The sequence below is a fragment of the Syngnathoides biaculeatus genome, chromosome 2 (assembly GCF_019802595.1).
Source record: "Syngnathoides biaculeatus isolate LvHL_M chromosome 2, ASM1980259v1, whole genome shotgun sequence".
NCBI classification, from domain to species: Eukaryota; Metazoa; Chordata; class Actinopteri; order Syngnathiformes; family Syngnathidae; genus Syngnathoides; species Syngnathoides biaculeatus.
The window spans coordinates 9,288,340-9,404,957 of record NC_084641.1 but is presented as its reverse complement, the minus strand read 5'-3'; the positions used below and the strand labels follow the sequence as shown (position 1 = coordinate 9,404,957).

General features: G+C 42.3%; 3 protein-coding genes across 14 annotated transcripts; 1 reads left to right on the top strand and 2 right to left on the bottom strand.

Moving 5' to 3' along the window:
* The first annotated feature begins 13,536 nt into the window (after window positions 1-13,536).
* On the top strand, window positions 13,537-14,601 carry LOC133507030 (rhodopsin). The gene has a single exon (XM_061831574.1). It carries the CDS (start codon window positions 13,537-13,539, stop codon window positions 14,599-14,601), a length of 1,065 nt encoding a protein of 354 aa, XP_061687558.1.
* A 1,408-nt stretch (window positions 14,602-16,009) lies between these two features.
* On the bottom strand, window positions 16,010-115,505 carry LOC133506988 (membrane-associated guanylate kinase, WW and PDZ domain-containing protein 1-like). 12 transcript variants are annotated; one of them, XM_061831543.1, is made up of 25 exons: window positions 114,738-115,505; window positions 90,784-90,900; window positions 61,825-61,944; window positions 58,727-58,915; window positions 57,061-57,328; window positions 56,569-56,657; window positions 56,164-56,202; window positions 54,546-54,603; window positions 54,307-54,422; window positions 53,287-53,409; window positions 52,924-53,109; window positions 51,237-51,848; window positions 41,483-41,517; window positions 37,615-37,867; window positions 29,841-29,932; window positions 28,906-29,101; window positions 27,780-28,082; window positions 25,676-25,879; window positions 23,768-23,855; window positions 23,623-23,677; window positions 22,577-22,720; window positions 22,354-22,492; window positions 21,569-21,660; window positions 19,530-19,545; window positions 19,188-19,447 (listed from the first exon to the last, which is right to left on the bottom strand). In XM_061831543.1, the coding sequence occupies exons 1-25, from the start codon at window positions 115,033-115,035 to the stop codon at window positions 19,329-19,331; spliced, it is 3,951 nt and encodes a 1,316-aa protein (XP_061687527.1). In that variant the 5' UTR covers window positions 115,036-115,505; the 3' UTR covers window positions 19,188-19,328. The 12 variants fall into 12 exon arrangements, with proteins under 12 accessions (XP_061687456.1, XP_061687473.1, XP_061687463.1 ...); XM_061831553.1 differs by having other exon boundaries at window positions 56,164-56,199; window positions 57,061-57,283; XM_061831533.1 differs by lacking the exon at window positions 21,569-21,660 and having other exon boundaries at window positions 19,042-19,447.
* LOC133494067 (connector enhancer of kinase suppressor of ras 3-like) lies at window positions 91,964-97,323 on the bottom strand. Its single transcript, XM_061808032.1, has 2 exons — window positions 96,209-97,323; window positions 91,964-92,034 (listed from the first exon to the last, which is right to left on the bottom strand). The coding sequence occupies exons 1-2, from the start codon at window positions 97,206-97,208 to the stop codon at window positions 91,964-91,966; spliced, it is 1,071 nt and encodes a 356-aa protein (XP_061664016.1). The 5' UTR covers window positions 97,209-97,323.
* Window positions 115,506-116,618: the final 1,113 nt, after the last annotated feature.

Here is a 116,618-nt window from a genome sequence, read left to right as displayed (position 1 = left end):
TGCAGTCCTCCGCTGGTCGGCCTAAACGCACTCCAAAATCGATTGGATGGATAAATGGTGTGTCCCGCGCGTCGGCCTCCGGTTCAAATCTGTGTGGACGTATTCCTCCGTCTTCCCAATCAACCGATACTGCTATTTCTTTATCAGATGAGGATAAATCCGAGAAATCAGCGCTTACTATAATTGTGTCACAACGTAACTGATTTTTTGTTTGCCCACATGACACGTCACATCAGCGCATGTAGGTCATGTGACTTACCAAAATGGTGGCGACCGGGAGCGTTCAAAATTGCCAATAAAAATATTCTCAAAACAACCTTAAATGATATCGGAATAAGCTCTAATTTTCTAGGTACAGTACATATGAAATGACCTATTGGATACATTGTTAATTCAATCCCCAGACTTCCCCTTTAATGAGTTTTAAATTTGCAACTTTTAATATTTCTTTTGTTTGCCCTTCGATTGAATTTTGTATTGTTTGTTAGCATTAGGCTAAGAAGAATTACCTCAGACAAAACTACGAGCTTGTTTTAAATACACATTATGTGATTGTCTTTATTTTACTATTTGATTACTCTAAGAGTAAACTGGAAGTGACATTAAACAGCTTCAATCATCTTTGTTTAAGGATGGCTCGTATGTCGAACTACTCAAATGCCAGTTCAATGGTCTCAAAGCACAATTGTCGTCTATCGATCTACATGTCGTCTCGTTTAGGGACACAAATTACAGCAAAAACTCTCTGATATTCACAATATATTTATTTTGCACAATGAGTGGTCATTATGTCAATCAATCAGGTAAATACAAAAACATTTTGGACCAAATAAATACAGCTTCTGTTTGACAAAATACAGTATTTTTGGGTCTGATACTTGTAGGATGCTTTTAAGACACATCTATTAGTGCATACCAGCAGGATGAATTAATAATTCAAAAACTCTTTCAGTCAAAGGACAGATGACTATTTCCAGGCACAAATAGCTCCACATGTTTGTGTTTGGGGTAAAACAAAGATTCTGCCATCTGTATTCATGCAATAGGATGTGGACACAACAGGGCTCAGCAGGAACTGCGAGATTGCGGAGCCATAATACACAAGGAATGAAATCCCTGTGAATGTGCAATTATCCACGTTAAAAAAATAAATAAAATAGAGCAGAATAGGTTGTGACCTCTTTAATTTACTAGTCTCCACCTGTGTACCTTTTGGAGGCAAATACAGTGAAGAAAATAAGTATTTGAACTCCCTGCTATATTGCAAATTCTTCCACTTAAAAATCCTGGAGGGGTCTAAAATTTTGTCCACAGTGAGAGAAATAATCTAAAAAGAAAAATCCAGAAATCACAACGTATGATAATTTTTAATGATTTATTTGTGTGATACAGCTGCAAAAAAAGTATTGGAACACCTGTCTATCAGCTAGAATTCAGACCCTCAAAGACCTGTTAGTCCGCCTGTAAAAGTCCACCTCCACTCCATGTATTATCCTGAACCAGATGCACCTGTGTGAGATCGGTAGGTGCATAAAGACACATGTGCACCTCATACAATCAGTAAGACTCAAACTTGTAACATGGCCAAGACCAAAGAGCTGTCCAAAGACACCAGAGACAAAATTGTACAACTCCACACGGCTGGAAAGGGCTACGGAGAAATTGCCAAACAGTTTGGTGATAAAAGGTCCACTGTTGGAGCAATCATTAGAAAATGGAAGATGCTAAACATGACGGTCAATCTCAATCGGAGTGGAGCCCAATGCAAGATATCACCTCGTGGGGTCTCAATGATGAATGGAAGGAATCAGCCCAGGACTACACGATAGGACTTGGTCAATGACCTGGAAAGAGCTGGGACCATCGTTTCCAAGGTGACTGTTGGTAATACACTAAGACGTCATGGTTTGAATTCATGCATGGCACGGAAGGTTCCCCTGCTTCAACCAGCACATGTCAAGGCCCGTCTTAAGTTTGCCAATGACAATTTGGATGATACAGAGGACTCATGGGAGAACGTTTTGTGGTCAGATGAGACCAAAATGGAACTTGTTGGTCATAATTCCACGAACTGTGTTTGGAGGAAGACAAATGATGAGTTCCATCCCAAGAACACCATCCCTACTGTGAAGCATGGGGGTTTTAGCATCATGCTTTGGGGTGTTTTTCGACAAATGCGACAGGACAACTGCACTCTATTAAGGAGAGTATGACCGCAGCCATGTATTGTGAGATTTTGGGGAACAACCTCTTTTCCTCAGTCACAGTCTTGAAGATGGGTCGTGGCTGGGTCTTTCAACATGACAATGACCCGAAGCACACAGCCAGGAAAACCAAGGATTGGCTCCGTAAGAAGCATATCAAGGTTCTGGCGTGGCCTAGCCAGTCTCCAGACCTAAACCCAAGAGAAAATCTTTGGAGGGAGCTGAAACTCTGTGTTTCTCAGCGGCAGCCCAGAAACATGTCTGATCTTGAGAAGATCTGTGCGGAGGAGTGGGCCAAAATCCCTCCTGCAGTGTGTGCAAACCTGGTGAACAACTACAGGAAACATTTGACCTCTGTAATTGCAAACAAAGGCTACTGTACCAAATATTAACATTGGTTTTCTCAGGTGTTCAAATACATATTTGCAGCTGTATCACACAAAAAAAAATCATTAAAAAAATCATACATTGTGATTTCTGGATTTGTGTTTTTAGATTATCTCTCTCACAGTGGACATGCACCTACGATGAAAATTTCAGACCCCTCCATGGTTTCTAAATGGAAGAACTTGCACTATAGCAGGCTGTTCAAATACCCATTTTCTTCACTGTAAAAGCAATGCAATTGAAAACTCTGTCACCTGGTATCAACCTGTTTCTGTTACTGAGGAGAAAATGGAAAGCCTGGCAAAGCGTCTCCAGAAAGGCAAGTTAGAACTTGAACTCCACACTTTGAACAGTTATTGACTTCAGAAGTTTTTTTTTTGCTAGTATTTCAAATTATGGTTATATTCACAGATTTGCCACTTGTTCAAATACAGTCAAGCCTTTGATAATGGATGTCACGAGGTATGCGTCCAATGACTGTAATTCATGTCCTTGAGTGGGGAAAAAAACCCCACACTGCCTGCGTACCGAACACATGTACATCAGTGAGGGCCTGTAATTCATGTATGGTAAATGACATATTTTTTGTCAGAACTGAAAGTATGTTGTATTTGCAAGTGTGGTGGTATGTACATTATTAACAAATACAGCACTTAAAAACGACTGGCATTGCTATCCGGTAATTCATAGTTGAGAACTGTAGTTCCCACTAGTTGACCTCTTTGTAAGTTCGCAAGGTGCCTAGAGCTGAGTAAGTTGATTATGAAATCAGGACAAGAAAAATAAAGGCCTGTCCAGAGTACAAGGAGTGGAATCAGGTTGCTGAACAGATGGAACATTGAGCCATCCTATCTTGTTCTAACCCCTCAGGAGCCTAATCCATCATCTGATATCTCGCTCTCATAAAGGAAATGAAAGCCTTAATTGAAAATTGTGATAATTGTGTGTCATGTTAGAAATTCGATCACCCCTTCGTGTCCACTGAATTGCAAAAATGCTTGACAAATTAGGGGCGGCACCTTCCCGGAACCACATCCTGGTCTTCATCTTCGCCCATTTCCCAACACTGATGCAACATCTCAAAACCACAAAACCCGTGATTGACTTCATCCATACCCACTCCTCCAAATCAAAGCAAATGTGCAACAAATCAACTGGAATGTTGAGATTATCTGCATCCATCACTACGTCAATAAATAGTGTTGTGCATTGTAGATTGCAGTTGTGATGCTGGACTCACACAATGAATGCATTCATCTGTGTCACGGGGTGCTGGAGCCCATCCCAACTGACTGCGGGTGAGAAGCACACTACACCCTGATCTGGTCGCCAATCACTCGTAAGGCACATGTACAGTAAACACGGACAACCATTTGTGTGCATATTCACACAGTGACTGAGTGGGAATGTAGTATGGAAAAGAGCATGAGAGCACTGAAATAAAGTGCTGCAGCCAGACGTCTGTGGCGAAGTAGTTCTTCTCAGGACCTGGCCCGTTCTATCATTGCCAAATTATCATGGAAACGAGTTAAACTCGTATCTCAAGGCACCACTCTAAATATAGAGACAGACGGCAGTTGCATTCACAATCACACGGAGGGGAAATTTAGAATCTCCAATGAATGCATGTTTTTGGGATGTGGGAGGAAACTGGAGTACCCGGAGAAAACCCACACAGGCACGGGGAGAACATGCCAACTCCACACATGTGGTGCCGAATTATGTACATGCAGAACCACAGTTCCTCTCTTGGTACTCATAGGCTTTCTCTAGATCCACAAAGTACTTCTCTGTACTTTTCCACCAGCATCCTCGATGTAAATAATGCACCTGTGGTACTCTTTCCAGCCATGAAACCATACCGTTGCTCACAATACTTACTCTCGTACTGAGCCTTGCCTCCACATCTCTTTCTCATAGCTACATTTATTCCTGTATAGTTCCAACAGCTCTGCACATAGCCTTTGTTCTTAAAAGTGGGAACTCACACCCTTTTCCTCCATTCCTCAGGCATCTTTTCACCTTCTAGAATTCTGCTGAACAAGCTGGTGAAAAACTCCACAACCACCTTCCCTAGCTGCTTCCATACCTCCACAGGTATGTCATCAGGACCAACTGTATTGCCTTATTTGACTCTCTTTAGCGCATTTCTAACTTCAGCCTTGCTAATCCTTGCCACTTCCTGATCCGTCACACTTGCCTCTTCTACTCTTCCATCGCTCTCATTTTCTTCATTCATCAACTTCTCAAAGTATTCTTTCCATCTATTTAGCACACTACTGGCACCAGTCAACCATTTTCATCTCTATCCTTAATCACTCTTACCTGCTGCACATCCTTCCCATCTCTATCCCTCTGTCTGGCCAACCTGTAGAGATCCTTTTCTCCTTCTTTCGTGTCCAACCTGGCGTACTTGTCACTACATGCCTCTTGTTTGGCTTTTGCTACCTCTACCTTTACCCTAGGTTGCTTCTCAGTATATTTCTTTGGCCTCTTCTCGGACCTTTCCGTGTCCCACTTCTCCTTAGCTAACCTCTTTCTTTGCATGATTTTCTGTGCTTTGAGGTTCCATCACCCAGTCTCCTCTCCTTTCCTACCAAGAGATAGACCAATTACTCTCCTGCCTGTTTCTGTAATCACCTTGGCTCTTGTGGTCTTTCTTGTGTTTCGTGTCTCTGCTTGTTCTCAGCGTTCCCTCCGTGTTCCTCGCCAAGTGAATTCCTGCACCCACACCACCAAGCCAGCTGCTTGTCTTCATCACTGCCTGCCACGCTTTCTCTACAACAACACCCTGCCAGCCCACCTCGAGGACCATCTACATCTCCCTTTGTTTCACTAAACTGTTAATCATAACCTCTCAGCCTCCACCTGCTTTTGGGTCAAGTCTTCATCTATTCTGGACCGTGCTGCTTGTATTGAGGGTGTTCATGGTTGAGATTTGCTTTGCTACTGTCCCATCTTTGGGTGGGTGGGGTGGGGTGATATTCGTTTTAACTTGGGGTGGATGTAATATAATGTGACAAATATAGGTAGTTTCATTTAGAAACATATAAACTCAATTACAGTTGCATTTACATAATCAAATTCTTTTTTGCACTCGTATTTCAACAGAACAGGGACAATGTCACTGTTACGGTTAACACAGCAGTCATTCCAAATAATGACACTAATCACACTCGAGTAATCACATTTGGTGGCGTGTCGTTTGTTCAGAATAAGAAGCCTTTTGAACCTGACCTTCACAGGAGTTGGCCTGCTACTTTTTTGGAAAGCGCATCTTGAAAAGCATAGATGGCTCACTCAACACTTAAAAAAAAATCTCAAATAAATGATTTTTTAAAATGTTTTTACCAAGAAAGAAAAGTGAAATCTAAGAAAATCTCAACATAGTAAACAGAAAAATATATATCCCAGACAATCAATAACTATACTATGGTTTGTAATAATTGTAAATATTTAATCATATCACATGCGTTTCTTAATTTCATATATTTAAATGGCTACAGAAGAAAATGACACTGCAAAAATTGGAAGAAAATTGCCATGAATGTTAGATACTGTAGACTACTACAAAAAATATTTGCTCACATGCCTTGACTTCGATAAGAATTTAAATGACATCTTATATATAATAGGTTATATAAGTTTATAATGAATGACATTGGTGGCGAAACGATGGCACAGCTATAAAGCGTTCGCCTCACACTTCTGAGGACTGAGGTTCAAATCCTAGCCCCGCCTGTGTGGAGTTTGCATGTTCTCCCCGTACCTGTGTGGGTTTTCTCTGGAAACTTCGGTTTCCTCTCACATCCCAAAAAACATGCATTCATTGGGGACTCTAAATTGCCCTGAGGTGTGATTGATTGAGTGTGGCTGTTGTCTGTCTCCATGTGTCCTGTGATTGGCTGGCAACCAGTTCAGGGTGTACCCTGCTTCCTGCGCGTTGACAGCCGGGGTTGGCTCCAGATCTGGATGGATGGACGACATTGGTCTATCCTCTTCAGTAATAATAACTTAACATCTTCTGGAAAGGTTTCCGGCAAGGTTTGGGAGGGTGTTTATGTGAATTAGTGGTAAGTACACTCACGAAGGATGAGAAAGCATGGCTCTCAGTCTTTGCTCTATTTCTTCCAAAAATGTTCTATAGGGTTGAGGTCAGGTTTATCTACACCAAACTCTCTAATCTATGTCTTTATGAACCTTGATTTCTGGAATGATGCACATTCATGTTGGAAAAGGAAGGGGCCATCTTCAAACTGTTCCCACACAGTTGAAAATGACTAAAATATTTGCCTCTGAGCTGAAGTGAAAGGAACGCCATATACATACATACATTTTTTTGATTGTCAAACATGGGCTGAAATATGTGCCATGAGGAATTGAATTTGAAAAACATCATTTGAATTTGGATTAACTGAAGTTTAATAAACTTGAAAGTGAGAGTAAGAATTTTTTTTTTTTACTTGCAATGGAAATTCTAATTATATATGGGTGCTTTATTGTACAATGGAATATCACTTTAAAATCCTTTGTGAGTCACAGCAGGTGAGCAAATACTTTTGGCAATATAGTATACGTTTGTTAGCCTTGGTTGTTGTGTACACATATTTTGGAGATCATTACGGATCAGAATCAGCGCCAGTTGGAGACATTGGACCAGTTTCAGACCCACCCAGCTGATTCTGGCTCATCCTTCAAGGTCAGTCTGCTGACAGCTCTGCAAACAGACACTGAATTCTACCTGCTTACATGTGCAAAGCGTCTAATTCTATAAGGCATCCTTTAAAAAAAAAAAAAACAAACAAAAACAAACAAAAAAAAAAAAAAAACGCTGCTCTGAAGGGGAAAAGCATGCTCAGGAAATAAGAAATCACAATAAGGTCAGATTTCTCATCTCTCCTCTCGCTGCCATGAGTTTGTTTAAACCCTCACGAGTTGTGTGGCTGCTTAACATATGAATGATCAGATTTAATAAAAGCAGCTCTGAAAAGTGGCTGGTGAATATGTGTGAATCTTAAGCGGTTGTTGTGTGATCATGTGCAGATGAGCGCGTGGGAGGAGTGTATGTGTGTGTGCGTGTGTGTGAGAGTGTGTTTGTTGATGCGGCTCACAATTGTAGGTCTGTTTCTTCTGTCCCTTGAAACTGAAAGAAGCCACAGAGTTTGAATTAAAAACAAGCCCAACCCTGGATTTTATTTTATTTATTACATGTGTCACACTGAGGACAAGGCTCTCCAAACATTTGACAGGAGCACAGCCATCTACAAATGCACAGTGGATTTTTATCACCGTAGCAACCAGTCGACTGAATGATGTTGAATCATGTTAAAGACTGCCGATTTGTTTGCAGTTGCCGTGAACAATGATCTTGAGAAGTCAGGAAACTAAGCGAAGTGTACGTGTGTGCAGCGGTGGGAGTCTGAACTTGAAAGACAACAATGGCGTAGAAGAAGAAAAGATTAAAGACTAATCAGTGGATTGAATGAAGAAGAAGGACGAAAGCAATGAGTGCACAACAAACAAACAAACAAAAAAACAAGACGGGAGAAACTGCAATTGAGGATTTCTTGTGAGCCATTATTAAAATGTATTTCAAGGTCCTTATGTAGCATTAAGGATTTAAAAAAAATGTGTTTCAGTTGATAAACATTATTCATCCATCCATTCATTCATTCATCTTCAGTACCGTTTATCCTCACTAGGGTCACGGACATGCTGGGGCATATACCAGCTGACGGAGGTGGGGTACACCCTGGATTGGTCGCCATCCATTGAAAGGGCTCATATAAACAAGCAAGCTTTCCCACTCACATTCACACCTAAGGGCAATTTAGAGTCTTCAATGAATGCGTGTTTTAGGATGTGGGGAGAAACAGGAACACCCAGAGAAAACCCACGCAGCACGAGGCACGAGGAGAACATGCAAACTCCACACAGACGAGGTCAGATTTGAAAGTACAGCATAGTGCTGTATAGCTAAAATTAAATCATTTATCGCTTAAATGAGATGAATGAATGGGATGAGCACTGACCTTCCCATTTTGTGCACGGTGGCCTGAAGCAGGGTTAGTGTGGCTGCCAGGAGGGAGTAGAACAATAATAACATAAATAAATTAGATTTAAAATAAAAAAAAAAACACACACCCACAATCACGTTGTTCATCTGATTATGACAGAATGGGTTTAATTTTGGGAAAAAAAACCCCACAGATTATTAAAGCAATTGTGGGCTTGCTTATTAGTTCTAAGTTTTAATTCAGATGCATCGCATTAAGTCCATGTATACAGCGACGCAAAATTCCCTTATGACCTCGTCTACTCCGCACTCAGGTGAGAGTATAAAGCGTGATTTGCTTGTTCCGTGGGAAATTATGGCCTAAAAATAATTCCAGACACACATTACTAGGTGGAGAATACAGACGTAAACACAATGGTGCTATTTGAAAAATAAAAATAAAAAGACGCCACGACCATGCAAACCACATGACTCAACAGGAAGTGACACTGAACGACAAAGTGTTAGTTTTCCTGCAACATACAATCATAGCTGCTGCCTGGGAGGAAAAAGACGCTTCTGTTTAATCAACAGATGAACAGTGGAATTGATAGAAATGCAGCGTGTGCACGGTTTAATGTCAGTAAACAGCTCCCACTGCTGGCACAGTTGCCGCAGGCGCGTGATTCAGCAACGACATCCACAATCTATCGTTTTATATTAAACTATGCGTCTTTTCATTGGATTTAGATTGCTTTCATTCACTGGAACGCCGATGCAGAGTGAGGAACGGAAGCTCAATAATGCCTATCCAAATGAAATACATTCACAAGCTCGACACCAGATGCTGTTATTTTTGTGCTGATGATGAGTGTATGTGGGTGCTGGTGGTGTGGAATGTGCCATGTCCTGGTCGCAGTGTTCCCTCCTCTCTACCTCACTGAGTGAGTGAGCGAGCATCACACTCTTCCCACTCATTTGTCCTCTACAAACTTCACTCAGCTTCACAGTATAAAAAAAAAAAAAAAAAAAAAAAGACTCTTGAAGGTCATGTAGTTTTGTTGCATGATGTACCCAAAATAATAGGGTTAGTTAAAAACTCTCCTGTAAAACACACTGATCAGCCATGGTGGTATGAGCTGTATAAAAATGAGTGTAAAACACAATACAACCAGTTTTATCGGTTAGAAATGACACAATGTTTATTATTGTACTTGAATATAGTGGTATTGAGCTGGTGGCATTTTCTGGAACCAGAATTTATTTCAGGTGGGAGTAAAGATCACTTTTAGGGGGGCTAAGCCAATAAAACTTTGGGATTCAACTATAACGCAATTCATTCATTCATCAATCCCTTTTCCGAGCCACTTATCCTCACAAGGCTCACGTGTCTGGAGTCTATCCCAGCTATCAACGGGCATTAGGTGGGCTACACCATGATCAGGTTTCCAGCCAATTGCAGGGACCATGGAGACAGACAACAGCCGCACTCTGAATCACACCTAAGGGCTATTTAGAGTTTACGATGAATGCATGTTTTTGGGATGTGGGAGGAAACCGGAGTGTCCGGAGAAAACCCACGCAGACAGGGGGAGAACATTCAAACTCCACACAGGCGGGGCCAGGATTGAACCCGGATCCTCAGAAGTGTGAGGCCAATGCTCAAACCAGTTTCATCACCGTGGCGCCCAATAATACCAAATACTGTGTGTATATGTGTGTGTGTATATGTATATATATATATTTTTTTTGGGGGGGGGAGCAGTAATAAGTTATTCTCAAATATAATTTTAAATCCTAATTATTTTCTCCCCACTCTCCAATTTTTTTTTCACTTGCTCTTCTCTCTTCATGACTGACTGACAATAACGGATAAAATTAGCTTTAATTTGTCTTTTGTGGTATGACTGTTTTCTTTCTTGAACTTAGTTTGTCACAGACGTATTTCAAATAGAAGTAGTTGGTTGTCTCTTACCATACATGCAACCCTTTTACCGGACCCTTTTTAGCTATCTAGAAAGAAAATTAGCTAGCTACATGACTTTATAGACAAACTAATTGCTCTGGACTGACCTAAGGTAAGTCCTCTTCTATTTTTTTTAACATCCTTAGCCGTAATGGAGTGTCACTCAAAGTAAAGCAACCTTGTAACTCATACATCAGAAAGATATAGAATATTAAAGTTTCTGTCTTTTTCATTTTACAGTCAAGTGTGTCGTTTTCAGTTAGCATTGCAGCTAAAAAAACTTGGATGTATTCTTGAGCAAAAAGTAACATTAGCATTGATTTGAAACTCTGTTACTGTAATTATGGTAGCACTAAAATTGACTTAGCTACAAAAAGAAAAAGCCATATACACACACACAAATAAAATGGTCTGTTATTACAAAAAGCCTAAATTGTCTTCCATTTTTTGAGTGACCCATGTACTGCATCAGGATTGGGGGAAGTACCACTAGAGGTCAGCACAGGCAGGATTTTAATGGCGGTGCAATAAAAGCCAACCATCTGTGTCAGCCTCTAACTGGACAGCATCCTGATGCTTTTCATTAAAAATGAACACAGTCGACCAGTATGCATGGGCTTAAATGGTTTCTTTGAATGGACCCCGGTTTCCTCTCACAAATTATGTGTGAAATTTGCTCAAGACTAAATTGTCAAGAAGAGCAGCACGGTGGAGCAACTGGTTTGAGCATCGGTCTCACAGTTATGACGACTGGGTTACAAATTTTGCCCCCGCCTGTGTGGCGTTTTCACGTTCTCCCCGTGCCTGCGTGGGTTTTCTCTGGGCACTCCGGTTTCCTCCCACATCCCCAAAACATGCATTAATCGGAGACTCTAAATTGCCCCTAGGCGTGATTGTGAGTGCGTCTGGTTGTTTGCCTCTTTGTGCCCCGCGATTGGCTGGCAACCAGTTCAGGGTGTACCCTGCCTCCTGCCCATTGACAGGTGGGATATGCTCCAGCACTCCCACGACCCTTGTGAGGATAAGCGGCTCAGAAAATGGATGGATGGACTTTCTGATAGGTTATGGTAGCACCATCACAGGCCCCCTACTCTTTGATGCGGGCCCTAACCCTGACAGAAATCATCACGCAAGTCATACAGGTAGAAAAAAAAAAAGTGGGAGAAAGAAAGAAAACCGTAACGAGGCTCAATAGAGCAACATGCTACTAAGCGACAATGACCCCGTCCAACATGAAATCCTTGACAGGCCTGTGAGAGTAACACATCCATAAGCCCCAAATCTCTTTAATACAACACCCATTAGGAAAGTGCTGAGCTCTTCAACTGCTAAGACGCTTCAGCACTCAGCATTCACAGTCTGTGCTCTACATACCAACGACACTTGAGCCTGTATGAACATCAAATGATATATTTACGGACTCATTTGAATTGCTGCAACATCCTACGCAAAACAATTGCTATATAATCAGAAGCACACATAATACATGTACGAGAAGTTATTAGTCACACTGGGGCCCGGATTGCGAACACAATACAGATGTTCAACTTTGCAAATACGTGTTTGTTTGTTTGTTTTTTTTTTACTACACGTGCTATTCAATTTTTTTTTTTTTAAGGTATTGGGGTTATACAGTAAGCAGCAGCCCTGTGGACTTGAGGTTCGCAGTAGTTAACTTAACAACGCTGCGGTTCCAGGCGGCGCTGTGATGGCACACGAGCCGAAGAACATGTTCATTCGGCATTGTGTGCTATTGTTATCTGCTGTTCTTCCCGTACATGTATATTTATCGTATGATGATTTCACGATTATTTATTGTGGCATTTGGTTGTACAAATGGTTCAGGCAGTGGCAAGATTTTCTTTGGCTTTCCAAGTGAGAAAGAAATACGTGCCCAGTGGATAAGGAAAGTATTTTGACGGGAAAAAAAAAATGTGCTTAGCTATGGGCGCCTGGCAAGCCTTCCAAAGTCTGTGGGGATCATTTCGATGCGGCGTGTTTTGAGAAAGACTTAGCAGAATTATTGGTTACACAGGTGTTGGTAGGCAGAGGCTGAAACCAGCCGCGGGGCCAACTGTTGTTCCTACGGCCATCGGGATCGCAACCGCCTGCAAGAGAACTAAATCTCACAGCCGCCGTGGTGGTGCAGCGGCAACACGGTGAGGTTTTCCTTGTCCAGTACAGTATATACTTCCCGCTCACATTCACACCTATGCGCAATTTAGGCTCTAAAATTAACCTACCATGCACGTTTTTGGGATGTGACGTACTCGGGGGAAACCCAGGGCGAGAACTTGGAAACTCCCATCGAGTGAGCAGGTATTTGAACCCGGGTTCTCAGAAATGTGAGACAGATGTGCAAACCAGTTTCCTACCATGCCGCCATCAAGAAAGGGAAAAAACATTTGTTCAATATTTTATTTGAACTTCATTCATTTATATTTATTACAAAATGTTCTCTCTATGTAAAACTATTTATTATCTGTAAAATGTTTTGTGTGACTATTTTTTGAGTGTTTCTTTTCCAGACTGGAACAAATTAATTGCATTTGCACTATTTCCAGAGGAAATACTGCGTTGAGTTGGTTCAGTTTTACTCAAACCTTCCGGAAAAGATGAATCATGAAATCCAAGGTTTCACTGTATTTCTATCCTCACGATTCAGTGGGTTGAAGTTAATCAATACATTTCGGTGTAAAATGTCCGTTACGTTTGTTTGAAACAATTGTTAAACAGCTCTATGTAATACTTTAATCGACTGATGAGTGGTCAGTTCTGTTTGCAGTGACGGCTGGATTAGATATTAAACATGGCCTAAATCACTTTCTGCTGACGGATTTGGAAAGTGATAATCCAAGTGGTGTCTTTTAAAAGGCTGCGCATCGCCACCGGGGTCCAATTGTAGCCAGGTCCGTCTCCGTCACTTTCCTTAACAGCCAGAAGAAACACCACAGAAGGGCTGATCGCAACTGCCAACTGCAAGCATGAACGGCACAGAGGGACCTTATTTTTATATTCCTATGGTTAACACCACCGGTGTTGTCCGGAGTCCTTATGAATACCCTCAGTACTACCTTGTCAACCCAGCAGCCTACGCCGCTCTGGGGGCCTACATGTTCTTCCTCATCCTGCTTGGCTTCCCCATCAACTTCCTCACTCTCTACGTCACCATCGAACACAAGAAGCTGCGGACCCCTCTAAACTACATCCTGCTGAACCTGGCGGTGGCTAACCTCTTCATGGTGTTCGGAGGATTCACCACAACCATGTACACCTCCATGCACGGCTACTTTGTGCTCGGGCGTCTGGGCTGCAATCTGGAAGGATTCTTTGCTACCCTCGGTGGTGAAATCGCGCTCTGGTCCCTGGTGGTCCTGGCGATAGAGAGGTGGGTGGTGGTCTGCAAGCCCATCAGCAACTTCCGTTTCGGAGAGAACCACGCAATCATGGGTTTGGCCTTCACCTGGATAATGGCCGCTGCTTGCGCTGTGCCTCCCCTTGTCGGCTGGTCCCGTTACATCCCCGAGGGCATGCAGTGCTCGTGCGGAGTCGACTACTACACTCGAGCTGAGGGTTTCAACAACGAGTCCTTTGTGGTCTACATGTTCGTCTGCCACTTTCTCGCTCCGCTGACCATCGTGTTCTTCTGCTACGGCCGTCTGCTTTGCGCTGTCAAGGAGGCCGCCGCCGCTCAGCAGGAGTCCGAGACCACCCAGAGGGCTGAGAGGGAAGTCACCCGCATGGTTGTGCTCATGGTCATCGCTTTCCTGGTGTGTTGGTTGCCCTATGCCGGCGTAGCCTGGTGGATCTTCACTCACCAGGGTGCCGAGTTTGGACCAGTCTTCATGACCATCCCGGCTTTCTTCGCCAAGAGCTCCTCCATCTACAACCCGATGATCTACATCTGCATGAACAAGCAGTTTCGCCACTGCATGATCACCACCCTGTGCTGCGGGAAGAATCCCTTCGAAGAAGAGGAGGGCGCTTCCACCACGGCCTCCAAAACCGAGGCCTCCTCAGTTTCCTCCAGCTCCGTCTCCCCTGCGTAAAGGGCCGTCAAACCCGTGCAACACCATCTCCTATCCACGAAGACGACACGACTGAAGGCAACTTCCTTTTTGTATTTGTACAAACAAGTTGGCTCAACCTAAAGACAGTTGCAGGAAAGATCAGCCCATTGCAGAGTTGTTCCTGTATGTACAGAATATCCAACACAACTATCTATGATATCGTTTCCCTTAGAGTGAGGGAAAAGTGTAATTCTTTATCAGTTGGATCCTATATGGTACTGGCTTATCTTTGAATGTAGACGCATGTAATCAAGGCAACGTAAAATAAAACGCACTTTGCAAATGACACACCATGTTTATGGTTTACTTATGATTGGAATTGATGAACACAAATGATGGTGTAGCAAATTGTTCAAATAAATAAATAAAGGTGAGTGCTATATTCCGAATCCATTTGTCTTGAGTCAATTTTGAGGGCGCTCACTGCTTATGAATTCAAGACCTGTAATTTTCCTTTGGAGTTGCATCTCAACACGCTCGTAGGTCACCCTGGATTTAGAACTTGTTCTGGGTGGAGGATTATGGTATTATTAATTGTTACTCAAAATACAGTACATGACTCAACACTGCTTATCACATGACAAGTATGAATGTCATACACTGAAGTTACACAAGGACTTTCATCATACAATTACACAAGGGCCTATCAATAATAGAAAGTCATCCTTGGACAAAATATAAACAATACACAAATATAACCAACAACATTCACAATGATAATGCTTATTAGTATTATTTAATACGTACTAGGAGGTAGCGATACGATTCAAATTCAAGTTCTAGGTAGCGCTTTATGCGATGCTGGAGCATTATGACCTTCTGGTGTTGCCATAGCAACCATCGATGAAACGAATCTGTCATGGAATACAGATGTGCTCCTTGAGCTTTTTTTCCCCCCACCTGTTTTCTTTAATTGGACATACAGAACATACAGTACCTACCGGCCTGGAAAGACAGTAGAAATATATTATTGTGGACAGCATAAGTGCTCCTGAAAATTTTGCGTAAAATATGTGCTCAACAACAAACGAAACCGAAGCAAGAGCCAAGCCATCTTGGTGGCGTACCAATAATTATTTCACAAATGGGTGAACTGTGCGGCACGAATTACAAATGTTTGGCACTGTCTGAAGCAAATGTGGCGGCTGACAGCCCGCGTCTCAAATTTCCAGTGCTTTGAAGGAAAGATTTTATTTGCTGGAAACTGTGAGCCGCTTTCACCAAGTGTCAATCATCTGGGAAAAAGTAGGACCGTGCGTATTCGAACATACTGCCGTGTGACCACCGCGACTCAACTGACAAAACGAACATCTGCATGGAGACATTAGGGAAACTGGCAAAAGTAATGAAAAGATGTCGCTTTGAATTTTTATGGAAAACTTTATTTTGATAATAAAAATAGCATTCACAGACTTCTTTTAATAGCTACATATACAGTGTAATCCATCTCAAGGAAAGAAGCTGGATAAGTCCACATGTACTTGTACTTAGACTAATGTTATATATAGCTTTATGGATCAAATAAAGCTATGAACAATGTAATATTTATATATGCATAGTTTTATAAAAGAAAAAAAAATGGCCCATATACATGTACTGCTCTTCTCAACAAATACACAGTCTGGAGCACATTGCAAGAAATAATGCTTGAAGAACACAGACTGCATACAAGTGCTTTATAATACAAAGGCAGGCTAACCATCGAGAGATTCAAACGAACAAACATCTTCTGATCAAACGACGTCTTTCATTCCAAAAGGTCTTTACATACTGTACCTGATCCAGAGTAAATCAACATAGTTCCCATAAATCACCAGGTCCATTCAGAGATAAAAACACAACACCACATTCCTCACTGCTGAGGTTGATGATAAATTTCTCTTTTGTACATGAAAAAGGCAACATTTTCATTCATCCACAGGTTCCTAATAATCATATAGGAAAAATCTTTACAGGAGACGGCCAAGAGGTGAACATCAAAAACGTATTTGTTTTTTTCCATTTCCATTTTAGCTGAAAAATATAATCGCGTATAATCGAGCTTTGCTAACATGTAACCAAGGTCAACTCAAGATGACAACATGGGAGGCTGCCTTGTCTTGTCCAGAGTTCGGAATCAACCGCCCACGCTGCATTCTAATCTTCCGCAAGGTTGCTGTTGGAACGCATTGTGAGATCGGCAGAAATGACAGCAGCTGACAACGAGCCCCCCCCCCTCCCCCACCCCAGAAGGTCACACATGGCCAAGAGTCGATATGTCTAAATGGTGGCCACGCGTTTTCAGTCTTCTTGGGGTTTTTCTCCAAGTTGCCTCGCTAGAGGGTTGGACAAACCAAAATCTCTCCATTCTCCAGATTCAATTTGGATTCAGTTTTTGCCGACTTGCCTTTTGAGACAGCGAGTTTGAACTCAATCTCATCCTCGTCTCAGATAAACCCACACGAGACACAAACACGCCGATTAGTAGCCTTCGTATTTGTTGTGAAACAAACAATCACATACAAAACATGTTAAAAGTCAGCAGTTAGATTCCAGTGGCGCGACAAACGTGGCTCAGCGGGGCAGATTTGTGGTCTCCTGTACTAGAAGTCGTATCACAAGAAATGTGTAGACTCCCACACACAGAGTGTAAATGCACTGGAATTAGTAGAAAGCAACTTATGTATTCTCATTTAAAAGGGGGTTGTGATTATAGTCAGGATTTTTATTTAATTAAGACGCTGCGGTCACTTTGAAGTATTGGCAAATTATATGGAGTATTTGTGGGTGTTTCGCAACTACCGACTCATGTTGCCAGAACACTTGAGTCTGGAATTATAAACAGGTTGTGTTTACTTTACAAAAGAATACGTTGTAGACTTGCTGAACGTCACTAATGAAGGACGTCAACTTGTTTGAGGAGCGAGGTCGGAGGTGGTGGTGGCTAAGGGCAGCACTAACATGTACTGTGCAGTCACAGGGCCTAATTTGTATTGGTTAATACGAACAATACGATCTTATTAGAAAAACTGGCAAAGTTCAACTTTAATTCTTGCATGCATCTTGCACATGGATAATACACTTTGTTCCTCTTTCATTCATTTTTGCTCGTGAATGAGACAATCTGTGGAAGCTTCAAACTTTAGCGTTCATCATTTCTGCTATATGGGCATCACGCCCCCACCTCCCCCATATCACTAGTTTGATTACTTCAAATGGGAACTAAGGTTTTTTTTTAGAAGGGCACGTGTTTTTTTTTTTTTTAATTTTTAAGTAACAATTCAATAAGCATGCTTCTCCAACATACACTACAGTACTTCTTTAGGAATGAACCAAACTCACTCAATATATGTGCCAAATTAAATGAAAAAAAAAAACGTCCATCAGACACATGAAAGAAATAAATGATCTATAAAATCAGCATTCTACTTTACCTCCAGTTGTACGATTTTGAACGTTGCCCACTTTGATTTTCACAGTTCTTGTAAGCCATTGGTGAATTGTGCTATCATTTGTTCAATAAATCAAGAGGTTGGGAAAAATGCACAACTTGGATGCATGTCTCGTACTGTGTGTGGAAAGAAACAAAACATTTAGATTGCGCAATGCAGATAAAAAGCAAAATCATCGATTTCATACGCAGGCTCAAAATACTTCTACTACAGTACAACAATCGGTTATGAGCAACGTGACAATGACAAAACAACCAGTGTGAGCTGCTGGGATTGTACTCCTGCTGTTTTAGGAATCTCTGGATGGGACAGCAAGAAGTTAAGTCAATCAAAAAAAACCCCAAAACATTCAGATCTTCATGAGTCCAATTCCAGTGCACAGTAACCATACCGATTAGGGGAGCGTCTACTCCGCTCTAGATGCTGAGGTCTTTGGGGCTTTCTTTATACACCTTTCTCTTGGGCTCAGGGAGCTGGTTTGGGCTTTGGCAAACGGTGTTATTGTGGTGGCCCGTGTTCTTGTATGCATCACTGTTCTTCATCATGCTATAGTATTCTTTTAGTTTGGGTGCTGCTGCATAGTTCTGCTCGTCCCGGCTGTAGTTGCTCTCAGGGGAAGAGTCCCGCTTCGCTCGGTACCGTCTCTCTGGTGTTCCGTTCATCCGGTATTGCTCTGAGGAAGAGGCTCGTAACAAGTTGCCATTCTTGCTGGCTCCATCGTATGTGCCGCTCCTGGAAAGAGACGAGGACTCTCCGCTGTTGTTGCTGGAGTGCTCAGGGGCGGTGGCCTCCCTGACTCGCCCGCTCATCTGAGAGTGTTTGAGGATCCTTCGTTCATGGAACTTGCGCTCAGGGGCGATGGTAACGAATCCTCCGTCGTCATACTCCTTCTCGGGCGTACGATCCCTTTGCATTCGCTCCACCCTGCGATCCATCGACTTGGCCCTTCTACGGTCGGGGGAGGAGGCGCGCTTTCGTGTTGGCGAGCGATCGAGGGAGCCGCGGCGCTGGATGTGAAACCTCCCGTCCAGAGTCGAGCTGCTGTTTGAGAGTCCTTGGCCCCTGAGTTTCTGGGCTGCTGCTGCAGCCTTCTTCCCCGAGTTGTCCTTCCTCAGAGTCTTTAGGAGCTTGGCGATGCCACTTTCAGACTCAGACTTTTTGACTTTTCGCCCTCGGATTTTCTTGTTGCCACTGCTACCGTTGCTGTTGTTTGGAGACGGTTGTCTGGGGTTACTATGACTGTGATTTTTATTCCAGGTGTGGTGAAGGTGAGGGTTAAAATTTCGGTCTTGGTAGTCCATCTGATCTGACCCAATCCGGTCCCTGTTCCTGTCTCGGCCGCGCCCAGCTTCCTCCTGGCGTGATGGTGTGTGAAGGTCTGGTGGATATCTGGACTGCAACAAGGTGTGATATCGGCTGTTGGGTGGCAGCGTTCTCACTTCCGAAGTGTTTTGTGCCCCGAGTGTGGGAGTGTACCTGTCATTGCTGCCGTCTGAAGGAGAGGACAAACAAAGATGGTTAAAAAAAGCGACAGACATCCGATGTGAATGTTACTGTAAATTTTGGTGACGTGAGTTTGGTGACAAAGCCACTGGGCGGGGATTTAAAGCAACTCATGCACACGTGCTCCATTGTATGCAGCATTCATTTGCAGCTTTGGTTCTCACTGAAGCACAAACATATTTTTCACATATATACTGTACATGGAGGGTCAACTGAAGTGACTCATCGCTTCAATAGATTTTGCATCCGGGACTGCAGGTGAGAAACAAGGTGATTTCAGCAACAAAAGCGAGTGAACATAGGCAAGTGTGGGGCAAGGGGGGGTTATCAATGAAACCGCAGCCACCTGAGGGAGCATTCAAAACAATAGGGTGATGCATCATTGGGACCAACAAACAGGAAAAAAAAAATAATTAATGCGGTTCAGAAAGATGAGTCAAGTTTCTATGCGAGCAGAATGTGATGAGTGCTGGCATTAAGTTAGTCCTGGTCCTTTTCACAGCTGCATTGATATGGTACAGTGAAAAAGCATCCCCCCCCTCCCCCCTATTTCTGTTTTGTTTTCTATCACACAGAACGGTTTCCAATCATCAAACCATTTTTAATATCACTCAGAGACGACCCAAGGAAACACAATGCAGTTTTTTAATAACAAAAAAAAAAAAAAAAAACCTTTGTGACCCTCAGTGAAAAAGTAATTGCCCCTTGAACCTAATAATGGGTTGTGCCACCCTTGGCATCAATAACTGAAATCAAGCATTTGTGATAGTTGATGATGAGTCGTTCAGATTGCTCTAGAGGAATTTTGTCCCACTGTTCTTTGCAGAATTGTTTCAACTTTGCCATATTGGAGGGTTTTCTAGCACAAATGGCCCATTTAAGGTCACACCACAGCATCTCAAATGGATTTAAATCTGGACTCTGACTTGAGGGCACAAACTGATGGCTGGACGTTCTTTAGGATTTCCCCGTACAAAGCAGAATTCATTGTTCCATCAATCACAGCAAGTTGTGCTGGTCCTGAGGCAGCAAAGCAGCCCTAGACATCACACCGCCAACATCATGCTTCACTGTTGGCTAAATGTTCTTTTTATCAAATGCTGTGCCATTTTTACACCAGATGTAAAGGGCTACAGAACTTCAAAAAAGTTTATTTTATCGACTTGTCAGTCCACAAAATGTTTTTGCAAAAATCTTGAAGATCATGAAATTGTTTGGCAAATGTGGGATGAGTCTTTGTATTCTTTGCTGACAGATGCAATTTTCACCTGGGAACAATGGATGACATTTTTGGCCAGTGTCTTTCTTGTGTTAGCCTTAACTGAGGTGCAGGTCTTTCGATGTTGTTTGAGGTTCTATTGTGACCTCCTGGTCGAGTCATTGTCGCACTCTTGGAGTAGTTTTAGTTAGTCGTCCACTCCTGGTAAGGTTTGCTACTGTTCCTAGTTTCCTCTGTTTGCGGATAAATGGTCTGACAGTGGTTCGCTGGAGCCCCAAAGCCATGGAAATGACTTTGTAACATTTTCCAGACTCACATTTCCCAAATGTGTGGTTAGTCACAGTGAATTTGTAATTTAATTCAACGATTACTTTTTCACAGTGGTTCAGAACGGTTTGGATTTTTTTAGGGCCTTAATACATTTGTCAATTGTAATCTGCATATTCTAACTCTTTGGGTTGTCTCTGAGTGATATTAAAATTCGTTTGATGATGTGAAACCTTTTTGTGTGCCGGTTATGCAAAAAAAAAAAAGAAAGAAAGAAATTAGGAGGCGGGCAAATACTATTTCACGCACGGCATGTATGTTTGTGTGTGTATATATATATATATATATAATATATATATATATATATATATATAGACACTTCACTTTGTCAACACTTCACTGCACATACACACAAGGAAGGATGCAGGTTGGGATGAGATGAAGGAGGGGTGGGAAGAAGCAAAAAAAGAAAGATGACAGGGTAGGGTTAAGTACAGCATATCATGACAGACTGCTGGCTACAAACCGTGGTCTGATTTTGGCCCATTAGGTAGAAACAGGGCTCTCCCATCTTGTCATTCCTCATTGTACCAACAGCGAGATGAGGAGCCATCATCGCTGGAGAAGGGAGGAAGAGCCCAGGAACAAGCAATAGGGCAGAGACCAAGAGAGAGAAAGCAAGAGGAGAGGAGAAAACAAATAAACGACGGGACAGTTTATCCGAAGAAGCAGTATTCCGCAAAAGACAATATTGTTATAAATTTATACTGTTATACTATCACCGCAGATGATAAATACATTCTAAAAATAAATCAGAGAAATACAACAGAAACCATGACAGGAACAATCCATCAGATTAAGCTTTTGAACAGATACCCGATAGTTGTAAAACAATGATGGGACAGACAGTAAAGGCTATAAATTATTCATAACATTTGTGTCCAATGTTTCTTCATTTAGGCAAATTTCTCAACAGACCCTTCTTCTGGTTAAACGATCATTGGATCAAAATGTGTTTCCTCTAACCGTTTACAGCCATACAAAAATAATTAGAAACCAGACAAGAAACACGTGGCCACAACTTCCAATTTTGGACGGTTCATTCCAGAAGTTTTATGTTGTGCACATGATACACAGAATCGAGAGATCAGGTGAAAATTGAGACCTGGGACTCAAGTTCTCTCTCTGCCATTTCATTTCAGGTATTATTCACAGTCAATAGCTAACATTTTAAGGTGGCAAAAATGAGCTTGATATTGGAGCCCCAAAAAATTGAGAAAGGATTCAGAGTTGAGAAAAATGGAAACCTACCATACTCGGGTACAGATCCATCCCCACGTTTCAAGACAAGCCGTGCCCACCGCCCTCCGTTTTTGATCAGTTCAATGGCACGTGAATGCTTCATGTTCTTTGTGCTCTCGCCATTAATCTCCAAGATCTCGTCTCCCACCTAGACCACAGGAATATTCTCACTGTGAGCAATTACACGTGAATAGAAAAGTAATGATAAGATTACTTTTAGGATGTTTCATACCCTCATCTTGCCATTCCTGACTGCAGCTCCGTCTTCTGCCAGTCTCAACACGTAAAGGTCCATGTTGTACTCCCGCCCTCCCCTCAGGCTAAAACCAAAACCTTTGCTGTCACGTTCAAGGTCCACTGAGTAGAACTCATTGTCCTGCAAGCAACAAAGTAAGGAAAAAAAAAAGAGTGGAGTGTAAAAGCCACAGCACACTGCAATATCCAGGAATAATAGACCCGACTGAACGTGCCAAATGTGAGTGGCAGTGCCAATCGCATATGAATGTTATGTAATCAAAATAATCATATGAGCAGTGTGAAGCTCAATCAGCTACGTTTTCAAGATGCCCCCAGCAGTCAAGGCATGCTCGCTTCAGGGCATTGTGGATGAAACGGGACTGATGTGAGATGGGATGGGACAAACATGGCAGGCTGTGATTGGGGAGATTTTTTTAAACTGTCCAAAAAAATTGCCCTGGCAGTTTCAGTGCAGATAAGAAACCTAGTCGGCCATTAAAAAAAAAAAAAAAAAACATCAGAAAATCTGACAGTATGTAGTAGGGCGTACAAAAACTTGCAGGCGAGTGTGAAGCATATTTTTCCACGACTCTCACACTTACTGCCTACAACTCTTCTAAAGCTTAAACATGTCTTTTTTTTTTTTTTTTTTTAAATCTATGTGCCTGCCATCCCATACCAGTTCAGACTTAATGTTGAATGTGTTACAGAGCAAGACAGTGACAGAAAGAAAGCGAGGGCAAGAGGGGGAGGGACAAAGAGACTCAGCTGAACGGACCCCTCCCTTATTGACCAGCTGCCACTGACTAAAACCACGAGTTGCTTCTCTGAATAATCAAATATTTATGTATTGGTTAGCATTAATTCCTACTGTTAACTACTTTCCCTTGTGCATTATCATTTCTATCACAATTACTTGAACGTTATATAGGATTTTGGTGACATGCAGAGAATATGCAATAGCCTTCCTTTAATTGTTTTTTTTTTTTTTTTAGTGCGATAAACTCATATTTAAAATGAAATTTAAATATGTATTCTCACCTGTGATGTTTGTGATGGTGGAGGAGGAGGAACGCCTTTCGACTTGGAATTATTCCTTCAAATACATATCAGAACAGTATATAGATGAAAAAAAAAAATCTAGAAATAAAATAGTTTTTGGGATAAATATTACATGTGCACCTACCGAGACTCTTTGGACTGTTGAGGAGTGTGCGTGGTGGTGATAGTTGCGATCTTCTCAGCATTGGTCAACAGAGAAGCATTGGAAGACTCTAGGGAGGAAAACAAATTCAACACAATGAATAAATATCTAAAATTTCCATTATCCAAGCCGCTCATACTCACAAGGGTCACAGGAAAGCTAAAGCCTATCCCAGCTAGCGTCGGGCGAAAGGTGGACTACACCCTGAACTGGTCGCCCGTCAGCCGCAGGGCAAATATCGACACTATCATTGAGTGAGAATCGATCCCACGCTGCCCACACCAAAGTCAGGCATGTGTAACACTACACCATCAGTGACTTCACATCCAGAATGTACTGTGTATGACTATATCGGTAGATGGATTTAGAGAAGTGCCCCGCTAAATGTGACCCTAAATGTACCTTTCGTAAAATTGCTGATATTCTTTCCTCGTTTAAGATACAAAGAAGAGATCAACAATTTGTCTTTGAAATCCTTGCAAATTGGCATAAAAATACCAAAATATACTGCAAGCACTCATCTGAGGTACAAGAAAAGGAATAACATAGATACAGCTGGGGGAACTTGACCTTATTCACAGTCAAAGATTCATAAGGCCGGATTTACTGAGAACCCAAAAAGTGGGTCCTAAATTGTGTGTCTGCGATTGTGACCAGTTCAGGCTGCAGCCCACCTCCAGAATCAGATGGGATACGCTCCGGCATGCCCGGGACCGCAGTGAGGACAACCAGTACTGAAAATGATTGAATGAATGAATTGCGTGTTCCTTCAACAGACTTAAACCACTGTTGGTAGGCAATACTTACTAAGATTAATATCTTTTACTAAGATCCCAAATAGCGGGCGCTAAATTGTGTGCTCATTTACTCTAACAGATTGCGTGCGCTTTAGGCAATAGATGCAAAAGTGCCCTAGACAGGCGGATTTAAGAGAGGATTTTGCACTTAGATTGTGCTGATGGTTTCCACCGTGGAAAATCTGGGAGAACACTGCCAGCGCAAAATGAAGAAGTGATAGCAAATGGGAATGTTAGTGGAAGAGGCAAACAAATATTACATAGTTACAGAAAGTAAATCGTTTGCTCCAATAATCTTGGTGAAGCCAGTAAGCACATAAAAGCCAAGAAGAGTTAAGAAGAGCAAGAAAAAAAAAAAGAGCATTTTTTTTACTTCTATTGCTTTAGTCTATTTGTGCCACCTCTCCCATACTGTGCACTTTCCTGCAATACTGTGAGTCTTCTTACACTACCATGACCTTTCCTACGGTATCGCAATAATTATTGTGCATTAAGATTAATACCGTGATAAAACCGAACCGTGAGGTAGCGATATCGTCACATCCCTGGGATGACTCCTCTTTGTGGCTGGCTCCCAAGTCAGCCCTCGGATCTTTCAGAAGCTCCAAAATTACATTGCTTATAAATATTTCGAGCTACCTTTCATTTTACCCGCACTACGGTTGCACCACTTTGCAGGCTTGTTTGCAGATGCTTTACAGATGGGCTATTTAAGGGCGCAAAATTACCCGACACAATTTGTCTCCCGTCTAAAAAATCTAACCGCATCCACTGAATTAATCAATTTGCTAATATAGAACTCCGGCCTCACTAGGCAGAATGAATAGCATGGCAATCTAGTAGATTTGGCGGACGCAATCATGATTCCACCTGATTAGTAGATCAACTGCAACATCTGTCTGCGCTAATTTTTACATGTGAAAACCTTTAGTATTCCAGGCCCACAGCAAGATATCAAAGTTCACACCAAGGTGAAAAGTGCTCATGCCAGTTTAGAGGAGCAGGAGTGCCCTTTCCAACCCGCGATCCATGAATAAGTGATGTGCTGCTGGATTAGGACACATCTACGTAAGGCTCCAAGCCAAAGTCTTACCATCACCGGGGATGATCCTGAGCGAGACCGTGTTTCCAGCTTCCTTGATCAGGTTGACGATGTCCGAGTGTGATTTGTTGGTGATGGAGCAGCTGTTGACTGCCAATATTCGATCGCCGACTTTCAGCTTGCTGCAGCGATCTGCCGGGCTGCCCTCGATGATGCGCCCTATTTTGTGGGGCATGGCCACACAGGCATTTCCAGCTTTTGTGTCGACAACATGTTCGTTTGTGTGTAAATTGGTTGATTGGTTGTATGGATTGAGGGAAAAGGAAGGAAAAAGCAGATGGGGGGGGGGAAAATGTATTAATCATCCCCAATCATCTGACCCCAATTTAGCCACAGAAAGAAATCAGATCAACATATTGAAATGATTTTACATGCGAATGAATACAAAAGCAACATTTGTGAGTGATGGGGAAGCCTTTCGTCCGATGCACAAATCAATGCACTGTTAAGCGAACAACCCATTAGAGCCTTTACATTGACAATCTCGTCAAAGCAACATGAAGCCCACAGAGCCTCCCTCTCCATCCAGAGATCAATGAGGACACTAGCTTTATTGCAGTGCACCCCGCCTTAAATACTTTGGGTCTTTGGGCTAATGAGTGGCTCTGGAAAATGTTAGCATTCCCTAGCAGGTCTAGCAGGCGACATATGGAGCCAAATCTTAGAAATGACATTTTAAGGGCAGAGGTAGCAGAAGAAAAATTCTCTTGACCGGAGTGCAACGATCAATATGGTAAACAAACTGTAAACGGACCCTGGGGATATTCGGTCACCACGACTCTCTTACTTGACTCTCCCTCCTCCATTCCTTCCCCTCTTCTCACAATCCTCCATTCTCGCATTCTTTTTGATAACATCTACTGTATATTAAGTCCCTCGACTTAAACTCCCCTTCTGTCTTGTTTGAAAAATAGACTTGTATCCTGTCACACTTTCTAGATAAGATAGGAGCCCTTATGGGAGGTGACATGTATGTATGGATTTAAGACCCTTTTCGCTAAGCACAACACTGAACCCAGGTCACAAGGTGTGTGGGGGGAAAAGATGTCCAAGTGAAGGATGAGCCCTGGTGGGCCTGAAAAGGTTGCATGATATATGGGTGATAGAATCACCTAAAACTTCACTGTTACTCCCAGATCTGAAGAACTCGTCATAAAATCTGTATTTTCTTATTCCTCAGCTTGGGTCACACATGGTTACAATCTATTGGGAATGTGTAAAGCAGGACCCAAAGCAGGTGAAAGTCCATTCATCTTGTGCTCCCGACAGGAGTCAAGGGAAGAGAGAAAAGGGGAAAACCAGAGGGCTCAAAGGCTTTGGTGGTATTTAAACTTGCTTGTTGACGAGCATACACACCGCTGTTATCATAAGTAATGCGTGTATTATCTTTTGCTAAGTAACATGATCATCTCCTGGGATCAGTCAATGCGGCTAACACTCATTGAAGTGTTTTGCAGATGACATATCACACTACATCATCTTAATGGCTAACTATACTAGAGACCTTGGCATGACATTGGGGACAGAGATCCATTATTCACAGATTAAATCAAATCAAATTGGTTCGAGGGCAGATCTACACCAGTTCATCACTGGGTGAGCAACTTTGCGAGTTGCATATTGTTGTTTACTGCCTTGAGTGAACGCAGCTGTGAAGTCAGAATCAGTGATGACGATGTTTGCTGTAAAGCCGCAGCTGGCCTGACCCTGTTGGAATGAGCGCTTCTCATGAAGTGATTTCTAAATCCTTAAGCTCATGATGGAAGGTTTGTGACCTTGGTATTAAGCGCACCCCAGTGAAAAGCCACCTCGTGTTATTCACAAGGGAACGCAACCTGGTAGAGATTGCTGGTGCAAACGTGCTCAGTGCCTCTTTGCTGATTCAAGCAGGGAAGCCTCTGGGGGTGGGTGCAAAAAAAGGATTTTGAAACCCAAATGTTGCAGTAAGCGTATAATAATGCATAATGACGATGAATCACAGAGAAAAGTAATGATTTTCAGAAAGATGACCAAATCGTTAAGGCTGATTAAATTCAAATTAAATCAGGACACCTTTTTGATGTTATATGCATGATAACGAGCTACAAAAACTCACCAAAGGTGGTGCCGGCATCAGGCCTAGAGACGGAGGACACAATGACAAAACCAAAGCCCTCATTTTCTCCACGTTGGATCTCTACGTCATACGGCTGCAGAGAGGCGGGAACCACGGCACTCCCGCTGCCGCCTCCGCCCCCACTGCCGATGCCGCTGGTAGACCCGCTTCCCGAGCTGACTGTGTTGAGAGAGTTCTGGCTCCCTTGTGGGGTCCGCTTGCCTTCCGTCAGGCTGGGTGCCTGAGTGCTGCTGTGGTGGGATGAGGCTGGCGACGGCGGAACGTCCCCGTCCCCTTTCGACACTGGTGATGAGGACAAGAGTACGCATGTTTAGAAAGTCAGAAAAATTACATTGCAAAACATACGTGTCACCAGTTACATCTCTAAAAGTTATTATTGTGCGGACAGAGATTCAAATTCCCTCCTCTCCTGTGTAGAGTGTGGATATTCTTCAAGTACCTACGTAGGTTTTCTTTGGGTACTCCGGTTTTCCTCTCACATCCCAAATTCATGCATTAATTGAAGACTCTAAATTGCCTATAGGTTTCAATGTGAGTGCAAGTGATTGTTTTTATGTGCCCTGCAATTGGTTGGCGACCAGTTCAGGGTGTACCCCGCCTCTCATTCCGAGTTAGCTCGAATAGGCTCCAGCGCTCCCGCAATGCTTGCGTAGCGGAAGATGATTGAATATATGAATGATATAAAATGGGTTCATGTGTGTGTGTGTGTGTGTGTACATGCTTGATGATGCATGTTGTTAATGCTCTGGTGATTAGTCTCTGTGTTGTTCCAGACTACAGTAAATATAGTGCTGTCTCAACTTTAAATGAACTGGTTTATGAAGGATAAGTTCACACCCAAACATTTTTGTAGTACATTAATGTGCTGTGCCTTTAAATGGGGTGGGCTGAAGCTCACCCAGTAAACTCAAGTCGTTGCTTGTAAAACAAGTTAAAACAATTGGCCAAGTGATGGCTCATGCAGTATCTTGTGAAACATGCAGTTTGGGGTACTTGCAAGTCTTGTAAGGAAAGGTTGGGGTTCATTCCTTGCAGGCTTTAAAATATGAGGCAGGCCTCAGTCTCAATCCCCGGGAAATGGCAGGGGCTCACAATGAATGCCCACCTGGGTATCCAGGCATCTTGCGTCTGACCGTGAGGTTAACATGGCCCTGCTTGGCGGCCTGTTGCATCAGCTGCACCACTAACTGGTGTGACTTGCCCACTACCGCTGTGCCGTCCACACAGATTAGCTCGTCACCCGACCGCAGACGTCCGTCCTCGTCTGCTGCGCCATACTTCACTATGTGACCTATGTAGATCTGCAACAATCGAGAAATCAATTGATGAATTGGACTGTTTAGTATTCAATACTTCAAATACACCGTGGAGCCCTTAGTTAATTCCACCAACATTCATAATAGACTGCTTCCTTTTTGTGTGACTTATATTGAAGTCACACTGCAATTAGATAGCTCTCTGTTTTGGAAAGGCATCTCTACAAGAAGTTGGTGTATATCGAATTTTTGTCTGTCAAATATTTTGTCCAGTATAGGACTTGCACTGTGCACATGGGCAAAGTAACGCCAGAATTGAAAACGGCCTTCTCTAAAACATTTCTGGGCTGTCTTAAAGTGAAGAACTTCAGAGAATTAAAAATGAAAATCCGATAAGGAGAAATGGAATTAAAAAAGTGTGGCATAATACTTGAGTTCATATAATGTATCTTGTCACTGATTTTAAATTAGGTTAAATTATTACATTTTCAATGGAATGTACCTCGTATCTTCTCGTAGCATTTTTCCACCTGAGGCACTCTGATGGAAACAAGTCACAAGCTAACACGCACCATTTTTAACAACCCAAAAACTGTACTGTGAGCTACCCTGGCTAAAAAGTGGTCTGAACATAAATCGTTTAAAAAAAAAAAAAAAAAAAAGTGTGAAAAGTGATAAGGGGAAGGAAGTGACTTGAATTTTGTGGAAGAGTGGGAACGACTCGAGTAAATAGAGGGAATGTACTGTATTATTTTAACCAGACTCAAAGTAGATGGATACTTACGGGCTCCCCGGGCTCATTTCCCCCAAGGATACGGAAACCAAAGCCTGTATCCTTCCGCCAAAGGAAAATGTCCTGCTCCTGGCAATCTGGCACTGAAACACAAAGTAAGAGCTATTGTGAAAATTTGCCCAAAAGTTTCAACTGAGTAGTAGATTGGCCATTACAGTAATTATTGAATGCATTTAGCTGCAATTGATAGCGTCTGACTCCTATTTTGTGTAATTAACACATATTCACAGCCCTCTGTGCAATTATTCATCAACATAGTGTGTCTGCTTTGGATTGAAGGCGGGCAGGATCAACAGCTGCTCCTCGCCTAGTTGAGCAAGAGTGGCTCCTTGCATGAAAGCCACAAATGAGGCTACAATCTCACTGTCTGGGACCTCGTCGCATTCACAGATGTGTGCTCGTTACAGATCTCGAATAATTTGCTTACAACGTGTTTCAAGCCTCCACGAATTGCAATGACATGTCACCACAAAACACAGGGAGACAATGTGGAGGTTGGGATTTGTTGTCTGTTCAGTCTGTAAGTGACAGTTGGATGGGAGCTGGTTGGTGGGTGGTGGTGGAGGGAATCAGGCATGGTGGGATATTGGTCCGGTGCCAGTGTCCCTCCCCCTGGGATTGGTTGGGGAGCTTCGGTTAGGCTGGGGACCTCCCTGGGTACTGGCGATTGGGTGGTGTCCCCCTGGCTAGGTCTGCTGCTGAACAGGGTTTCTGGCTTGCCCCCGTTTGCTGGTGGACCACCCTTCCTCGATATGCCGGCTCCCCATCTCTGTACACATGGTGACTCTTGCATGTTATATAGTGTTCATTCACTAATACTAAGTTGGAGCTACATGCTATGGAATTGAATTGATTGTTCTGGGTCGCTAGTAAACAACACAGGTTATACTAACATATTAACTTTTTTTTTGTTTTTTTGTTTTTTACAGGAGTTTAGTTTAGACACTAAAAACAATCCCACGGCAACACTTGTCAGTAGCACTGCCTTGCTTATTTCCCACATGCTACTGAACAATGCAAACTAAAACTAGCAGACAATCCAACAGCTTCTGCCCTCTTGCCATGAACTTATTGACTTGTTCATTTACAATTCTATTGCAACATGCTGCCATTTTTTTGTCTTGAATTTGTTGTCACATTTTTGTCAGGGCAATTATACATGACTCTTGCCCTCGCTATTGTATTCTCACCATGCTGCGCTCTGTTGTTGATCAGTACTGGCCACTCATGTACCTGAATAGCATCTGCAACATTTACACAATCAAGATTGTCCCAGATAATCGCACTACTTACCAGTCACTTTAAACTGAATACATTTCTTGAAGTCTATGAGTCTTTTGCACATTGGTGATTCCACCAGACTATTATTCTAATAGTCATTTTAAACGGGTTGAATTGCTAAAGGACTCTGCATCTTTCTGCACGATCGTCAAAAAAAAAAGATATACTAGCATTATCAGATTCTGAGAAACCTATTATTGCTCAGTGACTGTTTTTTTTTTTCTCTAAATGTCTTCATGTCTGAGAAGTGTTCTCTGTCAATTTAATGAATGTCTGTTGTCATAGGAGAGCGGCTCCAACTACCGGAGACAAATTCCTTTTATTTTTGACATACTCGGGGAACAAAGATGATTCTGATATCTGGCATGTGTGAAGGCATGCCTTTGTATATTTCTTTTACCTTTAAATACAGTTATCCCCATCTTATTCAGTCAGAACACAGTAACCAACTTTTTTTTTCTTATACCATCTACACAATTTTTTTTTTATACTTCAGAACCTATAGAATTGTGTCTCTTTGACAATCTTAGTTGTTCCATTGTGTTCCTCATCCTTCACATTTGACTGTAGATCTCCTCCAGAGGTTACCAAACACATATACCAATCAGACGCATCTTAAAGCAGGTCTTTCTGTGCCCAGTTAATATTTAATCAGCAGCAGTCCTAGATTCCACAGGCAGTGATGATTATTAACCACTCTTGCACTATATACAAAAGTGAGCTTGCATCTATTGGTAACAATCACAAGGAACGAGATAACCCAGCAGACCTTTTGATGGATTAGCTGCAGATTGAATAATGCAATCACATCGAATGGATGTTCTGTTTTAATAATCACACATCGAAAAAAGGCTAAAAAAAAAACAGTAAAGGCTACGACCTATGTCTGCGGCTGTGCACTGCCAAGATCAACTTCAATCTCTTATCTACGCCATGCACAAAATCAGTTGGATCAGTCATTTTTCTGACATTTTCACACAAATACATTTTCTACGGAATTTGCCACATACATACTTTTTTAATGCAGACTTCTCAGCGTATTGACTGAAGTATTTGTTTTCATGGCAAGAACATAAGTACAGTCGTGCCTACAGGTGCAAGTCAAATTTGCGACGCAACCACACTCCTTTGGCTCAAAATCCTTTTTACTTATCGTAATGAATAGAAATCCCAATAATCTTTTCCAGACTTCCCCAAAACCCAACAAGTAAAATCACAATCACAGTTTGTACATCATGATTAATTTAATTGCAGCTCCCTGTGGTGTGCATAACTTGTTAGGGTATGCAAAGGCAAGAAGAGTTTCCCAATTATACTAAGCGACTCAGTGATTACAGTCAAATTAGTCATTTTTCACAGAGGATAAAGAATGCATGCCTGTGAGTATTATCTGTCTACATGTGTTGCCCCATCTTTTGTGTTCAAATGTCAATTGCTTAAAGTGTTATAACATGTTCATGTACGTGTTATTTTTAGTCCCCTTATGAAACCAAAGTTGTAGTTGTTTTAAGTACTGTACATGTATAATTAAAGGTAAAACAAATTTGCCACATGAAGGCTTGTCTCTTGAAAACCTCAGAAAATAGTTTGCTTCTACCTCAAGTCACCAATGTACTGTGCATTCTGCAATCAATCAATCTTTTTCTTTCTTTTCTTTTTTTACAATATCAGTTGGAATTAAAGCTTTCAAGAGGCTTAATTTTCATGATCTGGCTGGTCTTAGTGTTGAAAGAAATAGTGCATGATTATTATGAGCTACCCATATTATATTTATTATACCCATGTTATATTTCAATTTCAAGCGTTGTGTTTTCCATATGTCTTCTATTCTAATAAGATGATCTTCCTGATTTCGAACGCTGCTTCAGTCGTTTCACTTTCCAAAACTACGCTCGCTACCAAACAAAAAGGACCTGCTTCACCGCCTCACAAAGACCAGTAAAGACTGCACGTTCTGGCGCCCTCTACTTCACAGAAACTTGGCTTTGTAAACTCTGACGGAGCTATACTGCTGCACAGCGTCCAACTACACCCAAGTGGAGCGTGAGATGGAGCTATTGGGGAAAACAAAACATAGCGGGATATGCTTTTACGTCATTGAAAAAGGGTGTACTCATGTCACTGAGCTCAACACACACTTAAGCAGCCTGGATTTGGAGTCACAGTTTTTGAACTATGAAACATTGTACTCGCCGTACGGGTTTGCTTCATTCATATTCGCCAGTGGCTACATCCCCTCCAGGCTAATGCAAACACTGCACTGAAAATACAAACCTGAAACCTGAAAATAAATAAATAAACACACACACACACCACACACACACACACACACATTCACCCCTTATTATTGTTGGAGGAGTTTGACAAAGTCAAACTCAACCATAAACTCCCAAAATACAAGCAGGACAATGACTAGTGGACCAATGAAACTAAGAGTTACTCCAGATTGTTCAGACTGCACAGATAGGAGCCTCTTTGAAACTTTAATTGGCAGCCTGTGGATGAATATACAGACACTTTTACAGCCTACATCTACTTCTGTCAAGACGTGTGCACCAACAAGGACATTTCGCCCATTCCATAACAACTAGCTGCGGTTCACTAGCAAACTTCGCCAGGCTAAAGAGGAGGCCCATCAGGGTGGAGACAGATGGAGAAAGAGGCTGATAAAAGAAATTAACATTGCTGAGAGAAATTATGCAGAAAAGCCTGAAAACCAGTTTGCTGCTAATGTCTCTCCATCAGATTGACAAGGAATACAATCACTAAGCAACTACATGCAATCATCTTCCCAATTGACCCCTCCGTAGAAATTGGGTCATCCGCGTCGCTGACCAATCAGAGGCCAGAGATCTGCATAAACCACGCCCCTTGTTGGCGTCCGCTATTACCTCAGACAACATTGCATGGTCCAGTATAGCTTTTGTTAGCGTTTTATCACGTATTTGGGTTCTTTAACAATAGATATGGTTAAGAGGTGTAGTCACGGACTTTGTAATCGTGATGACAGGTATCCTGAAAGGCTAGTTGGTGGAGTTCGATTCGTACCCTTTCCAAAACCGAAGACCCAGTACGAAAAATGTCTTTGATGGATCAAACTTTGTGGAAGACCGCATCATCAACTGAATCCATCTAAAATCAACCGGAACAGAAGACTGAGTACGAAAAATGTCTTTGATGGATCAATCTTTTTGGAAGACCGCATGATCAAGTGAATCCATCAACCGGAACAGATATGTTTGCACGAAGGTAAGCCCCATATTTGATTTTCAATACATGTCTCATATAAATGAATTAGCAGTTCTTCGCTTGCATAACATAGCTACGTGGGAATGATTGACACACTTGATCTGTGTTGAACGATATTTTGCGATGATCTGACTGCACAAACATGTCCCTTTGTTCGCGGCTAATGAGCTAAGCTAAACCGGACTAGCAGTCCTAAAAGCCTTCGACGTGCACCGAGACACCAAGACTGAAGGAAGGATGTTTGAGGACACCAAAGTAGTGATTGTCGTACTCGGTCGGGACTTACGTAGGTTCGGCACTAATTCAAGAATAATTATTGAGGGGAGCGTGTGACGTTAGACAAAGAAAACGAAACAACTCGTAAATCAAGCCTCGCCTTCTTTTCCTTCATACGGCGGTTCACAAACGGCTATACAGATACAAGTACAGATTCTGCACACAAGTGTGATATGTAACACGAAAATAGGGAACTGTCAATGGCTAATTCGTCTTTGGGTTATAATATATTATATTATGTGGCTTCTCGGTCTTCCTCTGACTCTGGAAAGATCTCGCGCTAATATCAATGGTTTCTCCGTCGATATGCATGTAAATACCATTGAAATACCCCTCGCTGAAATACTTGAAGCCCTGCTGTCTGCTTTTCAACGATATTTCACTGTTAGCTAAGAATGCGAGTGAGAAATCAGGTGGTAAATCGGACAGTTTCGCTCTATTCTTTTCTTGCTGCTCCGCCCTTTTTGCTAATTGTTTGTCTGACGTAGGCGCACGTGGTGTGACGTCACTTCAGGAGGCGTGGTTAAGTGCCCTGTACGGTGGGGTCAATTGGGGAACAATAAAGGATTGGCTAATGACTTGAATACGTTCTACTACACATTTGTAAAGGACACAGTCCACACCCAACCAGCCGCACACCTGGCGAATGCCATCACAGCTCTGATCCCCCTTTCTGAACTGACTGTCTTTGAAAAACAAAATATTAACAAAGCCGCAGGGCCAGACAGTGTGTCCCCCTTCTGCTTGAAAGTCTGCGGGGAACAGTTCGCTCAAATTTTCCCACAGATTTTCTATAGCTCCTTGGAACACTGTTAAGTCCAATCCTGCCTCAAATGGTCCACCATCATCCCAGTCCCCAAGAAACTTGCAACTTCAGGACTGAATGACTACAGACCTGTTGTCTTGATATCTGTGGTCATGATGTCTTTTGAAGGACCCCTGCTGGACCACCTGCAGTTTGCCTATTGAGCCAACAGGTCGGTAGATGATGCAGTCAACATGGGACTCCACTTCATCCTGCAACACCTCAACGGTGCAGCGACCTACGCGAGGATCCTATTTGTGGACTTCAGCTATGCTTTCAGCATAATCATCCCTGAACTCACCTCCTCTAAGATTCTCTAGCTCACCATGTCGCCTGCCATCTGGCAGTGGATTTACAGCTTCCTGATGGGCAGGAGACAGCAGGTGAGGCTGAGGGACACCACCTCATCTACATGCACCCCAAGGATGTGTCTACTTTCCGCTACTCTTTTCTCTACACTAACGACCATTTCAATGGACTCGATTCCCAAACTCATGATGTTTGCAGATGACACCACAGTCATCGGTCTCATCAAAGAATGTGAGTCTTCGTGTGGACAGGAAGTGGAGCGGCTTCATCTTTTGTGCAGCCAACACAACCTAGAGGTGAAGACGCAGAAGACAGTAGAGATTATGGACTTTAGTCAACATCCTTTGCGACAACTGCCACTCACGCTGTCCACCTGCCCAGTGTCAACTGTTGAGGCCTTCAAGTTCCTAGGAATTACAGTCTATCAAGACCTGAAGTAGAAGACCAACATCAACTCCATCTTAAAACAGACCCAGCAGAGGTCTTTGAGGCATGCGGCTTCTGATGAACCACAACCTGCCACAAGAGCTGTTGAGACAGTTCTACAGGACAAAATATACTATGGAAAGTCAACGTTGCCGAAAATAATTATCAGTACCCACCCAACCGACTCTGCACGCTGTCAGAACGAAGACTAAATCCTCTCAGACCCTTCACATGGTGATCACCGCCTATTCTAGTTTCTTCCCTCATGTAGGTGCTTTCAACCAATGTAGACTAAAACCAGCAGGCAGTCGACAAACTTCTTACCTCTTGCCATTAAGGTCTTAAACAGTTGACTTACATTGTCATTGCAACAAGCTGCCGATTTTAGATATCTCTGTCAGGAGGATTCTAAATTATTCGTACACTCACTGTGTGATCATGCGGCACTGTTTGCATCATGCGGTTGATAACTACTGAAAGTGTTATGAAACTGCACCATTTGCACAATCATCACTGTACAATATCAGTACACTTTTAGTCACTTTAAACGGCTCTAAATGGTTTGAGGACCGCACCATTTGCACAGTTGCCATTATATCAACATCACCACACTGGTGATACACTTTGATTGCTCAATGACTCTCTATAGTCGTGTTTTTTATGTTTTTTTTTTTTTTTTTTCAAGGATCCTAAATGTATATTTCATTGGGCGGCATGGTGGATCAGCTGGTAAAGCATTGGCTTCACAGTTCTGAGGACCCAGGTTCAATCCCGGCCTCGCCTGTGTGGAGTTTGCATGTTCTTCCCGTCCCTGCGTGGGTTTTCTCCGGGCACTCCGGTTTCCTCCCGCATCCCAAAAACATGCAACATTAATTGGACACTCTAAATTGCCCCTAGGTGTGATTGCAGCTGTTTGTCTGTATGTGCCCTACGATTGGTTGGCAACCAGTTCAGGGTGTACCCAGCCCGTTGACAACTGGAATAAGCTCCAGCACTCCCGCGACCCCCGTGAGGATAAGCGGCTAAGAAAATGGATGGATGGCTATTTCATTGTAGTGGTCATTTGTTGTCATATCAGAGTCGCTCCAACCACAGGAGACAAATTCCTTGTGACTTGTAGCATACTTGGCCAATAAAGCTGATTGTGATTTTGAAATATTTGTTGAAATCACGGATTGCATGCTGCTGATGGAGCCATCAGTTGAAGTCAATTGTGTATCGAACACAAAAGCACACAAATCCCACGACTATGTTCACACAAGTGCGTGCGTGTTTTAAGAGCTCTCTATTCCACACAGATGAGACTACGTTGTGAATCATCCTGCAATAATTTATCAAGCCCACTTGAAACACAAAAGTCACATAGGTCTTTAATATGGCACATTAGTAGCATAAATATTTACACTCAGGGCTACTCACGTCTGCTCTCGTACATACTCCTTGACTGCGCCCAGATTTTAAAAGGATCTGGCTTCTTTTGGAGGGTTAGGGTGCCATCTCCAGTGTCTTGAGGGGGCAAGCCTGGCAGCGGCTGGGTGGGAGCAGGGGTGGGCACCACAGCCTCACTGGGCATAGCAGAGGACGGGTGGCTAGGAGAGTCTGTGTGGGCACTGCGATGGCTGCACACGCTGTGCTGGGAGCTGCTCTGGCTGTCCTTCCTCTCTAACTGGTGCTAAATGCATGAGAAAGAGAGAGAGAGAGAGGGCTAGTAAAAGAGAGGTGAGTGGAGCAAAAAAAAAAAAAAAAAAAAAAAAAACAACACAGAAGATAGGGGCAGAGAGCAAAGTGATAAATGTGCCAGTTCCAGAGTGGACATACAGAAGTGGGAAATGTGGAAAAATCCAAGGTCGTCTCTTTTGTGCAAGAAGCAAGCTCTCACTCAGAATGTTTGCAGTAAATTATTAAAAAAAAATAAAAAAAAAAAACTCGGTCACCATGGTTGCAAGACGAAAACTTGAAAATGTGTGGGGGAAGAGCTATTTTATATGAACCCTAACAATTCTCTTTTTATTGCATAATCAAGATTAGTATCAATGTAAACCTTCATTGTAAGAAATGAAAGAAAAAATACATCTCAGTAGCATGGTGACTGCAATCATGAAAAAGATACTTTACTGTAAAGGGTTTTCATATCAATAAATAAGCTTTTCCACAGAAAATAATTCAAGCATATCATGACTTTCTTATTTGGGCAGCTTTTTCACAAAGTAAGAAAAATATTAAGTATAACATTATTATTCTCATCACCTTCTGTTTGGCTGAAAATTCACGTTCTGAGAAAGTGTGAGATGCGGCAACCATTTTGATATGTCTAATAGGTCAAAATAGTAATAATGAATTCTTTTAACTTAACCTCTGACTGTGCACCTCCTGCATCACAAATCGTTGAAAGCTTTATTAGAATGAACTGAGTAATTTATTGAATATTGATTGCAAAAACCATCGTATGAAATGGATAAAAGATATGAGTCAAAGGCTCAACTGTGTTGCTTGTTGGTGAAGTCAAGAAACTGAACAGTTTTTTTTGCATGAGGCCTGACTACATCCTTGATGGGTTGAGACAGCACAGCTGCTCTTGCATATGGGAGTTTACTTGGAGCTTTTATTTAGATTCCGTCCGTAATGGTGGGTGTGTGGCGACCCCGTGGCGCACACATTGTGAGAGTTCCATGGCATAACACGGGGGCGAGAAATGGGTTTATAGCGTTTCCTCTATGGAAAAAAATACAAAGTGGGAAGGCGACTGATGCGCTTTCTTTCATCCAGCCACAGTGCCATGTGACCACAGTAGGTAACACCAATTGAAAAATAATCCTGAATGGTCCAAAAGTCTGAGAGGGAGCACTTCTAATTCCAATCTTTTCCTTCCACTAAACTGAGAACTGAACCCACCGCCGACCGTACACATCCAGAGGAAAACACCATTGTAGTTGTGTTACCAGGGTGTATTTTATGGTGACAGTTATTTAAAGCAGCAATTACGTCCTTTTGGCTGTCGAGAAATTGTTTTTATTAGATTGAGGTGAGTTGTGAAAATGGGGCATTGTTAGTTCCTCTAAAGCAGTGATTCCCAAACAGTGTGCCGAGGTACATTAGTGTGCCGTGAGCGCTCTTCAGGTGTGCCGTGGGAAGTTATCCAATTTTATGTAATTGCTAAAAAAAATATATATATATATTTATTCAAAGAAATAATGGATCTTTATTCATCTATTTATGTCAGTGAGGCACAATGACAGACAAAAAAAATCCTCACCTATTAGATGGCAGGAAGTACATACAGTAATTAATGGATCCATTTTTGGTGATATTTACTTTTGTTGGTGTGCCGTGGGATTTTTCATTTGTAAAATATGTGCTTTGGCTCTATAAAGGTTGGACATACCTGCTATAAAGGTTCTCTTTCTCTTTATTCTTCACTTTATCTGTCAATACGCTTCTTCTTTGTTCTCTCATTCCATTGTTTTTACCACTCTCTCCATGTGTGCTTTTTAGGGACAGAATATTTGGGAAGTGTCAGTGTGTGTGCTATGTGTAAAACTACTTAAATACAAAAAAATATATATATTAAAAAAAACTGTGTTGATCATTTGCATGTCGTCGCTGTTGGGTAATCCGAGTGTTTCCTATTTTTGTCACAAATCAATACTGATAGGCAGTCACAAGTGTTGAAAACAGCTTGAGATCAACTCTGTTAACTCTCTTCGACACTAACTTTCTGGGAAGTGTCATAATGCCACCTCTTCTTGACTGTGTGGGAGCCGCATGGCATCATATGGTTTTATGATAAACGTCTACATGTTTTAAAAACAAAACAAAAAAAAAACACAATAATTTGGCTACAAACACTTGAGCTGGCCTGTTTTGTTGAAAAGTTGAAATATTTTGTTGCTGAAAGAAACCAGTCAAGCATGATGGTAAGTTAGCATGCAGTTTAATAACTCATTTACTGCCACTGAGCTTTTGGGAGGGCTGAGAGTGAATTAATTTTCACCTATCACACGGTCTAGTCAGCCCGTCGTTTTATTTTTATGGCACCTTATACATTGGAAATACTTTGGAAAGATGACGAAACCACAGCTGTTAGCTTGGAATTTGTCAGGGGCTGGCATTGATTGACATGGCTGGTGGTTTCGCATTATTTCTTAGCTAATTAAATTAGTGGTGACAGGTGATTGTAGGGATTTGCGACGATGTGTGACAGGATATGACAGCAATAAAAGTCATGTGTAATACTAACTTTACTGATTCAAGTGCCTTTTTATCTATTTCTTGAAAAATTGTGGTTTTGGAGATGCGAGGATTGCCCCTGACAGCAATGATATTGTCACGTCACATCTTGTCGAAATAGCACAGACACTCCCATCTGATGGCGATGCCATACTCTCAAATTTGACCCAACAATTGGCGCATCTAAAGCGACATGCGAGAATTTGTTCTCCACTCTGAGGAACGTGTTTCCATAACAAGGGCGCACAATCCTGCATTGGATAAAAGGCTCAGTCAGTTCAGCTGACATTTGAGAGAGACTGAACGTGGACCCTTTGCTTATAGAAAAGTGCCCGCACTCGCCGCCTACAACACTTCTAGAGCTAAGCCACATGTTTAAGTCGCATTACAGTGGCGGCCATGGCATACATGTTTGTAACACTTAATGTTGAAAGCCGGTGTATATTTTTGTGCAATGGGAGTCCATATTTTGGGATGGTTAAGCTGTTGAAAGAAAACTACTAACATGAAACATTTTTTTGAGTGGCAGATTGTGCTCCCCGCACTGACCTAATGTTTGTGGGTTAGATGTGCTCTAACCCCGACACTGACTTTGCGTTTACAGCAAGCCTTTCTCTTTGCATCACGCCTCTCTCAAATCCTCCCTGAGTGGGGGCTGACAGCTGGCTACTGTTGAACTATTCCTACAAGGCTTCGCTTATGTAGTCACTGGACAGCAGCATGGCCCCAGTGGAGGGTTAGCGATAGAAAAGGCACGCAATACAGCAGAAGATAAATAAAAAAGAAGCACAATGGCTGACTTGGAAAGAACAAGTAAAGATGAGCGGTGGTCACAGGACAAAGAAAAATGGTAAGCTGTTGATGCAGAACAGGCGGGAAATAGTTTGATGTCATATCACATCTTTCTGTCTTCTGTTCTTTAAATAGAACACCTCATTCAGGCATGTGTACACACACACACACACACACACACCACACACACACACACACACACACACAACACACACACACACACACACACACACACACACACACACAGGATGGAAATTGTCATACTCACCACCAGCTTTGGGCTCCTCTTGGCTGGCACCACTCCTGCAAAGCAGCGGCATAGAGATAGAGAAATCATTAATGAGCTCTCAACCTGCCACTCTTGATGAGAAACTCCGAGGGCCAAACAGACGGACCCCACTTCCTAAGCTCGACAAAAGGCAAGCCCTTCTCTCACTCCTCTCTGGACGACTCTGCCTGAGCAACAGCGAGCTCCTCGCTGATCTAAGTGATCTCCTCCCCCTGTGCTGATTCCCGCTCCGCTCAGCGCTCTCAGGCACACTACTCGCAAAAGGGCTTCCTGCATTTAACGGGCTGACTGACGGAGAAGCAGCAGCTCAGGATGGCCATGCTCAACCACAGGTCTCCACGTGAACTCAGTAGACCACCCGCCCACCCAGACACCCCAAACACCACAGACTGCTTGTTCACTGACACTGTGAGCTCTCTGAAATGCCTGAGCTTCATATCAAAAGCAAGGCTGAGCCGCAGCCTCACTGTATACTCAACCACATTGCTGATTCCTCTTCATGCCTCAGTTTTGCTCGGCTCCTTTCATTTTATCCCCCTCCTCATCTGCTGTCCCAGTGCTCCCCCTCTCTCATGAAGCAGTTAACATAGAAGATCAATCTCATTTGCGCTGATGAAATATTAATACTATAGGCAGTTGTCAAGGAAGAACATTCGCGTTAGTGTTGAGAACAAGCCACGTTCCCACTTCAATGCATTCAATTTGCACCTAACCCATCTCAGCGAATCACACCTTTTGATTCATATATGCCCTATGAACTGATTGTTTATCCTCCCCATACTAAGAATATTTGTCATTTTTTTTAAAGAACAGTTCACCCTGCTTGTGCTGCTACCGTACTACAATGGACATACGTGTGTGTGTGTGCGACAAAAATAGAAAAATGAATGCATGAATGATATCAAGCAGAATCGAGACAAAGAGTAGCAGTTGTCAAGGGAACAAAACACTTTTTTTCCCCCACTCTCAACACATGATTCCGAGATACTACACCATTGCAGCACTAGTTTAAGTTCTGTGATTTATATGAGCAATTTATACAAATTACCTACGTGTACAAACATCTACCAGATCGTCACAGCAACAACATGCAATCTATTTTAAAGCACTTTCCACTGCACTAGTAAAAAAAAAAAAAAAAAATCATTAAATGTTAAAACTCTCTGTTGCTGCAAAGCCCATCTCTCTACATGATTCATAATTCATCCTTGCTATTTTGCCTCTCTGACTCTCACTACCTCTCTTTCTCCCTCTCCCTCTCTCATCGGATTATGGGATGTTAGCGACTGGAGCAGCTGGAAGCACATAGCTGCTGACAAGCGTACATGCTTGCACATGCGCAAGTGTGTCATTTCCCTCACTGGTTACATATTACAATGTTAGATTTCAATAATAATTAAGCGTTTCCTTATTGTAGGGCAGAAGGGGACCAAGGGGCACGGAATTATATCAGGGAAGGGCGACAGAAACATTCACTTTGAAGCAAGCTCTGGATATGTTCACAGTAATGACAAGATTAAGCAAGACAAAATTAGCAACAGGAACTGGATAGAACTAGCTTACTTAAACAGAACAATGACCATAACATGAATAAAGACTTCTAATGGCTTCACATTACCCTTTGCCACCACGCAGCAACAACAGAATCTCAATGTGATGCAAATCTTTGAATCTGCTTAACGTAAAAGTGTAATTCAGAGTCAATAAAACATTTTTGAGACTAGCTTGCTCGAGCACACAGGCAGATCTGAGGAAGCATTCATAAATACATGCGTGCAACACGCAGTGTGTAACGTCAGCATGGAGGTTGAGAAGTTGCACGGGGCTAAGGGTGATACGCGGCTCCAGTTAGCTCTGGCTCTGGTCCCTTATTCCGATTTAAAACGATTCTCAATTTTCATTCTTTTAAGAGGACTGGGTCAAAAAAGTTGACATGGTTTAAATAGAAGGTGTCTAATTATGAACATCCTTTTTCTTAGCAGCACTCAGCACAGACTAAAACAAGTATCACGATCAGACCTGTGAAGTCAAAGGCATTGTGTGAAGTTTTCGCTGAACATTAAGCTATTTTTTCTGTCATCGGTTCTTACATTGGAGTAAAATTAATGCTTAAAGTGTCATGATTCACCTGCAGTACCATATTTGGAGCCTGGGTGGCGTCTTGCACCAGCTTGCTCTATATCTATGTCTTCTCCTTCTCTCGCTCTCTTTCTAGCACCTTCCTAGACTGTGCACCTGTCACCACGTGCATAAACGCCTGCTAGATCCCAGAAACTCTTGCCATAGTACCACTTCTTCTCCATCTGTACAACGGCACCCCAGTCTTCACGTAAATTTACTCTTTTGCTCGTCTCCTGTCTGCCCTCTGTGTCTCTCCTTGTCCTCAGTATTTCCTCCGAATTCCTCGCCATGTGAATTCTTACCACCCACCGTCAAGCCACGGATTCCATGCCTCCACTACCTGACAGCACACCTCAAGGACCATCTATGTTTCCCCTTTTCCCCCTTGTATATATTTTAGGGCTGCAGTCATTCATAGAATAAATCTAATAATTCAACTACTAAAAAAAGGTCAAAGCAAGGGATCATTTTTATACACACAAATAGAACAAGGTTACTGGAGTTATGGGTTAGCTAGTTAACAGCCAGCTAACACTACACTCTCATTTCCTGACGCCCACATCAGTCACTAGGCCAGGCCAATCCTTTTAGAGCCATACACACAAAAACCGATACAATGGAACATGGGGATGTCAACCCCAAGAGAAAAATAGTAATAATGCAAAATACATTTTCATCCAATTACTTGCTTGATGGATGGGATAATTGGTAGAATACTCAATCCCAAAAATATTTGATAGCTACTTTATTTAATAATTTTATGAGTTTGTATGTGTGTAGCCACTGTGTAGCAAGAGTGGTGTGCACATTCCGACCGGCTACCACACATCCGCTGCTGAAGCGTACTTCCAACAAATTGACACTTTAAATGTATCTTTTTCAAGGATTTAAATGGAATTCACAAGTCTGGGGAAAAGTAAAATTTCTATCATATCAGCGCAGCCCTGCAAGGCCAGGCACAAAGACAATATAAACATCGAGAATTCCATCACTTTCTTCATGCTTGGCAATAGTCACAGCCCTGATGGCTTTCAACAGAGGTTGCAAGTGTGCTCACTGCTATTTAAATGAGAGGGGGGATGCAGTGAATAAACTGAAGGTCAGAGTGAGCAGCGTTAGCGGCTGGGAAGGACTCTTACACACTTCAGGAGTAAATAGCAAAGAAGCTATTTTACAAATTAATTTGACTCCATCTGCATTTTTGCAGCTGTAACCGCACATATATTCCTCGTAGAGATAGTGTTTCATCTCAATGCACAGATATATAGATCAAGCTAAAGAAAAATGCATGTTAAATAAAATATACAATGTGCTATTTGTGTTTGGGTTGGGTGGAGGCGACAAACGCTGGAGTAGTTCAGTTCTTTCAAGCTGAAACGAGGAAGAGGCTTATAGGAGTTGGCCTTGGTACGTTATGTACAGCCTCCATTGGTTGTGCTTCTGGGTTGAGAACAACCTGCTTGCAGTATTAAAGTTGCCCAAAAATCCCATTGCACTCTCACTTCTTTTTTTACATTTTATCAACGAGTCCATCTTTGCTGGCCACAGTCAGATCTCATTCCTTCCCCCATCGTTTCTCTGCTTTGCAGTGTCTTCTAATTTTCGCTTGTCTTTTTCTGTGGGTCTCTCAGGGGACAGGTGCGCTGTGCACCATTGTCATGGCAACTGCAGTAGAAAGACAAGATGGAGAACACATTGCTTGGCCTGGCCTCCTTTTTAAAAGGCAGAACTGGCGTGTGTAAACACCAGATGTTGTTGTTTACAATAGTCAATTAAATGAGTTGAACATTAAAGCAAAGTTTGGGAGTTTATTATTGTAGAGTATTATTGCAATGTTATTACCTATGTTATTAAAAATGAATGCAGTCGAGGTTGAGTTCATGTGTGGGGGGTTCATTTTCGTGACAGGTGGTATAAACCAGTGGAGAGTCACGCTAAACTGAGTGTGGAAATTTGGTAGACAGGCGCAAACCGGCTTTGTTAAAAGAGGGAGGTTTGTGCCCCTGTGGATAAAAACACAGCTGACTTCAGTCATGTCCAATCAAAGCGACTCCTGTAATTCCCTTTAAATGTACTGAACTCACAGTCTGACATGGAGAGGTTTCTGTATGCAATAAGACAATGTATAATTGCGGCCATCTGTGCATTGTCACTGTTCTTGCCTGACAATGTAAGCCGGTACCCTTATTAAGACAGATGGTGAGAACTGCCGCCATCTTAAATATGTCCATTGACATCATAAATCTTTCCATGATCGAATTTGTGGACACCCTTCATAGCTATGCCAGCCTTGTGGGATTTGATTAAGAAGATCTAATAAATATAAAATAAAAAATAAAAGCAATAATAATAACGGCTTCAATGAATTGATTTTTTATGATGAGTGTTTGATGCCAGCTATTCACATATTTATGTATGGAATACGAGTCAGTGGCTCTCGTTACCAAAGTCTGTCTGCAGCTGCAATCAAGTGCACCAAAATCGCATTACACCAGCAGTCCACCTTGCAGCAAAAGTTAGACTGCAGCACGTTTAGGCATGTTTTTGTGCTTCCCCACAGATGTGCCATCTACTAGAATAGAGTCCACAGTCTTGATGACATCAGTAAGTAATGCATTTCAATCTCCAAACATGCCTTGTTTTATATCTACAACCTTTCATCACGTAAAAGAATATGGACCAGAAAATCACTTCTAGAACCCATGTTTGTGCCTCATTTACAAACCTTTATTTTGATATAGGCTTCCCAGCTCTGACTTTTGATTCGTGCACCGTTTTCATTCTAATTTGACATTTTAGAATGTATTGGTGAGTACTTTGGAACATTATTTCGTAGAAGCTCTTATAACAAGTTGCAAAATAGTCATACAGTGTAACTGTGACACATACTGTTACCCATTATTGGAACACATTACTGTCACACATTATGCAACCGTTTGCCACATGTTAACCAGTTATTTTTGCTCACTTCCACTGTCAAGGTTTCTGGGTGTTTCAAAGCCACAATTTGGAAGAAAAAAAATATTGCACTCCCTCATTACTGGGAATCTCGATACAGTGGCCATTTATGCAATAATATCACTATTAGATGAGCTACCGTGACATGGTGAGAGTCACTGATCCACTGATCTGGGACACTTAAATACCCAACAGGTTCGAGCACATTGATAAAAATATGATAACCTCTTTAGCTGAAATCTACTTTGTTCCTCCTCCTTTTGTTCCTCAACAAAGCATCTTGAGCTCATCCCAAGCCCCCTTGCAGTGTTTTCAGATCTGTTCAAGCCTGTTCCACTCGCTTCTCACTGCCGTTATCCTATAGTTGTTCCACTTCCACAGTGGAAACATGATCCCCAGCCTTTTATCCAAGACTCTTGGGTCCTCAGATAATTGCTCAGGAATGATCATTCGTTACCTAATCATGACATTTCTCTCAACTGGAATCAAGAACAGCTGCAATGTTTTGTGTTTGTTTGGTTAAACGTCAGGACAAAAACATCCATCACAATTCAATTAAAAAAAACAAATGAAAAAAAAAAACATATTTAGTCTGCACTGCTTTTTCTTTTATCCGAAATTGAAATGTTGCAGATTGGCAAGGTCCATGCAGGTGTGCTTGTTGTCAGAAAATAAACACATACACACACAAAATCTGTTTATGTTTCATGATTAATAATTGAAGGTCCTCATGGTGGGATTGGTGGTATCATCTAGTCATGCTGACACAAAGAATTGTTTGATCACTGTAAACTCACTCAGTATGATGCAGTAAAAAAAAATTCCTGCTGATATCTGTTGCAGTCACTCACATATGACGGGCACGATCACGCCCGCGAGCCATCCACCTCGCAAATCTGCACAGTCGAGCACGAAAAAACACGCGTAAAATTTGTTACGAGTAGAAAAAAATAGATATTCAAAGACGTCCCTTATTTTGTGTAGTCTTGACATTAATTTACGAGTTTATTTCATAAACATTGTTAACTAAACAAGCCTGCTCCTAAACAATCAGTCTTCACCCGGAAAGAGGAAATGCAAGTTAACCGTAGTGAGCATGTCCGGAAGTGATGGCAAAAGCGCATGTTCCGAGCTGCTTTACGTACTGCAAGCGCATTTACGTCAAAAGTCATCAATATAATGATCCATGTCAAAAAAATTCAGTTACACCATGGGTGCTCAATGCGTCGATCGCGAAGCAGTTTTGGTTGATCGTGTGCACCAAAAAAAAAAAAAAAAAACGTTATACTACCATCCACCTCATCGCTTGATTGAGGCGTGGCCAATACGTCAAGCGCACACACATAAAGGCGGGTTCTAGCAAGCCGGTCTCCAATTTAAGGCAGTCGCGGCAATGGGCGCGTCCAAACATCCCCCCAACCCGCCCTGCCGGTCGATTAAGAGAGGCTGGCTGCTTGAAAAGTAGATCGTGGGGGGAAAAAAATTCTAGGATATAACACAGGTAATGTTTCAGTATCTAAATATAATAAATATGAGATTGTGATTTACTTTGACTTGATCTAAGTTCTAACACGGAGACTTGTCTGTCCATTATATCTAAATGTGAACGATCCCCCCCGTACCGCGTTATCTTGAAGTTGAAAAAATTTACCCTCTACATGATTTAGGAAGATAAAATCTACTGCTATCTTTCATCAATGGCTTGACAATAGACGCCGGAAATTACGCAAGATTATAACAATACATCATGATCAAATAAAATGATTTGATTCTATGAATATTTAGTTTTGAAATTGAATGTCTGTTGACCTCTTCAACAATGTCTGTTTCAGTCTGTGCAGTGTCAATAAATTAGGATTATGGTATTAGGTAACAACGACATAATCGGGTATAACAACTCAGTAAGTTATTTTAAGGTCTTGAGATTCCATCCCTAATCACACCCACAACTTTATATCTGCAGGCATAACTGGTGGACCACACCCGTAACTTTAAATCTGCGGTCATAACTGAGCACACCCATACATTTTTCAAATGTCAGTGTCTGCTGTTGGTCAAAGTGTTTTAAAACCAAAACCAATGCTATTCATTAACATGTCTGTAGTGTTTATCACTGTGTTAGCATTAAGATAGTGGACATGTGTGTTTTAAATACACGATGTGAGATTTTCTTTGCTTTATATAGTTATACAGTAAACCTCAACTTGTAGGGAATTTAACAGGTTGCAACCTCTTTTCTAAAGAGTCTTCCTTAGGTTGCTCTAGGTCGGGTGTCGTACGTCAAGGCACCACTGTACACGGTGTCCCAAAAAATGTCTACACAGTTTAAATAATGGTGTTCTTTTTCACGTTAAAAATTATTCAAATTATAATAAACATCATGTTTACAGTTATTTAAAGTGTGTACATTTTTTGGGGGGACACCCTGTATACAAATCTGAGCTCAGGTTTCCATTTCACTGGCATGGTGCAGCCCATTATAGAACAATTAAAGACATTGCAATGTCAAACTGAAGAAAGATGATATGCAGCCTGGACCAGTGACAGCTTAAGATTCAGCTCACTTGTGCAGTAATTTCTTTGCTTTCTATGCACATCCATTGTTGTTTTGGTCAGATCTCTCTCTCTCCTCTCTCTCTCTCTCTCTCTCTCTCTCTCTCTCTCTCTCTCTCTCTCTCTCTCTCTCTCTCTCTCTCTCTCTCTCTCTCTCTCTCTCTCTCTCTCTCTCTCTCTCTCATCAAATGAGGCTGACATTTAATACAGTATAGCTTTGTTACTTGAGCAGATGAGCACAAGGATAACTCAAAACGTGTGGTGCTTACACCAAACCTGCTAGAAATTGGGATGATTGATGACAAATGATGGATTGTGTGTGTCCAGTAGGTTACATTACCACTAGGAAAACTATTCTGGATGTTACATTTAATTGAAAAAAACTTTTTTTATGGACATGGAAAATTGACATTATCTGAATTTCCACCAGCACCCTGCACCTGGTTAATTTAGGGCATGACTGTTCTGTTATGAAATTATTTGGATTAATGTTTTTCATATTCATATTTGCAAATTTTAAACAGGATGCCCCTCCTGACACAAACCTCTGCATTTATTTGGGCTCGAAATTTACATGAACGTTGGCTCACAATATTGCAAACACTAACCTTGTGCCCCATCGGTCGGTATGTTAAGGAACCGTTTTAGCACAGTAAGGTTCCATTCATTACTCCTTTTTTTTTTTTTTTTTTTACACATTCTAATTTTTCTTTCATTTTCAAGATTCACCAGGTGACGTTTTCCTTTCGTGGCAAATTGTTGAATTCCGTGTAGCCTTTAGAATAAAATGCTACAAGTTCAAAACAGGAAGTCAAGTTAAAACTTGCACATTTAAACCATGAAATGTGATAAAAGAGTTTAAATTAATTAATTTAACAATGCTGTATTAGGCTTTTTAGTGAAACAATGAATTTTAAGTCAACTAGGTTAGTTCCACATACATTGCCTTTTAGTTCATTGGTTTGATATTCGTACTAAAAAATAAAAGTAATTAAAAAAAAAGTCAAATGTTCATTTTAGTCTTTGCTGTGGGCTGCTAACAAGATCGATGCTCAGAATTTGGACAGGCTATATAAACCAAATTTTTTTAGACCCACCCCCTGAAAATAACTTGAATTGATAATCACTTGGAATCGGAATTGAAATAATTGCTCAAAAGATGTCCTACCCTCACCTTCCTCATGCCCTAAGTCATCCAAGGAAGGCTCCAGCTCACTCGGAAACAAACATTTCTGTGCAATGCTCACTATGTGTGGGGTGTGTGCTGTGATAGGCCCTCTCATTTGTTTCACGCTCACTAGATGGTTAATGTGCACGAACCTCACGCAAGCTGTGTGTTTTTTTTTTTTTTAACCAAACTACACAGTAAAATGCTGATATTTTTTTTCCAGTGATAATCACATTCCATATCTGAGCAGGCATAGTTCCATTAAAAAATAAAACTAAAAATGTCCTGAATTAAAGCTGATTAGTGCATCACCGTGTGAACAAACAACAAGCATTCTTGATTCAGGCTTCAGCAGTGTATAATGGCGCTGACAAAGTCTCTGAACTGAAGTTCAAAAGCATCTGCGTCCATAATGCAAAAAGCCCCGCCCTAATATGCTACCCCCATTCATTTATTCTGTCTTGATATCCCACTTCTTCCCAGTTTCATCTGTTCATTCCAGCCCATCACCTCTTTAAGGCCTCTTTACACACATGCGTAGCCAAGACTAGCCGTAGCAACACTGCTGACTTGGAGCAGAACTATGGTACATTTTTGGCTGTGGTGTCCTTCAGCAAGACAATGATACCCCCCAAACACCCCAGGCGCTTCAGCTGTCCCCTGCTGCAGTCTCTTCTACTAAAAAGTATGTGTGTTAAATGTGATGGGTAAAATGCAGAGAACAAATTTTGTGTGCATGCATGCATGTTCATGTTCAGACGTGCTAACCAGTCGCCCACCATGCCGCCAGGGATAAACCTATTCTTGCAAATGTTTTTTTTTTTTTTTTAAATATGATTTCTCCACATCATGTGTAGGTCCAGACCATATCCCGCAAAATAAAAAGGGCATTCACTGTATAGCAAAAATGCAGTGTCAGGAAGCCACGCGTACCTCTTTGCACCAGCATTGTGACTTCACTTCCTCGGGGGCATTTGCTCAGCAGGTCCACTACCTGGTTGTGGCTCATGTTCTGGACATTTCTTTTGTTCACCTCCATCAGAATGTCCCCCTCCTTGAGGCCACGACAGCGTGGGTAGTCCACGATCTGCTTGACCCGTTGCCCGCCTCCTGTTAGGCTGTCTGCGATTGTGAACCCAAACCCTTTGTCTCCCTTCTCCATATGGATAGTGATGAGCTCGGGCTGGGTGGCTATAGACGAGGCCAGGGTGACCACGTCGCTGGTGTAGCCGTGCAGGCTGTTGGACAAAGCTTCAGTGGACGGGCTCTGCGCCCGCGGCTCTCTCTGGCCGTTGAGCGGTCCGCTTGGGTTGGAAGGTGAGTCAAAGGTTTCCTGTCCATTGACAATAATAGGCTCCTTGTCCAAGATGGCCACCGAGGTGACCAGACTGGTGTTGGGGTCATCGGGGTCAAAGGGCAGTGGGTAGCCACGGCATAACGCTAAGTCCACCATTGAGCCAATGGGGATGGATTGGAAGATCTTCACCACCTGAGCGTGGGTGTAACCCAGCACGATGGTGTCATTCACACTGACGATGACATCACCTGCATCACAAAAAAATAAATGTTAAAAGGATCACATTATGTACCATTTTCCACAATTTAAAATACAGTGTACCCCTCAATTTGTAGGAGAGAGGAGCTAAGCTGCAAATAGTGAATAAGTATTTTGTAAAGTGGTTTGTAATTTCTTATGGATGCCACAAGATGTCGGCAAAGCATTTCACCAGAGAAGGGTTGTATGATGTTGATAGGAATTGAAATAATCAGTGATAAGCTACAATGGGGTGTAGAAAGCACAACCATGATGCCAAATTACATAAAAGACTATTCAGTACTTAAATTACAAGGGTCATTAAAAGCATTAGCTACCTTACTAGCCTAAATTGCAGAAAATGACCTGACCACACACGGGCAACAAAAAACATGCTCACTATTACTTTATACAATTCGTATGCTGGTAAGTCATTAAATTTGCCTTTGATCATGAAACAAAATTTGAGAATGCAGGCAAATTGTAACAACCAGGGAGACTACATAGTTGCATCAGAAGAGAAGCAAAAGCAAACGTTCAATTTGACTGTTCCATATGAGGTGCATTCAGGGACAAAACAGGACATCTCAAACGCAGATAAAAATACCAACAAATTAAAATTAACAACCACCACAACGCTAAGATGCCTGTAATTTGCAAAAGCAGAACCACTAATATGTGGGGAACTAATCATAATAGATGTTACTTCCTTTGTCAAAATACCATAAATACCCCAAGAATTCCCACAGACACTCTAAACAGCAGTGTTAGTAGAAATTGCTTTTATATCCTTTTGAGTCCAACCCACACATCAAAACATCACTGTTTTTTTCCATAAACTAATCAAATTAATGAATATATCTATTCAGGAATTGGCAAGCTACAAGTTCTTCTATCAAGCAAAAAGGTGTGTGATATTTAATAGCTCATGAGACAGCGACATTTTTCCAGCAAAAAACGCATCACGCTCAACATTCCCTCGTTGCTTGTTTGCTGAATGAGAGGCATTAAGTACCGGACACCAGAAAGCAACAGCACCTGGGAAAGAAAACAGTACCTCCTACTGATAGTGAACATGTATTGCACCTGTCTCCATCTTGCCATCCACAGCCGCGGGTCCGTCTAACACCAGACTCTTGATCTGGAGAAACTCATCTGGCTCATCTCCTCCGACCACAGTGAAGCCAAAGCCACGACGGCTCTTCTTCAACTTGGTGTTGATGAATGTTCCTTTCAGCTCAGCAGGATTTCTAGTGAAGAACGGCTTCCCTCCTGCAAAGTGTTACAAAAACATCACATTCAAGTCTGCATTTCACATTTTTTGCGAGAGTGGTACTAATAATCAATCGAAGACTGATATTACTGTACAGCAAAGAGCAGGTCAAAAATTTCAATTCAGATGTAGTTACCATGACGAACAAACACCATGACCCGTGAGAGGACACTTACGTTTTGCTCCTGTTGGGACCGCAGGTAGAGTGGGTGGGACTTGAGGGTCCCTGTAGGTCTCAAGGTGGTTTGGAACATAATTTACCAGTGGCGCTGCAGCTGAGGAGTGCTCCTCTATCCACTCTGTCGAAATAAGCCCTTCAGGTCAGTCCCCACTTATGCGGCACATGGTTGTATTTCCATGGCATTTACGTATGTATACGCATGACAAAGACACACAAAAAGGTTAGTCCACGCACACTCATGGGACCATTCATTTGATAAACAATTTACCATCTATTGAAATTCCACACAAATGAGCTGAACTATCACTTTTGATTGACATTTCCAAAACGGTGAACGAAATGCAAACATTGTGTTTATCATACTTTGATTACATACAATTTCCAGCCTGCGGCCCAACATGTGGCTCAAAAATATCTTATGATGCAGCGCAGCTCTACACTGCAAACTCCAATGACAAAACATCTTGTTAAATTAATATAGTGCACATCTTTCATAGTGGTAATATATAGTGAGCATTATTTTCTTTAAAAAAAAAAAAAAGAATAGCAGTAGTTTTTTGTACAGCCTGTGGGATCTCATCAGATTTACAGGTATAGCCAGGGTCAGCGTTGATGAGAGTACATAATGAACATTTACCCTATCTGTGCGTTTGCTTTATACATGATCCAGCACAAAACAAAGCGCAGGCAAAAAAAAAAAGTTACATTTATGTATGTATGGTGGCAAAAGTCTAGAATAATTGTAAAACTGTCAATACTGAGAATCAGCATGTGGTACAACAAATGCATTTTAGCAACTAAAATTAAAACCTCAAAAGGCAAAACCTGGGCTTGGGCTGGGTCCATTTTGTTAAATATCTTCAATAAATGTGATTCATCTGGCACGTGAATGCCTTTTTCCTTTAAGAAACAGCAAAGTGAGATTCTAGCACCCAAACCCTGGTGAGCGGTGGAAAATCAGAAGGACGAGACAGTCACAGACACAAAGAAAGAAAGAACTTGGCAGGAAACCAACCTTGAATGTACCGCTCACCTTCTGGAGGTTGCGGCTGCTGCTGCTGCTCCTGCAGGATTTTTCGTCGTCGCCCCTCAACCACTGGATTCTCGTACTGGGTCTTTCTGTTGATATGACTGATACAGAGGAGAAGAAAGGTTCGTTAGTGTTGACAGCTATGTAGTTTAAAATGTATAGAAAAAACGTATTTTTGTGGATGGGCAGCTTGAGGGGATATGCCAACAAGGTGATTCACTTACTCGACATAATAAATTCCGTACACTGGGTCATCAATCCTCTCCCATCCTGGCGGCAGCTCTAAAATTAGATACAGAGCATAAAACATTGAACAACAATCAGCCATCACTGAACTACTGTCACAACAAACCAGCATTGACTGCCACCGGACAAACTGATTATTTGCATAAAGAAGAATATCGTGTGAGTGATGAGATGATACTTAGACACAACCATTGTCCATAGCTGTCAGAAAGCATACTAATTGAAATCATGACCGACTACTGGTCATCGTCATAAAAAACAAAGGATTACGCTGTAGCATTTGTGCCAGGATCTGCGTGATAGGTGAGGATGTTTTAGAAGAGGTGAAACACTTAACGGAAGTGATTGATATCCATTGTGAGCCGACAAAGCCATTCCAAATGTCACATCTGTGACAGTATGCTGGCATCTCACTTTTTCTTCTCACTGAATTTGATTTCATACAGTGAATTTCAGAGCGCTCCAGTAAATAGTTTTTTGTAGGGCTGAAGTTCATAATCGAGAGCGCTCCGCTTCTCAGTTGCCAGCAACAGTAAAGACTTTTAGGACAAGCATGAACATCTAATTTAAAGACCTAGATCTGCTTCAATTACCTACATCCATTCATCTATTTTCTGAGCTGCTTATCCTCACAAGGTTTATAGCAGTGCTGGAGTGCTTTTTAACCACCTTGCTAACCTGAACCACATAGATAGGAGGGTCCGCCTCCAAGATCTCGCTCTGCTTTCTCATAGGAAGGACGATGGGTGGAATCGAGGTCTTCGACGGATTCTCCACACAGTCTCAAAAGGTCCTGAGTTGAGGTCAGCAGCTCCCCATCCTCACTACACACAGTATTGATGGTACACTGCTACATTTTTCAATGTACTTTATACTGGATATTTTGGAATGCTTTTCATATGAATGATGAATGAATCCGAGCATTGGGGGGTGCTTGGTGTGTATTTTACACCCCTAAACCACGAAATAGAAGCAGAGACCATACCATTGTTTTTTTGGGACATCTAAGATGCTTATTTCTTATAAATTGTAAATGATGCCATTTTTAAGAGTAACGTACTGCTCTCCATCGCTTTGCTGGCTGCTGGGTCTTGCTGAGCATCGTGAGTGTTGTAGGTACCAACTGAGTCACTGGATGATCGCAATTCAGCTAGTGCTGGTGATCATATGCTAAATTACTTATGGTGCTGTAAGCAAAGAATTTTGGTCTGAATATTGATGACTACAACACCTTGTCCTGACCAGAGCGCCACTGAATTATGTTTCTTCTTATCGGTCCAGTTTTTTTTCTATATTGGACATATGAATGGTTTTCTCCATTATCGAGACAATAGTTATTAGTGTAATACTTATTGTGCATCCCTATAGTTAAGGAAACATCATTCCACTCAGCTGGGACCACACATTTCAGCTATAGAAAACCTAACCTAAGAAATGTGAGAGACCCCATCAGAACATCACATGCTGGAAGGGAACGTATTGCCATCCATGACGGAGTATGGGCCAATCCGTGCTTCTTTGAACCTCAATAGCATAAAATCTTGGCAATAAATCTGGTGGTGATGACCATAACGGTAAAAAACAGAGACATCCTACCTAGATCACCCTCCAGGTCCTCTGTATGTATCCCCTCTTCTCCAAGGTGAAAGCAAGAGGAAACGGGGGGGAAAAATGAAGAGCAGAAAAGAGATAGGGGGTAGAATCGAATCAGGTGGGGAATGAAGAATCCAGATAAAAAAATAAAATGACAGTGAAGACAGGAGAAAAATAGAGAACGAGAAACCCTTTAGAAAGTCACAGCAATGTATGGTGCGGCATAAAATTAGAGCGGTGGTTTGCTACTTTCTTGTTTGCCACATGACGGTGCAATTTCCCCACATCAGTTTCTTTAGAAACTTAATTCATCAACTGCCTAATAGGCAACTACTTATTTTTCTCAGCAAATAACCTTTCATGATTTCAAACTGCTAAAATAGTAAACTGAGCTCTCTGGAAGCTTACCATCATCATCATCGCCACACTCTTCCAGACTCCTGGAGGCTTTATCTCGACACCGGGGATCCAACCATGATGTGGTCTTTGTGTTATGGCTGAAAGAATACAACAAAAAAAAAAAAGAGTTGAAAACTGCTTTTTAGCTAAAACAAGTCACGTCAATAACAATTTGGATTTGAAGCATTTTTGCAAAAATATCAACGAATGGAACCCTCTGCTGCACAGACAAATAAGAATAACAGTAACACATCAAACAATAAACCTCAGATTTGACCTTCAATTGTAAGAAAAAAAAAACAGTTATTTGAAAAATGACCACACAAGCTATTTAAATGTAAAGCCATGTCCTGGTGATGTGCCTTCGTTGTGTTGCAAAAAGGACCAAGAGCTGGAGGTAGTCACCTACTTTAACCATTTCAGTTCGAGCAAAAATAAATAAATAAATTGATCAATCAACAAGTGAATTCAGACTGTTAAATTCTGAGCTGTAACACGTACTCTATGAAGTAAAGTTCTCCGCTCTCAGTGTATGCCATCTCCCAGTTGTCTGGGAGCGGCCCCAGTGCATCTTCCGGAGAGACCTGCGGCTCCGCCAGGGTCTGCTGCCCGCTGTCTGCTGTGGAGATGGCCGCATTGTTCAGACCGCAGGAAGGAGCGTTGTCACGTGCGGGGTAGGGCCGGAGGATGCCGCCGCGGCTCTCATCCTGGTCGCTAGAGTTACCTGTGCACAATAAAGGAGAGGGGAAGAGACTACGCACTAAGGATCCTGGGTCACAAAACAGGTACAACAAGGAAAAACAACAAAGAAGAACAAAAGACATTTTATGTTTTACATGAACCAGAAAAGAACAGATTACATTTCAAGCAGGCCATCCTAATCTAGCCCCTTTCTGCTTATAATGTAGTGAAAGGACTTCGGGAATATGCAAAGTTTTTCCACCAACAGTCTTTCCCAAACTATTTCTGACGCCCACCCTCTTATTTTTGCCACAATTCAACCTTAGTTTACAGAAACTAACTTTCCAGCACCTGCCTCGAGTTATTTCCCATCTTTGGCCCAGTAGTGTTGCATCTCTTCCAAGGTCCTTTCAGGCCTGATCAAATGCTAATTCAACATTATGGCAGCCTGGCAGGTGGACAAAAGGGGGGCGCACATCCACAGTACCAAGAGAGTTGGGAAAACCTCAAACTAACAAAACAGCAAAGAGGAAACTGGAATTGATGGAAACATCCATCCAATTTCCATAATCCTCACTAGGGTCACAGCTGTGGTGGAGCCTATCCCAGCTGGCACTGGGCGAGAGGAGGCCTACACCCTGAACCGGTCACCAGTCCATTCCAGGGCATATACACCATAAAACATTCACACTCACATTCACACCTTCAGGCAATTTAGAGTCCTCAACAAGCCTAGCATGCATGTTTTTGGGATGTGGGAGGAAACTGGAGTGTAAAGCGCTCTGTCCTCACTCTAATTGTACGGGTTTTCTAATTCTAATTTCCAAAACAGCCTCAAACATCTCCGAAGTATTTAGAAACTATTCTTAGACTATCCAAAATTATTAAATGGGAGGATGGATGAAATAAATCTACTCAAAATAACGGTAATTGCGGGTACATTTTTTCATTTAAAACTAGTGCCTTACTTCCATTTGCATGGCATGTTTAATTCTCATTTTTGCTACTTATCTTTTAGAACTTTTATTCTTGGTAACACAAACCTGGACCTACACCCCAATTTCTTTTTATCTGTACAAACACAATAACAATTCTGGCTTTATATTGTGTTTTATTCGATATGAATAGTGACATAAGTCACAACATTTAGGAACCCCAAAAGGAAAAGAAGAATACGATTTGGCTTTCAAAACATGCCTGAATAATCTCCCCACCTGTCCCCTCCTCGCAGGCAGATGGCAGTGTTTGGAGGGTTGTGCGCAAAGAAATCAGCCTGACAAAAGACATGATGTAACCAGCAGACATGGAAGATCACAAACGTACACATTCTCATCCTCCAACTGTGTTCCTGATCTCAGACATACGCAACTCATACACACATACGCACGAGCACATTGTGAGGACTAAAACAAAAGAAGATGACCCCACAGAGATAGTAAGAGAAAAGTGACAATGAGGCAGGAAATGCACTGTGACGCTTTCTGACCTGTGAAAGTGTTGTTCATTTCCAAGGCCCGGTCGTCATCGTCATCGTCAGCAGGCACTACTCGGACGCTTTGCATTTCATTGTAGGATTTAGTGCGCTTCGGGGTAGACTGCTGGGAGCCTGCATCTCCGACAATCACTGTCCCAATGACGGGCTGCTTAGGCGGCTTGGGGGTCCCATAATAGTTACCTAGGCAACGAGGAGGACATTAGCATGCTTGAGAGGGAGAAAGAGAAAGTGATAGAAAGCTGGGACTCAAGAATAGACGGTAAGTGCAGGGAAAAAAAAGCTTGCAGAACATTATGAATCTCTACCAGGGGAAACCGACAGTTAAGTGATTTATTGTGAAGACATTATTGATAATCATCTTATCAAGCATGAAACTTGAGTAATTGGAATTGGGTAAATGACAACATGGGGATAACACTGGATCAAACACGGCTCAACTGGCTCATCACACCGTACAAAGTGGGAACTTTTTTTTTTATCCTTCTGCTTTCTAAATGTATACAGACAGATTGAGAATATAACTAAAACATGAAGACAAAATAAATGTATTTGGTATGTCTATTAAGTATATACATACCCACAGTAAGTGCAAAATTGAAACTTGAATTAGCTGCTAATTTAATGGGCACCCGGTAGCTTTCCATAAAAAGATGAAAACACAATGAATCTATAGTGTAGGACGTTAGCATTAGTCTACACAAACAATTAAAGCCCTGAGCATGGCTCAAATTATGTTCCCACTTACCTGTGATACTCATTTTAGGACACACCTTAGTTTAATATGTCCAATTCTCCCCCCTGTTCTATTATTTATATTTCTCTCAAGGCACCAGCATTTTTGTCCAGCCCTGTTTCCCTAAACTGGTTAGTCAGTCGGGTACATAAAGACACGGACAACCATTCACACTCACATTCACGCCATTACTGAGTGGGGACTGAACACACGCTGCCAGCACCAAAATCATGCAAATGTACAACTATACCATCAGTAACTCACGGTCTAACGTTCATTGGTTCATTCTCAGTAGTTTAAAAACATTTATTCTCAGTTATATGTTATTTCAGTGCTCCATTGGGAGGTTTTTTTTTTTTTTTAATATATTTGAATACCAAATCTAAAAACAATATCATTTGCATGGAATCAGCAGAATCAACAGACCTGCTTTAAGAATGCATGCATTAGAGTGTGAATAGGAATAGTTAACAGAGTTAACATTATTAGTTGGATAAATTCATCCATCCATCTTCTCACTTATCCTCACAAGGTTCATGGGGAGTGCTGGAGCCTATCCAACCTGTCAACGGGCAGGAGGCGGTGTACACCCTGAACTGGTTGCCAGCCAATCACGGGGCACACTGAGACAAACAGCCGCACTCACAATCACATCTAGGGGCAATTTAGAGTGTCCAATTAATGTTGCATGTTTTTGGGATGTGGGAGGACACACGAGTGCCCGGAGAAAACCCCACGCAGGCACGGGGAGAACATGCAAACTCCACACAGGCGGGTCCACGATTGAACCCGGGACCTCACAACTGTGCCACCGCTTTACTAGCTGATCCACCGTGCCGCCTGGATAAATTCAGTCAGTGGAAAAAAAAAAGGTTTTTGGGCATATTGTATCACACACATTTCTACTGGATCTAGTGAAGTAAAACTGTTAATTTTATGCAAATTATAATATGTGAAAGGCAAAGGGATTCATTTCCCAATGATATTTGTCAGTAGCTACTTACTATTGCAAATACAATATATAAAAGACAAAACAATTCCCCATATACTATCATTTAAGAAGCCTTAACAAAGACAATATTATTCAGATTTGACTGACAATGTCAGACCAATTTATTTAACACTATTTATTATTGTTATTGTCTTTTGCAGTGGTGTACAATTACATTCTACTCAAAGATCTCAACTTTGCATTTCAACTAGGGAATCAAAATACTAGTATACACCATTGTGTATACATGATTTGGTGTAGGGGCGGCACAGTGGATGACTGGTTAGAACATCTGTTCAAATCCCAGCCCCGCCTATGTGGTTTTTGCCTGTTCTCCCCGTGCCTGTGTGGGTTTCCTCCGGGCAATGCGGGTTCCTCACAATCCCCAAAACATGCAAACTAGGTTAATCGAAGAATCAAAATCGGTCGCAGGTGTGAACGTGAGTGCAAGTGGTCGTTTTTTTGAACGTGCCCTGCGGTTGGCAGTTCAGGGTGTACTGCCCGAAGACAGGTGGCATGGGTTCCAGCACTCTTCCGACCCTGCTGAGGATAAGTGGCTGAGATAATGGATGAATGGAAATGGTCTAGGTCCTCTACAATGAAAAAAAAAATTCATCAAGTTTAGATAATGATATTGCTAATTTAGCTAGTTCTACAAAATTACAACATAAAATCACATTAATATTGTCATTGTAAAGTGTTTAAATTAATCAAAATTTAAATTAGTCTCAACAGTATTTCTTTTTTGAACATTAAAATCTTTAGTTTATGTACAAAATGGATGAAAAGGAGTTAAATGAAAATGTAAAATATTGATTTGGCTACTTGAAGTAAACATCACACACGACAGCAAACATGCATTTTCATATTAGCTAGTTCTGAATGAAGTTAGTCTTCCTCAGTTTTCTGGCCCAAGACTCCTGTGGACAGGTGTGTGACAGTGTGTGAAAGGCTGAAACGTGCCAACACAGAGTTGTGGAACGCTGCCAAGCAGATTAGTGTTGTAACATCCTCTCTCTGTCCTACGATAACAGAATCACAGGGCCTTCCACATAGACATACATACTCCATACACACATACACATTTCCTCACATGTGGTACGTTTATCCATGCACACAGGTTTGTGTTCAAGTATGAGATTTAGAGCATGGGAAAACACAGCCCTAATCAGATTGCGAGGGACAGATGTAGCGTGACGCCGGCACTTGCAATCAAGTCTAATCTGAAATGTCCGATTTTACAGTCCACCTGTATGGAGGGAACATTCATTTGGATTATTGCAATGCTTTTTCTCACTGGGATGAATCAGAACACCTGGCCGAGTCACAGAGAATGTCAGTCATCATTATTGTAGTCATCCTCACCCTCATACGTTCCAATTTCAAGCAGTGTGCCCCTCTCTTCAAGTTCTAGAAATTCTTCCACCGACAGAAAGTTGTAATCCACCCCTGGCACCTCTCCGTCTCGCGGGGTGCGTGTGGTACCTGTAGGTGAATAAAACAAAAGTTACGTTGCCAATAAATGACTGCAATTAAAGTCGAGTGAAAAGGGAACAAGGGTTGAAAAAAAGAAAAAGCTACTCAATCCATCTATACATCCTTTTTCTTCCGCTAATCTGAGGTTGGGTCGCGGGGGCAGTAGCTTTAGCAGTGAAGACCAGACTTCCCTTTCCCCAGCCACTTCATCCAACTCTTCTAGAGGGATCCAGAGGCATTCCCACTCCAACCAGGAGACACAATCTCTTCACCGTGCCCTAGATTGTCTCCAGGATCTCCTCCCGGTGGGACATAATTGAAAGACCTCACCAGGGTGGCATCCGGGAGGCATTAAGCTCAGATGCACAAGCTGGGGGAGCAGCGGCTTCACTCTGAGCCCTCATTTTAGCAGCTTGCATCCAGAATTTTTATTTTTTTTTGTCATGACTCAGAGCTCGTGACAATAGCTGAGGGTAGGAACGTAGATCAACCAATAAACTGAGATCTTACCATTTCATTTTACCTCATTTTTCACCACAACGGACCATTACAAAGTCTGTAGATACTGGACTGACCCCCCTGCCAATCTCCCTTTACATTCTTCCCTCAATCGTGCACAAGACCCCAAGGTACTTGAGCTCCTCTACTTGGGCCAGGATTTCAGCCCAGACCTAGAAAGGGCAGTCCACCTTTTTACAACTGAGTATCAGGGTCTCAGATTTGGAGGTGGTGATGTTCTTCTGGACTGTTTCTCACACTGCAAACCGCTCCAGTGAGAGTTGGAGATCACAACTTGATGCTGCTCACAGAATCACATTATCAGCAAAAAGCAGACATGCAATACTGAGGCCACCGACGCATTGGCTACTCGCCCTCCTCTCCAGCACCTCTGAATAGACCTCATCAGGGAGGCCGAGGAGTAGTTGGAAAACACCCACCGGCCCCCTTTTTTTAAATCGGGATTAACACCACCCCAGTTTTCCAATTCAGGGGCATTGTTCCCGATGTCCATGCGATGTTGCAGGTAGTGTCAACCAGGACAGCCCCACAAAATACAGAGCCTTTAGGAACTCCAACATAACATCGTCCACTTGGAATAAATGTCCCCGCCTCTCCCGGGATGTGGGTGAAGTTATGCTGCACGGATTCAACCAGACCCTCACAATATGTTAGGGCCTGCCAGGTCATATGGGCATCTTCCCCCACCATACTACCGGGTGGTGATCATTTGACAGCTCGCCCCTTTTCTTCACCAAGATGTGGCCCCAAGTGCAAAGGCACAACCACAAAGTCAATCATCGAACTGTGACTCTCTCTCTCTCTCTCTCTCTCTCTCTCTCTCTCTCTCTCTCTCTCTCATTAATCAGACTCATTACCGCCATTGTATATAAGCATATAAGCCTGTTTGTTCCCAGAGATCCTCGAAAAAGTATTGGAGCCTCTCCTAGCTTGCTCCAATGTTCCTAACCCACGTCATTCGTCCCACCAAGACAGCTGTCTGTTCTGTTCACTGCCTCACAGCTGTCCATCCAGGACCACCTCCATAACCTTTCATAAATAAACTGTTCATCATATTAAATCTGCCTCCGCCTGCTCTTGGGTCCACCTCCTCTCAATCCATGATGGGGGGAACGTTCCTCCCAATCACCCTCCTTCACTGCCCACGTGAGTAAGAAAGTCTCCCAGCAGAATTATGAAGCCCCCAGAGGGGCACTTTTTGCCAAGGGTACTACCCCTGCCAGGGGAATAAAGCCCTAGACAAATTAGTTCCTAGGATCATGGGACACACAAACTCCTCCACCACATTAAGGCGACGGCTCAAGGAGACATGTTCATTCAGCTACTATTACGAATAAATGATATCACATTAGAGGCACCATGGAGAAAATAAGTGTTTGGGGAGAAGCAACCGGGTCACACAATTGCACAATAAAATAAAGATCATTTCGAGCAATGAACATGTCCTAATCTTGTTTTACAGTCCAGTGGTACCGTGAGTTTTATTAATTCTGTGACCACGATCATAACTCAAAATGTGTTTCTCTATTAAAATAGAGTAAAATGCCATTAATCTGTCCCAACATTCTAAAAAAAAATCTAACAAAAATGTAATGTTTTTGAATCAGGAAAGCATTATTATGTAGCACTTTATATATATAAAAAAAACTTTAATTATATAATTAAATAGAATGAAAAGAATTGAACAGTTATGACTACATTCTTTTCTTCAATTTAATGGTCATCGTCTTGCTCAGTCTGGTGTGTGATCCTTGACCACTTTGGGGCAATAGTACACATACAAACACATACTGCTTCACTTGGGATGCTGTTCCATTGGGTCAATGAAACTAAATCGTTTTCACTTTGCTCAAAGAAACTGACACCATACGAAACAATGAAGACTAGCATGGACGATTGTGAGATAGGATGGCACATCAGGTGGCAGAATGAATTGATTGTTTAATTGTGTTTGTGTTGAACTGAGGCCATTTAGTAGACAAGACAGACACACAAAACAAATCCCTCACATCAAAAAAAAAAACATGAAGGATCATCTAACCGTTTTGTATTCACTTCAGCGGTAGGAGATGAAAGTGAAGTTTGGGAGCTTGACTGGTAGGACTGGGTGGTCCCATAGTGGGAGATGGTTCAGAGGCTTGGCAAGCTCTAATGAAGCTGTCTGCTGAGGCGAGAGTGAAGCTGTCATTTCAGGCTATTCCCCATAGTTGAGGGCTCAAAAGAGATGACTAATTCTAGTGTGCTTATGTTGTAGAATATTGACAACTACAAACTGCTAAGCTTCCTCACGGTGTTACATAAGCACATAACTAACAAACAACTATTGTCTGTCTTGTCAGTTTCCTGTTTAAATTGGCCATATGTACAGTGGATATCAAAAGGCTGTTAAATGCCAAGTGTAAAGGGTAAAATGATTTCCAAATATAGTCAGATGTTAGAATGCATTTCCTTATTTTTCCATTTCTTTCAAGCCGAAGGCTGACGGTTTTGTGGTCACACTGACTCACATTGTTCAGAATTCTCTTCACCTTGTCCAAGGCCCACATTCAAATTTGGAAAGATAGCAGTCCCAAAAGCTCTCAACTCAGCCCAAGCAACATTGGTCACCGAAATGTCCTCATTTAAAACACACTGGAGCAACTTGGCCACATAATTGTAGAAGAGAATTAAATTCAGATTTAAATTTAAACACGTTGGGCTGAAACGGAACTTCTAAAACATTTTATGCATTCATTATTAACAAATACAAGAAACTAATTTAGTAGCGAGTAGTGTTGTGTGATGTACCATAGTAGCAGCCATAGACGTGACACGTGTAAGATTTTATTCAGTTAGAAAACATGGTGCAAATGAATCACGGGTGATGACAGTCATGTTGATGCATTTGACTGATATAGTATTTCTGCCTTTGTTTTAAGTCAATTACTTTGCTTTCAATTGGCAGGTTTACATGGAGCCTTGTGTTCCAACTACGACGTAGAATCACGTTAGAAGCCCAAACCCAATGAAAATGCGCAATATAAACACCTCAGTTGGAAGAAACAGGCTGAAACCGAAGTAATTTTATTTGGTTTCATCTGGGGTAGATTATTCTTTGCCCAAAGCGGTCAAGATATGTAAACAGTTCAAATTGGAACAGTCAGTGTGTTTTCTGTCTATGTATGCTCTGTATTGACAGAAATGTGCAGTGTGTTTTACACACTTGAAAAAAATAAAAAGTGGCTTTCAGATACAGCTGGTCTCCGACAGAGTGTGAAGCTCTGTCTCAACGTTCGCAGGATCTTTTTCTTTCATTTCTGCTGTACAAACATCGACAACTAAAAGACGGTATTTTTTCAGTTCAGGATGTTTAATACCACAAGAGTTGATATCACAGCGCTGAAGTTTTTCTATAGCCGCTAGTTTATTCCCTCCTTTTATCCTGTCTTGGTCTACATCCTTATAGGGGTGTGACAGAGTCTAACAATGTCTTAGCACGTTTCGTATGTGTGACTCAATGCTTTTAACTCTTTTTTTCTTTTTTTGGGGGGAGTGGGGGTTCTAGTTCAGCAAGCTTAGGGTGCATGGAAAGAAATTCAAGGCCGTAGGACTGGAAAGTTCACAGTAGTAAACAAGACATAGACCTGAACCGATCTAAAATATGTGCTAGGAGGCCTATCTTCACAATATCTTTTTTAAGTCCTCGTAACTTGTTTTTCTTAAACTGTTGCTTTAATAAAAGTAGTCTCGCAGCATGTGATGTTTACATACACAAATCTGAGCATATGGCTTGGGAAACGGCTGTTCTGAATACATGGAGTGGCTCATCTAAACACCAGATCAGAATAGATGACGTCAAATATAAACAGCTGACCTCAGCTCTTCAATCAGAATGATTTCAATCAGAATTTTTTTTTTTTTTAAAAGTCCACGAAAACACGGATAATGTGCAACAAAACATTGCGGCTTGTTGTCCTTAAAACCCTTTTTGATCATCTTTCTCTTCTCTTTCCAGGGGAAACAATGACCGGGGCATACTCCTAACGCCAGTTCTGAACAACAAACAACAATCATCAGTGGGAACATGCCTTCATAAACCAGGCACTGTTGTTATGAAGGTAAGACTTTTGAAATTCTACCTAACCCAGCTGAGAGTAGATTTTTTTTTTCTTTTTAATGTTTAGCTCGTCACTGGTGGTGCAGCGGTACACTTGCCTGACTTTGGTGCAGGTAGCATAGGTTCAGACTTAATTTTGCACTTATACTTTCCCAAATGTTCTGTGGTGAAAACCATCGCTGCTACCTAGAGTGGCAAAACCTCTTCTAAATATGACATCACCACCACTTTTACAACTGTTCTCAAAAGCATTTTCAGTCTGTGAAAGCAAACGGGCAACTTAATCCACATTATTTTGAATCTCAATAAATCAAGAGCTAAGTGAGGATGCTTTACCAACTGTTGGTAAGTGTTCTGTTGTTGAACCAACAGACAACTATTCTAACAATTCTCAAATCGTAGATAATGATATAACAAATCTCAGGCCCAAGGAAATTTAGACAACGGTATCAGCTGATAGAATTATGTTAGGGAGCATATATATTAAAGCACATGAGAATAAACAATTACTATATTCGGTACACTGTTACCATATTACAACTGCAACCTAATTATTGTGGTACATTTACGCCACTACCCAATATTAAAATTTGACATTAATAATTAACACCTAAATTTTAAACTACTGACTGGCAAATTTTCATTCACACTCTTTCGTATGTTTCAAAATAGTGGTTTATGGACATTTTTTTGCTGAAGCTTATATTATTATAATATGTTATAAATGCCTAATTCAGTATCAATCAAGAACAATATCTCACACAGAAGCACTGCATAAATGTGCTTTCTAAAGAGACCCACAGCAAGTCCTTTAGTTTAATGTAGGACTGGTGTTTTGGCAAACCAGTGGTATTATTAGCTAACTAGCCAATCACCACTATTTTCTGTTTTTGAGGGGTGGAACCACCAAGACCAAGCCACCAGTTATTTGTCATCATTTTCTCCCTGAACCACAGCATCAATTAGCAGCTCCAGTCTGTTACCACAGGGACAGGAACTGCTGTGAAAAGAGGGTATCTGCCAATAGTTGGAACAACAGAGAGAGGAAAAAGATACTGTTGCCAATGGAGGAGACACGTGACACATGCAACAACAACAACAACAAAAAACAAGAATATAACCACCTAATGGATATGTAAAATCCCTAAACAAAGAAGCCTGCTCTTCCACTCTCTCACTTTCCAGCAAACACAAGATGTACCTCATGTATGCTGTGCGCCACATTGCCTCCTCTAAACATCTCCTCTTTTATCTCGTCTGCACACATTACTGAGCGAGTGCTGGACACAGGCACGCAGGTCTACATGTACGGAGAGGGAGATGGACATCGATCTGAAAGCTGCTAAAAGGGAGCCCAGGCAAGCCTGCCCTCCCTCCAGTCACGTCATCAACGTTGTCAATACACTACATGGCCTTCAGGTACTGTGAAAGCTACAGTTCGAAACACTTTGCTAATACATGATACAAGTGATGTTGTGAAATAAAAACTCAAAGAATATTGACTCATTTTACATAGTTACACTGAACCTATTAACCCCCTACTTATCTTATATTCATTTGGAAAATATACACACTTTAAATACATTTAAATAGATAATGTAGTATAATGCTAGTTCACATTGTTCGTTATAAAAATTTGGAAGGGAGGCTCAATCAGTTTGAGTGTACCAATGGGCTCCTGCATGGTCCATAAAACTTATTCAAATCATTTAAGTAAGCAAAGCAAATTTCTTCTTGACAAACAACTGCAGATTTGCTAAAATATAGTGAAGAAAAATGAGTATTTGAACACCCTGCTATACTGCAAGTTCTCCCACTAAGAAATCATGGAGGGGTCTGAAACTTTCATCGTATGTGCATGTCCACAGTAAGAGAGATAATTTAAAAAGAAAAATCCAGAAATCACAATGGATGATTTTTTAAGGATTTATTTGTGTGATACACCTGCAAAAAAGTATTTGAACACCTATCTATCAGCTAGAATTCTGACCCTCAAAGACTAGTTAGACTAGTCCGCCTTTAAAAGTCCACCTCCATTCCATGTATTATCCTGAATCAGATGCACCTGTGTGAGGTCGTTAGCTGCATCAAGACACCTGTCCATCCCATACAATCAGTAAGACTCAAACTTGTAACATGGCCAAGACCAAAGGGCTGTCCAAAGACACCAGAGACAAAAATTGTACAACTCCACACGGCTGGAAAGGGCTACGGAGAAATTGACATACAGCTTGGTGAAAAAAGGTCCACTGTTGGAGCAATCATTATCAAATGGAAGAAGCTAAACATGACGGTCAATCTCAATCGGAGTGGAGCCCCATGCAAGATATCACCTCGTGGGGTCTCAATGATTCTTAGAAAGGTGAGGTAAAAGCCCCGGACTACACGATGACCTGAAAAGAGCTGGAACCACTGTTTCCAAGGTGACTATTGGTAATACATAAAGAAGCCGTGGTTTGAAATCATGCATGGCACGGAAGGTTCCCCTGCTTAAACCAGCACATGTCAAGGGCCGTCTTAAGTTTGCCAATGACCAGTTGGATGATACAGAGGAGTCATGGGAGAAAGTTTTGTGGTCAGATGAGACCAAAATGGAACTTTTTGGTCATAATTCCACGAACTGTGTTTGGAGGAAGACAAATGATGAGTTCCATCCCAAGAACACCATCCCTACTGTGAAGCATGGGGGTTTTAGCATCATGCTTTGGGGTGTTTTTCGACAAATGCGACAGGACAACTGCACTCTATTAAGGAGAGGATGACCGCGGCCATGTATTGTGAGATTTTGGGGAACAACATCTTTCCCTCACTCAGAGCATTGAAGATGGGTCCTGGCTGGGTCTTTCAACATGACAATGACCCGAAGCACAGAGCCAGGAAAACCAAGGAGTGGCTCCATAAGAAGCATATCAAGGTTCTGGCGTGGCCTAGCCAGTCTCCAGACCTAAACCCAATAGAAAACTTTTTGGAGGAAGCTTAAACTCCATGTTTCTCAGCGACAGCCCAGAAACCTGTCTGATCCAGAGAAGATCTGTGTGGAGGAGTGGGCGAAAATCCCTCCTGCAGTTTGTGCAAACCTGCTGAACAACTACAGGAAATGTCTGCCCTTTGTAATTGTAAACAAAGGCTACTGTACCAAATATTAACATTGGTTTTCTCAGGTGTTCAAATACTTATTTGCAGCTGTATCACACAAATAAGTCATTAAAAAAAAAAAAAAAAAAATCATACATTGTGATTTCTGGATTTTTCTTTTTAGATTATCTCTCTCACAGTGGACATGCACCTACGATGAAAATTTCAGACCCCTCCATGATTTCTAAGTGGGAGAACTTGCAATATAGCAGGGTGTTCAAATACTTATTTTCTTCACTGTATATGTCACCCCTCCCAAAAGGATGTATCTTTAAAAAGCTGGTAGAACAATATCTAAAGCACTTGCATTGACAACTGTAGGAGGTCTACATAAAAGTGATGATGCTGTCTTATCAGTGGTCCACACAGCCCTCGCCTACCCATCTCCTTTGTCACCATCATCCCATAGACTCCAATGCAAAATCTGCACATTCCAGGGCTGGGTCCATAACTGGGGAACTGGGTCCTGGACTTCCTGATCATCAGACCACACACCGTCCAGCTCAAAAACACTGTCTCCTCCTGCTTGCATGTTTTTGGAATGTTGGAGAAAATCAGAGTACCCAGATAAAATCCACACTGGCACAAACTCTACACAGGAGATGCTGGATTTGAACCCGTGACCTCAGAACTATGTGGCAGATGTGCTAACAGCTGGCCACCATGGAATAAATCAGGAGCATCCAAAGTGACACATATAGTGGCTTCCAGGAATGGAGTGCACTAATGTATACTATAGTTTATTCAGTATGTAGACTATAAATACATGTCAGGCGCTATCTTAACTGGCAGTTCATAAAAAGTTGTGGCATCACTACACCATGCTATTTATTTTTTAGCCCATACATGGGGTTTTGCATTGTTTGCTAGAATTAAAATAAACTGGTTTGTTGGCAAAAGCTGAAGCTATGTGGTTGTTTATTTTTAGTTTGTTAACAATAGACTTCAACTGGGAGGGGAAAAGCGGAGAAAGAGTTTCAAAACTGTTTTGTCGAAGGACTGCTCATGATCTGGAAAACTGCCGCTTGTTTGGAAGAGAGTTCATTGAGTTTCACCGCCAATATGATTGTATCTAAAATTTGTGCACACACACCAAAACAAATTATCAGCCAAACAATGTTCGCATGTCGAAAAACTCATAAATATGTTCACAAAGACCTCAAAGCACCACTGTATGTTTTTTGCAGCACAATCAGGAAATGGGTGGGAAAAGTGGATGGCGGACCCATCCTGGATTAATCAGACAAAGTTGAGCTGTGCATTGTAAAATATTAAATAGCCAGATGGTCTTTATTCTCAATCCAAATACACTTGCCTCTACAATAAATGTGTCACTTGTTCTGTTAACAGGGGGAAAAAAATACTCCTTAGTCTCCATCAGACAACATCAACAACAAGTCCAAAACAACATTTTTAAAAATAATTTTTTGAAAGCCATGTTTTTATCGCTGTTCAGCGGAAAGATTGTGATGCATAAACATCTGATGTTTTAAAAATGCTTTTGTGCATTTATGATAAAAAGGGACTGGTACCCCAGTATAACACATGTAGTGAAATATGTGTTTATGCACACATTTTACAAGTATATTGTGGGTGTTCCTCGTAAATTCATCTTGTGTTTGTAAACACTTCAGTTATCTAATTTTATTGGTGTATTTTGTCTTTACATATATATTCAGTATATTACCATTCGCAAAATACGTTTCTAGCAATCGGTACACAATAGATTTAATAATATGCATCTACTGAGAATGATGTCATAATGCGATTTTTTTTCTCTCATATTTTAATCATTTTATTGGATAAATATTGATTCAGAACTGCTCCAGAGGATGTATGGACCACAGTTGTGTACCATTATGTTGCATCTTAGCAATACAGTATTCATGGTTTCGATAATTGTGATGCGATAATGGGGGGTGGGGGGTGAAAAAGTGAATTAATGATTGATAGATCCTCACTGAAGGCCCTGGAACCAAATCCACCACCCGCCACTGATTATATTGCACTTACCATCATCCTCTTTACACTAAAAAAAAGCTCGTCAATCTTTAAATTCTTCTCAATGCAATGTCATTTAGGCTGATGGGGACTAAGGATCATTTTTCCCCTGTACTTTTCCGCTGTTAACAGCACAAGTGACATTTATTGTAGAAGCAAATGTATTTGGCTTGAGAGTAAAGACCATCTGGCTATTTAATCGTTTACAATGCACAGATCAACTTTGAGTGGTATGAAAAGCCATGAACATTCTTCGTGAGGACTCTCCATATATTTATGAGATCAATAAAAAAAAAAATGCTCACACACAAGTCAAAATTTGTGTCAGAGGCAACAAGAGTAAAATTGGGAGTTTATGTTAAACTGTAGACATGATGCCTTTTGCATCTTTGAATTGACCTGGGGCTTAGTATGCTGTGTGGGTTTATAACATACTAGTTGCACCGAAATGAAAATTCTTGGATGAAACCAAAAACTGCAACATAAGGCTGAAAACCAAGACACCAAAAGGAATTGCTATACCTATTATTAGTGAAATTGCATTTATGGATGACGGCCACATTGCTAACTTATAGATATTTCTGAATATACATATTTTTAACCAAATTAAATGATCAGAATTAGTTTTATTGGCCAAGTATCTAAACAACACATAAGGAATTTGTTGACAGGAATCCTTTTTTATTTTTAACTCACAGTTGTGCAAAGGATGAAGTCTTCTAGCAGTTAGAGTGGCCAATAGAGTACAAGTCCAGTGGAAGGATCATTGTGCAAAGGGTGTCAAGACTTCAAGGAGTGTATGCAGTTTAAAGTGACTCATCATTCGATAGTCTACATTATAACAAATTGGAAGCATGTTGCAGTTGACTCGAACGTTAGTTGTTCAAGAATTTAATTGCAAAAGGGAAGAAGCTGTTGGAATGCCTGCCTCTGCTTTGCATTGTTCGATAGGGTCTACCCGAGGGAAGGAGCTGGAAGAGCTAGTTGGCGGGTCCAATGGGATCCCGGCTGCTCTTGTCCTATTTCAGGTGGCGTGCAAGATTGGGTTGGGTGTAAAAATCCAGCAGTTTTGATTGTCTGTTGCAGTCAGGGTTTGTACTTTTTCGTGGAAGGCCCAAACCAGACTGTGATGGAGGTAAGACAGTACTGATTCGATGACCACTGTGTTGAACTTTCTCAGCAGCTCTCGAGGAATGCCAGCTTCCTCAAAAGCTGCAGGAAGTACATCGTTTGCTCGGCTTTTTTGAAGATGGAGTTGATTTTTCTTCTCCCACTTCAGGTCCTATGAGAATGTAATTCCCAGAAACTTGAAGGTCTCAACGGTTGACACAAGACAGTTGGACAGCATGAGGGGCATCTGTGGTGAAGGATGCCACCCAAAGTCATTACGTAGAATTGCCACGCTACCCAGTGCCTGTGGTGTCATCTGTGAACTTCAAAAGTTTGACAGCCAGGTGCATTGAGGTGCAGTTGTTTGTGTAGAGAGAAAATAGCGGTGGGGAGAGAACACAACCTTGGGGTGCCTCGGTGCTGATGATGCGCGTGTGAGGTGGTGTCCCCCAGCCTCACCTGCTTTGTCCTGCCCGTCAGGAAGTTGTAAATCCACTGACAGCTAGCAGGCAAGACGCCTAGCTGGAGTAGCTTGGCGGAGAGGAGTTTGGGGAGGAGCGTGTTGAACACTGACCAATTAACAGGATCCTAACATAGTTTCCCATGTTGTTGAAGTGTTCAAGAATGACATGCAGACCCATGTTGACTTCGTCATCAGCAGACCTGCTTGCAAATTGCAGTGGGTCCAGCCGAGGACTTATCATGCTCTTGAGGCGGTCCAAGCACAAGGCATTCATAGGGCTTCATAACCACGGATGTCAAGGCGACAGGCCTGTAATCCTTCAGCCCCAAGATTGCAGGCTTCTTACTTACAGGAATTCTCAAGTAATGTAATTATTCATTCTCCGCTCTGGACTTTGAGGGGAGCACAAGTGCAGGAAACAAGCACTGAAGTGAGTGATAAGGCCACTCTTTCCCTAGTAAGCTATCGCTAGATGCTGACTCATTTGTACCTGCATCGTCACCACAGGACAAGGCTGACCGGCTGGTAAGACTATGCTATTTTCAATCGTACTATTATTAAATCATATGTTGTAGGCATAATTGAGGATTGATTTAAGTCAATTGCCATCTTTGCTAGTATCAGAACTCAAGTAGAAATGCATGGTGAGGTAACTACGTGAACATCTACACATGCACACAGAGCAGAACATTACTTTGAAAAACCTAATGAAATATGAATAATGCTTCATGTTTTGAGCATGGACGGAAACAAATCCATGGTGCATATTAGACATTGGTAAAGGGGAGTTCCTGATTTAGGATATTGATATGGTGTTTGTATAATACCCGAGTGTTCTGTACTAAGGAAATTACGTTAAATTGAAATCAATACCATGTCTGATAGCGTCTCATTCTAAATTGACCATTAAATTCTTTCTCAAGACATAGCTCTTGCATTGCATCTTCCAAGATTGGCAGGTTCTATACCTAAAATTGTAACCAGTGAGCATACTGTATATCCTTGTAACAGGGATACTTCAATATGTCGACACTCTTGTGACCTTCTGCGCATATTCTACACTCCTTGGATGAGTGTCAGACTATTTCTTCACAAAAAATGCAGTAAAAAGCACAGAGCCTCAAACCACACGCCCACGTGTACACAAATTGAGGTGGAAAATGACCTCCTGCGTAAGGACAATGGGTGGTGGTGCTAACAGCACTCTGCTGACATGTGATACCTTCAATCGTCTTCCCGCTGTTTATGGTGTGGGGAGCTTCCACTCATTGTCTAACAGGCATACACACATCCGTGCAGCCAAACATCTGCTGTCTTTAACCCCTGCTGTCTGCAATGTTGAGAGTGGCAGGAGGGACAACGCACAAGAACCGCCGAGCCGACCTGAGAGTGAGATAAGCCTTATGGAGGGAGTGTAAACTACCAGGACAGGGTTGGTTTGACAAATTAATATACAGAGAATGCATAATAAAGCAAAGCAAGGCAAACATATTTATATTGTGCATTTCATACAGAAGGTAACTACTGCAGTGTGCTTTACATGATTACAGGTATTAGAAAATAAAGGAAAAAAACAAAAGACCCCTTGAAAAATAAAAACGTACATTTCAGGAAAGATAATGTAATAGTGGCAATGTTCTAAAATGCTCAATCATAAGCAAGGGTGGGAAAAATAGTTTTTAACCTGGATTTAAAAACAGTGACACTTGGGGCTAACTTTACTTTTAGTGGCAACTTATTCCATTTGTTTGCACTATAGCAGCTAAAACAACACATGTAAGCATTATGAAGTAAAGTATCAAACAATGTGTTAACTGAACGAAGTCAACTGAAGAGTTCATTTTCAATTTAAACTGTTTGCATTCATCCCTTGTTTCCAGGATAAACACTTGGCGTCCTGGCAAAATGTTGTTTTGAAAACAGCAGCTCAGAGCTGACGTGAGGAGGAATATCTTCCACAGCTCAGAGGGGCCTCAGCTGAGGAGGAGCAGAATACGCAGTCACAAAGGGAGTTTGCAGGGAACTCTCATGGGCCTCTAACCCTATTACTGGAACAGTGTTGATTGAGGCAGCATTTGAAAGCCTCGTTTTCACATCCTCCCTACCCCGCCCCCAATACAGTGAAGAAAATAAGTATTTCAACACGCTGCTATACTGCAAGTTCTGCCACTTAGAAATCATTGAGGGGTCTGAAACTGAGAGACATAATCTAAAGAGAAAAATCCAGAAATCACAATGTATAACGATTTATTTGTGTGATACAGCTGCAAAAAGTATTTGTACAGCTGTCCATCAGCTACAATTCTGACCCTCAAAGGCCTTTAAAAGTCCACCTCCACTCCATGTCTTATCCAGAATCAGATGCACCTGTGTGAGGTTGTTAACTGCACAAAGACACCTGTCCACCCCATACAATTAGTAAGACTCAAACTTGTAACATGGCCAAGACAAAAGACACCAGAGACAAAATTGTACGACTCTACACGGCTAGAAAGGGCTACGGAGAAATTGCCAAGTAGCTTGGTGAAAAAAGGTCCACTGTTGGAGCAATCATTAGAAAATGGAAGAAGCTAAACATGACAGTCAATCTTAATTGGAGTGGCGGCCCATGCAAGATATCACCTCGTGGGGTCTCAATGATTTTTAGAAAGGTGAGGAAAAAAAGCCCAGGACGACACGACATGATTTGGTCAATGACCTGAAAAGAGCTGGGACCACTGTTTCCAAGGTGACTGTTTGTAATACACTAAGACGTCATGGTTTGAAATCATGCATGGCACGGAAGGTTCCCTTGTTCAAACCAGCACGTCAAGGCCCGTCTTAATTTTGCCAATGACCATTTGGATGATACAGAGGAGTCATGGGAGAAAGGCTTGTGGTCAGATGAGACCAAAATGGAAATTTTTGGTCATAATTCCATTAACCGTGTTTGGAGGAAGACGAATGATGAGTTCCATCCCAAGAACACCATCCCTATTGTGAAGCAATGGGGTGGTAGCATCATGCTTTGGGGGTGTTTTTCTGCACAATGGAGAGGACGACTGCACTGTATTAAGGAGAGGATGACCGCGGCCATGTATTGTGAAATTTTGGGGAACAACCTCTTTCCCTCAGTCAGAGTATTGAAGATGGGTCGTGGCTGAGTCTTTCAACATGACAATGACCTGAAGCACACAGCCAGGAAAACCAAGGATTGGCTCCGTAAGAAGCATACCAAGGTTCTGGCATCGCCTAGCCAGTCTCCAGACCTAAACCCAATAGAAAATCTTTGGAGGGAGCTGAAACTCTGTGTTTCTCAGCGACAGCCCAGAAACCTGTCTGCTCTAGAGAAGATCTGTGTGGAAGAGTGGGTCAAAATCCCTGCTGCAGTATGTGGAAACCTGGTGAACAACTACAGGAAATGTTTAACCTCTGTAATTACAAACAAAGGCTACTGTGCCAAATATCAACATTGGTTTTCTCATGTGTTCAAATACTTATTTGCAGCTGTATCGCACAAATAAATCGTTAAAAAAATAATACATTGTGATTTCTGGATTTTTCTTTTTAGATTATCTCTCTCACAGTGGACATGCACCAACGATGAAAATTTCCAAGTGGGATAACTTGCAATATAGCAGGGCATTCAAATACAAATTTTCTTCACTGTGCAAATTTCAGGCATTGGAAGGATGTCAACCACTAACCAGGGATTGTGCCAATTTACTGGTACATCCAGTAAACTGGAGCTCTGAAGGATACTTTTCAGATTACTATGTATATTTTGTGTATTTCATTCATTCATTCATCTACCGTACCACTTATCCTCGCTAGGTTTTGCGGACGTGCTGGAGCCTATCCCAGCTGACTCTCGGCGAGAGACAGGGTTTACCCTCAACTGCTGTGACATCTCTGCCAGCAAGAAAGTTACTCAATCACTGACAGGCGTTTTCAGAACAGCAAACCCCATATTGACAGACATTTCAGAGCATTTTGAGTCTCTCATGATTATATAGACACCACATCAAACAAATGCACAAAGGCTCTTCTTTCACCATGAAAAAACTTTTATTCTACCTTTTTTTGTTTTTTAGTAATCAACTGACATGTTTAACCAAAGGAAACTGTCAGAATTCAGTATTTTTGTGAAAATAAACAAAGCAGACGGAATGTGAATTTGATGCTCAATTTTTTTACCTTTTGTGACCTATAATATCAGAGCAGTGGTTTCATTCTACGATCTAGAAACCAGCTTAAACAACATTTAGAAATGTATTTACCCTAACAAATGTGCTGTGAGCGGCACTGACCCATTGGATGTCACAATAATGTCCTGGTATTATTCAGTAGCTCTATATATGGCGTCCATGATCCTTACCATACTTCAAAGACATCATTTTTACTTTGTCACATTTTGTGCCACACTTCTGCAGAGTACCACAACACATAACCTGCAAAATCTATACATGTAATTGATCTGGTGGCGTGTGAAATGTTTCAACTAGTCTGACCGTGACAGCAGCCATTTCCTCCTTCTCAGACATTGAAATGTGTAAGAGGGACTGAGCAAACTGGGAGTGATCTTAACTTGAAAATGGTGCATCGCTTCTATCTATTGGTGGTTGTGCCTCATTACCATTGTCTGCAACCTTGAAAATGACAGTTGAGCAGCGTCACTCTCACGCACCCCTCCCTGTCAAAAAAGAAAATGTCATTGACGAGTATAATCGTCCAAGTGGAGTGACCGAGTTAAGAGACATCCACAACACTAAATAAGTTCCATAAAGGTCCTGTCCTCTTCTATGTCCAACGAAATTCCCTTTGGGACTGTGTTGGATGTATGAATTGTGTCATAAAGGTTCCAAGACTGATGTGACAAAAGATTTATTTCATATCCAAAATCCAAACTACACATTTTCCCCTGCAAAGCAATCCCCCTGGAGCATAACATATTTTCACAGTCTTTTCTGACACATCTTCATGGACTCCAGGAAGGTGTGAGGACCCTCTTAAGCCTTTGTCAGCAAAGAAAGGCCAAAAATCACTTGTTTCTCGGTCGTGTAATTATGGAGGTCACCGAAGCAAGTGAATGTTCTTCTCAACCAGGAACTGTCAGATGCTCAGGGCACTGTGAGCAGGTGCATGGTGAAGAAGCCATGATTTGTCCTACCAGAACTCTCACCTTTTCTGGTGCACTGAATAAACCAAATGCAACAGGATCTCTTAGTATGTGTACTGGTTAATCGTTACATATTGAAGGGAAAAGTCATAGTTCTTTTGCGACACCAGTCCTAGAATCTGACGCACCTTGAACACCCAACTCACTCTCCACTTACGAACTTTGTATTTAGCTACAATAAAATCTGTCTAAAACGATGCTAACTAATTACTGGAGTGGCAGTCCTGCCATGGAGCACCAAATATTGAAATATTTAAGATATGTAAATTGTAATTACCCTAACACACATGCTGGTGAGTTCAACAGCAATGCAAATTCAACTAAAACTTCAGTGTGAAACGTCAATTAAAATACAGATGAATATAAATACATTTTATTTTCTGAAGGTGCTTGTGATGGATTGACAATGAACACTTGGTATTTATCAATTTAGGTACAGCATCACTGAGGTACAGCAAAGTAGTGCTTCATGGTTTGCGTTTCAATTTGGTTTTTGAATTATGCCCTTCTTCTAAATTCTCACTTTTGATATGGCAAAAATGAATGCAATCACTGAGAAAAAAAATGTTCAAATGGAACAGCTCCATTGCTTTTACAAGACCAAGGGATTATTTGAATAAAAGAATGATGGAGTCGCCCATTATAGATGAACAGGAGGATGAAGAGAGAGAGAAACGCCAGACACAATACTGCTGCTACCCAACACAACAGGCCATTCTTTCAGCTCACGCCACAACACTCCTTACAGCTGAGTCCTGGCTGCTATACTCCCGCTGTGTCCCCCAATCCCTCCCAGACTCACTCGCCTTTCAGTATCGTGGAGAGGAATGAGTGAGGGGGCCCGAAGTTGAATAGTGGGCAAGCACAAGTAGTCTGAAGCGTCATTAACTGGAAATCTCATGAAATTGTACAAAAGATCCTCAGTTTTTGTGTCCTTTCACTGAAATGAATGAAAAGTTCAATTTCATTGGTGGGGCAATAACAAAAAGAGAGTGATTTAAAAGGAGCATCCAGGGAGGAGTGATGAAAGGAGCAATAACGAAGAAGGGATGAAGCATAAGGCAGTGGTTAGTAAAGATTTTTCCAAGCAATAACTGAGTGAGTCAACAACATCAGTGTTTTAGTTTAAACATACAACAAAACATCATGTTAGTCATACAGATCCATCTCATTATATGTATATTATATATATATACACTGTATATCCATCCATCCATTTTATTTCCGCTTATCCTCACGAGGGTTGCGGGAATGTGCTGGAACCTATCCCAGCGGTCAACGGGCAGGAGGCGAGGTTATATATATATATATATATATATATATATATATATAATGAGCCGCTTTTCGTCACTAGGGTGACAGGTGTGCTTCTGTCCATATGCGCAGTATATATACACACATATATAGTGCATATACAGTACAGATTAGATAGATAGATAGATAGATAGATAGATAGATAGATAGATAGATAGATAGATAGATAGATAGATAGATAGATAGATAGATAGATAGATAGATAGATAGATAGATAGATCTCAATCATCTAGCACCTGCATGGAAACAGCTCTGTCAAAAAAATAAAAAATGCACCTGACTTACTTTCTGTGAGTCTATTGCACTAGTGCCCACCTCCAGCTTTTCCAAGCACCCTCCCTGAAGCCAGAAATCACCCACAAGCAAAGTAAATGTCACAGAATTACCTCAACACTGGCGCTTGTGCTGATTTTGCCTCTGCATGATATTCCACAGATATAATCAAGAGGATACATCCAAGCTGATTTGTGCTCTCCATGGACCATCCAAACCCTCCATCGGCCATGCGGTTGACTGGGAGCAAGTGCTACAGCTCCAAGCTCATTCAACCCGCCGCCTAGCAGGCAGCTGCCGTTTTTCTTCAAAGCTCCACAAGCAGAGCAAATTAAGAGGTCCCGTCCAGCTTAGAGGCTAAGCCAATGTGAGCCATTCACACTCCACTTCCTGTCTGTGACCAATGGCTGCAGCCTCATTCCCCCTCCCCTGCATGCTCCCGCCCACAGCCTCCCTCTTCCGTCCCTTGTTGCTCCTCTCCTCTGCCTCACTCGTCTTCCCTGCCCCTTCTCCTGGTTAGTCATAAATATAGACGCTTGACATTACCTAACACATGAGCTGTTCTGACAAACAGCCTGATTCGTGTGAGAAAACCTCTCCTGGGGTGAGAGGCGGGCTCAAGAAGAGTGTGGAGGGCAGCAGGACAAGGATTAGGTTGAGGATATTCTGTATGGGAGGTGAGGGTAGAGCGACATATTGCAGATTGAAATTGGCCATTTAGCAGAATGGTACCAAGAGAAATGACAAAGGTCTGAATCACCGTGACAGCCGGTCTTTTCCTGCTTGGAGTCACTTCTATGTGGGATTTGGGTATTGTGCTTCGACAAGCCTCGAACACAAGCTTGATGAGGATTGAGGCAGATTAAAAACTTTGTGGTAGACCAAAAGAAATCTAGTACCACTGCACTTGTCCAAATGCATGGAGGTGGGCTGATGCCCAGGCGACATGACCACATAACCCAAGTGTGGTCCTGAGGGAAGAGGATGGCAGATTTCTGATTTGCACGGTCCCACCTCAGACGATCTAATGCAAAGAAAACTCATTAAATATTAAAAGAAATGGATGCTGTTTTTTTGTAATGCCTTTCATAGGGAATTACAATATTGGAATTACCCACAGTCACAAGACTCAGACCTGGGTCTGACTTTGAGTCACTTGATTCTGAGTATCTGATGATAAAGAATCCCAGTCTGATGGCTGTGCAATCCATTAGGAAGTGGCTTGCTCAAAGGCAAATGAATAGTAATCTAAAAGCATACTACTATCTTAGACTAGCATCTCTCCTATAATTCGTAGCCATTTATATATTTTTGTGCACTGTGAGACAAGAAATATGACTGTCTGGTTTCAAAGGCCTAATACTTGTATTTAAGACACTCCGGCCCAAATATCCACTAAAATGGTGAAATGACGATCTTCTGAAAAACATTTTGTTATATCTTCACACTGTGCCTAACCCAAGCAACAGTTACTGCAGTTTCGAAGGCTGCTGACACTGCATGATTCAAAGGACACAAAACATTTTCCTTGTAAGTTACTCAATTTGTATAGACCTAAGAGCAGCATAAGGACAAAACAAAGGAAAACAAATTGAATATACTCAAATCGGAATCAATCAATACAAAAATCCGACGTGAACCAGACAGCATTGAAAAAGTTCATGTTCATATGACCTAGTTCAAAGTCCAGTTTGCTGTTCCAAAGAAGAACTAGTCCATAGTTATTTTTCTTTCAATAACTAATAAGTGCCGTACTTGAGCACAAAACCTGAACTAGTTCATGAACTTTTGTTCATTGAACTCATTTAAGTACAACACGGCTATCAGGCATGTTCCAATTGCACAGCATCATAAATGCACGGATTAAAAAAAAAATATGAACCTGAAATGAATGGGAAAGACAATTCAATATGATGTACTCAAAATTAGGAAATTACTTGCCTTTGGGGGCCACTGAAGTAATGCCAATGCAAAAATACCTTTAGATAAGGTTACCCTGATTTAAATCAGTGAAGGAAGAGTCGACCCAGGCAACCTCAATGATATGTTTATTTAAAGGCCTACTATCATGAAATGGATGATTTTTAGTATGTTATTAATGAAAAAACGTCAGCCAATATGGGCCCATGCGTTTTTTCACCACAAAACATGATTTTGACTTTTTGTTACTCCCGCCATGAAAATCCTCTCGAGGGATTTGTTTTCGAGAACAAGCAGGAAGTGATGTAAAGGACAACGGCGCCCCCAAGTGGAGTCGTTTGTTTCCATTAGTTTTACCTCCGGGAAGGTATCTCGTTGTTCCTTCGTGTTAGCCAAAATGCCGGCTCATTGCATTACTGGACATTGCTTGAACACTCGGGAGAATGGATTTAGCCTTCATAAGTTTGCAAGAGACCCGCTTCATTGTGAAAAATGGATTGCACGGGTGCAGAGGATGAGAGCTTTGTGGTTTCCAAATGACAGATAGGTGTGTATACAGCTACTAAAAAAAAATAGTTTGTGACGAACCACGTAATCGGTCTCTCATAACGTAACAAAAGATCCGCGTAGGAAAAATGTCGTTATGCGCGTCGGACGTCGTGGGGCTGTTCCGAGAGACGGCGGCGAATCTGAAAAACCCAGCTGAGAATGCCTCACTCAGCCGCGTGCACGCAGTAATCCGCCCTGGCTTGACAGTGTTCATCAACTACTGCGGCCGCTTTGAACATCCCCGTAAAAGCAGCACGGCTCGGCTCTATTATATGCCACCATGGCGCCGAAAATCAGCCACACCGGCTGAGGCACCGCGTTCGACGGTCACGGCTTCTGCGAAGGCTGCGCGTCGGGCTTTCCGGACGGGGACGGCTCTGAAGAACCCAGTCGAGAATGCTTCACTCAGCCGTGTGCGCACAGTAAAGCTCCCCGGCTCGACTGTGTTGTTCATCGCGTACTGCTGCGTCTCTGAAAACCCCCCTAAAGCAGGACGGCTCTGCTCTGTCATAAGCCTCACCGGCCGACTGCGATGAGCCGCGATGGCTCATCTCCGCCACGGAAGTGGATCGGACGGGGATGCGGTTTGGCCGTGATCGCATATCATCTGAATATGGCTCGAAACAATAGTGTAATATTGTAACTTCACTTAGTTGTGTGGTGTTCTCCTTTTCGAAAAGAGCTTCCGCGTCAGAAGGGGCGCGTTTGTCTCCCATAGTTAGGGTGCACTGCGTGTCTTCGTTGGGGAATGTCCGGGTGACGTCACGGACGGAGGACGCAGCCAATATGGCGACCACTTGGATATCGTAGAATGACACTTCTGCAACTTTGCGCATGGATGACGCGCTCTCCGCTCACATTTATTTTTTCGTGTAGACATTGAAGTGAAATTTGTTATATGTATTTTTCATTACAATATATATTTTAGAATGTTTATAGGGATGACACTTGGGCTTTAAGTATCATTTTCTGCTTCCATATTGATGCTCGTAAAGTTTGTTACATTTGGGAGTCTGTGCATGCGAGTTGTTTCACGTGTTCTGTGAATGCCATAACAGTCATATCATGCATGTATTGCTTGATCAGTACAAAAATCACTCATTTGGGGTTTGGGCTGATGTATGCTTGTGCAAAGATATTGGCTTATTCGGCTACATGTGATTTCGAAATAGCAACAGACAAGCTATCACAATACAGCCACAATCATCACAATATTAATCATTGTGCAAAATGCATACTCTGCTCAGTTATCTCTCTGAGGACAAATTTAGGATGCAGCACATGTAATGGATGACATTACAATGTGCAATTGGTCATAATGTTGTGGCCGGTTGTTATATTTTTGGGGGGGAAAGTCATACTTTCTGTTGTATTAATGTTTCCTGTCTCGGCTAAGTCAAGTGCTCTTCAAATGGAGACAAGAGGTACAGTGCCACTCTTTAGGACCTTCTGATTTAATTAGAGACCATTCATTAGGAACTGTTCCATTTCAGCCCATCATCTTGTTTGATGTCAATAAGTGTCGCTGGCAGCTTTGGGCATTATCAGTAGCTTGCCTCAAATGTTATGTTATACTTGCATATGCATTTATTTACAAGCCGAATAATTGTTGTTTTGCAAAGGCTGGTTGAAGATCAGTAAAAGTGCACATGAAGAAATTTGTTTTCTGCTTTCAGAAATGTGACAAGGCACTAGAACTAGAAGTTATAACGCCACACAACACAAAAAATAGGATCTCACTCTACACAGAAACTATGACAACAATAAACAAAGCTCCAAATCTTTTATCATTACTGTAATAACAACAACAACAACAAAATCGAGACATTTCATGAAAACAATAGGTTATTCATTCATAGTATATCACAAGATCATGAAAAGAAAGCCTCACAGTGTCAGGCCCAAATCCCCAAACTAGCACAAACATGAAGGCCAACTACCCTGTATAGTGAAGGGGAAAAACCACGAGACTCTTACACACAGATTCTTTTTACAAAGACAAAAAGGGCATTAAAAAAACACAATCTTTGTTCACTGTGTAATCCATTGACAGAAAAAAATAGCCAGCATCGTGACATCGTTCCAACACAAGTTAACAACAGGGCAGCTCACACTTTTTGTAAATACTAAGATAGTGTTGAGAAATACTCACAACAACAAATCCTTTTACAGCGTACATATAACTCTGTCAATCCATCAAAATGTTCAGTTTCCTTCCTTGCACAAGAAACCCTAACCCCTTTATCAATATGTATTAGCGAGCTCAATTTGAAGAAGAAGAATGATTACTTTGGTTTTCATTGTACATTCATTTAACATAGTGATTGTCCCATCATTACGCCTCCACAATCATGTGAAATTAAACACAATTACACTTTTACAAGAATAACAATGCTAACTATTGAATGCATATCAGATATTGTTTTAATTTATATTACTATGATTGGCAAATGCAGTACATCAGCAGAGACGCCTCTCAAATTATAGTTACATTTGAAATATAGCGGATTATATCTCTAGTCTTAGTGTTACATTTCTATGATCCTCTTGGCTTGATGAAGCCTGCTTGGATAAGAGGTGAAATGTCTTCTAAGACAGACAGAACAGTCCAGTTGCGATCGATTCAATGCCCTGAGAATAAATGATCTGGCTAAATATTCAAAGGGACTGTTTGATGATGTGGTGCAGTTCTACACTGCTGAGTACAAGCACAATAATAAACATCGTGCTAAAGGAATACGTCTCAAAGGAGTTTAGCTAGTCCTCTTGGATTAGCTCTCACTACATTTTAATGGTGCCAAATGAATGTATCAGTGAATGTAAAGAGCAGCTCAGAGAACACAGTGATCATTTTTCCATCCTTTTATTTTACGTGTCATGTGTACTTCTGGCACGGTGAGGAAAGCCTGAGTGTGTGAAAAGCAGAAGCTGGGGCCACTCATCCGTGGCAAGAATGAATGGCCATCATTAGCATGAGGCTCCCCAACAGCACCCTGCAATGCAGCGACACACACAAAGGCGAGTGCCATGCTTCCCCCTGCCGTTCCCTCAGAGAAGCCCTTTTGTTTGGGCAGCATCTGGACGTGACCTCCATGCATTTGAATCTGCTAACCCCCCTCCCCATCCACTCAATTCCCTCTCAGCTAGCTCCACTTCTCTTTCGTCTCGAATTCCTACCCCTCTCTCAAAAACTCGACAGCTTCCCCTGCCTCCGCTCTCTTACCCCACGGCCGTTCTTCACACATATATCCCCTGTTCTTTGAGTGGAGGAGCCATGTCTTGCTCCCTGAAAAGACATTCTGTGTAATTGTGGGTCTTGTACAAAGCCTGCAGGGTGAATTTGAAAACCAAGGAGGTAAATGCATCAGGGCTACTGGCCATCTGTTCCCCTGGGTTGGACCTGCCTGCCCCGAGTGTGCCTGCCCCCCTTTCTCCCTCATGTGAATCCCACCCCTGCCCCCACCTTCCCTAATTCTCTTAGCCTATATGCACAGCATCCACCACAAACACACACAGTCTCCGCCATGCATACATCTCAGACTTCGGCACACAGAAGGCAGATGGTGAGTGTAGGAAAGGCGAGAATGAGGTACTGCCACTTGCCTGCGTACAGACAGGATGGTAGTCAAGATGTAATCCGTTTCTTTGGAGGGATGGTAAACAGAAAAAAAAAAACAGACTCCGGCGTTCGTTTCCTTGATATCGGCAGTGGAGTGGAAAACGAGGAAGCGAGGGATTGAAGGACAGCGAGAAGGGGAGGGAGATACAGATGGAGCGAGAGGGAGAAAGAGATAGAGGATGGACAGAGACAGTGGTAACAGCTAGTGTGGAAGAAGAAGGCAGCAGCCACCACCAAGCCACAGGGACGCTGCCACTCAGCAGGGGGGCTTAAAAGTCGAAGAGAGGACTGATGAGAGAGAGAGAGCGAGAGAGCAACAGAAAGAAAGAGAGCAAGAGAGAGAGGGAGAGAGAGAGAGAGAGAGAGAGAGAGAGAGAGAGAGAGAGTGAGTGTGTGTGTGTCAAGCACTGGGAAGTAGAGAGAGATCAGATGGGGGAGGGCGGAGTATTGGCTGGCTCCGTAGAGACGCAAACGGTGGAATAACGTGGCGATAACCCTCATCCTCGAGCAGCAGCTGTAGATGTGAGCAAGAAATAAATCTCGCGAGACACTAACTTCTCTATCAATTGTGACATTTGCAGCACAAGACACGGCCATCAGCTGTAGTAGCAGGGATAGGAGGGAGGAGGGAGGTGTCTGTGTGAGGGGGGCACTCCGTGTGCCCTTGCATATGAATATGCATGCCACAAAATAAGGTAGAAAAAGAAAGGGAGGGAAAGGTACCTGTTCAAGTCAAACATGGGGGGGGGGCAGTCAGTCAGGGGAGGAGGGGCAGCACGTGTGCTCACGGGAGGGGGAACAGACAAGGGAGTGGAGATAAAGGAAGGCGAGGGCTTGAGAAGTGCGGCCTTTATTTGACTGAATATGTCATTCTACCTCATCGTGCCCTGGAAATATTTGCATGTGTGGGAGAGTCAGTCAGTCAGAGAGAAAACCTACATGATCTCCCAGGAAAAAATAAAGGACAGGAATGGAGGAGGAGGGGGGGGGACATTATAAGCAGCACAAACAATACAGTGCAACCTCCAAATTCAAACATGCAAGCATTCCTACAAATTGCTCCAATTTGGGGGAAAATATTGAAATTAATGTCAACAAAAAATGTGAGTTCCACAATCATGTGCGACTCCAATTTGATTTGAAACACTTACTGCGTAACTAACCCTGTCTGGAACATTGAATTGAAACAGAGTCTGCCTTGAAGCCTGAATTTGGAACCTATCCCAGGATAAAAAAGTGTAAGTGCATTTCTCAAAACAATTCATACAATTACCAAAACAACACGGATTACATGCATAAGCCAGTTCCTTCATCAAAATCCTTTGTTCGTCTCTCAAAAGCTAAGCTATACACACTTTCCTTTCCTTTCTGTTGTTAATTTTTTTCCTGCCATATATGAGTTGTTGTAAGGAATTATGGGGCAAAGCTTATAAAACCAACTTTCTGCCGGCCCTGACGCTACAAAAAAAAGGTAATCACAATTATTACTCAAGATGGCGACATAGAACCAACCAATCAAGTATATATCAATTAACATAAACTCATCCTTTGCGACATAGCGAATTCAAAACAACCAGCTCGTACACAACAAAACACAACAATTTACTTTGCAACACAGTACTCAGAAGCTGTTTGAAACTAGAGGCTATTGTTATAATATTGGGACCAGCTGTATTTAAAAATTCCAAGACAAGAACAAATGTATGTGTCTTCATGAGAGGATCTAAACTGTGGGATGACTTTGACAGGGGTCGGGAACATTTTTGGATAAGAGCCATGAAAGCCATATAATATTATTAACACTGAATACAACCAAACGTCAGCTTTTATTTTTTTTAAACAACAACCATTTTAGAATATAATAAGTCTCTTAATTCATTCTTTTCAGAGACAATGTTACACTGAAGCTAATCAAAAATCAATGCAAAATGTCTAATGCGACTTCTGGTGCTGGTTGGTTTTGCAGATGGCTTTGTCGTCTTATATTTCATCCAGGTGTTGAGGCTTCCGTCCATTAAATATAATCAGAACTTGGTTTTGATTTATTTTAGATGTCAGAACGACTGCTTCCATACATACATAGAACCAAACGGTGTCAGTACACACATAAGCTCGTCCATCCGTAATTTTTTTAACAAACTCAATGAAAGGCTTGAATAAATCATCCCGTCTTGTTCTCTTTCATTAGAAAAACAGCAAGACTTTCCTCACACAGTGTGTCACCTTGCAATCATGCCGAACTGCGATAAATGGATTACATCTGTCAACTCATCCAAAACGGAGTATGGCGCTGCATTTCTGTCCTTTATTTGTGTTTCCTTTGATTTTCCATCACAACGGTACAATCATGAACAGTTCTTCCTGACAGAGGCATTTCTTCTATTTTTTTGATTCTATCCAAAAAGTTGTCAAAAGTTCCAATGGCAACACCGTCTGCGAATGGTTTTCCTTTTTTGCCTATTGCTAAAGAACCCGCAAATTTAGTTGAATTCCCGTAACCTTCTCGGGTTGACACTTGGAGTTGCTGCTGACTAACTCGCACTCAGTAGCACTTGTCGTGCGTCTTCGTGCTGTCCCACGCTGGATATCGCGATGCAAATGTGGCAGCTTTATCTTTGACCATTGAAATGTTATCATGGCAGAAGCTGCTCTCTCCACAAAGGCAAATTCCTGTGTCCATTTGTGCCGAAATCTACAGCACTCATCACCTTCATCTCTTCTTCATCAAAAGCTACTTATTTGATTAAAAGGAGGGAACTCACAACAACCCGGGTAGGCTACCGCATTATCCTATAAAAATAGTCTGACCTTGTACCCAGAAGGACAGTTGATATTGGCTCCAGCCACCCGCATTGCAGTAGTAAATGGATGGATGGTTTAAAATGCATGAGGATGTTTTATATTTTAAAAGCTATTTTTAACACTGTGGCTTCTGTAATGTTTAAAATGTCAGTGGAATTACAGTATTCATTATTTATAGTGTTAAGAATTGTCAAGAAAGATTTAGCCGAGAGCCTGATGGACTGTTTAAAAGCGCCACATGTGGCTCACGAGTTAGAGGTTCCTGAGCCCTACTCTATTATTAGTATTATATATAAAATCAGTATGTACTCAGAAGTAGTGCAAGGACCAGGTCATTTTGAAGTATTGACTCCTAGAATAGCCACTCTTCGTAAGCATATATTTATTTAGTTTTTTGATCGAGATTGGTGATTTTTTTGTTTTCTTTTTGTTTTGTTTTGTAATAGCATTTGTAAGACCAGTCTGTGAACATTTCTGACAGAATCCTAGTTGAGACAGATTGTATTTTAGTCTAGTTTTCAAATCAACCGTTTATTTCTTTGTGTGCAACGAGAAAACAATCTAATCTGCCATTATTTATTTCAAATGTGGGGATGCATTGTTAATTTCCAGTAGTAAATGACACCATTACAATGAAGAATAGTATAGACACCAACACAACTAACAAATTATGAAAATGAGTATGTGCTTTTTGAGTTCAATTTGAGTGTCAAAGTGTGCCACAGAGGCCTCTTCATCATCCTCAAGCATTGTGGTAGCCCAGCATGTTCACCACATAATCATGCAGGAATCTATTTTCAATAAATCAGAAAAACATAATCCACAGCACAGCAAAAGAGGAGGATTTAACGGTCACATGGCAGAGCGAGAGAAAGAGAGAGAGAGAGAGAGAGAGAGAGAGAGAGAGAAAGTGAATGTGTAGGGCAAAATGTGAACTCCAGGCAGAAATTACTTTGATAAAATATACATTAACATACTGTAAATATTCAAACACACACACATGCACATCCAAACTTGAACCAAAAACTTGAAAACAAAAGGAGCAATACTGTACTTGGATGATAAAATCATGGCCATGAACTACATACACAATGACCCCTAGACAGTCACACCATCTTACTGATTGTGCTTCAGCATTGACACACTTAAGACACTTTGAGCCTGGAGCCTGGTGGTCATCTCAAATTAAAAAAATGGTTTTGTAACACAAACACTTTGAGTGTGATCGGAAATTATGGCAAAACAGTTTGACATTTGGTGCTGGAGGTAGCAGAGATGGTTCAAAAAGTTATATCATCCATGAAAGGAAAACAAGCTAAAATTGATTCTTGGGGAAACAAAACCACATGAGCAGGAATAATAGATGAGACAAACAAGATAGCAGCCTAAGAAAGAGGGTCAATGGGGTAAAGATAATGGAAATGATGCTAAAGACCGCTTTGGGGACAAAAATCAATTGGCATATTTCCGGTTTCCGGTTTTCAGAATACATCATGTTACCTCAATCAGATGAAATGAAATTTTTCTATAGAGAACTTGGAGTTGATACAAAAGAGCAAACGATAACATTTTATGGAGAGATGCAACAAAAATGGAATTTTTTGGCAAGCATTGTGTAGGATCCCTAATGCTATAGGGCTGCTCATCCGCATCTGGTACTGAAGGCTTTGACTGTATCACAGGTATCATGAAATCAAATCATTTGCAAGAGATTTTAGAGCCAAATATTTTACCCAGTGTAAGAAAAACGTTGTTTGAAGTGGGTCATGGGTCTTCCAACTTAAAAGATCCCGATGACATAATTTTGGTATATTGCCATTTGTTTCACTTATACAAAGAGTGAAGGAGCGGTCATAATGGAGAGCAGGACTGTGTATTATGTTACTCACAAGGCACAGCATGGCGATACAGATTGGCCCGGATGATCTTCTGCAGCTCGTGGTCGGGGGAAGCCTTTTGAAACCTCAGACTCAGGTAGTGCTTCAGATCTTTGTTGAGCTTGTTACCTGAAAAAAAACAGACATGCACCATGTTAGTATAGCTTACACAGACATACTGCAATTTAATCAAAGATTTTGTTTTACAGAATTGTATTCAGTTTATTTTTTCCCAAAAACAATCTGACAAAGACATGGGGTAATTGGCATACTTTTTTTCCATTACAAAACAGTAATGACACTAGAGCTGCCAAGAACACACACTAGATAAACTGTGTAATTAAGTACACAAAGATAAATGCTTGTAGTAATTTATTAAAAGGTTCTCTGTGTGGGTAGTACTATGCAGGAACCTCTCAGTAGCTGTATTTACTAGGCCTTCTTTGTATCTATTCTATGACAGGTGACCATGATGCTGGCCAAGTCAGAAACGACGCAGCCACTCACAATGGAGCCAGATGGTCAGGGCTTGCTCTCACGCCAGGGTCTCATTTAGGACCATTTAATGATCTCTAAATTCATCATCCAAGTCTTGGGGTGCTGGCAAGCCCATTTTGGGGGAGGTGCCATATCCTCGTGTTGGCCTTCCATTGAAGGGAGAGATTTTCTTCTGTGCTTCTGGACTGCAGCTAAAATGAACGTCAAGTCATATACAGTAGCTAGGTACACTGAGCCATGAGCCAAAGCGTTATATAGGCGGTAATAACACAACCTTACAAAAATGTCCTCATGGCAAATAAACATGAATGGGAGTGTCCTGTAAGCCATATTAGACACAAATGGCCAACATGGAATAAGATTTTGGAACTGTGATGTGTGATGCGATTAGTCCAAGTATATTGACAAATCTCTTGATAATAATAACAGTAGGAAATTGTTGCAGTTGGATTTGTCAAGATTTAATCCCGTGAGGCTATAAGCAGACATTTATCCTTCATTATTTAAAGACCAGCAAAAATAAAAGTAAAAACTAAATCAAATGGAAACCGGTGAGTGACAAAAAAAAAAAAAAATGCACAGACTCAAAGCTTATTCTAATGAAAAACCAAAAACATCAGTTGGTCCTCGACTATGCTGTATTTTTCTGTTCTCGTCACGCAACCAGACACACACACATGCACAAGTGTGTAGCTCAGCACAGCACAGTCAGGTAATTGTTACCTAGCAACCAGCCAGGGCTGACGGGCATCATTACGGTCTCTACTAGGCAAGAAACACACATACACTTGATATATGAAATACGTTTTTTTCCAGCGTGTGGCGTTTTCCTTGGTCATAGAAATAAGATGTCATTATGTTGTGACTATTTCCCATTTGCATCGTGCATTATGCCAATTTTGCTGGTTGACACATTTTGCCTGAGACAAGGAGCTCAGTCAGGAACAACCATTTCCTGTAGGGATACACAGCGAGCGTCACGCTCCATCAGTGAGAGAGTCATTAAATATTTAATATTTATGAGGATTAACGCCACGTGGATCACATATTACACATGTACACATACAAATACGGAGATGGGTGGGCATGTGCGCAGTTTGTAGCCATCTTTGGGTCTCAGTGGACGTGGAACAAGCAGGCATCACAGTGGATGTAGCATGACAGATGAGAAACAACTGAGTAACGAATGTAAAAAAGGAGCAACAGCAACATGCAGTGGAGATACTGTACGTAAATAGTCGATACCGCCATTCAAACGTCAGGTTTCTGTGATTTAAACATAATGAGAAAAATCATCCACAATCAATGGGACTTATAACCTGAAGCAATTCATTGCGTAAAGATACTTTGCTTTCTAGCAGAAGCCCTATTTTCACTTTGTTTGATTTGCATTGGCTGTATAGATTTGGATTGCAGGTTTTTCCATTTGTCTCGTGTCTTTCAATTTGTTTGTTTGTTTGTTTTTCAACCACTTACTATGGCAGAGAAGCCAAATATTTCTCGGACTTAGTGAATAACAAATGGACCGATTGCAGGTTCAATAGATGTACGCAGTTTAGATTTCAGAAACACGACAACAACCTTAAATGCAAGATCGAATGAATTAAATGGCTTCAGTATTACTCTAGTGAGAGTGTTTATAAAAGGAAGAAGGCCCAAGGCCAAAGCCAAATTCGTGCATAAATAAACTCCCAAGTTGTGTCTGATTTTACTGATTTAGGCAGTGAATGAATTCATTTGTTTCGGGGCTTTTGTTTGGAATTATAACACAGAACTGCATTGAGACATACATTTAATTTGTTTCCGTGATTACATTGGTAACTTCGCTCATGCGTATCTCAAATAATCTTTTCCCACTGAAATGAATGGAAATGCCATTTATGTGTCACTTTGCCAAAAAACGTATGTATTATTTTAATGGGAAAAATTTGTGCTCCATGATATTGTACTGATAGGAACATACAGTAATGGCATAAATAAATAGAAATAAGTAATTTTTGTCATACTGGATCAGCTCAATAGCTATTGTGCTGCTTTTTCTAGTGTGTTTGCACAACTTGGGGCAGCAAACAACAGATAGATGTCGCGGACGAGACTCGGGGGTGGACCCAAATGCACGACTCAGGTGAGAGGTAAGCAGTGCGGAATAAGCCTTTATTCGTTCCAATGTCGGTTACCAGGGAGTCAGTCCAAACAAGCAGCAAGATCAGTAACGGCAGGCTTACGGGGTAGGTCGGGAGACAGGCGTTGGTCGGTACACGGGAGGTAGACGTCAGGAGTACGGTAGTGCGGGAACGAGGCATGAAAGGCAACGATCTAGCAGAGTCTCTGTCGTCCCCCAGGTCCTATATGTACTGGGTCTAATCGGAGGTCATGAGGCGCAGGTGTGACCCTTCCGATTAGACGGTCACGCCCAGCCCTGGCTGGAATCCAGGATCATGACAGTACCCGCCCCCTCAACGGCCGGCTCTGGACGGCCCAGGCGCATCAGGGTGAGCCGCGTGAAAGTCCTTGATGAGGGAGCGGTCCACGACGAAGCGGGAGGGGATCCAAGGGCGCTCCTCCGGGCCATATCCCTCCCAGTCCACCAGGTACTGGACCCCCCTCCCTCTACGGCGGGAAGACAGCAACCGGCGCACGGTGTACACCAACCCACCGTCGACCATGCGGGGGGGCGGTGGGGACTTGAGCGGAGGAGCCAGCGACGACGTGCGATTCGGGCGAAGTCTGCTGACGTGGAACGTAGGGTGCACCCTCATCGACCTGGGCAGTTTCAACGAGACGGCGACCGGGTTAATGACCTTGGAAACAGGGAACGGGCCAACGAACCTGGGAGCAAGTTTGCGGGATTCCGTCCGCAGCGGGAGATCTTTGGTGGAGAGCCACACTCGCTGTCCCACTCTGAGCTCTGGTGCGGCCCTCCTCTTGCGGTCTGCTGCGGCCTTGTAGGTGCTGCTCATGCGCAGCAGTGTCCTCCGAGCTGCTTCCCAGGTCCGTTTGCAGCGTCGTACCACGGCCAGGGCCGACGGAACTGTGGATTCTGTGACCAGTGGAGGAAACAGGGACGGAGGATACCCATGCACGACATGGAGTGGAGCCATACCTGTTGAAGCGGAGGGTAGGGAATTGTGGGCATACTCCACCCACTTGATGTGCTGGCTCCACGTGCTCTGGTCCCTGGATACCAGACATCGAAGACCGGTCTCTAATTCCTGGTTAATCCTCTCAGTCTGGCCATTAGACTCTGGGTGATAACGCGATGTCCGACTTGCAGAAGCGCCGATGAGGTTGCAGAACTCCTTCCAGAAACGGGCGCTGAATTGCGGACCCCTGTCCGAAACGATGTCCTGAGGTAGACCGTGGTAACGGACGACCTCGTCTAATACCAACAGGGCTGTCTGCTTAGCCAACGGGATCTTCGGGAGCGGCACGAAGTGGACCATCTTGGAGAAACGATCCACTATGGACAGCATCACTGTGTTCCCTTGTGAAGGCGGCAGGCCGGTAACGAAGTCCATCGCGATGTGTGACCACGGACGAAAGGGGATGGACAGGGGTTGCAACTCACCAACGGGCCGTAGGCGGGAAGTTTTATTGGCAGCACACACCGGGCAGGCGTTGACGAACTCCCTTACATCCTTGCTGAGGTTAGGCCACCAGAACCTCTGTTCGACCACTGACCGTGTCTTCGCCGGGTGGCAGACCGTCTTGTTGGTATGGGCCCATTTGATGACGTCTCCCCGCAGAGATGGAATGACGAAAAGACGGCCCGACGGACAATCCGCGGGTGGCGGTGTCTCTTCCAGGCCTCCTTCACCCGCGACTCGATCAACCAGGTGAACCCGGACACGTAACACCCCGCTGGCAGGATAGTAGCGGCGTCTGAATCAGTGCGCCCTCCCTCGTGGATCTGCGAGAGTGCATCCGGCTTGCCGTTTTTGGAGCCTGGGCGGTAAAACACCTTAAAGTGGAAGCGGGTGAAAAATAGAGCCCACCTGGCCTGACGGGCGTTCAACCTCTTCGCGGACTTCAGGTATTCAAGGTTCTTATGGTCCGTGAAGACAACGAACGGCACTTGCGAGCCCTCCAGCCAGTGCCGCCACTCCTCCAACGCGCTCTTGACCGCCAGTAGTTCCTTATCTCCCACGTCGTAGTTCCTCTCTGCCGGGGTCAACTTTCTAGACAGGAACGCGCACGGGTGGATCCTTCCATCCCTGGGACTCCTCTGCGACAAGACTGCTCCGATTCCTGAATTCGATGCATCCACCTCCACCACAAACTGGTTATCGGGATCCGGAATAATGAGAACGGGCGCAGTGGTGAAACTTGCCTTGAGCCTGCCGAAGGCCTCCTGGCAGGTCCCGGACCAGTCGAAGGTGGTATTTGGCGAACTGAGCGAATGCAGAGGAGCGGCCACGGAACTGAAGTTCCTTATGAATTTCCAATAGAAATTGGCAAATCCCAAGAACCTCTGCATGTCCCTCCTGTTGGTGGGGGTAGGCCACCGCAGCACCGCGTCGACCTTCCCGGGATCCATCCGTATCTCTCCCTCAGCCAGGACGAAGCCCAGGAAGGACACGGATGCCTGATGGAACTCACACTTATCCATATTCCCGTATAATTGGTGCTGCTGCAGACGCCGGAGCACCTCTCGGACTTGTTGAATGTGAGAGGCTAGGTCTGCTGAAAAGATGAGAATGTCATCCAGGTAAACAAAGACAGATCTGTTCAGGAACTCCCGGAGCACGTCGTTAATGAAGTTCTGAAAGACGGCCGCAGCGTTTGTCAGTCCAAAGGGCATCACAAGATACTCATAGTGCCCTGTGGGGGTGTTGAACGCCGTCTTCCACTCATCCCCTTCCCCAATCCGCACCAGATGGTAAGCGCTGCGCAAGTCGAGCTTGGTGAAGATCCGGGCTCCCTGGAGGTGTTCGAATGCTGTGTGCAGAGCTGTCCGAAGGTTGACGCCATCTGGGGAGGCCCGATGATGCCTGAACGAGGGGGGGTCTCCAGCGCATATTTTTCAGTGGCGGCGGAGCGAAAGCGCCGGTCATTCCCAACGGCCTCTTTTTCAGTACCAGTCGTATGCTTCCTGACTCCGCCCTCAACTTGGCCACCAGGTGCTTCAGCTGCCAACCCACCACCGTTTGCTCGTTGACTCGGATCACCTCGTCGCCAGCGTGGATCCTCTTGGTCTTATCTGCGGGGGAGTTTTCTGTGGTTCCTGTGACGACATGAAGGCCGTCATAGGTGGACTTGATGTAGATGCCCAGGCCTTCTCCGGGCTTGATGTCAGGGATGTGAACCTCCTCCACGCACGACACTTCGCTCCTGGGCGGGTCGGCGGTCGCCCGGGCTGTCTTCTCACATAGGCTGTTCAGAGCTTGAGACACTTCTAGACTCTTCTCCTCCATCTGATAAACGGTGAAGTCCTTCTGGACCGTGGAGGTGAGCTCCAGACACAATTGAATGATGGTGCTTTTGGTGGACATGAAATCGCTCGCGTTCGTCATGGGAGTCCTGTCCATCCAGGACAGCAGACTCTTGGCTGCGGCGATGAGCTCCACCACTGCGGTGAGGAAGTCGTTGGAGGGCCGGTGGGCGCTGTCGCTCTGGTAGGTCGGGTTCTTGCGGCGCTGCGACACGGCGCCGCTCAGGTTGTGGTAGGCCAGCCTCATCTTGGCCACCGGCGTCTTCAGGTTTTCCGACTCCATGCCGTAGTTCAGTGCGCAGAGCAGGTCGACCGCCTCCGGCATGAGCTCCTGATGCCCGACCTTGACCACGCCCATTGCCGTCAGCTCCTGGTGAGTCATCTTCAGAAGCTTGTCGCCGTCCACCTGCTGCCACCTAAAGGCCGGGAGGTACTGCTGCAGGCTGTCATCCAGACCAGTCATCCAGTCCAGGACTTGCTGGGGACTCCAAGTGCTCACAGCCTCCATGTATGTCTCTAATAATCAAATGATCCTCGGAAAGCGCTCAAAAGTCGGGAGTTATTGATAATTCAGGTGATTTGTAGTGGTCATGGTGGAGAGCGAGCGCTCTGCTCTATCCTCGTGCACGACTCAGGTGAGAGGTAAGCAGTGCGGAATAAGCCTTTATTCGTTCCAATGTCGGTTACCAGGGAGTCAGTCCAAACAAGCAGCAAGATCAGTAACGGCAGGTTTACGGGGTAGGTCGGGAGACAGGCGTTGGTCGGTACACGGGAGGTAGACGTCAGGAGTACGGTAGTGTGGGAACGAGGCATGAGAGGCAACGATCTAGCAGAGTCTCTGTCGTCCCCCGGGTCCTATATGTACTGGGTCTAATCGGAGGTCATGAGGCGCAGGTGTGACCCTCCCTATTAGACGGCCACGCCCAGCCCTGGCTGGAATCCAGGATCATGACAATAGACAGATATATCGTTCACTAAGAACCCTAACTCCTCTTAGCCAATCAGTACAGCACTAGTAGTAGTTATTCTCTGCAGAAGAAAAATACTATCGGATTGTGACAACTGTAAAATTGTCTATCTGACTGTGTTGCGACACCATTTGTGTTTAATCTGTTGCTTAAAGGGTTATAAAGCACTGCAGCATTTATTGTTTTATTTAGATGATATTTAATGCTACCATTAGAATATCTGACTGAAAGACTCAGCTTTGTGGTTGTATTAAATACAAAGTCTTTGCTTTGTGTTTTGTTTGACAGTAAACTTCAATTGGGAGAGGTAAAGAGCTTGAAGACTGTTTTTTGAAAAATTCTTCACTAATTGCCAAGGTTCTGCTGATTGTAAAGTGAGTTGAGTTCACTACAAACACACGATGCTCTTATTGCAAGCAAAAAAAAGTGTCCCTAAGATGGCTCGCATCTAAAAAAAAAAACTTACAAACTAACCCTCATCTAAAAGCACTTACTGTAAATATTTTTCACTTAATCACAAAGCTAAAACATCTTTAGCTGCAAAAGCAACCCCTCAAAATCACCATGCTATGTAGTAGGGTATTCATGATGACAAGCATTGTTCATGAGCTTGGGTAAACAGTGATAACAATGGAACGACACACATCAGCACAGATCGAAAACCCCCAAGACTCCAAAGAGACGCGAAGCTCCTTTCCTGGGAGCTGAGACGTTCATGAAGCTGGCGGCTAAAAGACTGTGTGACAGAGATTGTTGCTCCTCAGCTCGAAAAATGGGAGGCTGCTGTCCCCTCACACATAGTGAACGAGAGAGAGATGGGTTTAACCCAAATAAGAGTGGATTATACCATCCTCCATGCCTCCAGTCAGCATTACATAACCTTAAATCTAGTTATGCATCCCTGTCTCATTTGAGGACAAGGGGATGGAGTGTGCCCATTCAAATATCTCATGAGATGGTGCTATACACTTTTGACAGTCCATTCCACTGAATGTGCAGACGGCAAACTAGCCCCTGGCTGAGAGACGATTTGTCTTGTAAAATAGCACCACAACTGCAGCATACACGAGAGTGGCTGTTCAACACACGTAGCTTATAGTACTACGTCACATCTGCCAACTCTATACAGTAACACATTTATGAGTCATAGCATTGGCTCATATCGGGCTGGTAATCATTGACTTGGCATGCAACTGCCCATGTGATGAAGCGAAGTTCAGCTGCTTTTTAGCATTCACCTGCCGCCGTCCAACTCAACACTGCCCTCTGTGTATCGCAGCCTCACCATCAAACTCAGCTTTCTGCAGGGCTGTTACCACGACAACCCAAGACCCAACCGGTAGAGAGGAGCTATGCGCAATTATTATAGGCTGCTGCCACCCTGTGGCCCATCTTTATTGATAAAACTCATTTCAAATGCGACTTCAATGATAGCATAAACGTCACCCACATTTCCTTTTTCTTTCATTTTTCCCCCGGAGAAAAAGAATGCAATGATCTATTCTAGGAGAGAATATTATGGATAGATATACAAAATACAGACTTGTGGCTATATAGTAGTATAGAAAGTCTAAACTCCCCTATTAAAATGTTGTAAAACAATGATAATAACACAATAAATTAATAATAGTGGGAACTCGAAAGCGTTGTGGTAAACAACCTGCAAAATTCTATTCTCATCTCACGTCTGATCTCTCGGGAGAGGCAAATACAAGAACAACAACAAACATTTCATCAAGCTGGATGGATACAGATAAATGTTTGGACACACTTTCTCATGCTGGTAGGTTGATGTGCACAAGCTGAAATTAATACTTTGTTGGATTACATTTTGCTTTTGCTACAACATCCGATCTTGTTTGGTAAAACTATCAGCATGGTATATGTTGACTTGACTATCTTGATATGGAGTGGTTGTTTATCTGGAAACATGCATGGTATTCAATGGCTACACACTCAACAAAAATCTAAATCCTACTACAAACACAAAAGGCATTTTTTTCTGAAATATTGCTTTCTAAAAGATGATTATATCTGTTAGGGAGCATTTTCCCTTTGCCCAAAATAATCATGTATCTCACAGGAGTTTCATATCAAAATGCTGTATGAAGAGACCGTAGCATTAGGAGAGTGTTGGATGATTATAGGTGTGCCTTGGACTCCCCACAACAAAAGGCCATGCTAAAATCTACACTTGGATGTCATGGAACAGATGTCGCACAATTTGAGGGAGGGTGCATTTGGCATGTTGAAAACAGAAATTTCCACCAGAAGAGTTGCTTGTAAATTCGATTCAGGGCGTCCACAATTGGATGTCAACATTGCTGCATGAGGGGCACATGAATGCATTGGGATGATCGTAAGGGCATGCATGCGTATGTTATGGTTAACAACCACAGGTGCATTTTTTAATTTTTTTGTGTAGCTTTTTGAATGCAAATAGATCCAGTGATGTGTGGAGTTTGCATGTTCTCCCCGTGCCTGGGTGGCACTCCGGATTCCCCCCACATCCCAAAAACAGGCAACATTAATTGGACACCCTAAATTGCCCCTAGGTGTAATTGTGAGTGCGGCTGTTTGTCTTCATATGCCCTGCGATTGGGTGGCAACCAGTTCAGGGTGTACCCCGCCTACTGCCTGTTGACAGCTGGGATAGGCTCCACCACTCCCCGCAACCCTCGTGAGGATAAGCGGCTAAGAAGATGGATGGATGGATGGATGATGGATGGATGGATGGATGGATGGATGGATGGATGGATGGATGGATGGATGGATGGATGGATGGATGGATGGATTTATCCTGTGACGAGATCCTGAGGTGCAATTCATCCACGAGTATCTCCTCCCGTTGCAGCTCAATAATGATTGGCCCCATCCTGTAAAGTACGCAATTCCTTGAAGCTGGAATCAGGGATCCTTTTCACGTAGTCCGGATACTGAACAAACATGCCTCCCCTTGAGCATGTTGAGGAATCTCTGGATCACATAATCAACAAGTAAAGAAGAGGTGTTGCACTGCGCGAGGCAAATGGTGGCCACGCCAGATACTGAATGGCTATGTGACCACCATGAAATGCTCCATTACAGGAACTGCGCGTTATTGAGAAGGTTTTTATTGTGGGCAGCCTAAAGCAAACCTGTACATTAATTATGGCGTTTAGTCAGGATCTTGATATGCCACAACTGTGAGGTGGAGGGGCTTACCTCAAGGAAAAGTGTTCACAAACACGGATTAAGATAGCTTTGTGAAATGAAAGTGTAACCATTAACCAAAAATAATTGATTATCATATGAATAAACAACTAGTTTGAAAATTGGTTAATCATTTAGTGTCATTGTTTATTGTCCAAAACTGATTTCAGCCTTATGAACTGTAAAAATTCTATGATTTCTTTAGGCCAAGCAGACTGATTATCTTTTATGTTTTGATCAAAATAAGACATTTGCAAATATATGCTTTTACTTTGGAAAACAATGATCAACATTTTCTCCCATTTTCTGGCACGTTCTAGACCAAACCAATAACTGAATAATTTATCGAAAAAAAAATAGTCAGTTTTATTACAAAAATAATTATTTGGAGTCTCTTCTTCTTCTTTTCCTTTCAACTTGTCCCGTCAGGGGTCGCCCCAGCGTGTCATCTTTTTTCTTTTACGCCTATCTCGTACATCTTCCACAGTCTTCATGACTTCCCTCACAACATCCATCAACCTTTTCTTTGGTGTTCTTCTCGCTTGTTTGCCTGGCAGCTCCATCCTCAGCACCTTTCTACCAACATACTCATTCTCTCGACTCTGGCCACGTCCAAACCATCGAAGTCTGCTCTCTCGAACCTTGTGTCCAACACATACAAATTTGGCTGTTCCTCTAATGAGCTCATACAACCTGCTCATTCCGAGCGAGAACCTCAGCATCTTAATTTCTGCCACCTCCAGTTCTGCTTCCTGTTGTTTCTTCAGTGCCACCGTCTCTAATCCGTACATCATGGTCGGCCTCAACACTGTTTTATAAACTTTGCCCTTCATCCGAGCAGAGACTCTTCGGCTCTGGATTGTTGACTCCACCTATTTGAAGTTGTCCACCCTCGCTATCTCTTCTCCCTGGAGCTTCACTTTTCCTCCTCCACCCCTCTCATTCACACACATATATTGTATTTTACTTCGGCTAATCTTCATCCCTCTCCTTTCCAGTGCATACCTCCATCTTTCCAATTGTTCCTCCACCTGCTCCCTGCTTTCACTGCATATCACAATATGATCTGCAAACATCATGGTCCAAGGGGATTCCAGTCTAACCCCATCTGTCAGCCTATCCACGACAACAGCAAACGAGAAGGGGCTCAGAGCTGATCACTGATGCAGTCCCACCTCCACCTTAAATTCTTCTGTCACACCTACGGCACACCTCACCACAGCTCTGCTGCCCTCATACATCTCCTGTACTATTCTAACATATTTCTCCGCCACACCAGACTTCCGCATGCAGTACCACAGTTCCTCTTGGTACTCTGTCATAGGGTTTCTCTAGATCCACAAAGACAATGTAGCTCCTTCTGACCTTCTCCGCATTTTTCAATTAGCATCCTGAGTCTACCCTCAACTACTCTTTCCCATAACCTCATTGTGTGGCTCATTAACTTTATTCCTCTATAATTGCCACAGCTCTGCAAGTCCCCTTTGTTCTTAAAAATGGGAACTAGCACACTTTTCCTCCATTCTTCAGGCATCTTCTTCCCTGCTAGTATTCTGTTGAATAAGTTGTTCAAAAACTCCACAGCCACCTCTCCAAATTACTTCCACCGCCGTTAGGACCAACTGCCTTTCCATTTTTTTTTTATCCTTTGTAGTGCCTTTCGAACTTCCCCCTTCTTAATCATTGCCACTTCCTGGTCCTTCACACTTTCTTCTTCTACTCTTCCTTCTCTCTAATTTTCTTCATTCATCAACTCCTCGAAGTATGTATTTAGCACACGACCGGCACCAGTCGACACATCTATCCTTAATCACCCTTACCTGCTGCACATCCTTCCCATCTCTATTCCTCTGTCTGGCCAACCTGTAGAGATCTTTTTCTCCTTCTTTCGTGTCCAACCTGGTGTACTTGTCGTCATATGCCTCTTGCTTAGCCTTCACAACCTACCTTTGCCCTACGTTGCATCTCAATGTATTCCTTTCGCCGCTCCTCAGTCCTCTCACTGTCCTACTTCTTCTTCGGTAATCTCTTTCCTTGTATGATTTCCTGTATTTTGGAGTTCCACCACCAGGTCTCCTTCTCCCCTTTCCTACCAGACAACACACCAAGTACTCTCCTGCCTGTCTCATCACCTTGGCTGTAGTAGTCCAGTCTTCCGGGAGCTCCTCCTGTCCATCAAGAGCCTGTCTCACCTCTTTCCGGAAGGCCGCACAGCATTCTTCCTTTCTCAACTTCCACCACCTGGTTCTCTACTCTACCTTTTCCATCTTAATTTTCCTACTCATCACCAGAGTCGTCCTACACACCACCATCCTGTGTTGTCAAGATACCCGTGCCTGTTCTTTATACGGAATAGTTCCTATACTGTAAATAGAAATTTCATTTGCTCTTTGTTCTTGCTGCTTTGTTTTTCTTTGTTCTGTATGTTGTACCAAGGCAGCACTGTCTGTCGGAGAAAAATTATTTTTTTACACACTTTGGCAAATAAAGCTGATTCTGATCCTGATTTTGATTCATTTTTTTAATCTAAACCAAATAACGTGTAAGCTTTAGCACAATAACAATGGGACAAAAATTCCAAATAAATCTTTTCTTTTCTTTTTTTTTTTTAGGTCATTTATACTAGTATTTCCCTTTGGCTGATTGAGACAAGGAAGTGGAAAGCCTGGCTGCTTAAACAGTAAATTCAATTGTTTCAGTAGCTTCCTGTTGGTCTCAGGACATCCTGCCAGGTTCCAGTTAGTGAGGAGAGTTTTTAACTTCAACATTATCCAACAGGACGTGGAGGGGCCATCTGAAAGAGATGAACATGCCCACAGATGCAATTGACACAACCCATCCAATCGTTACACTCTATGATGGACGTCATTGTGTGTTACAGGAGTTGCTATCATCAACAACTAATATGGAATTCACATTGTCATAAAACATGGACCGTTTGCTCCTATGCTTTCAAATGCACTACTTATCCTTGAATATGCAAAATATTGGGTGTCTTACCATTTCATGCTAAATCTATTGTCTTTTTTTCTGCTTTCCCTGGGATGACAGAGTGACATGGGAGCGAAGAAGAAGAAAAAAAATAACAATCACAGAGACCTTAAAGCCAGCTCCTCTTAGTTCTCTAATTATAACCAACCACACCAAGGACTGCTTTCATCTGGTTCAGATCCAAAGCCTAAATCAGTGAGCTTGCAGCATCATGTAGAAAAAGTCCCAAACGAGACCAGGAGACTACGTTCTGTTCTCCCTGCTCAGTTTGTATGCTTATTTTCGCGAGATTCACAGCAATCCAAGGATATCAATTTAAAAAATAATTCTGTGGGAGGGGGAACACTTTTAAATACAATCCATTTGTATCTAATCTTATATACCTGTTTTAAAACTTTTATTTAGGTTAATTATTATGCAACGTGCAATACATTTTTAAATATTTAGGTACACCCCCCCTTCCTATGTTTCAGGACTATGTTAAAGCTCAAGATGTGAATAGTGTTACAGGGCTTGCCAAAATACTGATTCTACTTTTTAGGAATGAAACGTCTAATTTTTGAGGAGGTGTCGTGATGGTGCTGTTTGGTGAGTTGCCTTTTTAAGGCGGTACTTGGTCGAAAGATTTCAAGAACTAGAGATCTTCAGTATAAAAGAGCGAAGGCGTGAATGTTTGTATTGTAAACTGGACGGCTACACTTTTGACCCATTTTCTCACCGCTGGGCTGCTGAGTCACAATCAGCAATGCATAATGGGAAAACTGGTATGACGAAAGAGTCACAAAGACACACGCGCGCACGCACGCAAGGAGAGCAGAGGCGGCATGTTCCGCTCCAGTGCGCCGCATCTGTTCATTTTCTAAATATAACCAGAGGAACTCGTGCTGAACGCTCCCGCCGCTCTGTGTTATTATTTGAGCGAGCGGAAAGATGGAGGACAGGAAAAAAGCCGCCACATCAGAGACAAAGATGTCGACATGTTTAGTCACTTAAAAAGGAAAAAAAAATGGAGAAGGCTGAATGGAGGGTATGTGAAAGATGAAGACTGACCTGAGATTGTCACAACATAAAAAAACCCAGTAACACTAACGTTTATCTATACATGAATGTAGTAGCGAGTGGAAAAGGTCAAACTACCCTAGTACTACATTACTGAGAAAATTGACCGTTGTAATTGAGAAGCAATCTATTGCAGCGACTTCAGAATCATTGTTGGCCAACTTTAACTACTGGCTGGCCAAGCGGAATGCAGCTTTGGTGGACCCTGAACCAAAAACTCGAGCATGGGAGGAGTTCGGTGAGGCCATGGAGAATGACTACTGGACAGCTTCGAGGAAACTCTGCTCCACCATCTTGTGTCTCGGGAGCAAGAAGCAGTGCACCATGAATACACTGCTGACCCTGTCCTGGAGGGGGTGCGTCGGAATTATGGGGTACCGAACCCCTTGAGATGGGTTGTTTGGTCCCTATACGACCACTCGCAGGGTTTGGTCTGCATTCCTGGATTTGTTTCATGTGAGCGTTGAAATCCGCCAAGGCTGCCCTTTCTCACTGATTCTGGATAACCAGAACCTTTTATGGAAAGAATTTCGAGGCGCAGCTGAGGTGTAGAGGGGGTCCGGTTTGGTGGCCTCAGTATTGCATCTTCACTTTTTGAAGATGATGTGCTTTTGTTGGCTTCATCAAGCAGTGATCTCCAACTCTCAATGGAGCGGTTCGCAGCCGAGTGTGAAGCTCCTAGGATAAGAATAACAAACTCCAAATCTGAGACCATGGTCCTCAGTTGGACAAGGGTGGAGTGGACTTGCTCCAAATAGAGGAGTTCAACTATCTCAAGGTCTTGTTCACGAGTGAGGGATGAATTAAAAGGAGAGATCAACAGGCAGATTGGTGGAGCGTATGCAGTAATGTAAACTTTGTGTCAGTCCATTATAGTGAAGAAAGAGCTAAGCTGAAAGGCGAAGCTTTCAATTTGTCGATCAATCCCCGTTCCTACCCTGAATGATGGTCACGAGTTGTGGATCATGACCAAAAGAACAAGATCCCAAATACAAGTGGCTGAAATTAGTTTCCCGTGGGGTGTGTCCGGGCTCTTCGTTAGAGATAGAGTACGAAGCTCGGTCATCCGGGAGGAGCTCATAGTAGAGCAGTGACTCCTCCGCATTGAGAGGAGACAGATGAGGTGGCTCGGAGATCTGCCTCCTGGATGGCTCCCTGGTGAGGTGTTCTGGGCACGTCTCACCTGGAGGACACCCCATTGGATGACCCAGGAAATGCTTGAGAGACTACTCTCAGCTGGCCTGGGAAGGCCTTGGGATCCCTTCGGAAGAATTAGAGGAAGTGACATCTGGGCTTCCCTGCTCAAGTTACTGCCCACGTGACACGTCCTTGGATAAGTCGAAGAAAAGGGATGGATGGATGGATGGATGGATGGATGGATGGATGGATGATGGATGGATGGATGGATGGATGGATGGATGGATGGATGGATGGATTTCTTCCACGTTGTCATGAGCAAGGCTGGACCACGGACAAGAGGGGCATGGCCTGGCCACCGCCCCGGGCGGTGTCACCTCTGACACCTGTCACTGGCCACAGCTGTTATCCCTGTGGACTCTAATTACACCATGCATTTAAATTTGGAGTTTTGTCACTGCACTGTGTTGCGTTCACTTCCAGTCGGATTCTCCACCACTGAGAGTAAGTGTAGTCAAAGTCGTCAAAGCAATTCTGTGCCCTTTGGTTAATCACGTCCTATTAAGATTGTTAGGTTTCCCTATAGTCAGCGGACTTTGCTGAATGTCTTTTTGGATCCTGCCTAGCCTCGCGGTTTTGTGCTTCTGCCTTGTTTTGGACTGCTTTTTGGTATCGACCCACTTCTGATATAAAACCATGTCTAACATCATGTCCTCGTCTTGGAGTCCTGCATTTAGGTCTGCCCTGGCACCGATAGTTCGTGAGACATGTGTACTCCCCAATGGCATCGAGGTCAAAGATTTTTCTGCTAGAAATCTGCAGTATTTGAAGAAAAAAAAAAAAGTAATTCTTCCAATTAAAAAAAACATTTTTGGAGAAAAAAAATAACTTGAGAGAATCAAGTAAAAAAAAAATACAATATTATTCTTTGGACTATGATTATTATGCCTTTAATCTTTACATCTTTATAATATGGGAATCATAATCATCATCACCATCATCACAAATTGTATCTATCATGCAATAGAAAGGTTAGGTTAAGAAGGGCTAAGAACCAAAAGTGATCAAAAATATACATTCAATAAAACTATATTTGTGCAATACTGTCTTTCACATTCATTATTACTCATGCAGCAATGTTGGTTTGTCAGATATGTCATATCATCCTCATATGTAGGCATGCAATTTTATGAATGATGCAGCACAATAGTTAATTAAGACCTGGTGGTGGAACTCCAAATTACATCTGAGACCCCAATTTGAGAAAAAAACATTTATTTAATCATCCACCATCTACACACATCACATCCTTCTCAACTATTACTGCTGATGTAGTACTTTTCTTTTAGGATCCGATGGGAAATTCATGTTTTTGTTCACTGCACTGAAATGCCATCCCCCGCCATCAAAAGATTGATTAAGCAGTCAAACAGTGGGTGTTCAAGGGTGTACAATCCAGTAAGAAAGTGGCAAATGAATCTAAACGGATTTTGAACATTCACCAGATTCTTCCCTGCAAACCAATAAAGGAAATAATAAGATCTTGTGCATTGAAAAAAACGAACTTTTCTGCTGAAATAATGCTGAACTACCAGCCGCAAAATCACAAAACTCAGATTTCCTAATGGAGGTCAATGATATTTTGACGCAAACTACACTTGCCTGTAGGGAATGTTGGCTTTCTGGGTGACAAGAAACAATAGCTTGTGAATTAGTAGTGATGTGGATGTTGCCTTCGAGATGATATTGTGCAAATATGACATGATGGAATCCATCCTGCTGCTTTAGCTTTGAGGAAAAGGACACTCAGATAGGACACTTTTATCATTTGACAGTTTTAAAAATACACTCCTCTTCCTTCCTCATTTTCTGCTGTATGATTGTACTCTGATTATTCCATTTACAGAGATATTTTACGACTGGGTAAGAAATACTTCAACAACCATAAAGTATAACCTCATTTAGGTTTCATAATGAGACTTGACAGTCATACGTTAATTTGAGTTAGAGATTCAGTAAGATTTGAATCCAATGGAGATCTCTGACAAGGGAAGTATTACGTTAATGAGAATGAAAAAAAGAGTGATTACAGGCCAAAGCAAGTTTTGGTGACCATAACTGTATTTTGTCATGTAGTCCACATTGACTCCAGTGGTGAATCACTGATTATTTATATGTACAGTAATTCAGAGCTGAAGTACCGCTGGAAAACACTCAGCCACTGACCTTATAGGAAGAGGCATCTGTCAGAGTGTGGTAGATTGTGTGCGAGAGTGTGTGTGCTGGCCAAAGGCAAAATATTGGCTTGGAGGACCCACATGGTCATGACAATAGAGCAGGGGTGGCGAACCCCCGGCTCTCGAGCCGCATCTGGCTCTTTGCCTGTTTTCATGCGGCTCTTTTGAAGGCATGCATGAAACAATATCGAAGTTGTTTCTCTTATGCGCAAGAGTGCGCTCTTTGCTTGAGTTTATTACGGACTTTGTGTGCGGCTTGTGTTTATTACTGAATTTTCGCAAAACTTACATGCACATTGAATGAAAATAGCTCAAAGTTTCCCAGTCGGATCGTGATCTTTGGAAAAAATAATTTTAATTTAATAATTTTGCTCTCAGAATGGCAGGGAAAAAGGCACAGTTAAGCAAAAGTATATGGATGCACACAGTATGTTTTTACCAAAGCGTGAGTGCTCAATTTTATTTTGTCGTGCGCAACGGCAAGCCACTCTGCCTTTTGTGTCAGATGTCTATCGCTGACGTCTATTTCTTCCTGGTCCTTCACACTTGCCTCTTCAATTATTCCTTCTCTCTTAATTTTCTCATTACATCAACTACTCAAAGTATTTTGTCCAGCGCACTACTGGCATCAGTCAACACATTTCCATCTCTATCCTTAATCACCCTTACCTGCTGCACAGCCTTCCCATCTCTATCCCTCTTTCAGGGTAATCTGTAGATATCCTTTTCTCGTTCTTTAGTGTCCAACCTGACATATGTCATTTTATACCTCTTGACAGGCCTTTGCCACCTTTACCTTTGCCATACGTTACATCTCAATTTACTCCTTTTACCTCTCCTCGGTCCTCTCAGTGTCTCACTTTTTCTCATCTTACCTCTTTCCTTGTATGATTTCCAGTACTTTGAGGGTCTGTTTTACCGTATTCGATGCTTTGCATGCATACAAGAAGCAGTCTTCCAGATTAGAGAAGTGAGAACATTAGTGTCAGGATGTCAGTTGATGGTACATAAAGTGTTTATACACTAGAAAAATGGGACTGGATCAGGTCAGTCTCTCAGGGGCTTATGAGCAACCTGAATCTCTAGAGATTGCCACAGTATATGAGAGATGAGCCGAGAAATCCTCTAAGGATCATCTGCAAACCTTTCTACTCAACTAGTTTTATAGAGAAATATTTGAATGTGGAGCTGTGCTTTATTTTAGAATCACATCAAAATAAATACTGTACTTTCTCTTAAACCAGTCAATCATTTGTGCATCAAACCCTATAATCAAGCTTGATGACAGAGAAGTGCATTGAAAAGTTAAGAGCATTAAACAATATATTCTATTTTCATCTCAAGGAAGGTTTAATTAGTGCCAAAATATAGCACACTGCCAAAGAAATAGACCCTAAATAGAACTGATTCATGTGAAATAAAATGTGTGTAGTGGTGCATAATCCTTTCCAGATGTGTGAAACTAGGAGAAGCACAGCTTAAACGTCACTTTATCTCCACTATACAGAACACTTTCGGTGTGTGTGCTTGATTGGCAGTGTAGAAGCGTGTATGTGTGCGAGGGTACGTGTTGTAGGTCACTGCACATTTAGAAAGAGATGAAGAGACGGTGATTGCCTGGATCGTTTGTCCCATTTGTTTGTTTTTGAGACGTTTCCCTTTGAGTTCAATCAAGTCATCTCATTAAACATAAAACTGTCAAGTTATTAACAAAAAATCAACAAGGTTTCTACTTTTGCTCACAGTTTGGCAAGGGATCCTGGTCAAAGTAATGCATTTTAAACGAAATTTAGTTCTTTACTCTTAATCTCGAGTTGAAAAATTCAAGTTTGAGCCAGAAATTCACGACGTCACACAAAATCTTGGAAATGTTGAGCAGAACAATGCAGGATCACATACTCATCACTCTCTGTGGTTCCCCAGAACTTTTTGATAACTATCGCTACCAATACCTGGACCGTACAAAAAACAGCATGTCTGGAAAATGGTGAACAAGGAAGTTGGCATATCTATCGCTACTGTATCTTCAGTAATAAGTTAATTTTTTAACACGAACAATTTCAAAATTCAATTCATTGTTGAAAAAATGAACTAGTTCATAGTTCTTTTTTTCCCAATATCTTGCTGACTGGCTATTTCCCTCAAAATACTGAACTGGGATTTCATTTGCCCATTGTTACTACCCATTCACTAAACACTAGTTGCCAGCTGTAGCGTTCACCTTACAATCTCAAACACATAAGGACAAATGTGTTGCTTGAATGGTCTTTTTTTAAAATGAGGAATTAAAACAAAAATAGGGCATTTGTCGTTAATGTGCCAAAATATTCAATCTAATCATTTATTGCAAAACAATAAATTCCATATTACAACTGTGATCATACAGTTATAAATAAAGCATTCTGATACAAACAATTTTCTGAGTAGGCCTAATCATTTATTCCAATTCTGTACAATATAACAATGGAACCACTGAAGAACACATTCACCCGTGTTTATGAAGAGTCCCTGAACACACCTCATCTTCCCATATAGTGACAGGTTTAGCATGGAATACCTAACTAAGCATGGCACTTTTGAAATTAACTTTTGTTCGAAAACCCTTCTTTTACGCCAAAATGAGGGCATTCTCAAGTATGTTCATCAGGAAGAAATCAACTAAGTTCAGTTTCTGTTGGCCCAAAATATGAAGAAGTTCATGAACTGTCATTTATTGAACTTGTTCAAGTACAACGCTGCTAATAATTTGTTTTGTGTTTACAAGTGTCTGTTGTACTTTACTGTGAACTATGGAGCGAATGAAGAGTATGGCGTGTAGACAACTCCCACGATCATACTTCAGCGAGTAACACAAGGTGAAGATTTACTTCGCATCTGATGTGAACGCAGCATGATGCTTATATCACATTTTGTAAGTGAACACAGCAAACACATGACTTGGGTGTGGGGTGGATGGTCCATGGCTGCATCCTCTTCAGCCCCCGATCCGACTACGTCAACAAAACAAAGTTTTATGACCCACAGCTAGGCGGCAAGCAGCAATCATATTATTTTACTAGTTAAAAACAAATACCTACCCTTGACTGTCAGAACAGTTAAATCAATTAAAAGTAATTGAATATTTATCCAACGCATTTGATCTAAACTCCTGAGTACATGTCAGGTTACATTTATTGAGCCGAAGGGTATTTGAACATCCATTGTGAGACATCAAACCACATCACAATCAGTCAGCTCAAAAGCTTTCTGCTAAAAGCATTTGGTCACATTTGATGAAGAGCGTAATCAGCTTAAGTCTTAAGACTCTGAAGTAAGGTTGTGTCCACTGCTCTGATGAAGCTTCTCGCACTGAAATGACCACGTAACTTATTTTGCAAATGTACACAGTAGCAACAAAAGTAGGACGACTGCTCTGGAAACAAACAACTCATCAATCATAGTTATGTTTCAAACCCTTGTTGGGCTTTCTTACAGTTGTTGGAGTCCTAAACAATACATCAGTCATAGGTTAGGTTCAAACCATAATCATCTTCCCACCTTTCCCCATTCAGGGTCTATGTTTGTTTCAAGTTTTGGTGTTGGAATTTTAAGGACCGATGCCCTTCATGATTCCAACGATCTTAAGAGATCAGATGAGATTGTGTGTTCTCAGAGTAGTATGGTTGCAAAGCAAGTTATCAGTCAAAAGTAAGGGTCAAAACCTTTGCCTCACTGTGATTCTTAATTTTTCCATCTTATAGCAGAAATTGCCAGCAGTGTCCCAATGTATGAAGGTTTGTAAAGGCAGCCATGGATGAGTTTGGTGTTGACTTAAATTTGTTGGTCTACCTAAGTACTGTATATTGTTGTTGTACTTACTATAAATATTGTATTGTCTTCCTGCTTAACTTCCTTTCAGGATTGTTAACAGTATTCTTTATCATTTTGCCGAACACAGTTTTCAGCCTAATGACAACAATTCCAATTTTGGAACAACCATTTTAAAGTACACCCTTCAGCACACAAATGTGTCATCTGATACAAACTGAAAGTATGAGATGAACCTTTGAACCACTGGAATCAGCTAACGATAAAGAGCGATGCTAGTGAGTCAAAGTCCAAAAGTTTCCGAAGGTACACAAAAACCATACTTCAATTCAACACTAACATGAGTATCTGTAAACAGCACACTTCAATAGACTATAAGATTAAAACACAAACTCCCGCGACAGTAAGTCAAACAAAAGAAATGTTCTCATTCCACTGTGATAATAAAGGTTTGGCATTCTATTGAGTCCTTTACAGACAGATAGGTGAAGTCCAGAATAGATACTGTAGAAGGTGTAATATTCCAGCCTATCCCGTGGAATGCTCCTACACTCCGTTTCAGGTGCTTTTCTTCCTGCATTCCTCTGTGGGAGCACACCTGCAGGGCTTCCTCCCTCCCTTCAAACAAGCGAACATTTTGTCTCAGGTTGGGAAGGATGAGGAAGCCTATGTAATGTGACCCTCAGCCATGTGGAGTGGAAAGGGGGGGACCAATACCCCTGACAACCTCTCATCAGGTCTGGGATATCACGGATCATGGAATACAATAGCTTCCGATCCACAATTAGGCACAATGGAGGAGTTGTGAGGCTGCCAATGAGAGAAGCGTTAAATAACACTTCACTTCTCTAATTAGAGACCAGAACAATCTGCTGATTCATGCAGGACACTAATGATGAAGCCACAATGGGCTATCAGGTGATCACTCAGTTCTGCACTGTCAGGAAGTGTTTAACAGGAGAGCAAAATTATTGAAATCTATCTCTGTTCATCAAAAATATGACCAGTCTGCTTCCTGATCAACACTAAAAGGGTGAAGAGAAGCTATTTAGTAAAGAAATAGCATAATTGATGCTGTGCCCTTTTCCCTTGGGCAGTGACTTTAGGTTCATAGTTCCAGCGTTCACTAATGGCCATTCGGAACAGTCGAAACTAACGTGAACCTCTTGTGTAGGCTTGTTAATGATTTCCCTGAAGAGACTGCAAGCTTTATCAGATGTTTTTTCTGGCATGTTGAATGAGGATCTTGGGTGCGAACCAGGACAACACGCTGGCCATGAACGCACAAATTTTTCAATCATTTTCAAATTTCTGGAACCACTGAGGCATCCTGACGAATCCCCGTTTGGTTGAGTTGTAACAAAAGGGCACAACTCACAAGAGACAGAGGAAACAAACAACTGAAGTTAGCATCTGCATTGCTGTCTCTTCGACAGATGCGGATGCAGCAGACCCTGGGCGATGGGTCATCGGCACGCAAGGAACAACGCAAATAATAACAGCTGCCCAGAAGGGGGGCATGGCTCTCACAAACAATACAGCATAATTCACTTCCCATAAACAGTAATTGACAGAACAAAGAACAGCAACATCCCACAAAGTTGATCAGAGACAAAAATAACACTCTATTGTTACAAGTCTGGCTATTTGGTTGATTCACGCGTCATGTGTTTTGGGAGTACACTACAGCCAAGGCTCTCAAGATGCTGTGATTGTGCCCTTTGGCCTTATGTGTGACCCTGCGAGTGTTTGACAAACAAGCACAGGGGGCTTTCGGTGTCATGTCATGTCAAGTTTGTTTTGCTGTGAAAAGAAGATGAGAACCCCGAAATCCCTTTCAGACAGACAGACGGACCAACACATTAGATACATAAAAAAAGTTTACACACACCCCTGTTCAAACACAATTTTTGTGGTATCAAAAAATTAGATCTGGATAAATAATTTCATAATAATAATGGATGAAAGATACCTGGGGCAATGTCGTTACACAAATGTGCACACCCTGTTATTAGCAAGTATGTATCTGTTCAGAATTAACCACATACAAATTCATGTTAAACGGTAGTCACCAAACACCATTATAAGTGTCCATGATAAAGCCCAAATTAAGTTCACAGGTTCCTGGTAGGTTTTTCCCAACATTTTTCAGGGTCTGAATGGATCTGAATGATGTTTGAAAACACTGACTTCAATTGTGAAACTTTCTTAATTTTATCCTCCTGTTCTAATGTCCCAGCTCACGTTGGAGGGGGAAAACCCAACCCATGATGCAGTAACCACCATGCTTGAGAACAGTTGTGTTTGTGTCAAACATAAAGTATCTTTTACAATTATGAAACAAAATTCAATCTTTGTTTAATCAAACCATAGCACATTTTAGCACATGCATTTGAGAGATTTTGGGACGTATAGATAGATAGATAGATAGATAGATAGATAGATAGATAGATAGATAGATAGATAGATAGATAGATAGATAGATAGATAGATAGATAGATAGATAGATAGATAGATAGATAGATAGATAGATAGATAGATAGATAGATAGATAGATAGATAGATAGATAGATAGATATAGATAGATAGATAGATAGATAGATAGATAGATAGATAGATAGATAGATAGATGGATTTTTCTCTTACCTTGACGCACGGTCCTCAAAGTGATGGAACCTTTCGTGCACGCGATCACGGTTAAAATGTCATAGAGAGGTAATCCGGACACAGGCACCCCCTCGACCTCAAGTATGAGCTCCCCCTCGTTGAGTTTACCGCCTTGGTAAAGGACGGCATCTTCTCGGACATGTCCTATGTAAGCAAACTGTCCATATTCAGCTCCACCTCGCAGCTCCACGTTCAGCTCGCCGAACGCGTCCCGTACCATTACGCACTCGTTCAATTTGGTGATCCAGTGGTTCTTCTTTTGGATGACTTTTGACATGATGACTCGGATCCGAGTTAAATCCCTTAGAGCCGCCGAAAGCGCTACAAGCAAGTTGATGCATAGCCCAGAGGTAGTTCCAGTACTTAAAAAAGTTCACAGTGTTTGTGTATCATTCCACGTCGGACCATTTTTACGCGCGTCCGAACCAAGACACGCTCTCCCATGGTATGATGACATTCCGATGCTTGAAGCCCATTTGCTAGGTCATCTGTTATTGTTGTCGTTGTTCTTGTTGGTTCCGCTTCTTGAACATCAAACACTCTCTGGGTACCCGCAGTTGCATCGAATCCGAGCTCCGATTGTGTCTGTTTTTCTTAAATCTTCTACCTTCTTCATGAACTACTACCTCTTGATCATGGGCACTTTTTTAACTTAGGGGGGGAAAAGTGTTACTTAAGTAGGTAGCACAAGCTCACCTCATCCGTTCGTGCGCTTGGCGTGCAGGACCAGCAGAGAGGGGAGCACGCGCCGGCCCTGTCGTCCGTTTCACTAACGACGCTCCTCCCACCCACTTCCAAACCGATTACTGTACTGGCAAATGAACCCGACTCAGAGCTTTTACTCTTTACATACAAAACGGAGACGTGGGCTCTGTAGGCTGATGGAGAGTGGCCGCTTCGTGAAAGTCAATGTACTATATAGCCAGCATAATAAGTGACAAGTTGTGTTATTTACAGAGAGTGGTGGACAGTAAGGACGTACAGTGAAGAAAATGAGTATTTGAACACCCTGATATATTGCAAGTTCTCCCACTTAGAAATCATGGAGGGGTCTGAAATTTTCATCATAAGTGCATGTCCGCTGTGAGAGAGATAATCTAAAAAGAAAAATCAATTTCTGTGACACAACTGCAAATAAGTATTTGAACACCTGTCTATTAGCTTGAATTCTGCCCCTCAAAGACCTGTTAATCCGCCTTTAAAAGTCCAACTCCATTCCATGTATTATCCTGAATCAGATGCACCTGTGTGAGGTCGTTAGCTGCATTAAGACACCTGTCCACCCCATACAATCTGTAAAACTCAAACTTGTAACATGACCAAGACCAAAGAGCTGTCCAAAGACACCTGAGACAAAATTGTACAAATCCACACGGCTGGAAAGGGATAAGGAGAAATTGCCTAGCAGCTTGGTGAAAAAAGATCCACTGTTGGAACAATCATTAGAAAATGGAAGAAGCTAAACATGACGGTCAATTTCAATCGGAGTGGAGCCCCATGCAAGATATCACCTCATGGGGTTTCAATTATCCTGAGAAAGGTGAGGAATCAGCCCAGGACTACAGACAAGACTTGGTCAATGACCTGAAAAGAGCTGGGACCATCGTTTCCAAGGTGACTGTTTGTAATACACTAAGACGTCATGGTTTGAAATCATGCATGGCACGGAAGGTTCCCTTGTTCAAACCAGCACGTCAAGGCCCGTCTTAATTTTGCCAATGACCATTTGGATGATACAGAGGAGTCATGGGAGAAAGGCTTGTGGTCAGATGAGACCAAAATGGAAATTTTTGGTCATAATTCCATTAACCGTGTTTGGAGGAAGACGAATGATGAGTTCCATCCCAAGAACACCATGCC

Coding starts and splice junctions, on each gene's coding strand:
- LOC133506988 (XM_061831472.1), bottom strand. CDS start 115,035: ATGTCAAAAGTCATCCAAAAGAAGAACCACTGGATCACCAAATTGAAC. Junction 29,933..37,614: donor GAGTATGTACGAGAGCAGAC/GTGAGTAGCCCT, acceptor TTTGTGTTTCAG/TGCCAGATTGCCAGGAGCAG. Junction 25,880..27,779: donor TGATGCCGGCACCACCTTTG/GTGAGTTTTTGT, acceptor TCGACACAAAAG/CTGGAAATGCCTGTGTGGCC.
- LOC133494067 (XM_061808032.1), bottom strand. CDS start 97,208: ATGGAGGCTGTGAGCACTTGGAGTCCCCAGCAAGTCCTGGACTGGATG. Junction 92,035..96,208: donor TTCGGACAGCTCTGCACACA/GCATTCGAACAC, acceptor TTTCTTGCCTAG/TAGAGACCGTAATGATGCCC.
- LOC133507030 (XM_061831574.1), top strand. CDS start 13,537: ATGAACGGCACAGAGGGACCTTATTTTTATATTCCTATGGTTAACACC.